Source organism: Pelobates fuscus, chromosome 3, assembly GCF_036172605.1.
Source record: "Pelobates fuscus isolate aPelFus1 chromosome 3, aPelFus1.pri, whole genome shotgun sequence".
Classification (NCBI taxonomy): Eukaryota; Metazoa; Chordata; class Amphibia; order Anura; family Pelobatidae; genus Pelobates; species Pelobates fuscus.
Genome location: NC_086319.1, coordinates 322,227,829 through 322,372,007, shown reverse-complemented (window position 1 = coordinate 322,372,007; position 144,179 = coordinate 322,227,829). Strand labels below are relative to the sequence as shown.

The window sequence follows — 144,179 nt, the reverse complement described above, 5'->3', positions numbered from 1 at the left end:
TGAGGCTATTATGCAATAAAAATTAGGGTAGATTTGTAGGGATAATTCAGAAAGAAATCTGCATTATCTTAATTGCAACATATGGGGCAGATTTTGGCATACTGATTGAAAATGAAATGTACACGTTATATGTCATTGGAACAAGACTAGATGGGCCAAACAGTTCTTATCTGCTGTAACATTCTTTCTATATGACTATTATTAAAAAATAAAAAAAGCTTCACAAATTCATGAATTATACTTCTGCTATATCCAGCTAACCAATGAGCTAGGCCCTGCAACGCAGACCCCTTGGTAAGTTATCAAACTGTGACTGTTGACATGCGGGATGCCAGGGCACCTAGGGGTATAACCTAGTTTCATGTGATACTCTGTTTTCTTTTAAAGGGACACTATAGTCACCAGAACTACTACAGCTTATTGTTTTTGTTCTGGTGAGTTTAATCAGTCCCTTAGGCTTTTTGCAGTAAACACGGTCTTCTCAGAGAAAATGCAGTGTTTACATCACAGCCTAGGGACACCTCCACTGGCCACTCCAGAGATGGCTGCTAGAGGTGCTTCCTGGGGCGGGGCAGTGCTGCACAGTGTGCAACACTGTCATTCAGTGTCTCCATCCACTGAATGGAGACTCGGAACGTTCCTCATAGAGATGCATTGATTCAATTAATCTCTTTGAGGACATGTGGATTGTCCAGGGATATGTTTGGCTTGTGCTGGCTCTGCCTCTTTAACAAGCTCAGCCAATACAATAATTTCCTATGTAAAGCATTGTGATTGGCTGAGAGAATAATTTATGATGATGTCAGCCAAGTAGGCAGATAAGGGGCAGAGCCAGCAGCAGCAGACTGGAATAAAAGTAAGATTTTACTATATTTAAGGGGTTAAGGGGGGGCAGGAGGGCTAGATGGTGGTTTTAACAATATAGGGTCAGGAATACGTGTTTGTGTTTCTGACCCTATAGTGTTTCTTTAATGTAGTTGTTCTGATGAGTATAGTCAGTCCCTGCAGGCTTTTTGTTGTAAACACTGTATTTTCAGATGAAATTACGTTGTTCAAAATAGATCGTACAGTATTACACATAAAGAGCTCTTGATATAATTTCCCTATTACAGGTCTGTAATTGGAGGACAGTAATTTGTTTTCCTTTTGAAAAACAGCCACCCCTTCAGCATTAGCAAAAGACTGGAAATTAATTCCAATATGCTTTAGTAATGAGATATAGCAAAGAAGCACATCATATTATAAAAAAAATATTAAGATATTTGTTCAGATTATTGCAAACAAAAATTACATTTTTTTAAAGCGCTAATAATTTGAAGAATAGATTCTACGAGTGCTCTCCTAGAAAAGAAAAGAAACAGGACGAGTTTAACATTTCAAATCTAACATTTGAGAAACCATTTGGGGTCTTTAAATGTCGACAGTACTTCACGTGTAGAAAAATACAGAGTTTGAAAGTTTTAGGACTAAAGACAAATGTCATATTAAACATTTTATCAGCTGTAAGAGTAAAAAAAAGTAATTTATTTACTACAATGTGGGTGTGGGATACATTACGTATGTAGGACTGCTAGAACTGTACATGAAAAGTTAACAGAACATTACTACGGGATTAGAAAAAGCATAAAACATAGTGTCCCCAGACATTGTCAAAACTGTACGGATTTCAATTTTAATAACTTTTTATATAGGTATAGACATGGTGGGGCCACATTGGAGGGAAGTGGATATTGCTTGAGCTCTTACTAAAAAAAGAAAAAATGTCCTTTTAAATTAAAATCATTGGTATTAATGGTTTAAACAATGAACTGAATATTTTTGCTTTTATGAAGCAACACGTATTGCTTTTTTCTCCTTAGATACAAGAATTTGTTTTCCGATATTGTATATATGAATCCCCTTATATTTGTATAAATGCATTTCTTTCTATTTATATTAATGTATTTACTTACCGTATATACTCGAGTTTAAGCCGAGTTTTTCAGCACATTTTTTGTGCTGAAAAACCCCAACTCGGCTTATACTCGAGTCAATAGTCTGTATTATGGCAATTTGCATTGCCATAATACAGACTGGGGCTGTGGGGGCTGCAGAGAGCGTTACTTACCTCTCCTGCAGCTCCTGTCAGCTCCCTCCTCCTCCGCGCCGTCCGTTCAGCACCTCGGTCAGCTCCCAGTGTAAGTCTCGCGAGAGCGGCACTTACAGTGGGAGCTGACAGAAGAGCTGACCGGACGGCGCGGAGGAGAGAGCTGACAGGAGCTGCAGGAGAGGTAAGTTACGCTCTCTGCAGCCCCCCTCTCCCCCCACTGAACTACCAATGACACTGGACCACCAGGGAGTAAGAGCCCCCCTCCCTGGCCAGCTAGAAAGCAGGGAGGGGGGACGAAAAAATAAATGAAATAATAATAATTAAATAAAAAATAAGAAGAATAAATAATAATGAAAAAAAAATATTAAAATAATAATAATAAATAAAATAATAAAATTGCCCACCCCCCACCACTGCAACACACACACACACACTGCACCCATACACATACACATACACACACACTGCACTCATACATACACGCACTGCATTCATACATACACACACACTGCACTCATACATACACGCACTGCATTCATACATACACACACTGCATTCATCCACACACACACACTGCACTCCATTCATTATATACACACTGCACTCATATACACACTCACTGTAAATAAATATTCAGTTAATATAATTTTTTTAGGATCTAATTTTATTTAGAAATGTACCAGTAGCTGCTGCATTTCCCACCCTAGTCTTATACTCGAGTCAATAAGTTTTCCCAGTTTTTTGGGGTAAAATTAGGGGCCTCGGCTTATATTCGGGTCGGCTTATACTCGATTATATACGGTATATTGTATGAATCGATTTTTCCACTTTTCTTTATATTGTATAGTGAATAAAAAAAAATATTTATGTTTTAATTTTTTATTCTTATGTAATGTATTACAATTTTTGCAAGCAATATATAGTTTATATTTAAGTTTAGAAAACATGAATTTCCTCATTCTTAAAATGGTATAGTTACATTTGTATATATTTGGTACTTAAAGGGACACTCCAGACCCCTAAATCACATTAGCTGACCGAAAAGAGTGTGTCCTTTTTTATTTCATTTTTCAAAAAGAACAGATTTCAATAGAAATTTACACTTTTATAAATTAAGCTGGTTACACCCCCCTGGCTTTCAAGAGGACAACCGGTCCTGTTACTTCCTGATTTCATTAGTTCAGTGGAGCTAAACTCATGAGGCAACAATTACACAGAGCAAAAGACTTCAAAACTTGCAAAGACTTCTCATTGAGCTGCATTGGGCACTCTGTGATTGGACAGCCACATAAAGTCTGGGCGGAGTAAGAAGGGTAGAGTTTGCAAAGGCAGCAGACAAGAGATCTTCAGATTCTGCAAGCTGTTTTTAGATTTACATACTTTAATGTAAGTAGATTTCATTCGGGGTATATCCGCTAAATGGTGATTTTATTTATTTTGTATTTGGGCAATGGAGTGTCCCTTAAATTCTGTGAACACCACAGTTCTCAGATATACAATTTCCTACATGGTTATAATAAAACAAATCTATAAGATTTGTATTACTGGTTTATTTATATCTATATAATTTAAAAATATATATATATATATATATATATATATTTATTGATGTGTATTGTAATAATTTTAAATATTGTATATTTATAAAAGTATTCAGTTCCCTTTTCATAGAAATGTGTCCACACAGGATTGGACAACCGAGAAACAGGGATAGGGGAATCCAGGAAGGGTTAATTCCATCTCTAAAATAGTCGTTAGTTTTACATTTCTGAGTGGTGCTATTGGTTTATAGTGCATTTCCACAAGACCTTCTTCTGCTTAGACTTGTTTTCACCTCAACCCAGCACCAAACCAGGAGGGGATGTGGGTAGATTCTGACAAGTTCTCTGCCATTAAGTTGGAATTGATATGGGTTAACGAGGAACAACTTTTCCGTTACTTTTACAGGTTTATTCATCCATATTTCATGAATTTGGAAGGTTTATCACAGAGGAGGAACACCACAAATTCTGTGTGTGTATATATACGGTATATATATTTTAAGAATGGTCATATGAACTACAAGGTACAATCACCCCATTTGAATTGTACTTGCACTTTTGTGTGATAACACTGATTATATATTTGCACAGAAATATTGGATATGCGCCAGAGACACATTTTTTCTTTGATATTTGGCACTTTGAATTGAAGTAGGCAATTGGGTCTTCTAGACAGCACTTTATACACATTTACACATTACCAAGATTTTTATTTTTTAACACCTTAAAACCATGCTGGCTTTTACCAGTGATGATATTTAAACTAGACCCTTAGATATTATTCCAAAGGAGCTTTTTATTTTTTTATTTAGTACAATTCTTTATTTTTGCAGTGCATAGGGAACATAAAGTCGTTCATCGGTATAGGTAAAACAAACAAGTATAAAAATATATGTTAGTCATAGCAGGAGGTATGCACCATGTTTTCATTAACCCCTTAAGGACCGGACTTTTTTTGCGATGTTGTACATTTGCGACCAGGCATCTTTTTGACACTTTTGTGGTGTTTGTGTTTACCTGTAATTTTCCGCTCTCTCATTTACTGTTCCCATACAAATTATATATTGTTTTTTTCAGGACAAAAGGGGCTTTCTTTACATACCATTATTTATATAATCTCATGTAATTTAATTTTAAAAAAATGAAAAAATATGATGAAAAATTGAAAAAAATACACGTTTTTTGAATTTTATGTGAAAAATCTTTTACTCATCTACAAAAGCGAATGAAAAAAACTGCTAAATAGATTCAAAATGTTGTCCTGAGTTCAAAAATACCCAGTGTTTACATGCTTTTTGCTATTTTTTTGCATGTTATAGGGCTATAAGTACAAGTAAGATATTGCGGTTTCAAAACATACATTTTTAAAATGTATCAATAGTGACATTGTAACACTATTATCTGTCATAAATTGCTAAATAACACCCCACATGTACATCTTTTTTTAAAAGTAGACAACCCAGGGTATTCAATATGGGGTATGTCCAGACTTTTTTAGTAGCCACTTAGTCGCAAACACTGGCCAAAGTTAGCGTTCATATTTGTTTGTGTGTGAAAAAAGTAAAAAACTAAATTGAACGCTAATTTTGGCCAGTGTTTGTGACTAAGTGGTTACTAAAAAAGACTGGACATACCCCATTTGCAATACCTTGGGTTGTCTTCTTTTGCAAATGGTATGCCATCATGGGGGTAATTCTCATTCCTGGGCTACCATACGCTCTCAAAGGCAACGTAACCAACCTGGCCATTTTCAATGTAAAAATATTTGACCCATATATTTCACTTTCAAAAACGCTATAAAACCTGTACACGGGGGGTCCTGTTCTACTCAGGAGACTTTGCTGAACACAAATATTAGTGTTTCAAAACTGGAAAATGTATCACAACAATTATATCATCAGTAAAAGTGCTGTTTGTGTGTGAAAAATGCAAAAAAAGTCACGTTCACTGACAATATCATCGCTGTGATATGTTTTACTGTTTTGAATCACTAATATTTGTGTTCAGCGAAGTCTCCCGAGTAAAACAGTACCCCCCCATGTACAGGTTTTAGGGTGTCGTAGAACGTTACAGGGTAAAATACAGTGATAGCAAATTAAATTCTCTGGACTTTCGGCCTGGGTTGGCAGGCAGGTCCCTTAAATTGCAATCAATAAAATAACTTAATTATGTAAAAATATTACATAAATACGCATGTAGAATTTAAATATATATGCATATTTATATATTTGAAGTCTACGTGTATATTTATATAATTATTTATGTAATTTTGTATATGGACATATGAATAGTTTGCATTCTTTTTATTTATTTATATATACATAGATATATATACAATTTAATTCTAAGTGTATTTTGATATAAATATATATATTAATATCAAAATACAGTTAGAATAAAATTTCGTATAGATATAATTTTTTTAATTTTTATTATTTTTATTTTTTTTTATTTAATTTAAATTATTTATTATTCATATTTTATAATAATATATATATATACAATATATATAGTTATTATATATATATTATATATATATATACACGTGTGTAAATTAATTATAAGTGTATTTTTATATTAATATATGTACATATTAATATAAAAATACACTTAGCATGACATTATATATATGATATATAGACATATATTATATAGGTATAATATATGTCTATATATCATATATATACACATATATAATAATATTTTTTTTTAATTAACTTTCACTTTAAATTTTTTTTATGATTTTACAGCAGCAGGGAGACTGCCTGTCAGCACAGACAGTCCCCCTGCAGGCAGAGACTAGGACACCTATTGTGACCATGTGGTCGCCCTGTTGGGCGATCACATGGTCACAGGGGTCCTAAACCGCCATGGGGAGACTGTCTGGGCTGCAGGCAGTCTCCCCACACCGGGAGCACCGCCGATCACCGCCGGGGGAACGACGGCGATCGGGTAAGTACATTGGACGGTTAGGACGGTTCAGGACCGTCACCGGTCGGCAACGCAAAAATGCCGATGACGGTCCTGAACCGTCCTCCGTCCTTAAGGGGTTAAACACAATTATTGTAAACCAAAGATATCAGCTTGTTATGAAGTCGTTAGGGAGTTTAAATGGGTGGAACACATAGGGATGATCCCCTGTTGAGGGAAGGTATATGGCGCCCGGGAATAATCCCCAAATTGTACTTAAGTAAGCGAAATGCTTAACAGCGTTTATATGAATGTAGGGACATGCTATGTCAAGTTAAATACCTAGGGTGCTCTGTGCGTGCAAGCAAGCTGGGTGGTTCGTCTACAGGGCCATTGCAGAGTATTTGTGTGCAAGAAGTTCACCACCAAGTTATAGTGAGAAGGAGAGCATGCATCCAAAATAGCTTTTGATATAATTTATCCACTACAGAACTCAAGCCAACAGTCTGTAATCTGAGGACAGTGTTTTTGTACCTTTTGAAAAACACCCACTACATTAGGTCTATGTCAAGTGTCCTTGATACTGACTTTACATTAAAACAATTACTGTAAGAATAAGCAAATAAAAAAAATGAATCATACAAAATTCAATTAAACATGGGTTATAAAGGGTATGATTTATAAACTAATTAATACAGCCCTAGTCACACCTCCCTACATGTAACCTGCACAGCTTCCTAAACACTTCCTGTAAAATGAAATCTAATGTTTATATTTCATTATTGTACAGTCTGTTTAATTTAGAATGTCTTATCTCCTGCTCTGTTTGGTGACTATATTGTCACTTTAATATGTGTGCTATAATGCTTATAGAAAAAGAACATATCTGTCAGTTGAAAGTTCTTCTAAAATTATGAAAGCAAACATAACAATCCTCTAACTTACAGATTTTAAAACATTAAATTATACAGAAGCATTGATCCAGTAGTGATCCAAGAGGGGGAGTAAAAAGAAGAGGGGGAGTAAGAAGAAGAGGGGGAGTAAGAAGAAGAGGGGGAGTAAGAAGAAGGGGGGAGTAACAAGGAGGGGGGTAGTAACAAGGAGGGGGGTAGTAACAAGGAGGGGGGTAGTAACAAGGAGGGGGGTAGTAACAAGGAGGGGGGTAGTAACAAGGAGGGGGGTAGTAACAAGGAGGGGGGTAGTAACAAGGAGGGGGTAGTAACAAGGAGGGGGGTAGTAACAAGGAGGGGGGTAGTAACAAGGAGGGGGGGGTGTATCAAGGAGGGGGGGTGTATCAAGGAGGGGGGGTGTATCAAGGAGGGGGGGAGTAACAAGGAGGGGGGGAGTAACAAGGAGGGGGGGAGTAACAAGGAGGGGGGAGTAACAAGAAGGGGGGAGTAACAAGAAGGGGAGGGGGAGTAAGAAGAAGAGGGGAGGGGGAGTAAGAATAAAACATGGAGGGGGGAGTAAGAAGAAAACTGGGAGGGAGGAGTAAGAAGAAAACTGGGAGGGAGGAGTAAGAAGAAGATGGGAAGTAAGAAGAAGAGGGGAGAGGGGAGTAAGAAAAACACAGGGGGGGTGAGGAGAAAGGGAGATGAGGAGAACACGGGGAGGGGGTAGGTGAGGAAGACACAGGGAGGGGGTAGGTGAGGAAGACACAGGGAGGGGGTAGGTGAGGAAGACACAGGGAGGGGGTAGGTGAGGAAGACACAGGGAGGGGGTAGGTGAGGAAGACACAGGGAGGGGGTAGGTGAGGAAGACACAGGGAGGGGGTAGGTGAGGAAGACACAGGGAGGGGGTAGGTGAGAAGAACACAGGGAGGGGGTAGGTGAGAAGAACACAGGGAGGGGGTAGGTGAGAAGAACACAGGGAGGGGGTAGGTGAGAAGAACACAGGGAGGGGGTAGGTGAGAAGAACACAGGGAGGGGGTAGGTGAGAAGAACACAGGGAGGGGGTAGGTGAGAAGAACACAGGGAGGGGGAGGTGAGAAGAACACAGGGAGGGGGAGGTGAGAAGAACACAGAGAGGGGGAGGTGAGAAGAACACAGGGAGGGGGAGGTGAGCAGAACACAGGGAGGGGGGAGGTGAGCAGAACACAGGGAGGGGGGAGGTGAGCAGAACACAGGGAGGGGGAGGTGAGCAGAACACAGGGAGGGGGAGGTGAGCAGAACACAGGGAGGGGGGAGGTGAGAAGAACACAGGGAGGGGGGAGGTGAGAAGAACATAGGGAGGGGGGAGGTGAGAAGAACACGGGAGGGGGGAGGTGAGAAGAACACAGGGAGGGGGAGGTGAGAAGAACACAGGGAGAGGGAGTAAGAAGAACACGGGGGGGATGAGAAGAACACAGGGAAGGTGAGAAGAACACGGGGAGGGTGGGGAGTGAGAAGAACACGGGGAGGGTGCGGGGGTTAGAAGAACACAGAGAGGGAGGTGGGTGTGAGAAGAGACCGCTAGGGGAGGGTGGGGGGAGAGGAGAGACCACTAAGGGGCATGGGAGAGCACGAAGGGACAGAAGGGAGAGTTCTATAGGACAGGGAGCAGGACAGGGAGCTCTTTCACACTACGCGCACACACACACACACAATGCATCCCTATACATACACAGAAACACACAATGCATCCCTACACACACAGAAACACAACATGCTTCCCTTACACACAGAGAAACACACAATGCAACCCTTACACACAAAGACAATGCATCTTTTGCACACATACACAGAAACACACAATCCATCCCTTTCACACACATGCAAACACACACTGCTTCTCTTACATACACACAGAAACACAGTGCATTTCTTACACACACTCAATGCACACACTTACAGAAACACACCTTGCATCCCTTACACACAACCAGAAACACACAATACATCCCTTATACACAAACACACACTGCTTCTACTACACACAAACACACTGCATCACCTACACAAACTGGTATCCCTATACACTACATTCCATAAGCACACACATTAGATTCTCTACAATAACACATAACACATCCCCTACACACTCCACTCCGTGTGAGCGAATTCATGGGTGGAACATATAGGTGGACTTATAGGTGGGCCTTATGGGCATACTCACCGTCAAGCCATGGGGCCCAGACCTTGATCTGTATAAGGGGTCCCAAAAAAATGGAGCGGCTTCCCGTTCTCCCAGAACATTGAATTTTGGGTACCACAGTTACAAACAGCCTCTAGAGATTCTGTTCTACACCAGACCAGTGGAGCCAAACTGCAGCCAGAGCCCATCACCATCCTCATCTGGTTGTAAGTAGGCAAACTAGTATATTATTAGTGACACTAATCTCTAATTTACCTCACATTAAAGGGTCACTATCATCCCCAGAACCACTGCAGCTTAATGTAAACACACACTGTGTGCAGCACTGGCGTTAGTTCATATGGCAGATCATATGGGTGGGGAATAGTGATGTCACATGTAGGGGGGCTGTGGGGGGGGCGGCAAATTTTTATTTTGCCTAGGGCGGCAAAAATCCTTGCACCGGCCCTGGCTAAAACACTGTTTAAACATTGCTATAAATTGGCATGATAATGCAGAAGTATGAACTTACTCTTTGTCAGATCAACTCTGACTGGAAGGGTCACGGGTGCCCAACATGGCAAAGTAAATGTCAATCCATTAGTAAACTTTTTCACAGCTTACCAGCGGATGGAGTCTGGTGACTTCCGGCACCCCAGTGCTCTGTAGTGGTTACTGTTCCTAGAGAGCCCCATTAAAATAAATTACTTTTACAATGGCTCTGTGAGACAGTGTAAAAATAGGAAAAAACTTCATTAATATTTTCCACCATGAAGATAACTTTGCTTTGGAGGTGAAGTGTCAAAGATAGTCATGTCAATACCAATACTCATGTCAAAGATCCATGTGATGGTGTAGATGATAAAAAAAAAAAAATGTCGTTAAAAGATAGTCGTCAGGGGGGCGGAGCCTGACAGCCCAGCCGAGCTGTCGCAGCACAGAAGAGCTCCGGACAAAATAGCACAATTTAAGCCTTAAACACCTCCACACACGACAAATTACCTGCCTTTAAACCCTAGAACTAGGGGTCTGCAACGGGAGGAAGGCCAAATCGAAGTATCGACCCAACTGGGCGACCACAGCCGATGGATGGACCTGAGGTCTACACGAGGCCTACCTGGGAGGCGTGGGGGAGACGGCCGATCCCTCAGCCGCCCGAGACCCACTACACTGAAGGTCTCCAGGAGCCATCCTCTCCCTCCCCCCCCCTCCGGTGAGGGATATCCCGGCAATTAAAGCCTGCAGCCCAGCATGGAGGCACCAACCTCAAATGACCAACACACCGACATACACCATAGCGGATGCCACGTGGGCCTCAGCGCCAGAGCCAGATCTGCCCCCACTATCGGTGCGGCTGGACCGCATACTCACCGACTTCTGGGCCAAGATCTCCAACCGTGGGAACACCTTGAATGAAAACCCAGGGACAACAATTAAACAGACACCCAAGCTAAAGCCTGCAGCACAGATGAACGCCCCAAGAGTGCCACAGAGAGCAGGGAAGAGCCGACCAAAGCCCATTGACCAATGACCGCGGGTGAGCCGTCTGAACCTCCGACCAGCGGTGAGCCGCCGAAAGCCCCCACAGGGACTCACCCCAGGTTTGCCCCATCAGCGCCCTGCACTCCACCGGCTACGGGCAGGGAGACCCCGGGCCCCACGGCAAGACCCGACCCGGAGCAGCCCCCTTACAAAAGCCCAAAAGCAAACCTACCAACACACAAGCACTGCAAGGTACTCTCGGCGCTCACCCTGCCAAAGCAGCCGTTGGCCACCCCCTACTAGCCTAACCAGAATACCTGCCTGCTTCCTCCACACTCCGACCCGCCAGGGTCCATTATGGCCAGAAGACATAACGCTGCATACAGATGTCACCACGGCCCCCTCAGCAGGAATTGGATGAGCAGACGTGGTCAATGACTGACTCTCCTCTGCAACCACGGACTCTATCACCACATTATCAGACTGCTACCACAGGGGAGGGCAAGAGGTTTTTACTGTATTATTTAGCTTCAGTTTTGTTTTATCATATTGAACACCCATGTCTTTAACACCAGGGTAAAAAGCTAACCACTCATTTTTGACACACAAATCCCACGCTTGTATCTGCCTTAAATCATAACACTAGACAGCTCCATGGAATGCTATGACAGAGCACATGTAGCAGGCAAGGTGCCTACGTGGCCAACAGCACTTGCATTCGTGCAGCCAGCAAGCTACACCACACACAGCCCAGCAAAGCATACTTACATAGTCTCACGACTCACACATGTCTCTACGTGAATGCTGTTGTCTCTTATTTCTTTGATTAATAATAGTATATTACCATCAGTTTGAATCCGCAATGTACCGCCAAGCTTACTAGTATAGACCCACTGACGTATACTTAACCTTCGCTTATGTTATACCGTTATGATGTTAAACCACCTATTACTTAAAATGTGCAAGTTGTTCTCATGCCATATTCCTGTTATACGATGTTTCTAAAAAAGTGCTTGAGAATGCTGTTGTGGCAATTCGAGCACCGCTGTACCTACATGCACAACAAAAATAAAGAATTAAAAAAAAAAAAGAGATAGTCGTCAGTGTACTATAATAGATCACAATGTAACCCATTTAGAAGTGTATGATTATTGTAAACCAAATACAGCAAAAAAATGTATTTCTGCCACACAAACTATCATGAGAGGATGTCCCAGAAAAATAAATCAAGTCTAATATTTTAAAGAAAAGATATGCTTATTTAAAGGGACATGAATTGGAGGTGCTGAACGCTCCCCATAGAAATGCATTGATTCAATGTATCAATATGAGGAGATGTTGATTGGTGCAGCTCAGTGTTTTGCTGCACATGCGCAATAGCCTCCCAATACTTTACTAAGGAAAAGCTTTGGATTGGCTAAGAGCATCAAAATTTATTATCTCAGCCATGGGGCAGCTGCAGTAAGACTAGCGCGGCATAAGAAAAAAGGTAAGTAAATTTGTATTTTTACAAAAGGGAGTACAAGTGGGGCACTTCCAAAACGTAGTGTTCAGTATGAAGAATGGTGAAATAGGTGTTTCCCCCACACCTTAATAAAATACCAAACAGAGCAACATAACAGCTACAACAAAGTGTAAACAATCACACCAAGTAGAGGTGAAGACATTGATAAAAAGACTTTTAAAGTCGAAACGCTTCTGTTTCTGCCCCTTCTTATTTATATTATATCTTATATTTTTTAATCATTTGTTTTTATTTACCTTTGAATAAATTCCTTTTATACTTCATCCTCTGCTGCATTTTCATCTGCTGTTCCGTGGATCCTCTATATACCAGTGGCCTATGGAGATTCGATTGTAGCCCGGAAAGGCACCTTTGGGCTTAATATACAGAGCCTGGCATGGCTCTGTAATTTGTGAGTTGTTCTGTTAATTCCTTTTTAATCTCTTTATATAAACAGTACACACTATGTTTTATATTACTATCTTGCAGATATTGTGAAGATTTCCTCACCATTTATGTACATAAGTATATTTATATTGTACAATTGTATTCAGTCTGAAAGATTCACCTCTACTTGGTGTGATTGTTTACACTTTGTTGTAGGTGTTGTGTTGCTCTGTTTTGTATTTTTACGGCACAGGCAGGTGGCCTAAACAGTCACACTAGCACCACAGTGTCAGGAATACATGTTTTTATTTCTGACACTATAGTGTTCCTTTAACCACAGTATTTCACTTCAAGTGCAATGGAAGCATGTAAGCGGCTCAAGCGGATCTGCCAAGTTATATGATGAGAAGTCTGATGTTAACTTGTGTCACATGATCAAATCATGTGACAAGTTTGCTGATATAGGTTTACAGAGCAGCTCCACTCATTGCATATGAGTGAAACTGCTTATGGATGATAAACTACTGCTGGACAACAGTTCGTGGGATAAAATCAAACCCCATAGACTAGGATGATGGGCTCTTTGATAAGCTTCTTCTAGTGAGGGAGGGGTTTTCCTGTGCAAGTATCAGTAGAAGTAGAACCATATTGGTCTGTTTTAAGTGTCATTACCATCTTAGAGAGTGTATCATGACTTGACAAACAGCAGTATCTACCATTACAAGATAGACAATGATGCTAGACTAAGCCAAGTCAAAGCTTCACTGTGTGTTATCATACCACTGTTTACCTTACATACATGTATAATATGCTCATGTAACTGCAGGTCTGTTTATGCAATATGTGTTAATGCTTATTCATGTGCAACTACAATTTTTGGGTTCAGTGTCGCCATCCTGACTTTGTCCCCAACAAGCATAGCACAAACACATCATGAGATAACTTGTGCTTTGCTCAGGTCATTAGGACCCTGCAGAGAGCACTGACACAGTGCTGTCTGCATGGTCTGCCCTTTGTGATCTGGCCTACTTGATTGCCAGGCAGTCTGACGTGTCAATTCTATGGTGGCCTGGTACATCTGCTATTTCATTTTTAACATTGTACCGTTTTATTTATAGCTCTTATTGTGCTTAACTGGTCAATCCCAGCCCCTGGGTCTTGGGCCCTTCACCCACGAGACAGCGGAGTCACCCATAGCAACTAGTATACACCCCCCACGAGCCCACTAGATCAGCTTGGAGCTGGATGACTCCAGTGACCTTCATCAGTAACCTGGCTAGATAGGACCAATATCCAACAAACCCTTCTGCAACACCCATTTATTGGCCCCACACAAAGATTGTATCAGATGCTTATCAAACAATTTCATAACCATTCCGGGCCCCATGCTACCACACACACCTATAATCCTTATTTTCCCACGGGTACTTACCATCCAATTCCTTGCAAAGTAGGAGGCCGACATGGGGCACGTCCTGTATGAGGAACAATGGTCAATGATCTACCAACTAATACATAAAGCCTCAGTCAGCTCCTCCATACAGGAAACCAACTACAAATTGTTAACCCACTGGTATTACACTACTTCTTCATAGATTTAATCTCGAGATCTCAGACACATGTTGGATTTGCAGGAGGGAAGTATGCACCGCCATAGTTCGCTATTGGCAATAAATTCACTCCACAATGAAGCAAATTGTGGGAGAGGCGGTACCACTGCAACCGGTGGAGATGCTACTTCACCGCACAACAATGCCAATTTCCTAATACAAGCAATGCCTCACTAGGGACCTACTCAATGCGGCTAAATGGATGCCTGAGCAGCTTCTTTACAGAACCAAAAAATTCAATACGATATGTCTCCCCTTGATTGACAATATCTCAAAGCTGGAATTCCTGACCAGATTGCCTAGCGCTGGATAATATCTTACTCTCTTCCTACTCCATCCTTTCTCCCCCATCTCCCCCTTCTCTTTTCTTTTTTTTTAACATTTCTTCCTTTGCCCTTCTCCCTGTCCTCTTTAATCACATAACCTTATTCTGCCACCCACATCCCCATTCGCCCAACTCCCCTTAGCTTCCAAGACGATTAGCTTCCTACACTTGGGACATATTCACACCAGCAAGCACAATCATAAAAAAAGCTATAATTTACCACTGTTCGTGTTTTAATTTAGGATATATATGCCCTATCTAGTATAGCCTATATTGGCCAAACTATCGCATCTAAGAGTCTTGTGTCCTCTACAAAATTGCTGATGCTATATCCCCCGTCTTACTTTATGTCATGTTCTAAATACAAATTCTTAAAATAAAGATTGTCAAAAAAATTTACATAAATCGAATAACCTGTCCATGTCAAACTGAATTTCCATGCTCTCATTTTGGGGTATTTTAGTAGACAACTAAAACAAATCATCAACATTTTTTAATTTATTTTTTTTGCAAACGTCGACAAATATTGAAACTCTACAGTCATTTATAGATTTGATAAGTAATTTCTACTAAAGTTAGCATATATTTCTATTTTATCATATACATGTAAAAAACAAGAATGGTATTTTAGCAAGCACAGCAGTACAGTTTTCAAAATAATAACAGATTGATTTTCTGTGACTATGCTTCATTTGGGGGCATTTACGCAACAAGCCCATTCAAATTAGACACGACTACAAAGTGATTAAGGCAGCAGTGTCGGTAAAAGACTCTCCTCTTCCTGTCAATCTATCCTTATTTCTACATCCCTCTCTCTGTATCACCTTACAGACCACTCGTGCCACCTTGGGAACCCTATAGCACCCTGTAAGGCAACCTGAGCTCCTGCAGATGGTGGTTGTTACATAAACATTCCGCAAAAAGAACTCTAGGATAAGAACTGCCTTACAGGAGGGAGATTAAAATAATTATTTGAGATGGACTAGTGGCTTAGTCAAACTAATTATTAGACAATTAGGCCAAATGACTTGGTATCCTACATATAAATCAAGTTTTCCAATGCAGGTTTACAAAATAAACACAACCACTCCCATAATCCTGGCTTTGCCAAACACAATAAAATATAAAACAGTGTAATAATGTTCCTTCTTAAAGTTTATAGCCAGGTGAATACTAATGCCATTTCACTCAGGTAATAATAATGTTATACAAGAAAAAAATAAACAACACAGCACTTCCTCTTCCATGTTCATTATATTAAAATGTAAAAATCCCTTTGGTTTAAAATTGCAGAGAGATTCAGGCAGGTCCTGTGTGCTGCCATTGGTATTATTATAATTATCATTAAATAATCTGTGACACTATGCCTGTAACACAGTAATTTCCATTGACTGCTACAGGGGGTGTGAGATTAATCTCAGTAATTGAGACTATAGACTGACAATCAGTATCCAGAAGCCAGCTGGGCTCTCTGCCAGGGGTAATCAGTGCTGGCTAACGTTACGGACATTGTATGGGCAGTATTAGTGGTGTTATTATTATTATTATTTATACCGGCCATTTCCTTCCATCACTGACCTGCCTCCTCCGCTGCGAACAGCCTACCTTGATTACAGCCAGAGACCTGGGGGAGGGCAACCAATAGGAAACAGCCCCTTACCTGAACGGACCAATGGGAAGCGAGAGGGAGCAGGACACGGAATACAGCATGTTCGGTTGAGCTGTACATTTTTTTTTTTTTTTTTTTTTTTTAAAGGGGGCTGGGAAGCTGCCGTGCGTGTCAACAGCGACCTGTAGCTGGGAATGGAGTACGCATGCGCAGAGCCTTCCTAAGTCAATTAGTCATAAATAAAAAAAAATATGCTTTATAAGAGATTTTGTGACAATAACTGTTTGGCTGCTGAAGGGGTGGTGCATATTATATGTTTATCAGTGTTTACTTTATTTTATTATTATTATTTTTTTATTATGTTCTAATTGATAATAAGTGTAGTTTTATTAGCAGATACAGGCAGGGTGTTACAGTAGTTGTAGGGAATTACACATTTAAGAATATAATAGGTGAGCTAGATCATTTTTAAAATTTGGATAAATTCTGAAATTCGCTTTGAATGCCCGACAATTCAATCTATAGCGCAAAAACATGTGAGATTTCACTAACCAGCAAATTATAGAAAACTTTAAACTAAACTGTACAATTTAGACTGAGATAGAGATAGGCAAGCTGAGTGGCAGATTTTTTTTTATTTTTTATTTATTTTTTTCCAAATCAGCAATGTTTAAATTACGCAATTTTGTTTTCCAGTAATGCAATATAATATACACCGTGCAACTGGTCAGAGGGAAAAGAAATGCCCTAAAAATAATATCAATAAAAGTAAATTATAATTTATAAAATAAAATAAACATTTAAATATACTTTCAATGCATGTGTCATTGACCTAGCAGCCGAAGCATGCATTTGCAATAAATTGTGCAAAAACGCCATCATAAAATAACATGAATGCTAAAGGTTTCGAAAAATATTTTAAACATTTACTCCATTTTAAAAGAACTTTACCTATGTTTTCTTACTCAGCACAGGGTGACACTTTCTGTGCAGTAAATAATGAGAAAACTAGTTTGTGAAAATAATCACCAAAATTGATGCTTGCTGCAGTAAATGCTAAATAACATAAACTTTACTAATTTAAAGGGGGGATACAAAGCAACATAGCCTCTTGGTGCCATGCCTTGGTTTAATATTCAACTGTCTATGAATGTTTTCAGATAACTTAGGTCCGTTAGGATCCAGGAAGTACCTCCAGTTGCTGTCTGGGAGGCAGCCACTGGAGCCATAATTAGCGCTGCAATGTAAACATTGCAGTTTCTCAGGATCTTCAATGGTTAGCATTGCAGCACTAAGTGCAATACGGAGACTGCACCCAGACCAATTAAATGAGCTGCAGTGCTCTGGGTGCCTATAGTGTCCCTTTAAATAAATCCCTTAAATATTAATATGACAACCAAAGAAAGGTCTGAGTGCCTATTGTGTCCCTTAAGCACAAAAACCAATACAGCTTAAAGTACATAACCGCAGCACTATGTATCTAATATTTATATGTAGGTTATATAGAGGACCATGGTGCTTCTTGTGTAGACCTCTACTCTGATATCCAGAGAATTGGGCCCCGGTGGTAGGGAGGGATCGTGATGCAATCACGTCACTAGCTCTGCCTGGAAATGGGGCATGTCTGTCCAAGCTAATAACAGGTCAGCCTGTCGTGAATGACCGCCAGATTGCATGTCAATCAGGCCAGCCCACTGAGAGCATATCTGCTGGGAGCACTGTTTCAGTCCTCATTGCAGGATCCTAGTGCCCTAATCACAGCGCGAGCACATCTGCGGCAATGTAGTTAGAATCAGTTCAGTTCAGAAAGGAAGCAGGATCACTCCAGTTAATGGCAGGTAAGCCCGTGTGAGTGCATGCGTGAGAGTACAGCAATGAGGTCTATGGGGGATCCCGCATAACCATGGCATCCTCTATAGACACAGACAATTCCCTGCAGCCGTCACTGGTGACAGCAGTTGCGAATGACTCTTGGACTCCACCTCGGGTCTAAGAAAGTCAAAGAGTCTCTGTATATCTCTTGACTGAGCACAGTCAAATTAGTATTTTATAAAGATGTGACAGTGTCACTTTAACTTCTAAATGGCAGAGAATTTAGCTGTGAGACTTCAGGGGCATGATATTCACCCAAACAGCTTCATTAAGCTAAAGATGTTTTGGTGCATATAGTGTCCCTTTAACTTGGGAATTTAAATCTGGGAATTTATAAAGTTTTATGGACTTAGCCAAAGATGAAACTCCACATGTAGAAATAAAATAATACTATATAGTGTAACATCCTTTATTCATACCATTAAAATCACATGTAAGTGTGCTTACATAAAAGTTGGTGGGACCAGAATCGTTTTAAACCCACAAGTTAGCATTCAGTATTCACAAATATTCTTTGCGTCCCCAGTCAACAAATCTCTGCCGCTCATTGGTTACTTCCAGGTTTCGATCCTCCGTATCGTTGTGATGATGTCACGGGAGTCAGAATAGCTGATGCGTTTCGTCCAGCCAATCAGTTTTTCTCAGAGCACTAAAATGAATTTTTTGTGCATATTGGTGGTGATTTCACAGTATTAATAACCACCTACTTTGTGATGTGATTGTGTAAACTTTTTAGTTTGCTATTTTGTGCAAATTGTTGGCGTGCAAAAGGTGTGCTCTTGTTCTTACATTGTTAGAATTAATATTTGATTATTTATTGTTACATTGTGCAGAATTTAATGGATAATTATAGGTGGGGTTTCTTATTAAACAGTTATTCCAAGCATCATAACCCCTACAGTCAATGGTTTGACTTTTACCTGGGTTCAATTTTGTACCAAGTGGCAGTGAATGGTGGCTGGATGACCTCCAATGCCAATACTACTGTTTATTCCTTGGCTGAACTCATCATGTGCGCACTCTGAGCCAATGAATGAGTAGTTGTGCCTAAAATATGCTCAGAATTAAAGCATTACTCCGACCCATTTTTTCCACCTTTTAGGTGTAATATGTTCTTTTGGGCATTAAGAATTACCAATTCCCTCCTCTGTTTGCAGAATAACTTGCAAAAAAAAATCAAGCGTCGATTGAAGGTCCTGGAGCTGACCTCCATGCCAACATCTGATGTCACATGGCCCTCGTGCGGTCCAATCACAGGCTTCTCTATGTGATTGGACCATTTATCTAGCTCAGAGCGCATGTGCACAATCTGAGAGGGGAGGCAGAAGGGGAGAGGGGTAATTTATTAAAAGTTAAAAAAAAAAGCAATACATGTAGTGGATGGAGGCAGGAGGGAGTGCCCACAGGGATGAAGGGGAAAACTATATTTAACATGCAGGCGCTTTGCCTGTAAGTGGTAAAATTCTCATGTCTTGCTAGCATGCTGTGCGTGCAGATGACAGACGCGAAATATGCACAGAATTGACATTAGGCAGTCAGGAACAGAGTTATGGGCTGCCTAATTTACGTATGCCGAGGGGTGCAACAAGCCTCCAGCACACAATTAATAATAACTCAGTATGTACAGTCTTTCAAGCTGAAACACTACACATACTGACTCCTTTCACCATGACTACTTTAAATCACTGAAGTTGTCATGGTGGTTGGAGTAGCAAGTAACAAGTCTCTAATTTTGGCTGGCTAATGAAAGCTGCTTGAGGTGGAGTTAGGCTTCTGGTACCTAGCAGCAATATGTCAGTATAAGCAGTGTTTCAAACACAACGAAATACAACCCACAGACAACTTTTAGTTAGGTATGAGGCTGTGCAAAAACCCAGGAAGTGTAGGTTCCTCTTTAATGTTATTTTAAGATTCTACGATGGGCCCAGGTTGAAGAATAAAGTGAGAGACAAAATGTACAGGCGTTTTACCTCCATTTGCCATAATGCACATTTTCATCATTGTAACTACATGAGATGTCTTGATTTACCATATAATGTATTTCACATGTATAATAATTATTACTTTATTGAGCTGTTTCTTCTGTACGATCTCTTTACAGTACAATTTACAGCTAGATTTGACACATTGCCAGCAAGCTGGTAAACAAATGTAGCATATTACATTGACTAAAAGCTGGGAGAAAAACCTATATTTCAATAGGTTTTTCTCCTAATCAATACATTTACTACCAAGATATAATTGTATGCTAAATCTAATGTGCATAAATTGTTTGGGGCATGACAGGTCCCCTGAAATATAAGTGAAAAACAATATGGAGCAGAATGAGGTGTAAAATGCCAGATGTGTACAGTAGATGGCAGTAGTGTGTCTTTGGTGATATCAACAGAGTGTTTCCTTAAAAGGACATTCAATGTCAGCTCATTGTGTTTGCAAATGGATAAAGTGTTTAAACCTCCATGTTTTGTCTAATTTTTCCTGTATTAAAAAATATATCTGAAACAGCTTATAAAGGACAAACCATCACGTTGTCAATGCTTCAATCTTGATGATGGTAGGCTTGGCCTGAGCTATGCATAGCCATTGCTACATCAGCCCACGCAAATTAGCTGAGGAAACCCGCTTAGTCAAGACCACAATATGAGGGGCTTACTTTCCTTGGTAATAAGAGAAAACTAATATTCTTTTGAAACTAATAGGATTTATCTCACATATTATTCAATTTGCATTATGTTGCCTGCAAGAAGAATTATTGGCTACAAAGAATGTGTGGGAGCTGTATTTTAAAGCTATGATCACTGTGCACTTCTATTCTGAATTAAATTATACACTCATTAACTATGTCAAACATGCACATAACGTATAATGTATAGGGTGGAGGATTTAACTTCCACATAATATGACAGGGCTGCACTCAGGATACAAGCACACAAAGTACTTCACACGACTAACTTTATTACGTGTAGCAGGGGAAAGCTCCAGATTATAGACTTCTAAAAAGATCTTTCATGGTACACTCACTGCAACCACATATTAGTGGGTTGCCAGATTCCACTTACCCTATACTAATGGGGGGAAATTGGTTGAATGAGTTTTTCGACCAACTTGATTTCAACGTTCAAAATATTTTACAGCAAAGACATAGATAACACTGGCTACTTATATCAATTTGAATGTCTTTGACGATTTTTTCTTAACAGACTCCAAGGAGTATATATCCCCATCAGAGAGACAGTATCCATTAAATGCCTGGCACCATCCACAAAGAGTGACATTACGGTCCTCTATAAATTCTTAAAATCTTTCTTACCTATAGAACGGTCTGCATTTGGAGACAATTGGAGGCCTAATGCAACCCGCCTGGGCCCAAAAGCTCTCTCATGGCTATTCCCATCCTCCTAAGTGCCAGTTTCAAAATGCTTGCAGCTATAGGTTACAGACCACAACTGAACTCCAGTTGGAGTAGACCCCAAATCCATGCTTTCCTACAGTAGCAGACTGCTGGGAGCCTTCTTCACCAGACTGATGCCCATCAATGGTTCCTGATTACACCTAAAGGGAATGCAGGGCGGTTTCTGATCTTGTGGATGCTCCATGAGCATGTTATAAATTAGCTGTACAACAAAAATAAAAAACAATTTATGCATTGCTGTCATGCTTCTGAGCAAGTTAGACAGGAGATGTACGCCAGGGTTTACTTCAGGTAGTTTATTTGTTTATGTAGGCATGGTTCAGACAAAAGGAAACAATATAAATAAGATAAACAGAGAAAAAAAATAAAAAGGGGGGGGGGGAACAGAATTACAGATGGGCAAGTAGAAAGTGAAATAAGAGGTTTAGGCAATATGCCCCAAAACAGCAATACAGACTATAGTAAAACTAGTACAAACTAAACAGGAATATAAAAAGGTATAAATTATAACAGGTTGAAACAAAGTAATGGAGGTGATCAGCCTCTTTGGATTATAAACAGAACTGTATCTGCAGGGTGTTTGTGGATACAAATAATAATGTCCATAATATCCAGGCAGGTTGGGAGGAAAAACAATATGAAACCAAAGTCCAGTTTAGAAATAAAGAAGGGTAGAATCGGATGAATCAAGATGGTTGCAGGTAAGTAAGGGTGGAACAGGTTGTCAGGATTCAGTTGATTTTGGAAGAGGTCTTAATCAGGTTATAACAAATCTCAGTAACAGACAGGAGCAGAGCACAACTTCTCTCTCTCAATGTAAAGGCCCTGTTGTGAGCCGGGTGTAGTCTTTTGAAGCCTCTTCATTAGTCCAGGCAGGTGAGGATGATTAGATGACTGAGGCGACTAGTGGCTAGGGAGGCCACTAGAGGCGAGAAACAAGTATTGCATTAAATAATAACAGAATAATAGCTTGGTTGTCAGGATAGGATCATGACAATTGCACTCTTAAGTGGCCATTACCTTTGAAGGCCAGATCCTGATAGTGACTTTTAAACACTGATAGTACAAGATACGTATCTTCCTCAGAATCATCCAATGACTTTTTTCAATCTCTTTGACTGCAAACACATGGTGACATCCTTCAACTGTTCCACCTATTGATTAATGCACACTACTACTGCATTATAAAGCAGTATTTATTGCCTCGTCTGCCATCTTTTACCACCTCACCATGTGGTGTATTATGGAATGACAGAATACATTACAGTAGGATATGGCATATGAAATAGAACATGGCAACAGTGGCATAGGGATTATAGCTTGAAGTTGGGAGAAAACAAAGAAAAGTGTTATTGGTAATGCGGAAATGCAAACACAACATTATCAATGCAGCTGAGGAGTGGTTTATGGGTGCAGGGGAGGGCCAATTTATTTAATTCCTAAACAATTTGACAAAGAAATATAGTCTGGCACCCAGATACATCTCAGTCAATGTGAGTACATCTTTTTTTAGGAAATCCTAGTCCCTTATTTCCTACTTCATACAGCAAATATTAGGCGTGGAGTTTGACCTTTGCTGTCCAGTAGGGGCTTGGGGCTCTTTGTGAGGCTGCTTGTGCACAGATATCTGACATTACTGTCTTGTTGTCATGCATGCTTTTAATGATACAGTATGCCAACAGTATAACACAGAATGCACAGCTGTGCCCACTGCCCAGATCCATAATGCTTTAGACCAGGGGTATCAGATCCCTATATATATATATATATATATATATATATATATATATATATATATATATATAAACAAGGTCAGGAGGGCTGCACTCACCTAAACATGCATTTATTCATGGATTTATTACAGGGTGCTACTGGGACCAAAATACAAAATACACAAACCAGTGCACTCGCTTATTAACTAAACAGTGATTTCAAATCCTACATAGTACTATTTAAAAACACCTCACCTAGGTAACAAATAATGGGGGTTTGGTTACATTATATGATCATACATTGCATAAGCCTGCCAACTGCATCAAAGTACCCCATTCTTGGCAGGTCCTACTCTAGCAGCCTAATGCTTGCTCTTAATATATATACACACAAACCTGCAGCAGCAACCCTACAATGAGCTGCATTTTATGACTGAATTCCGACTGCCATGAGAATTCTTATATTTACTAAAGCCAGTTATAGTCAGAATTCGGTTGGCCAAGTGAATCTGCAGCAGTTGCTCAGATGCATTCAGTGATAAAAATCATTGCTTTCACAAGAAGATTCACAAAGCAGCACTAATGGATGGAGTGATCTGTAAACCTTAATTATTTATTTTAAAGTCCACCAACTCACCTCGAGTGGGGGTATGGGGAAGGACTATGCTATGCCCCCTCCTCTCTATTCAGCAGGGATGGGGGTCTTTCTACAAAATGGTCAGCATGTTTAGCAGATATGCCCTCACCTGCTGCATGGTGGAGTTATAGGGAGGTTCTTCTTATAGTAATTTTGTTTTTAACTTTTTTAATGTGGTGGTTGGCTAGCAAAAGCTAGCCACCTGCCACATCATTAACCTGCAAAGGGTTATTTAACTATTTGCTCACTGACAGCATTAGCAGAAAGTTCAGATTTGTTAAAATTCAGTACCAGGTTTGTGTGATAATGTGTGTATGTGTGTGAATGTCTGTATCTATGTGTGTCTGCATGTGTGTCGTTATGTTTTTCTTTGTCTGTATCTGTTTGTATGTATGGGTATCTGTATGTCTGTATGTGTTTTGTGTTCGCATGTGTGTCAGTGTGTGCCCCTATGTATCTGTATGTGTGTCACAGTTTATATCTGTATGCGTGTCATTCTGTGTATCTGAATGTTTGTCATTAAGTGTGTCTATGTATCTGCATTTGTGTCTCTATGTGTCCGTGTATCCGCATGTATGTCTGTGTGTTCTGTATATCTGTATGTGTATCTGTTTGTCTGCATATGTGTCTGTATGTGTATCTGTGTCTGCATGTATATCTGTATGTGTATCCAGGGCCGGATTAACATAGGGGCTGATGGAGCTGCAGCTCCAGGCCCAGGCCCATGGAATAGGCCCATTGATTGAAAAAAAAAAAAAAACTTTTTTTTTTTTACATTTTTTTTTTCACACACTACTCTTAGGGATTCCACCTGGCTTTTATTTTATTGGCACAGCCAGTATTTGAGGCTGCCTGGCTGGTGCTAATATTGCAGTGATATTAGCAATACAAATGCTGGTATTTTTCTCAGAATAAAAGAGATTAGTATGCAATACCAGCACTGTAGGGGTCGCTGTGTGTGGAGAGAGGCAGGGATAGGAAGTTCCAGCATATCCCTCCCTGCCTATCTATACTCACTGATCTGCAGGGGTGCTGCTACAGAGAGTCCAGACAGCAGCTTCCACCCTGCAGAGACAGCCTACACCTCAGGGAAGTAAGGGATGGGGGAAAGGCTGCAAGGAGGCATACACTGAGACACTAAGGGACATTGGGAGACATTATGACACAGACACATGGGGACACAGTGTCCCTATGTCTCCCAACCAGTGTCCCTGGTGTCTCAGTGCCCCCTAGTCTACCAGTGCCCCCAGTCTGCCAGTGTCTCAATGTCCCCATGTCTCCCAGTGCCTCAAGTGTCTCAATGTCCCCATGTCTCCCAGTGCCTCAAGTGTCTCAATGTCCCCATGTCTCCCAGTGCCTCAATGTCCCCATGTCTCCAAGCTAGTGTCCCTAGTGTATGTGGTCCTGGTGTCTCAGTGTCCCCATGTCTTCCAGTGCACCCATGTCTCAATGTCCCCATGTCCCCCAGCCACTGTCTCTAGTGTCTGTGTCCCGGGTGTCTGTGTCCCCATGTCTTCAAGTGTCCCCTATTTTCCCAGTGTCCTCATGTGTCCTAGCCAGAGTCCCTAGTCTCCTAGTGTCACTGGTGTCTTCGTGTCCCTAGGTCTCCCCGTCTTCCTAGTGACATGGGGACCCTGGGATACATGGGGACACAGGGAGACATGGGGCATTGAGACACTGATACATAGGAACACTGAGGCCTGGAGTAATCGACACATGGGGGCACTGAGATACATGGGGGCACTGAGAGGAATCCATCTATACAGCAGAATCAAACTAAGTAGTTTTTTTGGTGATTTTGGTTTTATTTTCTCTTATGTCACTCCTTGTGATTTACATCATGTGATGTCAACCATACATATTTACTTATGCAAATTAGCAAGGCCGGTATGTTTTTCCAAGAAAGGTGGCAACCCTAACTACTTTTCACATACTCTTACTTAAGTATGGAAACTTAAGAGGGATGTATGGGAACAAAACTTGTGTGGACTGGCTGACAATGAATATAGTCAAAGGGACACTATAGTCACCAGAACAACTACAGCTTATTGAATTTGTTCTGGTGAGTAAAATCATTATCGTCAGGCTTTTTGCTGTAAACACTGTCTTTTCAGAGAAAATGCAGTCTTTACATTACAGCCTAGTGATAACTTCATGGCTGTTAGAGATCCTTCCTGGGTCATGGCTGCCTAAAATGCATCCAAACATTCAGTGTCTCCTCCCTCTGCATGCAGACACTGAACTTTCCTCATAGAGATTCATTGATCCAATTCACCTCTATGAGGAGATGCTGATTGGCCAGGGCTGTGTTTGAATCATGCTGGCTCTGCCCCTGATCTGCCTCTTTGACAGTCTCAGCCAATCCTATGGGGAAGCACTGTGATTGGATCAGGCCACCACTTCTAATGAGGTCAGCAGACGGCTTGTTTTTCTGAGTCTAACAGCATGCAGAGTTACAGCTTCAGGCTTAAATACAGTACGATTTTGCTATATTTATGGAGGCATGAGGGGCCCAGGGGGGCTAGATGGTGGTGTTAACACTATAGGGTCATGAATTCATGTTTGTGTTCCTGACCCTATAGTGATCCTTTAAGGTAATGCTGACTTTGTTCTCTCTAACACTGTGGCATGTCCCCTTTCTTCTACACTCACTACATACAGCTTTTCTCTGTCCCAGACTATATACCAGGAGCTTCTGCCTGCTAGTTAGAAGGTAAGGAGACAAGTGGACCAGCGAGTGCTAGGGGACAGTCCTTAGAAAGCGCTGAGCGAGCGCATCATTAGATGCATTTATGCCAAGCTCAAGGTGCTGCCTGCATAGTATGCCCGTAGTTGACAAGCTTGCATGATTGGCAGGCAGCCTGACATGCATTCATGCCAGGCTGGCCTTCCAATTCTTTGGGCAGACATGTCCTCTTTTGGGGCATGTTCTCCCCTTTTGGCAGGTTACGTGATTTGTGTCAGTAGCACACCCTTTTACCGTGCCCATTGACTTCCTGCTTGACTGGACACTGCTGTTAGGGGTTATGGATTAGCATAGGGTATGTGTTTTTTCTTATAGCTGCTGTTTTCTTTCTCTCCAGCACCATCTCCATCAGATACATGACGCTTGGGAGTGTTTTACTGTTTTTGGTCGATATGATTCTGTAATTAGGCCCGTCATAATTGTCAGCACCAGGCCCACTGGGCTCTTAATCTGGCCCTGTGTGTATCTGTTTGTCTGTATGTGTATCTTTTTTTCTGCACATGTGTCTGTATGTGTATCTGTTTGTCTGCATGTGTGTCACTGTGTGCCCCTATGTATCTGTATGTGTGTCACTGTTTGTATCTGTATGCATGTCATTCTGTGTATGTTTATCTGCATGTGTCTGTATGTGTATCTGTGTATCAGCATGTTTGTCAGTGTGTGTCTGTATATGTGTGTCAGTGTTTTGTATCTGTAGAAGTTTCATTCTGTGTATCTGAATGTGTGTCCTTCTGTGTGGCTGTGTATGAACATGTGTGTCCGTGTATGTATCTGTATGTGTTATATTATACAAATGGAAGGGTTGGAGGGCCCAGGGCAATTTTTGCACCGGGGCCCTGTAGTTTCGAGTTGCGCCTCTGGTTATTGTGTTAAGAGTATTCCTTACATTTTATTAAAACCTTTACTCTATGCTATAACACTAAAGTATAGAGCGCTGCTTAAAAGACAGACAGGATTATTCACTAAGTAAAGAGAATTCAAAGTAAATTTAATAATTCAGTCCCAGATATCCGAATTGGAAAAAGGTGTGAGTGGCTACTTTGTCCTAAAATGTGAAATTTACTTTGTATTCACTTAGAATTTTCACTTTAGGGAATAACCCTAAAGTTAACAAATGGCTTAACTTTTTAAAGACCAGGGATTATGTACTTCTATTTATGTCATACCATGTGTAGTATGCCATTAGTCCTTAAGTGGTTAAAGAAACACAGTATGATGTCATCAGAATATGATTCCATGGCTAATTCCATTACATTGCAAAAAATGGTTTATGAACATTGAAAGGGTTAAATGTTTGTAATCCCAACCTTATATAAATAATGTGAATTAGTCTGAAACTGTAACTCCGCCTATCGCCTTAGCAACAATCGTTCCTGTTGATTAAGTGCCTTAGTAAGTAGCAAAGGTCAGCCATGTTTGATTAGTGCTACGTGAGACACTGCACCTACTGCAGTCTTGGCACAGCTACTCCCCTGGAAATCAGGCTCATGCCAGAAAAAGTAATAGGTGTATGCAGTCACACAAGCACAAGGCATATAGTGATCACTGGAAATGGATTTCCAGAGAGTCAAATGATCTAGGGAAGGGTTAGGCAGCCTACAAGCTTCAAGCAATCAATGGACTGCACCTCTGATTTGCAGACAAACAGGATTATTCACTAAACTGTGAAACGTAGCAAATTGTAGCAAGTGTGGCAAAAGTCAGACAAAAATGGCCCAGGTGACCCCAAGAAGCTAAAGATTTGCCCTAGAATTGATTTCCAAACAGATGGAATAGTTAAATCAGTTAAATAGACATTCCACTGCAAAAAGAAATAACTATTTAGTAGAGATAACCCGAATTAAAACATGCATGCAGTTAATTATGCATTTTTTTTTATTGGGGTATATCTAAAAACATCTAAAAAAAAAAAAAAAAGATATTTTGACTGTAGTCTTTGTAAACCCTCCCCTTCTAACCCTGCCCAGACTTTCTGTGTCTGTCCAATCACTGACTTCCTAATGCAGCTCAAGGAGACATCTTTGCAAGGCAGACGCTCTGAGCAATTGCATAACTATTGAGTTTAGCTTCAGATTGACAGGTAGGAGGGTGGAATAAGGCTCATTTCTATTGAAATCTGCACTTTTATAAAAATGAAAAGAAAAAAGACACTTCATTGATGATGTTTTTTTCTCTAGAGACAGTTTTTTTCTTTCAGAGGATGCTGGACACATTAACCATAACCATAAACATTTAATTGGCCTGTAGTGATTATGATTCTGGAGTCTGCTACATAGTTATTCAGTCCCAGACATGGTTATTCAGTAAACTGTGAAATGTTGACAATTGAAACTTTAGTATCAAAATAACTGAACTAAAAGTATTTACTAAAGAAAAATAGCCTAAATATGGAGAAACCAAGGTGAGGAGAATATTCAGCTGACACAGCATCGTACAAAGCACCAGTGGACTCTGCCACGGGTTTGGCTGGTGATTTGGGTGAAGTTAGACCTAAATTCAGATCAGTGAATGCAATATGGGAAAATAGGGTCTGCACTACACAGCGTGTCCTATAACCTTCGTAATAGATATTTATTGATTGTATTTACTTATTCTTGTCTAAATAGCATTTTATTCCATCCTTTGATTAGTATCTAGGTCCAATGGTCGTTTAACCTTTTTCAGGGTAATAATTACTGGGTTCATTTACTATTTACTTCCCATCAGAGCAAGCAGACTTATTGCACATAATCCTTAAGTAAATCTGAGTGACTGGAAGATAAGAAACCAGTTCTTTCATGTTTAGTGTGAGTCTATAGATGAACAGAACCATAAAATCCTGAGAAAGTGATAATTTGAAAAGTAGATTTCAAAGTCTAAGAGCTACTCTGTGGAATAGCTACATGTATGTATCAGACAGTCAGCCGTTTTAAAACACTGTCTCTTGCAAAGTCTTTACATTAATAGCCCACTGTAAGGTAATATGCCTGTATCAGTGGTGGGGAGCAGGGCGAGGGAAGGGAAGGTATGCTTATTGGAATCTCCCCAGTGCACTATGTTCCTTTTCAGATCCATATTTAGAAGCTGATTGGCTAATTTAGCAGTAGCCAATATCAGTGTCATCCTCTCACACATGCGCGAAAGTACAAACAGGGATTCCTGAAAGATGATGGGATCTACTGTGGATGACATCACACATGTGCAATGAGATGCCAGGGGCACCTGGCAAGCACCATTGCCACAATTTCCCAAAATTAGGTTTGTACATGACACAAAGTCATCCATTATTTTGTCTTCTGTACACATTCTGATTGCATTGGAATTTCATTAATAAGATCATTCACATTCACAAACACTGCTCACAAATACAATCCTGCAAGAAAAGGCAAACGGTAGATCCCCAGCTGGTATGACATTGTGGATATTGCACAAAAGTTGAGGATCTACCTTTTGGCCACTCTTGCGCTAGAGTGGTGCCCAAAAACAATTTCTTGCAGCAGGGCCCTCTCTACATTAGTTCCACCACTGGCTGGAGGGACAGGAGGATATTTTACATCCAGCCGCTTCTCAAAGCTGCTATAAAAGGAAAGATCAGTAGTATCGAGCTCCATTAGAATACTTGAGGCTCGGGGTGTTGCTCCCTACTTGAATTGTGGGAGAAGGTGCTGAGAAAGAGAAGTTTGCTGCATAGCCCTCTATTAGTTGGGTAGTACAGTGGGATCTCGTTGAAAAACTGACTGTGCAGCATGTGCTTGGTTGCGGCTGTGCTTTTATCGAGGTCCCAGAGAGCATCAGCAGCACACTGTTCATGGCTAGAGAGTACAAAAGATAACACAGACAGGCAGGGATACATCATGACACATCCACAGCTCTCTGTTGATGTAGGGGTGATCAAGTCTTCTTTTGGGCTCAAGCCCCACGTGTTTTTGGGAAACTTTCATGCATGCATTAAGGGGCTATAAGCCCAATGCAAAGCCAATGATCACCATCAACTCCAATCATCAATAAAGATGGAGGAGTAAACTGCAGAATTAATCATGACAGACTCCACATGTTGTTGTTTATCTGTTTTGTTTTTTGGGTTTGTTTTTTTTACCATACACTTATCATAAGGTCTTGTCGTGTAAATAGACTGATTTCATTTTTGATATTGCAACAAAAATGTGGTTGGTGCTGCCTTACTTGCCCCTATGGACCACTCCACTAATACACAGGATATTTAGCTTTTTCAGATTTACCTCTTGTAACGGATCGCCTGGCACCCCGATTTGGTACCTCCGTTAATGGATGCTCCTAGTGCTTCCTGAGGACTCCAAGCACTCTGGCAGACACCATAATCACCGAATACGAGAAACCTTTAAATTCTCCCAAGCGTATGAATGCTGTAGACCATTGAATAGGAACCATACGAATAGGCTTGTACTCCTAGCAGTCAACTGGAACAGCATACAATAAATCCTTCCCCCAATAATGAGACGACACATCACTTTGAGGGTAAAACAGGAACTCTGGACTGGCTCATCCAGCCTGGCTTTTATTACACTAATCCACATACAGGCCACACCCAGGGGGAGGCATAAAATAACCAATCACATACATGGTTCAGCCCACACATTCCCTCCCCTCAGATAAACAGTTAAACCAATTATTACATACAATAAAGATACAGTTTTTACACACACACTGTAACTTTAAAACCATACATCCAATTTCAATAAATAGTTGCATATTCAGACTCAGCATACATCAAACATAAACCCTTCCAAAAATCAGCCAAATCCCTCCAGTGGATCAAAAGTTAGCTGGAAGTCCTTTATGACCGACCGCAAGCACAATTTCCTGCCCAAAACAGTTCCATAGATTTGGGCTGTGCGGTCGGTCAATTTCATGCGAAAAAACGACTAAGTCCCATTTCGAACGGGACTTCGTCTCTGGAGCTGCAAGTTCCGTATGGAAGAAGGTAAGGGTCAGCGGTGTTCGGCAGAATGTGTAGCCTATTTTAGTTCCACAGAATCTTTAGCATACACCGCTGACCGCATTCGAATGACCAAAATGGCCGCCGCCACGTGTTCGGCTGCCGAATGGCGGCCACCCAGCGCTCGGCAATTAACCTGCAGTAACCTCACAGCCTGGGAGGTAAATTGCCTGCACACTTTAGCTTCTGGGTGGTCCGCCTGTGTGGTACTTGGTTCAGTAAGCCCTATTTACTGAACCAAGAAGGGGAGAGCCAGGAACAAGTCATTTTAAAGGTATGGGGACATAGTCTTAAAGGGGCATTGTTCACCAAAGTTACAAGATGTCCCCAGACGGTTCTTAAAGGGCCATACACACCAATAAAAGTTAATACATTTTCAGGGGCCATAGTCTTAAAGGGTATTGTTACCCAAAGTCTCAATATGTCCCCAGACAGTTCTTAAAGGGCCAGCAGCAGTACAATAAAATACCATTCCCTGTGCTTAAAGGGCCAGCAGTCGCACAATTAAATACAATATGCCCCAAATAACCCAGGGGCCATAGTCAGCAGGTAGGAGGCTAGCAAACAGGCTTCTCCAGGGCCCAGTGGCGAGGTTGGTTTCGCCACACCTCTCAGTAAGTACTGGATCTTCCTATGATTTTACAAGACGTGCTCTTAGTATCTCACTAACCTCAGCTGAACAGAACGATCACACAATATACGATACGATAGATTAGCTAAAATTAGTAGCAGCACATCAACTAGAGCTTGGAACTGCTGACTGCTACTTAGTCATTAAAAAATATGAATGAGAAATATGTTCATGAGTGAATGGAAGATGATAGGAGATTCCATTCACATAAGTGAATAGTTTTCATTCATTCTGTTTTAATGAGTGAGAGACATATTGTCATAGGTGTGTGTATATCCAGTCAGTTACAGAGTGTGCAGCCGATACACAGAAAAACTAAAGCGTAAGATTTGTATAATTCCAAAACTTTATTTACAGAACATAAAACTAATAAAAAAGCAAGAACCTTTCATTCACATAGGTAGTCAAGTTTTATGTCTTTTTTTATCTTTAGTTAGACAATGATCTGGCCCAAACTGACACAAAACGTGCTTTTTGGACCTTCTATCGCTGTGTACATGCATGACAGAAGGGTCACTGCGCAGTGGTTTCAGCTTATACGATTTCCAATATGTTTCTCTTCTGAAACTGAAAGGGTTGCAACAATCTAAAGCGGTTTTACAGTGCCTGCAAAAAAATATTTTTATGGCATTAAGTAAGAAAGCCACAATGATTTTTAGTTTAAAACTATATAGTTATGGTAGGGTGTGGAACTGCACTCTATCCCTTTAAGCAGTATGTAGCTGGGTGCAACTCAGACAGTCTCAGTACCAGAGACCAAAATGCTGAATAACAAAATAGAAGGAAAGTCGAGGGACTCCAAGGTACAAATCAGGCAATTTTATTGAACGCACTCCATCGCAACGTTTCGACCTACACGGTCTTTGTTTAAAACTATATAGTGACATTTCTCTTCTATTAGTTAAATTGTAGTATAAAAAAAGTAGAATTGCTAAACAAACAGAGAAACATGCAAATCAAGTGTTTGTGTATCTATATATATATAAATACTTGATTTACATGTTTCTCTATTGTTCTAATACGGTGAAGCAGCACACAGACTTTAGCTTGGAACTGCTGACTGCCATTTAGTCATGACAAAATATGAAAGAGAAATATGTTCATGAGTGAATGGAAGATGATAGGAGATTCAGCAGTACTTTAATCATATATGCATGTTCAGGTGAGTGCTTGTATGTAAATATATTTGGGAGTCCATGACAATTCCTATGGTTTTGCACCCCTTCCTGTCAAAGTGCGTTTTCAGGGCCATTTTTAAAGGGAAACTATAGTCACAGAAACACTACATCTTAATGTAATCGCTACGGAATCTGTTGGCGCTATATAAATGGTAATAATAATAATAATAATAATAATAATAATTTAGTGGTTGAGGTGTCTATAGTCTGTCCCTGCAGTCTTTGCTGGCTAGTTACACCTCTAGTGGCAGTCATTCAGACGGCCACTAGAGATACTTCCTGTGTCAGTGCTTCACACTGTACAGCACTGGGGTTCAGTGTCTCCATGCTCTGCGTGGAGGCACCGAACGTTCCCCATCAAGATGCATTAATTTAATGCATCTCTATGAGGCAATGCTGATTGGCACAGTGTGGCTTTTTGCTGCACATGTTGAAATTTAATTATGTCAAGCATGGAGGCGGGACCAGCCACTGTGCAGCGTTAGAGTAAAGGTGAGTGAAATCATCTTTAAGGGGCGGGGCCTGAGCAGCATGGCGACTGGTAGCACTTTCAAGTAGCTCCAGCTACTAATCTTACTGTGGGCGCCCTACACGAGTCCCAGATAGCCCTGTGGCCCTTAATGCTTGACTTGCCTGCGTCTGCGACCAACCGAAGCAAGCTGTAACGCCTCTGGAATTAGCTCCCTCTGCAAAAGCTGGAGAGGCGAGTGAGGCCTGGTGAGCCCGTCGGACAGGCGAGACGGCCACTTGCCTGTACTGTGCGGCATTGGGCTTCCGCGGGACAAGCCACTGCTCTGTTTCCCCCCCCCCTTTGGACCGGGGGGGATATCCCGGTCCACACTGGCTGGCCAGCTACACCAATGAGCCGAGGAGACTCAGACCCTGAGACAGCATACACCACAACTTACTCCACCAAGATGGCGACGGCCTCGGGAGTCGGAGAAGCGCTGTCCATGGGAGGCAGCAACAAGATCCCAATAACAGGTCCCTGCAGCACCTAGACAAATTATGCCAGTGATTCAGGGCTAACCTAGAGGCAAGACAGGGGCATGATACACCCTTTCACCCTGCACAAGAGCCCAGGAGCGGAGGGAGTGATGGAGGTGGCGGGAAACCTCTGGGCGATCGAAAGGCACACAAGCGAAGGCACCCAAACTCTGGCCCACCCAGGTCGCGGGCTACATCGGGCAAGACCCAGGTGCATTGCCCACATGGGCAGGGGACCACCCGCACCCAGCGGAGACACAACAACAGGTTCGCCGGTCTCCCCAACGCGGGGGAAGACTTGGACTCTTTGAGGCCCCAAGACCGTGGAGCAAAGATGCCGGCCCGCGGGAAGGCCTGGGGTGGGAGGCAAACCCCCCACAACGCTTCACCAGCAGATACCTAGAACTCCCCTAGGACCAACACCCCGAGCAATCTGCCATCCAGAAAAGGCTGAACACACGATCTGTGACTGTAATGTACTCTAGCATTGACATTAATATTGCTTATATGATACACAATTATACATTAATATGCAGCCTTATCCCCTCTTGACCCACCTGCCCTAGACAATGCCCTTAACATTAGGTGCATGGTGGGCAACAATCCCCAACCCCACAAGATATACTTAAGCGAACAACCGCTTCCCATAGCCCAAGCCAGTGGTAAGCAATTACCTGTATAAAGCGACTCATCCCACAGTTCACTCATCTACCTAGCATATATATATAGCACATATAAACCGTGCTCCAGCCTGACAACCATCACATATATAGGTTTACTATCCTGCACACAGGTTAGAAAAGAACCGTATTATATGCCTGTTTATATCTTGAAATGCTTAGCCTTTTAACCTGTGACATCTTCGTTATAAAACATAAAATTGTGCATGTACTATCAGATAAAGCTTGTAAAGCTTGACATTACACATGAGGAATGCCGTTGGGGTACCTCATGCTTGCCTGTTATACTCTTCTGCAATGAAAAAAAAAATAATCATCTTTAATCTCTGGAGAGAGGGGTGCCAGGGACTTAAGGGTGTCTTCCAGCACTATAGTATTAGTAGTACATGTTTGTGTCCTTTAACATTGTACGGCAGATAGTCCCAGGAGGAAGCCTTTCCCTACTCGGTGGTTTAATATCATAAAAGAAGCCATTAGGTTGCCGGGATAGGACATGCCAATAATGGGGTACATTGGCATTGTGGCAGGTTTATGCAATGGATGATCATATATTGTAACCAAATTCCTTAATTCCGTAAAAAAATTTTTTTACAAAACTATTACAGTCTGTGAGCCTTGAAGCTGGTGTTTAGTGAGTGTGCTGGCTCTTGCTACCTATATAATACACATTCATGCATAGATTTTTTCCAGAGCACATGGTTCAAAAGTCAAAGGGTAGCATTGTTAGTGAAGTGGTGAGATAAGAGCAGGCAATATGTACAGTGGGAGGGATCACACGTTAGATTACCGCAGAGAACTTTCTACATCTGCTTTAAAAGAGACTTCCTAGTTCCAGGTATTTCACTGCACCAGTCAGCACTGCAGCAGGACAAGTCACCTGTGACCAGGTATGAGAACGCTCTCACACGTACACCCCTCATACACTCATGTTTTCATTCTGCGCCAGCCAACATGTCCCAGATCTGTAAATTACATGTTTAGTACATGACCAGACTGCAGCAACAGTATTGGTTTAAACTGAAATTAATCGTTTTAGGGTTTCACAGAATCTAGCATTTGGCAAGTTTATGTGACGTGTGTGTGTGCGTGTTATTGCATGTTTGGATGGGTCTGCACACATACATGTGTATGCATGTATACTTTTAGCTATACAGTGTTTTAAACATGTTGTCAACGAGGACGAGTTTATAACCATTGTTTTAATTCATAACCTCTTACTAAGAGGATCTTACGTTTTATGGTTTTTTTTTATCTTGACTGACATGCATGTGTAGGCTGATTCTAGCCATTGTATAGTGTAAACATGCTGTTAATTTTTGATGTTAATTATAGAATATCCTTTTAAATGACTCATATGGTTAGAGGAAAAAAACACGCTTCGATTTTACAGCAATATGTTCCTCAATTAATAATCAAGGTTTCTTTTCAAATAGTTTTTACTGTATTATTTTGGGGGAACTAATCCAAATTTATATCTGCAATAATAATTCCAGCTTTGACATTACTTCTGCAAGTGATGATCATTGCGTTTATCTGATAATCTAGTGTACAGAGAAGGATTAAGATCCCACAAGGCCTTAGGTCATGCAAATTCATGGTTCTAGGGTCCCTGTCTAACACCTGGGCCTTAAAAGACTGCTTGTACTCACCTTAGGGTTATTCCTGCTCTGCATTTATATGTTGAGTATACGTGATAATTCTTGCATACATTTGGTGTACATGAGAATCTTTGCACACACTTGGCATTAGTGATTTACCTTGCATACATTTGGCACAGATGATGAATCTTGTATCCTTCCCTTCTTCTGGTGTAAATTATGATCCTTGCTTCTAGGATATGTGGTGAACCTTGCATACATTTGGCAGAGATGATGATCTGACATTTCTATTTATTGAACACCCATACAGTGACTGCAGAATACATGGCATTTTGAGCCATATTTAACCCATAAATGTAAGAATCCAGCACTGTGCATAGTGGGTTTTATTCTTTAAATCCTAATTATTTTTTTTCTTGCAATGCATGCTTATATTTTACCTTCCTTTTTACTATAATTGTGTAAGACTAGTTTTTTTTTTTATATATCATTTTACTTGGCGTTGACTAGTTTGATAGGATAGTCTTTAACATAAAGCAGAAAGTTTGTATATGGTTAAAAACAACAACTGTCTGCTTAGTAAGCCAAGGGTGTGCCAACCAAGTTAACTATTAACATATTTATATCAGACTACACACCTTTCTTAATAAAATAAATAAATAAATAAAATAGAATGGAGAGTACAAGCGCTTATTTGTGTAGGATAAGATCTAGGTTATACCAAATAAATATGCGTGAGCTGCTGTATCACCGTGCTTATCTTTATATCAGAAATAATGGAAAAGAAAGAAATATCCGGTGTAGCGCTCTAATGGCAGTGGATATATTGGGGTAGTGAAGGAAAAACCTTGCTATACCTTAATGGGTCATATATTTATGAGTAGTCCCAATGTTTTCAGGTTTACCTTAAATAAAAAACACAAATGTACAAAACATAGTGTAACCTGTATACAAAGAATGAATAGAAATAAAGTGCATAAGTAACTAACTCACACTTTACTGAGCTAAACACTAGCTCAGGTATATGCGCCTTAGGGTCCGTAGAGGCGACCCTCACCCTCCTTTTGGTCCAAATTTTCTCCAGGTGCAGTATCCTAGATGATAGGTACAGGAGGGAACATATAGCGTAGTACAGTCTGTGTATATAGGATGTATATTATGGAATAATACCAATATACTCACAAACCCAGAGCCAGTATCTCGGCTCGCTTCATAGGACGTATGTGGTTAAGGACCACATTCCTTCTTTATAATAGCAGGTAAGAATAAAAGCCGTAAGTGTAAAAAAAAGTATATATGTAATTTATTGTATGTAAAAAGTATAATATAACATAAATATAAAAATAGTATATAAATAAAATAACACTTGTGGCTATAGTCCAAAAGACAATTCTGTCTGCTCACTGTTTATCCAGTCCAAAAGACAATTCTGTCTGCTCACTGTTCATCTATTATAAAGAAGGAATGTGGTCCTTAACCACATACGTCCTATGAAGCGAGCCGAGATACTGGCTCTGGGTTTGTGAGTATATTGGTATTATTCCATAATATACATCCTATATACACAGACTGTACTACGCTATATGTTCCCTCCTGTACCTATCATCTAGGATACTGCACCTGGAGAAAATTTGGACCAAAAGGAGGGTGAGGGTCGCCTCTACGCACCCTAAGGCGCATATACCTGAGCTAGTGTTTAGCTCAGTAAAGTGTGAGTTAGTTACTTATGCACTTTATTTCTATTTATTCTTTGTATACAGGTTACACTATGTTTTGTACATTTGTGTTTTTTATTTAAGGTAAACCTGAAAACATTGGGACTACTCATAAATAAATAAAATAGTTTAAACATTAAAAAAAACAAACAAAAAAACAAACAAACAGGCAAATAACTTGAATGACATTATTTCCATTTCTTAGATTACCAATATTGTCCCTTTACCCCAGACTGTCCATTCTCCATCTGCCACAAAGGGCCTTTCTCTAGAGCAGGAAGAACAATTATAAAAATGCTAATTCACTGCCATTTTAATTTGGAACCTTGGCGTTCCTTAATCTCACTCTGATTTTCTCATTTACAATGAATTCGAAACTCCCAGCAAGCTGGGCCATCTTTACGGTGCTTTTTCCTCAGCTTAACAAATTGTTTTCAATAGGTTATATGTAGAACAGGAGCAGTTAGACGCTCTTGTCCTTATCATTGCATGTTTTATCTGAACCTGGATATACCTAACGCTGGTGTAGCTGTCATCCTAATGATATCATTAGGGGAGACTTTACCCCTCACTTAATGAGAGCCAAGCAGCAAATGAAAGATCCGCCATTGGCTTTTATGACCCTGATAACACATCTCATAAAACTGTTTGTCCTACAACCTAACTTCTATTTCAATAAGAGCCATAATACCACAGTAATTACCAATGTAAATTAATTTTAAAAAAATTACATTTATTATAGCTCCTGTCTATACATTTGTGTAAGGACGTATAAGGAAACAATTTGTAGTGCATATCCTGACTTACCATTGTGCACTGCAGACAGTCCACTTTGGTTATTTTCATTAACCTCTTCAGGATGCGAGGTTAGGCTAATACAATAATGTCCTTACAGTTTTAGGCGTATACAGCTGAACTGGAAAATGTCTACTACTCAGTTATTATTGCAGATTGGACCTTTTATCTAAAATATGCAAAAATAAAATTTTAGTGAATAAACACCAGATTTCAAGTTTCCCTGTTTAGCATTACATTCATTTAAAGGACGATCCAAACAGATAAAGCACTTTACCTCGAAGAGTGTGTCTTTTGTTTTTCTTCTTAATTTTTCCCATTTTATTAAAAGTATGATTTACTTCCTGGTTTGGTTAGCTCAGGGTAGCTAAACTCAAGAGGCAGTTATTGCCCAGAGCACCTGCCTTGCAAAGACTTCTCATAGAGCTGCATTGAAAAGTCTGTGATTGGACATGTTTTCATGTGGGTGGGCAATAGAGTCTGGAATGGGTAGATGTTTGCTGCTGGTACTTTGACCCATTCCTACTTGCAGACTTGCAAGTCACTAATATTACAAGATTCCTTTGCATAAAATGCTAGCTTCTGGCTATGACACAATATTTGAGTTGGATTAGGATGAGGGCTTTGACTCAGCCAATCCAAAGCAAGAAACATATTCTTCAGCCAATCGGTTGTAGATTTTCTTTTTCTTTTTCATTCCACTTATAGTGAGCTATTGGGCACTACTTAGTTTTTCCACACCCTTTTTTCTTCAAAGTCGCATCATTCCTTCCCTCTCTCTCCATAATCCAATCAAATACTTTTCATAAAAAAGTATTTAATTGGACTGTTTTCACTGGCTCAGAGTGCATACTACTCGTACTCTGAACCAGGGAGGAGAGAGAGTGGAGGAAGACTAGGGGAATACAAAAAATAGAGCAATATCGATAAACGTAAAGAGGCAGGCATTACAGCGAGGGCTTGGGAGGCTCAAATGAGGAAGGGGACTTTAAACCTTCCCCTTGCAGGTGGTCTCATTACATCTTTTTTCAGCATGCGCTGATGACAGACGTAAGTTTTGCACAGATTTAAAATTACGCAGCCCCAAATACATTTCCCAACTGTCTGAGTCACTTGTGCTGGGAGTGCAACTAGCTCCCTGAACAAACAGTGCAATATCCCTGTATGTGCCGTGTTTCAAACTGAAAAGCTACTCTTACAGATTCCTCCCTCCATGAACACTTGTAAAGGCAGAAGTGGTGAAGGACGCTGGGTTAATCCTTTTACTTTTATTGTTGTGCTCCATAGCCCACATACTTTAGGTCAACCACTTATTCACAATTCCTGTGGATACCAGGCTCACTTCACATAGGTATAGATATAATCTCTACGTTGTGCTAGAGAAATCACCAGCAAGCGTACACATTAAAATATATACTTTCCTTGCAGACAGCTAGCAACCCCAACATGTTCTCCTGAATGGGACACGTGCAGCCATGCCACCCCAAATAACACAATCAACATCCCACTAATTTTGCCATGAGATTAGTAGTAGGGATTCATTTTTTTTTTAAATTCTTTATTTTATTTGTGCATGAAGTAACATAAAGCGTGCAGAGCCACGACAGCAGCTCCCAGCAGTTTCATAGCATTTCACAGTGTGGCAGGTTAAACAGCACATTTTTTTTTGTAATATCATGTGAGTAACAGGCTGTGAGATATCTACCGCTTGCATTAACCATGCTAGGCTAACTATATATACAACAAAATACAACAAAATCATTCCTGCTTAATGATCTGGTTAAGTATGTATGTAGCCCTGCATTTTACAGAAGTGAAGACGTTTATACCCAAGTCATCAGTGCGGCAGTTCAGATTCTCGCTTTGTTAGTAATATTAAGTGTAGTAAGTCATGTTGCAATGTGGTTGCGTTGGGCTAGTTTTTTTGCGTTGCTTGTGATGTAGTAACACCTGTGCGAGTGCATGCTTGTGTGTACCATGTAAATTATGTGTACATACGGTTACTATATAATACAAAATACGTAATAACATGCAAGTGAGATCTAGGTAAGTCGCTGTGGTAATTCTGTCACCCTGGTATATCGGGGGATACCCGAGCTTCCTCCATGAGAAAGGTCCGGCATCTTGGTTGCACAGATAGAAGGAATCTCACGATTAGCGGATACCTGCTCTGCTAGTTCTGTTTAGCAGGGTGCGCGTGTCCGTCGGAGCAGTTATCCTGGCAAAGTCCATCCATGCGTTTTTTTGGGGGTCCTCTCCGAGTTCCCTTGAGTAGCAGCCATGTGTTGCTGAGCTTGCCGTTTTTGGTCATATGGAGGTTGCTGTCATGTATGGCTGGGAGCTTGGTGTCGTTAGGCTGCGTTTTCCGCTGTCTGGGTCGTGGTGATACAGGCTGGGTGGGAGGTAAGTGTGCGGTTGATCCTCTTGCAGGGGTAACTCGTTTGGCGGCTGGCTCTGCTATTCCGGGTGGGAATGGTCGTGGCCTGGTATTCCCTCTCCCCGGTGCGGTCGCTGTTGTCCGCTTGTTTGGGTCGCTTGTGCCGCTCGACTCTGCCATAAGTGGCTGCGGGGGTAGGTGAGGGTTTTTCCGCCCCTTCGTGTTGCAGGGTCGGAGTGTAGGAGCCTTTTTGTCAGCTGTGAGCTTGGGGAGGTAGCAGGTCTTCCTCCTGCTTCTCGCGCACATGGCGCCCGCCATCTTGGGAGCCTCGCCAGGAACTCCCGGTTCAGTTTGCGATGACCTGTGCAGGGCCACAGGGTGAAGACCGGGATCACCCCCACCGGTCCATAGGGGGGGAACGTGTCCTGAGCCACCTGGGTATGTGCCTCAGGCTGGGTTCTGTGGTGCAGGATAGTGGGGCAGCGGCCGTCCGCCCCACTCACCGCCGGAGAAGGCCTCCCTTGGGGTGACGAGAATATTTCCTCCCGGGGACTGAAGCTCGGTGAGCCAGCCTCTCCCTGGATCCAGCAGTCCCTGTGCTCTGGGTATAGTTGCTGTCGGTCGGTTTTAAGGTGGTAAAACATGTTTTTTTAGTATAGTCGTTGATGTTTTGCAGGAGCAGCTCTTGTTTGCGACCGTCCAGCTTGGCGGTCCGGCCCTGCCCCCAGTAGGGATTCATTTTAAAGTGACTAAACTCATTTTAGGCATGCGAGTTGACGGACACCCTGTCCTTTACCTGTACAGTTTGCCAGCAAATTCCAGAGTTTTTCATTCTCTCAATGCGTTTAATCTGTCTGGATCCTGATATTGCAATAAAATTACTATAATTCAGCTACCATGTAATCAGCTGAAAGACGTTCTCTTGGAACACAGTGTCCTGTTTTCACCAAACAAACCCTTTTCAGTATGTCTGTATAATCCAGGTGCTTTTGATAACTTGAGAAGAATGGTATTATTATTTATAGGAGATCTATGACGTTGTTCATAGTATTCTTCTTATACAGTCTTTGTCTTTGGGGCTTTGCCTAAAAGGACACTACAGTCCCCTAAAGAGGCTTCAGTGTATGTTCTCCCAATTTCCACATATCAATGTGGATCAATTGGGGCTATTTACTAAAGTGAGAATTCAAAGTTATTTTTTTAAGTTTTAGGACCAAGTAGCCAATTTTTATTTCAGCTATTTTGGCCTTAAATATTAAATTCACCTTGAATTCTCACTTTAATATATAACTCTGCTAGTGTTCATTCAAAGACGCGAAAAAGTAAACATGTAGGGGCGGGGCCTGACCGCCATGCCGAGAGGTCGCACACACAGCGAGCTCCTGCAGGAAAACGTCCAAGAAGCCCGAAAAAAGAATAAAACTACTCATCTGCAGTCTGGTGGAAGCGGTCCTGCGGGCAAGGAGTCGCTGGTGCTGAGGCCCATCTGACCACAAGCGATCGGACCTCGGAAAGGGCAAATCGGCACGGCAACTGAGGCCTAACCGGGCGGTGAGTGAGGTGGATGGCCGCCGCCTCGCTATCCTGCCCAGCGGTACTCACTCGGAACTCTGCAGCCACGCGGTAGGGGCACCGTTCCCCCCCCCCTCCTTTGGACTGGCGGGGGTCATCCCGGTCCCGGGAGACTGTTCCCGCGGCCTGGGGAACCCAAAGCGGGAGACCCTCTGCAGCCAAAATGGCGATCATGGCAGGTGAAACTGTTTGGGCAGCAAAGCCTGGAACCAACAGGGCACAGCAGACCAGCACCCTGGGGGATGCAGGGAAGGCGGAGTGGCAGAGAGGTTCCCCAACACTGCTACACACCCGCAGTGCAAAACAGGCGGAACCAGCATTGACACACAGCAAGTACCTGCTTCACGATCCCCCACCACGCACCGCCACCCGCCCTGCCGCCATGTCAGACATCCCCGCACCCCAGCTACTCCCAGGGGCCAAACAGGTGGCGGTAAGAGGCTATACTAAGAGAGCATACTCACCCCTCTTACCACGCAACAAGCCGCATATTCGACTGGACTCACTGCCACCACACCAAAAGCTTAGCGGGTCCGCGATCGGCTGAACCCGCACATCCTGGGGAGGACCCCGGGGAACTGGGCCGCAGACGGCGGGGATGGCTCCTGTCCCATTCCTACAAGCGAAGAAGTCCTCTTTACATATTAAGCAGGCATCACTACTGGCATCAAACATGCTCCTACCTGCTCCTTCCTGCGTTACCTCCCATTGATGTTGCCTTGCATTCAGTCTTCTCAGCCCCCTATCGCATCACCTAGACAGCACCTCACAAACGCAAACCCAGCAAAAAGACTATCCATGCGCATTACAAGCCTCACTGCAACTACTACTACTCTAAGCCGTGCAATAATAGGAACGTACCAGACAAGAATAAAGAAGATGAAGTAAGATCTTTCATGAAAAAACCTGCATGCTACTGAGCTCTAAAAGTCACTTTCACCAGTCTGAAACAAGCGTCGGACCGTTCCACTCATAAAGGGACTGTGAACAGTACAGTGACTGCCGAGCTTCCCGCACCAACAGTCATGCTGCACAAAGGCTGGTCTCCTGACAGGCAAACACCGATACTCACCTGGCTGATATGGGACTCACTTGGTGGGGATACTCCACAGGCTAACCATAAATGCTAGGGCTGTTCATTAGAGCTGCACATGTTTCTCGCCTGAATGACACAGGGCTCACATGGGGTGGTAATCTTAGCATTGAAGCACAATCTCCTTAGTTTGACGCTGCTTTTATGTTTTATGTTTCTCTTTTTAACATGCGTTAAAAGCTTGGTTACCTTAGGATTTTCAATATGCAACTCACATATTATGCTATGAACACACGAGTACTTAAATATGCCGCACGAATGCCCAACTTTACACGCTCATTACACACTACTGTTGTCGCATAGCCTGTGATTTTCATGACATATATAGAGATCATATAAATATTATAAAAATGTGCCTGTATAACAATTGCCATAACATGTAATACCTATGTTCAACTAATCGACCTGATGTCGCTGTTGTGGCACATGCCGGCTGTTTGTTCAATCCGTGCACAACCAAAATAAAGAATTATAAAAAAAAAAAAGTAAACATGTATGTCCAAATATATATAAAAAAGAGATTTTGTAGAGTATTTCCAGTATAAATGTAACAGTAGCAAGCCTGGCTCTCATTTTTATTCTTACATTGGGAAGGAGAGAGGAGATGGTGCTGGTTTATTAATTTGATTATTACATAATTACATCACTGATGGATTTTATAATTAAAAGAAGCAAGGGGGGGCAGGGCCTGCCCGCCATGCTGACCGGTCATATGGGGGAAAGGCTCCTGCCTTCGACTGATAATCAATGCTTACAGCCTTAATCTGAGCCAGAGGGAAACAGCACTGTGCTGGAGCTGAAGTTGGCACAACAGCAGGCTCTGAGATCAGGAGCCTTGGGGCCCCACGGGCCATACAGGGCTTTGGAACTTGCGGCCCTCTTGTAAAAGAGACGGAATGGCCAGCCGCCACCCCACTTACCTGGTTGCCCTGCGACGGCTCTGTGACACAATCCACAGGCCCCTTCACCTCCCCTTTTATCCCGGTCCCCACTGGAGGGAACTGAGGCGATCGCCACCGAAGCCTTTAGGGCGCACTTCAATGCTCCGAATCTAAAATGGCCGCCACACTGCCTCGCCACCACGCAGCCACCTGAAAAACCCCTCACCACCGTACAGGGACTAAGTAAACCCCCGGCCCCAGCAACACGAGAAACCAACTCCGGGTTCCACCTGCCCAAGCTTCAAGCCAAGCGACATGGCACCCCACATGTCCATCGGACCTAGGCCGCTACCGATCACATACCAGGCACAACCTTAAACAGCTGCTAGTCTACTGGGGTAAGAACTGACGAGATACACGTCCAGCACCCGGCCCCCGGCCGACCACCCACACCATTACATCCAAGCTCAATACGGGGAGAGGAAAATGATTCGGCCACACATTAAACGGGACGAGATAGCACAACAACAGCATGGGGCATGGATGAACTGCTCGCTGGCACACTAACCTGCCGAGTCACTCAACAACCTACTCTACCCTGCACCTTAAGCCCAGCAGACATACTCTCTACCCAGGTCGGAGGTGGGGAAGCCACAGGCCCGGGAGATTAAGCAAGCCTGACAGCTTACTACTTCCAGCAGCCCAACGGAGCAGGAACCGGGGAACGGAGTGACACGCTTCGAAGAACCCAGTAGAGATTATCAGCGTGCTTTTTCAGCTAACGTGCTTCCTTTGCGATGTAACTGCTCTAAGATTTATTCCTTGGACACTCACAGCCCAGATATGTACCATATATAAAATAAGCAATTGCTCATGCTCATAACTACCCTGCACAGTACTGATCTGGCTAAAATCTTTAGTTTAGTATATAATTACTGTCCATTACCTGTTTAAGCCTGATGCTAGCCAGTTACATGTTACAATAACCCGGTCATACACCTGAGTAGCTCGCGTGAAATGCAGACCAGCCAGCATTAGTGTTATTTCTCGCAATTCGTTACCTTATAAAAAATGTACAAACTTATATCTTGCTATGCCTTAATACAATGCCGTTTATTGTTATATCAAGTGTACATGCTGTTGGGGCATGGCACACGCATCTGTAACTGCTTTCTCCTTCTGCACTCAAAAATAAAGAATTAAAAAAAAAAGTGGTACAAGAATTGACACAATAAAATGCATCTCTTTTGGTGCACAATTGATTGGCTAAAACACTCTGGTCATGTGGTAGACCAATGTTTGTTTTTGGTTGTTTCTTTTTGTTTATTCTCCCCATCCCATAAATCTTCCTTTTTTTCTATAGATGCATAATTATTCTCACCTGTACATGTTCTAGTCATTGAGCAGAGTTTGAATTTTAGCTGGAGTTTGATTGGCTCCCATGACATATTGCATTTGCATGTCTGCCACTCCAATAATTACATGCTCTCTTATAAATGTGGGGGTTTAAATTAGCAGCAAAAAGGTAGAAGAGGTAAGTCTCATATTTGAACTGCTCTCGTTCTGCCATACACAATGCTTAGATTAAGGCAGTACTGTAAGGCTTTATGTTTTATTATACAAGCTCTAAGATCAAAGTAATATTGCAAATCCAACAGAACAATACGGTTAAACCGGTCTTCTGTACCTGCCCTTGGGAAAAAAATAATCAAATCTTTATTGATATAATGATTAACCAGTGCTGTCTGGTATTATCTGACTAGTATTTAGTCTGCATATCCTTGGGAGAGCTGAATGGTTTCTTAAAGCGAGACATACAAGAAAGTTAGGGGTATATGATATATTGACACTTTATATATATATATATATATATATATATATATATATATATATATGCGCTACGGAATCTGTTGGCGCTATATAAATGGCAATAATAATAATATATTGTGCTAATAATGTAAAATTGTAAATCGCTTGATACGGTTTATATACTACTGCAACGCTTATTATTACAAGCAAAACAAAATCTCCAATCCTGCCTACATCACATCCAGACAGTACTTCAAGGTAAATTAAAGAGAACCCATTTTGCAGATCACTCTCAGTAAGATATACTGCGTGTAACCCTGGTCAAACCCCACCCCAGTAACCTTTGACAGGTAGTAAGCAATGTTCTGAGTTTCTGTACATCTGTAACAGTGCTTTCTGGGTTTAGTTATGGCTCTTTGAGAATAACTAGTAACTCCATGTATTACATGTCATGCTCCAACAATGGGGGCTATGTATAAAAGTGGTCTGTTATTAAAAGTGGTGCAGAGGTGTAAAAAGGGAGGAGTAAGCAATGGAATGGGCCTGTTGGTTTCCCACAGTGATTGCCCCACATTTAGTACCTTAGACCACTTTTCAGAACACAACACTTCGACATAGCCCTCAATTTATAAAATTGCCCGATACCTATGCTCCGTGATAACCAGTGAATAACTGTGGCTGCAGGCAGAAGGGTTTAAAGGCTAAACTACACATTCTTTGTATTACATAACTGAGGCCAAAATAGCTAAGCTATTTACTATAGCAGGAGATTTTTCCTTCTCTGCTACTTTAGCCTAAACTTTGTCATTTGGATTTCAATTTGATACAATTTGGAGTTTAGTAAATAAGCCCCATTGCCTTCAATATTGGATTGGAGCATGGAATCCCCTTCATGACCACTTTACACGATTTCCGCATGGTTTGAATGATTGTTCAGTGACACATTTTTGCCTGTGGCACTTTTTTTGGTCCCTGCCCAGAACAGAAACCTTAGCTCATTGTCATACAGGTACCATACATTCAGCATCACTGATACTGAGAACTTGTCCATCATCTACCAATTAGAATGTTCTCGTATATTCCAACTTGTCGTTCCCTTGCAAATGATCTGTTGGTCACAGTTTGGTGAATGACACTGAAAGATTTGTTGATGAATTGTAACTTTGCTAAGATCATCTACAGCCAGTTTTATCTACTACAATGTCATCATCTTTCTCATCACATTTGGCAGTTACTGCATATTAATGATTGCATTTTTACTGATGGAAATACTAGATATGTCATATACTTGGTAAGTAAACTGATACATTGTTAGTGTAATATGATTTATTTATTTTTATTATTTTTTTTTAGTCCTCAATCCTGACCACAAAGAGTTACACAATTTCTCTGTAGGCGTCTGAAAAGATTTATTGCCTGCCAAATCGTTTTATTTTGGAGTGTGACTCATCCTACGTGACCTTGATCAAGCTTTACCTGTTCCTTCTATGAATTGATCATTGTTGGTAATCCAGTTTTTTGGCTCCATATTGGAAAAATCCGTGTTTAGTAAATATACTTCCAGTGAATACATGCATGAGGTTTTTTTCTATGTATGTATTCATTGGGGATATAGCTTAAACAAGCTTGCAAAGGCTGCAGATCTTATGAACTTCCTAGTTAATTTTATAAAAGTGCTGATTTAACATACAAATCAGCACTTTTATAAACTGGGTTTAAAGTATGATACTCCACACCCATGAAGCACTTCAGCAAGCTGAAGTGCTTTTGGAGTGTAGAGTTGTCATTTAATTAAACTTGAAAATGTAAAACATTGTACATATAAAGGAATAGGGATGTAAAATTGGCTGCTTATTGCAGTGATTTCTTAAAACTTCTCCAGCCAGCCCACCAGTCTTGAATTGATTAAAGGAGCACTCTAAACACCATAATCAGGGCCGGTGCAAGGATTTTGCCGCGTCCTCCATATTGTGACATCACAATGTCCTACACATATCATTCACCCATGTCATAACATAACATATGCCCCCATCCCTGAGTGCCGGGCTCTACAGCAGTCTGACCGACTGGCCAGTATTAAGGCTCTTTGCTGGGTCTGCATGGGCAACTTATTTAGAAGCCCTAATGCTAATGTGCGAGTGGAGGAGGAGTCCGACCCATGCTGAGGGACATTAGTGCTGGAATCAGGTAAGTGAAAAGTTGTTTGTTTTTTTGTTATTAAATCCTTCCCATTGCGAACGAGAGTGGGGGCGTTGGTTCATATAGTGTTGGGGGAATACAGCTTTGTATAATCATTTAAGTAATTAAGTGGTACAAGAAATGAACATATAACTGACAATATAAAAAGGGGGGAAAAAGTTAAATGTATCTAAAATGTATATGGCAATACATTTTTGAATTTGCTGTGATGTTTATTTCCTAAATCTCATAGTACTGTTTCTAGTAGTAGTTGTTTTTATTTTGTTTGTTTTTTGTTTTTTTTTGGGGGGGGGGGGGTTAAGGGTGTGTCGGGGGGTTATGTGTATACCAAGTAAATAAATTGTTTTAAAAACAGCCTGAAGAGCCTCGCCAAATATCTCAATATATAATATAAAATTGCTAATTGTGTAAATATTACCGGTATGTATGTTTTCTACAGAATAAAAATGGTGCTTGAGAATACAATAAAAGAATGCTTTTTGGCGGGGGAGGGGGGAGGAAGAAAGTTGAGGAAAGGGAACAAAAATAATAAATGAAAAGGACAATCAGAAATATTTCATTCCAGAAAACCAGTATAATACTATCCGTGTGTGTGTGTGTGTGTGTATATATATATATATATATATCTATACATACACAAAATCAGTATTGAACACTGTGACACAAGTTAGTTGTATTGTCCAATTGAAAATGATATTTCATCTAAATAAACATAAATGTATCACGGAATGGACATCTGCTTATAGTAAAGTTCACCAAAGTAGTAGCATGTATTCTAAACCTCATTACTATAACATAACTATCTTTACTATTCAGGGAAATTAAAGCATTCTGGTTCTAATAAGAATGAGACATGGTTACACAGTAGTCTAGGTTGAAGTCCATCAAGCTCAACCTTGATCATTGAATTGTTTCTAAGCTTTTTAATACCATCATCAATTTTTACATTTCATTTTTTCCTTTTTCCTCAGGGAGTTGACACAAACATTAAATGCCTACTGCATATCTGTAAACAGCCTGCTTGCTTTGCCTGTCTGCCTTCTTTCCTTTGTGTTTATTCAGCTAGTTGTCTCTCTCAAGTGTCTCATGGAACAGTCTCTGTAAATCCGCATTATCCACTGATTTACCAATAATAAAAGGAAGAGACTTTTTCCAATTTCGTTATTTTGGCTTAAAATTGGCTAATCCACGGCCAGGTTCCATTTTATTAACGGTTTATTGACTAACCCCTCTTTCTACATGCCCAGGACTGCCATCAGTAATCTTGATGGCCAGAACTAATTCAAAATATTGAGCCATCGCTACTAGTCTTTCTGCCTTTTTATCACCCATTACCTCTAACCAGACCCTGTCTGCCCTAATTTCCCTTTATTTCACTGCCACAATGCTCTCTATGGCCCCACTTCCCAGCCCCCAACAGCTTCTCATTCAAAGACACTGTGGAAAGAATTCTCACGTCCTTAAAGCTGTGATTTTTATATTTATTTATTTTTTTATTTTTTATTAGGCCCCTGAAGTCCTTCATCCTGTTAAATTAAATGAAGTGTTGCCTGAATTGAATAGGCGTTGTGAGAATTCCCTTCAGTCCATGCACCAATTAATGAAATGGGAGCATGGACCATGGCATTGATGTGTTCCATCAGGATTATTGATTGAAATTTCAGGCCATAGTAAATGAACCAGAAGCATTCTCCAAGTTGCATTTTTATTTGGCGTATTTTGGCCTCATATTGAATTAAAGGAACACTACAGTCACCTAAATTACTTTAGCTAAATAAAGCTTTTTTGTGTATAGATCATTACCCTGCAATTTCACTGCTCAATTCACTGTCATTTAGGAGTTAAATCACTTTGTTTCTGTTTATGCAGCCCTAGCCACACCTCCCCTGGCTATGATTGACAGAGCTTGCATGAAAAAATAAACTGGTTTCACTTTCAAACAGATGTAATTTACCTTAAATAATTGTATCTCAATCTCAATCTCTAAATTGAACTTTAATCACATACAGGAGGCTCTTGCAGGGTCTAGCAAGCTATTAATATAGCGGGGGATAAGAAAATCTTAATTAAACAGAACTTGCAATAAAGAAAGTCTTAATAGGGCTCTCTTTACAGGAAGTGTTTATGGAAGGCTGTGCAAGTCACATGCAGGGAGGTGTGCCTAGGGTTCATAAACAAAGGGATTTAACTCACAAATGGCAGAGGATTGAGCAGTGAGGCTGCAGGGGCATGTTCTATACACCAAAACTGCTTCATTAAGCTAAAGTTGTTCAGGTGACTATAGTGTCCCTTTAACTTGTTACAGTGATTAGAATACTTTTAAGCTGTGTGTCTTGAAATTCTAAAAAGACAGTGTATCACAGCTGAATAAAATAAACTTGTCAAAATGCAACTTTACTGATTTAGATTAATTATTCTACTGCATAAAAAGGATTACATTTCTATCCACCTTCGTTATGCTGGTCGTTTAGTTTAAGGAATTGTGTACCATGTTAAGTTTTCCATTTTTATTAAAGTTGAACTTAAAATCTATTCTGTTTTGTTGATGTAATCAGATACAGATAGTTTTATTACATGCCCACAAAGTCTATTTTCCTCTTATTGTGTGTGTGTTTTTTTTGTTTTGTTTGTTTTTTAAGCTTAGAATATTAACAGCCGTGGTAACTAATGGATAGATCCCCCAGAAGAAGTATAGTTGGTGCTTTGTTACTATAAAGATTGGCTGAGCATCACAAGAATTGTAGTTTCACAAATCCTGGGACCTATATTTGGGCACTCCTGGTTTACAGGATTAGGTAAATCACTTGTTATTGTAAAATACCCACCATATCCTTGGTCCTGGATGGATTATACATCATACATTATTGTTGAGGATAAACTGTCAATAGGTCCACCATCACCCTTCCCCTGCTTCCCCACCCCCTAAAAAAGAAAAGATTTGCATTGTTATTCACTAAAGCGAGAATATAAGGGTTCAAAATCCTTGCCTGGAAATTATAGATCTTTGAGCTTAACTTCAGTGGCTGGTAAAATATTTGAAAGGTTATTAAGGGATAATATTCAAGAATTCCTTGAGAAGAACATGGTTATCAGCACGGTTTTATAAAGCACAGGTCATGTCAAACTAACTTTATTGCGTTCTACGAAGAAGTAAGTAGAAGTATAGATCAGGGTGTTGCAGTGGATGTGATGTATTTGGATTTTGCCAAGCCATTTGATACAGTTACAAACAATAGATTAGTGTTCAAACTCAAAGAAATCGGCCTAGATGAAAATTCTTGTTCTTGGGTAGAACATTGGCTTAAAAACAGAGTACAAAGAGTTGTCGTGAATGGTAAATTTTCAAGCTGGACAGAGGTGGCAAGTGGTGTCCCTCAGGGGTCTATTCTGGGACCCCTTCTATTTAACATGTTTATAAATGATCTTGAAGACAGCATTGAAAGTCATGTTTCAGTGTTTGCAGATGACACAAAACTTTGTAAAATAATACAATGTGAGCAAGATATTACTTTGCTGCTGAGGGATTTAGATAGACTGGAGGACTGGGCACTCAAATGGCAGATGAAATTTAATGTTGAAAAATGCAAAGTTATGCACTTCGGCATAAAGAATACACAAGCAACGTATACCCTTAATGGAAGCGAATTAGGGATAACAACACACGAAAAGGACTTGGGAATTGTTATAGACAACAAACTATGCAACAATGTGCAATGTCAATCAGCAGTGGCCAAGGCCAGTAAGGTATTGACATGCATGAAAAGGGGCTTTCATTCTCGGGACGAGAATATGATTTTCCTCTTTATAAATCACTGGTAAGACCACATATTGAATATGCTGTGCAATTTTGGGCACCTGTTCTAAAGAAGGATATTATGGCACTAGAAAAAGTGCAGAGGCGGGCTACAAAATTAATAAAAGGAATGGAACATATCAGCTATGAAGAAAGGTTAACAAATGTAAACGTCGCCTGAGAGGGGATATGATAACATTATACAAATATATACGGGCCCAATACAAACCATTGTGTGGAAATCTATTCACAAATCGGACTTTACATAGGACACGAGGCCATGCGTTTAGACTGGAAGAAAGAAGATTTCGTCTAAGGCAAAGGAAAGGTTTTTTTACTGTAAGAACAATCAGGATGTGGAATTCTCTGCCTGCATAGGTGGTTTTATCAGAGTCCATACAGATGTTCAAACAGCTACTAGATGCATACTTGCAAAAACAGAATATTCAAGGATATAATCTTTCAATGTAGGGTAATAACTGCTTGATCCAAGGATAAATCTGACTGCCATTCTGGGGTCAAGAAGGATTTTTTTTCCTAGCTTGTTGCAAAATTGTGCTTCAAACTGGGGTTTTTTGCCTTCTTTTGGATCAACAGCAAAAAAACAAATGTGAGGAAGGCTGAACTTGATGGACGCAAGTCTCTTTTCAGCTATGTAACTATGTAACTATGTAATTGTCAAAGGGCATTTTAAACTTAAGGCCCTAATAGCTGAACTGAAAAAAATAATTCTGTCACCTATGCTTCCAATTCCGCTACTTTGGCCTCAAATGGTTTCTCCAAACACCACGACCACTTCTGCTTTTAGAAGTTGTCATGGTGGTAGTGTGTGTATGTGCATAATTTCTGCCTGAAATGCTGCACATTCAGAGTAATCTGCACTTTTTATGCTGGGGGTTAGTTAGGTGTGCATAACATGTCTGTCGTTAGCGCACACTGGTGACGTATTCAGCTTGGGAGAAGCAATTATCTCCCCTCCCTCTTTCAATTAAGCCCTTTCCCACTCCCAGGGGGCTATAGAATAATGCACAGTAGCGCATTATATAAGCAAAAAATAAATTGTTAAAAAAAATTCCCAACAATTCTTATTTGTGAGAAATGTCAGCGTAAGAGTTGCTACACAAACATTATTTCCATTTCTAGCCTTCTGATAAAGTAACATATTAGTTAGTTTGATATTTGTTTCAATTCTATTTTTGGCAAAGGACACATCCCAAAGAATGAGAAATGTTTTATATGCTGGCTGTATCCTCTGCCATTTACAGGAAACAGTTGCATTTAAATAAAACAATTTGCTTTCAATTATCTGTGACAATGCAGTTATCCCAGACTGATGGGGAACAAATATTGCCGTACTCTGCTCTATACTCTACTGTTTCCATAATTATAGCACAGGAATGGAATCAAAATTCTATTTATTATAATGTTGCTAAATGTGTTTATTTCATTTAAATAAATATATAATATATATATATATGAAAGGACTTCCAGAGATACTGGGCTTATGATTTTTTTTTTTTTTTTTTTATAATAAATATATATATATATGTATATGTGTGTGTGTATGTATGTATGTATGTATATGTGTATTTTATTTTTTATTAATACCTGTCTCTCCCAGTAATTCCTGCAGTTTATTATGAGTGTTAATGTATGAAATGTTAGGGGAGCCCCTGCTTGTCCTGTGACCTGCCAGATGGCTGTCTCAAGGATCAGGTCACAGTGTGGGCTGTTCAGATTGTCCTAGTGCAGGTCTCCTCTCATTGCATCTTGCAGTAATCTCGCCTGTTCTCTCCTTTCCATTCACATCACGTACTCTCCCCACAGCCAGCTCTCTCCTCTCATACAGCCTCGTCCTACACTCTCTCACTCCCTTGCCCTTCTCGCTGTCTCCACAGACCCCTTGGATCTCTCTGTCCCACCACTCTCCCGCAATGGCCAGCACCTTCACTCGTGTCCTGACAGCCAGGAAATCTGCCGGACTCCTGGCTATGGTGGGAGCTGGATCTGTGGCTGCTGGCTACCTAATGACCAGAGACACCATCAGTGCCGACACAGACAAAAGGAGAAGACTCTACCCACCCAGGTAACCAGCACCTACTGACTGTAACACTGATACATTCCATGGGGCAACATTCCTTAACCCTCCGAGTGCCATGACTAGTTAGAACAATCACTTCTCTGTTTAAAATCCAGTTACATTTTTTTTTGTGATTTTTATATTCAGGAATATTTCGAATTTATTTTTGTGCAAAGGAAACAAAAGATGTGATAATATAAAGTACACACAGGCTCAGCAAGATGCAATCAGTAATGTCATGCTATAGGGAGAAGGTTAGTGTTTAGTGAGTACCCTCTGGCAAGCATAGATTAGATAATACATTGTCCAGGGTTTGTATTAGGGCTGGCAATTATACAGCTATTGGTTAATATTATATCATGGATTATCTTTCCTCAGTGCCTTTACCCTTCACCCAAATGCATTTGTATTGCTCTGCATTTTAAACCTGTACAAATGCATTTTCAGCCTTGTGCAATGTGTGAGCTGAAAACACAGATAATGCTGATTATGATAAAAAATGCTACAGAAAGAAACCTGATTACAAGCTAATTGCACTGTTAATACTGTGTAATATTGAACTTCCCATTGCATACCTCCAAACAGAACCTAATTTACTGAGTGACTAGTAGTAGCTTTAGGCTGAGTGATTATGTGTTTAGTTCATTACCAATGACACCCAGGAGCTGATTTTCTGTAAATAGGCTTTTCTGGTTTATCTATCTACATGGTCTGGTTTGACTCCTCACTATGTCCTTATAATGTCTTCTTAGATACCTCATTATTTCAATATTATAATTTTATATTATTTTAAAGAGTTCCTCTGCAGGAAAGGGGTTAAATCTCTTGAATTCAAACCCCCCTCCCCATGATGGCATGAATCCCTCCATACAAGCCAAATGTTTGTCAGTGTCCTCTATGTATGCAGAAGTAAGATCTCTGCATTGAGATGGGAGATGCAGGAAGTCTTAGATTGCTATGGGGAGCTGTCCAGCACATCAGCCTGCAATGTTATTACTTCTAGACCAGGTCATCCTGGTGCCTTGTTAATGCAGTCTAGTATCTAGAAGACTATTAACACTTTGAGGTAATGCTAAATCCTGATTGCCATGGAGACGGTTTGTGTGTATATTCTAATGCAGTGCGGAGTAATCAAATTTATAAAATGAATAGGTGACCAGTTCACATTGGTTCTATGCATTTCATTGGAAGTTTTTGTAAAAAAAAAATCACTATATTTAGGGGCTTCTTAGATTGTCTAAGTAAGCTCTACAGAGATTTGCTTTTGTATTGCCTCTCCCTATGTTGTGAACTTCCCTTACCATAATGCTCAGCAAGCCTTTAAGAGAGGCTGCACTTTATTGTATACTTGTATTGATTGTTGCCGCCATCTTGTTTACTGGTTCTATTGAGCAATGGAGAAGACGATAGAAAGACTGCCATGTTCTGGATGCCTCTTCAGTACTGTGACATTTTTTTAACTGATTTTGAATCAGATTGAGCCAGGCACTAACTCCAAAAGGCAGGCAATGCATCTTGGGAGTTGTGGTTCTGGGGATCTACTTCCTGGCCACCCCAGCATTAAATTATATAAATACATGAGAGAAGCTTAGTGGAAGACTTATCTAAAATTACCTGAAAGCACTCAACCACTATTGGTGTGCATAATAAGTTTCCCATTGCAGGAAAACACCAGATGGGTGTAGGGTGCTTGGTCTACTAGCCTTAGGTCATTAGCATGCTTGTTTTAGGAAATCCCCTGGTGTTTTTTTTTTTTTTTTTCTTACACCATTTCTGACCTTATGATGAACAAACCTTTAAATTACAAAGACTAAGAAGCACACATATTAGATGCTGTACATGATATATAGCACCATCTAAGTTAGCCTTAAAAAAAAAATAATTTAAAAAATGTTTAGCATCTTTCGACAGGCTTTAAATCATATTTTAGTCATATACATTAAAAATAGGATTATAAAACCAGATACGTAGTACAATTAATCCTGCATTCTGAACAAAACGGAGTGTCTTGCCTAAAACACAGCAGGGTTGAAGCAGTTAATCTTGAAAATGCCCATCCTCCCTAATTGCCCGTCCTCCCTAATTGCTGCAGTTTTCTCTGATCCTCCCTGCTTCCTAGCTATATGCCTGTAGGTATTTTTACAGGATCAGTATTTAGCACTTATTGAATAGTGACAATAAATATCAGTTTTTATTTATCTGTCTGATATGGGCAGTGCAGCATTGCAGTCTAGGTTAACTAAAAACCACACTTCACTTGGGGATATTGGATTCCACAAACCATTAGGTCACAACATTCAGCATAAACTGTTGGCCTATGATCCTGCGATTTAAAAATGAGCGCAATAAAGTCATTTTACAGTTATTGTGTGCAGGCCCAAAATAGTATAATCTTCCTATACAGAATACGGCATCTAGTTAATCACATTCTATCTCCTAACTTCTGCACACATCGTAAATATATTATAAGAATGAAAAAATATACAGTCCAGTCAGGGAAGAGAAGCCTAGTGCATGCTGGGAAATAGAATGTTCTAGCCAGTCACCATAAATTGTGTTAATGTTTTATTTGAGATTTTTTAAGCAATGCTGTGCAGGGTAAAATAATTACAGTGTTGTATGTATGAGGTGAAAGGGTCCATTTTAAAAGAAGGGAATGACTTGTCAACTGATACAAAACATATGGGATATCTAAGGATTAGTTCAGTTGACAACCAACTAGAACAATGTAGGCCTCTATATTTGAATTGGAAAAATCTAGTAAATAGACTATTTTTATTTATATCCGTGAACTACAGAACCCCTCACACACATACTGCACCCCTAAACACATTAAATTCCAGACAAACAATAGATTCCTACCCCACTCTGGATATCTACAGATATACACACACTAAATATCTATATACACTCTGAATCCTCTATACACGCACACGCACACTCACTAGATCTCCTATAGACACTCCTGAGTCCTTCAAACACACACTAGATCCCCTACACACAGACGCTGCACCACCTACACACACACTACATTTCTGACATACACACTCTGGATCCCCTATGCACACACTAGATTCCATGTAAGCAAACACATAGCGTCTCCATAAATGGGATACAGTGAGTATCCCAATTATGGAAACCCCTGAGACAAGTTTCAAGCAAACAATGCAAGCATGTTATTAAATTTGTTGCACTGTGCAGAACAAATACAGGGCCTTTTTCGCATGCCCTGGAAGAGCATTGAACCAACATGCTCACTTTGAGATTGGGCGTGCTTGTCATTGGGGATGACAAAACACACCCTATCTGGCCCCGCCCCCTTTTCAGTGGGCCGCTGTGAACAAAAAATGCCCGGGTTGAATTTTTTTCCCAGTCCGGCCCTGTCCGTGATTACCAACTAGTTTTCTGGGGCATTAATATATTAGGCCTTAAGTCTGCGCAAAGTGTACCACAAACACATTACCTTTTGCTCAGTAACAGACTGAATGTTTCAGTATTTGTTTTGTTTTATTTATAAGTATCTGCGTTTATTATTGGGATTGCAATATGGCAAACAATTTGCTCTAACTAGTTAATATAGCTAAAAATATGCATACCTCTCAGGAAAGGCTGCAACAAAGTTTTATGTTTTATAAACTGCTGATGATGATGGTTAGGAAAATCTGTATCTCGCTGAAATGTGCTGTGGTTCAGAAAATAGTAAATAACTATTGTTGCAGAAATGTATTACCCATTTATGTCATACAAACCATATGGAAGTCCCAGAGTGATGTCGAGGGATACCGTAATATTTTATCATCTCTTTAGGCTTTAATAGCGTAATAGTAAGCCGTGTGGGTCAGTGTTAACATTTTGTCAATGGGTGTTTTGTAAGCAGAAATATGGGAACAGAAAGGACAATGAGTAATTAGTGTCTGCAGGTCCAGATTGCCAACGCTGTAAAAGAGGTCACGGTTGGGACATCAGCAGTTAATCAGATGATTAGGACTAGATTCTAGCAATCTAACATAAGCTACTTAAACGGAAGCTAACGAAATATTTCCTTAGCCTTCTTTATAATGGCCATAATAATCTTTCCTTCAGTGTGAGTTTTTAACGGACCAGACCATCCCCCACCAGACCACCATGTAATGTATTAGCAAAGAATGACTAGACTGTTGTGGCTTTTCACAATAAGTGTGCTGACAATTCACTAAAGTCCCATAGTGCTAATTTCACACAAAACAATACTGCACAGTTAGCATTTGGTAGACTGGGAGGGACTCAAGTGAACAACAATTCACACAAGAAAAATAAAAACCTCTTTATTGTTGATTGAAGAATGATAACACAGTAACCAGTATGAGCAAACATGTAACACAATACATTATGACATGTGCTGATAAGAACATATAATGGTGAGGGGACCATTAATTCTCTCCTAGCTCTTGTCAATGAGGTATGGCTGACACTCCCTTGTGCTTTTAAAGAAGGAACCAATAACATTGACATATTAGAATTATCCATCTAGATCTCCTCTGCTTGAGAGGTACAGTAAGCGTAAAGAATTACAGCCTCCCGTAGGCTTTTTTTCAGTGGGGTATGGGTGTACAGTGTAGAAAAACAACTCCCATTGAGGATTTAGGACTTAAAAATATCTTATTTTATTAAAAATGAACCTCTGGGCACCTGGCACCAGCTTGCCATTAAAGAATGGTTTAACACCAAAGTGTTGGACCTAGTGCGGTTAGCTCTGCCCCTCTCCTTCTGCCTTTTTAGAGGCTTGAAAAAGGCTGCAGCTTATTGGCTTAGAAAAGGGATGCAGCTTATTGGCTGAGAGCACCAGCTGATGCTCTAAGTCAGTCATTTTTCTAGAGCCATTTTGTGAATGCGGAGTTACTGGTTGGCTTAGATTGTCAGCTGTTGGTCTCAGCCAATAAGCTGCATCCCTGTCTGAGGCTTCCTAATTCAATCCTCTGACAAAGGCAGAAGGAGAGGGGCAGAGCTCACCAGAGCTGGATTAAACACCTTTGGGTTAATCCACTCCTTACTGGTTTAAACTCTAATGGTAAGCCAACGCCAAGGTCCTGTGTAAAAACAACTATTGCACTATACACATGTTTTGTGTTTAAGAAAAGGCATGCATTTTGGACATGCTCCCATCCCCCAAGATAGATGACTACTTATATAGAGAAACTCCAATGTGGCAATCATGAAACTTAATCCCTTTGCACCATGAAATCAGAAGTAATAAAAGCTCGCCATGTCCAGGAGGTATAGATTTAAAAAAAACTTTCAGAATACACAAAATACAATTTAACAAGATAAAAAAAGGATTAACCGAAAATTAGGAAGAAACAAAAAAAATCATTTCCTGCAGGAATACATAAATAATAAGCCTTAAATAAAATAAAAAAAAACTTGCAGAATTACCAAAAAACAAAACAAACCAGCATGAGGTCACACTTTTACATTAGCCTTTAGGGTTAATGAGACACTTTGGATATGCAAATAAATAAATAAATTGTAACACTTGTCAAGCTCAATTGCTTTCCTTATGGGCTAGAGAAATTGGTGTGAGTGGCAGCCCCCTTTAATTTCCAACACTAAATTACTCACAAGTTGTTGGATAATATCATAAGGTTGCGAGTGTACCGTTTGGGTCAAAGCTAGCCTTATTAATTTTATTTATTCCACAGTGCATGACAGGTGTGAGAATTTACTTTTTTGTATTTTTTATTTTTAAATTCTTATTTTGTCCTGTTGCTAAAAGTGCCACAGTTGAGTGGAGTCTAAAAACTCTCTTATCTGAAGTCAAATGCTTTTGGTGGGAAAGGTGGGTGTTTGGCCTTTGGACCACCACCAATTTATGAAGAATTTCAAGTATTTCCCTTCTTCAAAAATTGGACTGTTTTGTGGCTGAGCTTGAGCAGTGTCGGGTGGCACCAACAGAGCCTCAAAACTTCTGGCCATGTCAAACTCTTAAGTCCACACTTGGCTGTCAAAAGTTGCTCCTACCCTAGAGATTGGCATGAACTTGAACAGTTAAAGTCACCCTTTTCAAGCTTCAATAGAAACAAATTAGACCTGGAGACTTGGCCCAATGTGGCGAACAATCTTGATGTGCCAAGATCTCTTATCAGGTTAAGGATGTCGGGACTTCAGGAAGTTAATCTTAATAATTAATTAGCTGTAAATTGAGAACCATGACATGCAGCTTTCCTGTACAATTTGTGTCCCAGGTTTCTAAGCACTGCCTCCATGTTTTCATTTTTATTATATACAGAAAGCTCAGTTACATGTATATTATTTCTATTTTAGTGAGATGCTCTATAGTTCATCATTACATGTCTATTGCAGGTTTACACATGGAAAAATGGATAATAAAATGCATCTGGTCTATGAAACGTCTAAAAATTTAATTTTGCAAAATACTTGGGAAAATTAAGTCTGTGCTTTCCTGTAGGCTATATTATCACTTTGTCTTACAACAAGGGAAACTATAATGCATGTCACATGAGACATGACATACGCCTTGTATATAGCTTAATGTTCTTACTTGACAAGTCTAAGGTGCAATCTTTTATCTTCTTCTTTTTGCCATTTTATATCTGCTGTTCTATTTCTAGATCAACACATTCTAGTCACAGGCTTGCTGAAGGACGTCAAAGTAGCTGTTTAATCTGTTTTTAGCAGTAAAGAGTAAACACTTTGCAGCTCAATTGTTACAGATTTTATTGGGATATGCATATATAAAATCAAACCTGTCAGCTGAGGGAAAAATGCGTGCTAACGGATCAAAGCTTAGCATTAGCACATTTGCATTTCACTGGCTGTGAAACTCATTATTCTAAGATGCAAATCTAAAGGCAGGATGAGCATGGCATCATGGAAAATTTGCACAATACCTGAAGCTCCCCATTGTGTATAAGTGTCATTGCACACTTGGTCAAACCCCCTCATATCTCCTGCATACTAAACCTTTTATAGTAGGAGTTATAAAAACTTAAAACCTAGTAAAAGTGCAGCCAGTCAGGAGGACTTCAGTTACAACAAATTGAAAAAAGAAAACGATCAGTAGGGCAAATAAAACAACTGTTACAAATCTAGACATGAACATGGGTATATTGGTCTACTCCCAGAGTAATAAATAGTTTGTGTTTTAGAAATTTAATTTACATGAGCACACACTCTTTAATCGGCATGTCAACAGACCTTTGCAAAAAAAATAAAAAGAATTAATAATTAGATTTTACTTTGATCTGAATAAAAGTTGATACATATGTACATCACCTGAATAGATGAGTCTAAAGCTTAATTTAACACCCTGCAGCGCACTTGCTTATAAGCAGACATTTATAGAGGTGGCCATCTTGAAATGTCTTCAATTTGCAAATTGTTTTGAGTTTCTTTTAAAAACATAATGTCAGTGACAATCTGTAATTTGCTGGGTATCTTTCATCATTCTGTAGAAATGAGGACGTACATTGAACTCTGATGGTGTGTGCTCAATATATCCCAAGAAAGGCAGAATTGGATAAAAATCCTCCTTGCATTCTAAAATTAGAATTTTTATAATACTCAATGTCTGATGACCGTGTCACATTAAACGTTTTAATTGTAGAGCAATTTATTTTATAAATGTCTTGTCCCTGGTCATACGTTCTGCAAACATGGGTCCTCTTTGCCTTATCAGACATTCACATGTAATGTAAGACTTTTATATTTTTATGTAATTAAATACTTTTTATATTTGTAGACATGGGTTATAGAGGTTTGTATGCATTGTGTAATTGTTTAATGTGGTAAATACATTAATATCCATTTTTTGTTGTATTTTCTATCAGTGCAGAGTACCCTGACCTTCGGAAACACAACAACTGCATGGCCAGCCATCTCACTCCTGCGATCTATGCCAAACTTTGTGACAAGACCACCCCAACAGGATTTACCATTGATGAGTGCATCCAGACTGGAGTAGACAATCCAGGCCATCCATTTATCAAAACCGTAGGCATGGTAGCAGGAGATGAGGAATGCTATGAGGTAGGAAACAAATCCTGAGAATTTTATGGAAAATGCACATATCTGCTCAATCTCAGGTAGTTGGATAAAAATAACTGCAGTTTTCAAGTATTGCATTTGTTGAAATTAATAATCTGTATAGAGTTATCTTAAGTATTGTTGAATAGTTGAGACAATTCACTTGAGAAACATAGGCTAGGATGACTTGGATATAGAATTTGGTTGCAATGTCAACACCACTACATGTGAGTAAGCCATTGAAACTGACATCCATAAAATGACCACAATTTCAACCTAACACTGGCTGCAATGCCCACTGTATCTCTTCCGTAAATCTGTGAGCGTCTGTCACTCATACAGCTCTTAGTGGCTTTGGATAAGATGTGAAGGCACAATTCTTTTTGCGAACAGGCATGCAAAATGCCCTGCTATCAGCCATTTAATTGACATTATTGAAACATCTGGCGTTCTAATCGTTAAGGATGGCTTTATAACTGATACAATAGGCCATTATCCTTGTCAGGGCCGGATCTGCTGGGTTGGAAATAAGGAAGGATTAATCCATAATGTATTCAACCATTCATACTCAAACCCCAATACTAGTGTTTAATAATTTTATCCAGAAAATTGCATATAGATTTGTTATGTAACCACATCATGTATTGGGAATGTATATGCATTCATGTATTTTTCGTTTCAATTTAATTTGTACATACTTATTGGTATAATTCAGATATTAAAGTATACTTGTAGGAGCTGAACAAAACACAACAATTGACAGAAAAGGCCTGTATTGGGATGAAATGTTTTCAAAAGGAATAGAAACCAGTTCTTTTTGTGTAAAAAAAAATAAAAAAAAAAATATTTTTTTCTTTTTTGTTTTTTTTTAAAGAAAATGTCTTGTTTGTATAAACATAACATTGTATGTAATTTTTTTTGTGTGTGTTTTTTGTTTTTACTATAATGCCAAACTTAATTGAGAACACAATTCACAGGTTTGGGGTTTGTTAATCTGGGAGTTGTAAACATCAGGTCAATATATGGAAGCTGGAAAACGTCAGCAACAAAGTTTTATTTTCATTCAAGCTCAGGCGTTCTTGGCAATTAGCATAAATGTGCATTTCCCTATCAATTTTCCTAATTCTGAGGCAACTTAATAAAACCCTCAATATTCATAATAAGACAATGCAGTGTGTTTGTATTTTGTATTGTTATTTATTTAATGATGGGTTTTCTAGCTCACAGGGCACAACAACCTAAACATGGGTTATGTCAAGTATCATAACGGCTGTTTAAAACATATATTTTACAGTATTGCTACATTTACTTTAAACATTGTGATATTCTTCGACTTACTCCCTCTGCCATTTTTTTTACTGATCATGTTTAATTTCCTTGAGTTGGGAAATAATGTTTGAAAGCATGGAATATTTATGGTGCCAGAGGGAAATCAATTTATTGATCTCTGTAGTGATCAATTGACTTTAGTCTGCCTGCATATGCATAAACTAAACCTGCTGGGGTATACACTTACCGATTTATCATGCTGACTTTTTTGCATTTTTTATTCTACCAGACATGTTTAAATTGATCAGTACCAGGTAGTCTCTACTAGTTCAAAACAAGGATAAGATATGAAAATATCTATTGGGAGACATGTTACACATAAAACCACTGCACCATTAAATATTTACACCCCCAATGGGAAACCTATTGTTTATTTCTAATAGTTTCATCCAGAGTTTCTTAAACCTTGGGCCAGGACCCAAAATCGGGTACCAATGCAATCTCAGTGGGTTGCCAATGGTTGTAACAGACTATTCTCTTAATCTGATATAAGCACTCACAATTCTAGCTTTTTTTTTTAATTCTTTATTTTTGTTGTGCATATATTATATATCACAGGCTGGTAAGAGGTGCCCCAAAAGCAGTCCTCCAACTTTTCCCACGCTCAACATGCGGGGCACAAGATGAACAGGCACATTTTATAATAACAACAAGTAGAAAGGTTGCAGGCTAGGGATACTGTGAAATAACAGATGCATATTATGAACATTCAATCAAACTGCGTGTAGTGTATGGTTAGTGGCCATTTGGCCGCAAGCAGTTACCGCCATATTTTCTAATATTCTCGAACTTATTTTTTTTTTTTTCACTATCTTGGTTTTTATTGATATTTTCAAATATAGCAAATCAAAAAAGGGGGGTACAGAAAGGAAGATGGGGTGGGGGTACAGACAATGGTAGAGCTCAATAAGTTTCTTGATGACGCAGATCAAGTATTCAATTAGTCAGATACAACAATACAAAGGATGTACACTCTGGATTAAAGGAAAATATACATTGCAACGGAGAACCAAGGCACGGTACACTGGGGTCGGGTGACACTGTTGTATGTGGATTAAGTCAACATGCGTCAGCACATCCCTCCCAAAAACTTTTTAAAACTTTTTAATGGATTGTGTTGGGGAGCCAACTCCTTATCTGGTTCCGGGGGCACCACCAGTGCCGTCATGTAGCTCATTGGCATGGTTATTGGTGTTGTCGTCGGCCATGGGTCATATTAGTGCCCTCTAATGTACCTTGGGACCCAGTGGACTCAGTTTTTGTCAGCTGTCGATGTGTGCTACTAGTTTAGGAGGGCGCTGAGAGCGTGGGGGTGGGATGCGTATGGGAGAGCAATTGCTCCCTGTCAGGTCGACCAGTATAGAGTTCGGAGTAGCTATAAATTGTCGTTGTTGTCAAGGGATTTGGGTTAACAACCATGTAGGTTTTTGATCTTAACCCATCTCTGCCAGCGTGTAGTGTGTGTGTGTTCCTCACTCCTAAGGCGGCTTGCCATTTGTTCGAATCTGCTCGTTGTGTCGAGCTGTGTGAGAACCTCTGCTATGTTTGGGCTTTGTGTTTGTTTCCACCTGTGTGCTACTGCTATTTTCGCTGCCAGAAGGCAGTGGGTGAGTACGTGTATTTCGTCCTCCTTGAGAGGGTATGGGAAAATGTGTAGCAGATAGCATTCCGGAGTTTTTGGTACCATGATTTTTAATTCCTTCATGAGAAATAGCTCCAACGTGTCCCAGAATTGAATTATGTGTGGGCAGGTCCAGAACATATGGAGTAACGTGCCTGCGCTGCCAAGGCATCTCCAGCAAGTGGTGGTGGTGCCTGTGTATATATGCGCTAGGCGAGAGGGCACCAGGTACCATCTCATAAGTATTTTGCAAAACGCCTCTCTATGGGCTAAGCTGTGTGTGGTTTTTTTTACTGTTCGTAATGCCTGTCGCCAACTGGAATTATCTATACGTGTATTTAGGTCTTTTTCCCATGAGCTCATGTATGAGGGGGTTTCTCTATCTACTGAGTTCATAAGGGAGGTGTAGCAGAAAGATAGTGCTTTAGTGCCTTTTAGTTTTCCTTGGCATTTTAGGATGAATTGTGGCGTGGGTGATTTCCTGCCCAAATGTAGTTTGCGGTCATGTAGGATATTTTTGATGCGGAGGTATGTGAATAATTCCCTAGTGGGGAGCGTGAGGGTTTGTTGTAAGGTTGGGAAAGGTATGACCCCTCTATCATCGAGTAGAGTGCTTATACGGCAAGCGCCGTGCTGTATCCACACGTCGAGGCATAAGTCTGGTGTGTGAAGTTTTAATATCCGTAGAGGTGCAGCATACATGAGGTCCTTGCCGACACCCAATTTGAGTATCGCCTGGCTCCATATATGAAGCATTAGTGTCGTTGGAGGTAATGTGTTGGTGCCCTTTACTGGCCGGTCTGAGCATGCCCATAGGGCATCCTCCACTGTACCTTGCGGCATGCAGGCATTTTCCAATGCCAGCCATATGGGAGGGTTTTTACATTCCATGACTGTCAGTCCCTGCGCTATGAGTGAAGCTTTATAGTATAATTGAATGTTGGGCACACTGAGGCCTCCTTCCGAGAAGGGTCTCCAGGTCAATTTTTGCGAGACTCGGGGGGGTTTCCTCTTCCAGATGTGTGCGTTTATAGTTGATTGGAATCTTTTTAGTATAGTGGTTGGGATTGGATGTGCGGCATAATCATCATTTTAACTGTGTTTATGCGGCCCAACCAGGATGTTCCCTTTTCGTCCCAACTTTTGAGCTGAAGATCTAGTTTGTGTAAGAGTGGTATGTGGTTAGCCTTAGTAATTAATGTAGGTGAGGTAGGTAGCTGGATGCCTAGGTATGAAATTGATGTTTTACGCCAATCAAATGGGTATGCGGATTTGAGGTGTTGCAGGATGTGGTGGGGCAGGCGGATCGCTAGGGCTTGTGACTTTTTTGCATTGTTTTTATAGTATGAAACCTTGCCATATCTGGTTAGCGTTGCCATTAGGTGGGGCAGGGATTGGGAAGGGTCAGTTATGAATAGCAGAACGTCGTCCGCTAATAGGGCGATTTTCATGGTTCCTATCGGGGTGTGGAGTCCTTTGATCGCGTCTAGGGATTTGATATGTTCGATAAGCGGTTCAAGGCAGAGGATGAAAATCAACGGGGAGAGGGGACAGCCTTGTCTCGTGCCATTCGATATGGAGAATGGCCTGGATAGAAATCCGGTGTTGTACACTTTAGCTGAAATTGAGAGGGAAATTCCATTTTGGACATGACTGCGGACATGTACTCCCAATTTAAGCGATCAAACGCCTTCTCAGAGTCGAGCGCGAGCATTATGCCCTGTTGTTGGGTGTTTTGGGCCCATTGAATTGGGTTTAAAAAATGGCGCGTGTTATCACCTGGTTGCCTAGCCGGGACAAATCCTGCTTGTTCCGAGGATACCAGATCCAACAGCATTGGTTTGATGCGTGTGGCTAGTAGCTTTGCGTAAAGTTTGGTGTCAGCGTTAAGTAACGATATTGGTCTCAAGTTGGCGCATTCTGTGGGGGTTTTCCCAGGTTTAGGCAGTGTTATGACATGGGCTAGTAGCATCTCTGCCGGAATGTGCCCTGAGTCTTTGATATAATTGAATAGCTTGGTTAGGTGTGGTGTGAGTTGCGTGGCAAACGCCATATAGAAGGCCGTCCGGGCCTGGTGCTTTACGTTTGGGAAGCGAGTTAACAGTCTTGTGAACTTCTTCCTCTGTGAATGGAGCTACAAGGGAAAGTTTTTGCATGTCTGATAGGTGGGGAAGGTCTACATCACTTAGAAAATCAAGAATTTCGCCATTAGAGGGTTGGTGGGTGTCCTTAGCACGATGTAGGTTATAGAGTGAATCGTAGTACGAGGCTAATTCCTCTACTATGTCCTGGGGGTTGTATAGCTTCTCATTGGTGGCTGAGGTCATGTACGGTAATTTGGATTGCAGGCAGTGTGATTTCAGGCGGCGTGCCAACGCTTTGCCTGTCTTATTGCCTTGCATGTAATGAGATAAGTTAAGTTTGCGCATGTGTTGTTCCATCGTGTGCAGGGACATTGCATGTAGTTCCGAGTTTATTTTGTTAGCTAATTTGGTTAATTTTTTTGAAGGGTTGCGTTTATTTTTGGCCTCTATTTGTGTGAGTTCCTCTAGTAGGCGCTCTTTTTCCTGATTGCCTTTCTTTTTGCGGGTCGCACCAGCTTGTATGAGGAGGCCTCTAATGACCGCTTTGAGGGTCAGCTATTGTGTAGGTATGGTCGTCTCATCATTAGCATGGTCCTCATAAAATAGAGAATCGCGTTTGATAGTTTGGTTGTCAGTGTGCTATCGTTTAGGAGGGAGTCGTTTAACCTCCACGTGCTTCTACCTCTCACAGAGTATAAGGTTTTGAACGTGGTGATGACCGGGGCATGGTCTGACCATGTCCTAGGACCAATCTCTACTCCCGCTACGTTTTGAAGTGTCAATGTATCGACCAAACACATATCTATGCGGGAGTACGTGCGGTGTACGGGTGAGAAGTAGGTGTAGTCCCTCCCGCTGGGGTAGGAGTTGCGCCATGTATCATATAGATTGTGTGTATGGAGGAGTGTGGAGAGTTTACGGCTCAAGGACGTGGCTTGGTGTAAGGGTTGCTTTCCCTGGGCCCTCTGGATGTCCAGACTAGGTCTAACGAGCAATTGAAATCCCCACAGATGATGGTGTGGCCTTGCCTAAGGGTTGCTACTTTGCTGAGTGCAGTTTGTAAAAAGGGGGTTTGGGCTTCATTGGGGGCATACAGAGAGGCTACCGTGATCATGATGCCCTTCAGTGTGCCCACTAGGACCAGTAGCCTGCCTAATTTATCCTGGTATATCCCTGTCTGTTGGAAGACCCAGTCTTGATGGAATAGGACAGAGACTCCCTTGGATTTGTGAGGCGAGAGAGCGTGAAAGGCTTGTGGGTAGCAGGTCGGTTTGAAGGTTGGGGTGTTGCGGGTGCATAGATGGGTTTCCTGTAGGCAGACAATTGCTGCCTTAGAATTGTGTATCTCCCTCATGGCTGAGTGACGTTTGAACGGGCTATTCAGGCCGTTGACGTTCATGGAAAGACATTTAAAGTGGTGTGTCATTTTACCGGCCATGGGAGGTTATTGGATCGGTGATGTAACCCTAGGTCTGGGGCTGCAATGTGATGGTGCCTTTGTTTGTGCTGATAAGAGATGGGACCTGCGTGAGGTCTGCTCGACTCGCCTACCAGGGGTCTAGTTAATAGTGAGCTACCTGGACTGTAAGACAGGTAAAAACTTGTGAGAATTGAGGGGGAGAAAGGGGGGAAAAAAAAAACATAAACATGAACAGAAGTAATACAAATAATGTATGTACATAACTCTCTCCATTGAGAGTGAACCTGTGGATGGGCCTGGGGACATTTTCGCGTGTCACCAGCGGTCATCCTATTGGGGGAACGTGTGGAGCAAGGTCCCTCCAGAGCCTGAGCAGATTTAATCAGTATCGTGTCAGCACAAATATGCGTATTGGTGTGACAGTAGGGCAATATTACAATTAGATTTCCATTTCTTACAGTTTTACAGTTTTACGGCACCAGCCCCGCGGGTGGGGTTTTTATTGCCAGTCTCCCCGTGGCCGGGGGGAGGCGTGGGAGATATTGCTGTCTCTTGTGGGTTTTTTTTTTTTTTACATAGTTAAGTGCTCAACTGGCCCAAGTCTAGTCATTTCCTTAAGTGGGGTTTTCTTGGGCTGCCTGAGGCTACTGAGAGTGGTGTATGTAAACCTCGGGTCATGGGTTGTCGGGATCACCCTACTTCTCGCCTAGTGATGTTAAACAGGCATGTTATAGTAGGGGCCGGGGAATCCAGTGGCGGCACTATATAATACTGTCGTGGCAGCATCAGGTAAACCCCGTCCGCCCACTCCACCCCCATCCCGTGCCCTCGAGCCTCCCCCGGAGCCCCAAGGGGGGCACGGGGCTCAGTGTAGTCACCGCCGCACCAGCCCACAGGCGGCCGCGGGGCCAGGATGAACTGTCCCCGCGGTCGCGGCGGGCAGGCGGAAAGCGAGCAGCCAGGCGCCCAGTCATTAAGTTCCGCCAACATGGCGTGCACAATACCCTATTAAGATGTAAACGGCCTGGGAACACGGCTATTACATTATATGGAACAATAATCACTGTATAGATACTAATACCAGTCCTGAAGTCTGCCATTCGCCATTAAGTGAGAAAAAAAAAGTAAAAAGGAAAGTCAGTTTCACAACGAAAGCGTTAAACTTCTCCCTTGATGTGTGCTGCTGGAAAGCTGGTGCCTCATGTCGGATTAGCGCTGGGGTTGTCCCACCATTCTCCATTCTGTCCGGAATCGTTTTGAGGAGGTTTCTGGGTGTGTTGCTGAATTCTGGGGGTCCCAGAGGCCCCATTCCTTCAGGGTAGTAAGACCTCGTTCAGGATCATCCACTATGTGTAGCTTGCCACTTCGCCATATCAGGAGCTTTGTTGAGAAGCCCCATTTATAGACTACCTTGTGGTTCCTCAGCGTTTTGGTGATCGTGGAGAATTCTCTTTGCCGGGCCATAGTTAAGGCCGACAGGTCAGCAAATAGTTGTACGCCTTCATACAGAGTGGGTAGGTTGTTTGTTGCTCTTGCTGCTCGGAGGAGTGCATCCTTAGATTTGTAGTGATGGAATCGAGCGATAACATCGCGCGGGGTGTCTTGAGTGAAGCGCGGTGGTCGTGGTAGGCGGTGTATTCTGTCCAGCTCCCATGCTGTGCTGTTGATGGCCGGCGCCATGATTGCGCACATGATGGTGACATACTCGGAGAGCTTTTCTGGCGGGACGGATTCTGCTATCCCCCGGAATCTCACGTTATTTCTTCGTGATCTGTCTTCCATGTCCGCCACCTTCTGCCACAGCTTCGCATTATCGGCTTCCAGCGCTTGAAGTTTGTCTGCTGCTGCGTTGTGAGCTGAACACAGCTCCTCTGTCTTTTGTTCCAGATGGTCGGTGCGGTCTCCTAGCTCCGCAATTTCCTGATGTACACCGGAGATAATGGTGGTAAAGTCTTCCCTTATTGTGGACCTCAGGTCTTGGAGCATTGTTTTTATATATAGTTTAGTGACTTGCCCCTCTAGCTCAGGGTTTGAGGTCTGATCAGCTTCAGTCGAGTGTTCTGAGGCCTGGGCGGAGGCCTCCGACCCAGCGCCATCTTGAGTTAGTTTGTGCCTGTCCTTTTTTGTTTGCCGGGACGGGTCCGTGAGTTTTGTTTGCTTCGAGGGTGACATCCTATAGCAGGTATGTTTTCCTTCACTTGCCCTCCGGTAAGTAGCGTTTTTTGCGCTGTTATTATAGCTTGTCGGCTCGGTGTGGAGAGGAACTCTTACTCTTGGGGCTCTGAAAGTGCCGTTCTCCAGGGTGCTCAGCCTTCCTGACAGGCCTTGGATGTCTGTTCGCAGACTGGCCACATCAGAGTGGATGTTAGCCTGCAGGTCTGCCAAAAGTTTCTTCAGCACTTCTGCTGTGACAGGAATAGTATCGGAGCTGAAATGTTTCGGCTTATGCGCCCGCCCGGCTGGCATGGTGTACATTTCTTCCTCCTGTGAGGATTCTTCTGATAGCTCTGAGTAGGCCTCTGGGTAGTCGGCCATCTTGGGCCCAGCAGCTCCCTGAGTTTTCCTCAGCAGCTCCCCGATGTCCAGGCTTTGCCGTTGCCCGTCCGGTTTTTGTTTTTTGGTCTTTCGACCCATATTGTGTTCCCCTGCTCGGTGGATGTTTGCAGTGGGTTTTGCTGGGTTTTTTTGCCCCAAACCAGCGTTTTTTAGCGTTGGTTTGCAGGAGCTCTGAGGCCATGCAACCGCTCAGCTCCGTGGTTCTTTGCTTCTCACAATTCTAGCTTTTTGACTATTAGAAAGTGAGATAATTAAATTGTTTGCAGAACCTACTTTACAAATCTATTCATTTTTGTACAACTGAAAAAATGGGTCACTGGACACATTTTACAAGTGAAGAATGGTCCTCCAAATAAATTCCATGAAAGTAATTAGGGTAAAGTGGTTTAATGAAATTAAAATCTATTATCACGAAGGCTATTATCTCTGAATGAAGGGAATTTTCTCTGCTAAGTGAACATCATGTGTGCTAAAACGATGCTATAGAATGATGTTCATTCATTTAATGATGGCTGGTACCATGTTAAAAATATAGCTGGAAGATAACCCTTTCATTCTATACGTCTGTGTAAATCTTAAGTAAATGTAATATTTAAACAATATTTGATGTAATATCATACACTATTTAAAATGAACAAAATACATATTGGAGGGGGCATTTATCCTATTGTTTATCTGGGATTAAAACTGGTGTAACGAATCTGTGAAATCATTATAATAAGAGGTAATATTTTGCTTTCAATTTGAGACCAGTTTAGGTTTAATTTCTTAAATGTAAACAAGAGCCAACACTGGAAATGTATGATTTGCATTCTTATAAACAAAGTAACGGGTTTACTTACTGAATAGCAGTCCATCTATTGAAATCTATGGGGAAATTGCTATTCAGTAATCAGAGTAAGCTCTTACTCTACAAATCTAGCTATATACATGGAATATGGTTCTTCGTTATTACTATGACGCCATTTAAAGTTAGAAGAATCAGAAAGAAGACCTTATTTTAGGCTGGTCTATTTGTTGCCAAAACAGAGCAAGTAATTCCCAAACTTTCTTAATTTTGCAATATATAGCTAAGAATAAATAAAGACTTTTTCCAATTTGCCTGCCAAAGAACTAAACTATTTTGATTGATTGTTCTCTGTTTTAGGTATTTGGAGATCTTTTTGATCCAGTTATAAAGGAGAGGCACAATGGCTACGATCCAAGGGCCATGAAACACCCAACTGACTTGGATGCTAGTAAGGTATAATATAAACGGCTATTCCAGCAAATTACAATGCACCCAGGCATTTTAAGTTCAAATCGTTTGCATAAAATTCCATACTTCGTTTTGTATGTATACTTTGTATATTTTTGTTTTGTAATAAAGAGTGATCCCCTACAATTGAATATATTTAAAGATTACCATCTTATTGGTTTCCTTACGCTGTTTTTGTTTGTTTTTATAGATAGAGAGGTATATATATACACTATTACTACTTTTATGGATTTTGTATCATTATGAGAACTGTATGTCTATGCTTAATCCTAATTCTCTCAAATAGAAATGTTTGAAACCATACAAGTAAAGGCTTTAATTTTGTCATAAATGCGTCTCCAAGTTTAGTAAATGTTAAACCATAATATGATTTTGTTTTAATTTTTCCTTTTTAAGATCAAAGCAGGTAACTTTGATGAGCGCTATGTGCTGTCCTCTCGTGTTCGGACTGGAAGAAGCATTCGCGGATTGAGCCTCCCCCCAGCTTGCACCCGAGCAGAGAGAAGAGAAGTTGAAAAGGTGGCGGCGGAAGCCTTAAATGGACTCAAAGGAGACCTAACTGGGCAGTATTACAGATTGAGCGACATGACTGATAAACAACAGCAGCAGTTGATTGATGTAAGCAACAAGCTCTATAGACATGTTGTGCATGTCACCCTTCGTATCTTTCGTCAACCCTATCTATTCATGACAAAAACCAACATGTCGGCTGATAGACTAAACTGGGAATTGCCATGAGAATTTCACAATATACCCTTAAATAAATACCCCCCCCGAGTTCTGCTGTTCTAACCCAATAATTGTAACATCCTTGTTAATGCCCGATAGTTCAGGGTTTATTGAATACTCGCATCTGTTGATCTATACGTAAAGTCATCCATTGAAGGGTTATTTTTATGGTATATTTAGCTTTGTAAATATGCTTTTGTTCATTCTTTTATGAGTTTGTTTTTTTTTGTTTTTATTTTTTCAATCAAGGAAAATGGAAACATTGTTTAAAAAAAAAATTAAGCCTCAGTATGCATTTGCATCTTTAAACCTGATTTTCTGGTTTGAGTTGTATGCAGTTGTGAATTTATATACAGTTTTTTATTTGTTTTATTTTAAGATTTTGCATGCAGTCTTGTTTAAACCCTGCTTAGACTGGCCTTTGGGTTTATTAAATACGATTACATTGCTGCCAACAGTCGTTGTTTTGGCAGGACAGGCCCAAAATTGAACTCCTTTTCATGTTTGTTCTCTGATGTTTAGCTTCTTGGTGTCTCTGTAACATGCCTCCCAACTAGCCTGATTTTGGCTGGACAGTCACGTTTTTTGGGTAACCTCCTAAATTTGATCCTTGGTGTCCCACTTTTAGGGACAACAGGGAACTGTCCCAAAGTGTAACCTCAGCGCATCATCAACTTAGCTTGCACTGGGTCCCTGCAGAGAGCACCAAACAGTACTCTCTGCATGGTTTGTCCTCAGTGTGCTGGCCTGTGGATTTGGCAGACAACCTGGCATGCATTCATGGCAGTAATTTGGGTGGATGTGCCCCCTTTCTGCGTGGGTCAGCCCATTTTGGATCCTTTACCACCCTTCCACAACTTCTCTGCATGCCAATGTTTGGGTGCAGGGGTTATGCAGTGCAAATTCATTATCAAACACTGTTGGATTGTGCAAAGTGCAGTGAGAGCATTCTGTCAACCCAGCACTTCATTAACAAGTGGGTATGGCCAGAGTGGCTGCCCATCAGTCTGGGGTACATGCACGCCAGGCTAACACATTTTAATATTTGCTTGGGACTGTGTCTTTCTGATAGCTTTCACCTATATTTGCATGATCAACACACCCCTATTATCTCACAATGTTTTAATGCCATTTAATAATCTGACAATTGCAAAGTTTAGGCCCATGTAAGGAAAGCAGAAAAAAATCCAAGTTCAGTTGTTTTTGCTTAAAAGGTTGCAATTTCCTGGTTGAGCAAATAAACCTGCTTCTATTTTATTCCAGAGAGGTTGTATAGAAGATATATAATTATTGTACCCCAGTAATCGATGAGCTCTATTACACAGTGATATAGACATCTAAACCTAAATCCATGACCCATAGTCTTTATATTTTTCTTAAAGGATCACTTTCTCTTTGACAAACCTGTGTCTCCACTGCTGACTGCTTCAGGAATGGCTCGAGACTGGCCTGATGCCCGTGGAATATGGTAAGCGATTTTTAAGAAATGTACTGAAAAAAGCATACATTTTAAAGTTTGTTGTTGTTATTATTTAGATAGCGCCATCAAATTCCGCAGCTGTAACGGATCACCTGGCACCCCGACTTGGTACCTCCGTTAAAGGATGCTCCTAGCGTTTCCTGAGGACTCCAAGCACTCTGGCAAACACCACAATCACCGAATCTGCGAAGCATATGAATGCTCTCAAGCCTCTGAATGCTGTATACAGCTGAATAGGAAAAACCATGCGAATAGGCTTACACTCCTAGCAGTCAACTGGAACAGCATGCAATAAATCCTTCCCCCAATAATGAGACGACACTTCACTTTGAGGGTAAAAACAGGAACTCTGGACTGTCTCATCCAGCCTGGCTTTTATTACAATAATACACATACAGGCCACACCCAGGGGGAGGCATAAAATAACCAATCACATACATGGTTCAGCCCACACATCCCCTCCCCTCAGATAACATTAAACCCAATTATCCGGTACACTTTTCCAGCCAAGTTCTGGATGTACCCCAAAAACAGGGGGTACACCTTTAATTTAAAGCCCTTATTCAGGGGGACAACATATTCAAAATTCAAGTCATTCGGATGAACGGTTCGTGAGATATGGGGTTCCAAAGATTTGACCGACCGCATGGGTAAAGTATCCGAAAACAGTTCCATGCATTTTGGCCCTGCGGTCGGTCACAAACAAGGGAATGAAAACAGGCGAATTGCCTGTGTTATAGAGCCTGGAGAGGGTTTGAATGAATTCCCTTGTTTGTGGGGTTCTTTCTACCGAACGGCGGGTCATTCGGTAGTTACTATACGAATTTCTGGAAGTATGGAGGTCTCAGCGGTGTTTGCCTAGTCAAGTGTCCGATTTTAGTTCCAGACACTCGACGGCAAAACACCGCTGTTCGGTAGTTTAAGATGGCCGCCGCCACGTGTTTGTTTCCCGAATGGCGGCCACCCAGAGGACAAAGAATACATTACACTGATTGCCAATTACCCGTTTGCAACATTGTTGCAAACTGTAATTGGAGGCACACTTATTCCTGGGTGGTCTGGTTGTTCGGTAGTTTCACTCAATATAATGAATGGAGTGATTCTACCGAACAATCAGATGAATGCTGCAGACATATCCCAGGTTAAACTTAACACACAAATACACATATAATATTACAGGCAGTACACTAGAATATGTAGCGCAGTCTTAAAGGGACAGTAGTCCCAAAAGTCCCAATATGTCCATAGATGCTGTTAAAAGGCCAGTAGCAGCAATATACAGTACAATATGCCCCAAATAACCCAGGGGCCATAGTCAGTAGGTAGGAGGCTAGCAAACAGGCTTCTCCAGGGCCCAGTGGCGAGGTTGGTTTCGCCACAGCAGCGCTTTACAGTGGGTGGACGAGCAGACATGTAGTTGTAACCAGACAAGTTGGACACACAGGAACAGAGGGGTTGAGGGCCCTGCTCAATGAGCTTACATGCAAGAGGGAGAGGGGTAAAATGACACAAAAATGTAACTATTGTATTAGACTAGTGACAGTTGCATTAGAGGAATCAGTCGGGAGCTATTAAATTACATGTAGTGTCCCCCTTTAACTTGAATACAGAATTATGCGCTATTTAAGAGAAAAAGTCACATTTCAGAGTTTGCAGGTGTATGATAATCTCTATGTAATTTATAAAATGGTTAGATCGTTCTATAAAAATCAAACCATATAGCACATTTCTTTAAAATAAATAGTAGACAAGTCAAAACAAAGAAATTATGTGTAACATTGTACCATAATCAAATTAAACTCAAAGATGGGAGATGGGAAGCTACTCTGGATTTTGACTCTGCATACTTGGTGCCTTGTACTCAACCCCTGATCATTTGGGACATTGTGTCCTGTTCAACAGCATAAGCCTATAGATGCATGTATTTGGGAAATAAACAGCCAGCTTGAAGAAGTCTGACTTCATCCCTTGATGATGTTACTCAATACCAGCCCTAGAAGACAGGACAATGTGTTGGAATATCATTTAAGCAATACAGGATCTGGTGGACCAATGCAAAGCCAATGAGTGATGTCAGAAATCTTGCTAAAGAAGACTAAGCATGTCTGATCACCGTATACCCAGAATATTTTCATTTTTTTTTTTTAACGTGCCTCACATTTTGACATGATTATTTGCTCAGCATTTTTGTGCAAAACTAATCTCCTCGCCAACCCCTGTGGGACAGCCCCCACTGAGGGAAACATGTGAAATGAGACAAAAGGAATCCCAAATAAGTGCTTCATCTATATGAACAACTACAAAGTTATAGTTCACATAACATGCATAAGAGAAACCAAACACCTTAAAGGACCACTATAGTGCCAGGAAAACATACTCGTTTTCCTGGCACTATAGTGCCCTGAGGGTGCCCCCACCCTCCGGGTCCCCCTCCCGCCTGGCTCTGGGGAGAGGAAAGGGGTTAAAACTTACCTTTCTCCAGCACCGGGCGGGGAGCTCTCCTCCTCTGATCTTTCTCCTCTCCTCCCATTCGGCTGAATGCGCACGCGCGGCAAGAGCTGCGCGCGCATTCAGTCGGTCTCATAGGACAGCATTATCAATGCCTTCCTATGGACGCTTGCATGTTCTCACTGTGATTTTCACAGTGAGAATCACGCAAGCGCCTCTAGCGGCTGTCAGTGAGACAGCCACTAGAGGATTTGAGGGCTGGATTAACCCATTTATAAACATAGCAGTTTCTCTGAAACTGCTATGTTTATAAAAAAAAAAAATGGGTTAACCCTAGCTGGACCTGGCATCCAGACCACTTCATTAAGCTAAAGTGGTCTGGGTGCCTAGAGTGGTCCTTTAAGCAAAATAAGTGCAAAGCTAGAAGATTTACATAGTGAACTCATGTGTTGCAGAATAGAACATTCTAAATTAAAATAATTTTGTACTAAGGTGCTTAAAGGTGGTTTTGACATCTCTTGAAATCTATCTTTGAATGTTAGCACTTGGCACAGATGGATTCCAAAGGATTCTTGGTTCGGTATTGCACACACAACTTACCTGCATGTAACTACTGCTACCTGAACTTGAACCCCAAGGTGCTATGCAAGAGGTCACGTAAACTTGCTATTAATTTGGAATATTAATGGAGGTGGGACTGCATCACTGTGGGAAATGGATGAGGGCATTGCAAGGAGGATATCAACTGTTTTGGGGTGGGGGCAAGAATACTAGAGAAATATGAGTTGAATGATCAAAACAAAACCGACTCCACAGCAGTGTTAATGGTTACTTGATATAAAATAAGCAAATGCAAATTTGCATAATAAAATAGCTCTGCCATGTTCTAGGCACAACAATGAGAAAACCTTCCTTATCTGGATCAATGAGGAGGATCACACAAGAATCATCTCCATGGAAAAAGGAGGCAACATGAAGAGAGTGTTTGAGCGATTCTGTCGTGGCCTGAAAGAGGTATTTAAATACTGTAACAATAATTGAAATGTGAACTATCTAGATCATTGATCTTTGTAGAAATAACAGCGAGCAATATAGACCATTTATACAAATATACAGCAAAATAAGTCACATATTGTCATTTGAAAAAAAAAAGTGGCTATAATCTTGTAATTGACCATGACTTCGATAGGCGGTAACTGAACAATAAAGTGTCTTTTAGTAGGAATATTTATTTCCCACTCATTTAGTTCAGCACCTACGACCGTTTACTGCTCTTATTGAAACTCTTGTGTTTAGCACTCTTTCCACCATTATACCATATACTGGATGTGTATAGCCAGGGTGGCAGACTATATTTTGTTTTCAACATGCTTTACTCTGCTTTTGTTACAAAAATAACCGTAATATCTCATATGAAACAAATAAAGAATGGAGGGTTTTAGACTGGACCGTGATGAATAATATAATATGCAGAAGCAGTAATTATAACCTTCGTAGTCTGGAAAGACAAAAAACATGGATGAGGTTTGTATTGGATTGGCCCAAAAATGGTCCAGCAGGAAAGGACCACAAATAACTTGCAACTGAGAGCATCTAATAGAGATGTGAGCAAAGATTTTGACAGAGGAGTACTGGTAGACCAAGAATTATTCATTTACGAAGTCACCTGGCATCTGTCAGATATTTATTCTTCTCAAGTGACAGGATTGCTGCTGATGTGCTAAAGTATTAAGACAGACTTGTTATTATATACATAACTATGAAAATAGTGAAATTATATACATCACTATGAAAATTATTTCAAAAATAAATTTAAAATGGAATCTGCTTCTTGTAGGTTGAAAGATTAATCCAGGAGAAAGGCTGGGAGTTTATGTGGAATGAGCGGCTGGGATATATCCTTACTTGTCCATCTAACCTTGGCACTGGTCTAAGAGCTGGAGTTCACATTAAACTACCTCTGTTAAGCAAGGTATGTACCACAGTATTGTCTTTAGCAAACCATTAGTCTTATTTTCACTAATAAGCACAGAAAACTGGAATAAAGAAAAACGTTGAATTACCAAGAGGCATGAGTATGCCATAGCATACTGGGATTCAGAAGGTTTTTTTTAACATATGTGCCAATGCCATTTTCAGACCAGATAGGAAGTTCTGCAAGATTAAAAATCTAATCTAAACATTTTCTATCTGCATTGTTTATCAAAGTGTATAGTTCTAATCTGTCTATTAAATGAGACTCTTTGCTTTATGTAAATATATCAGTTGACGTATTAATGACTGTCTATTTGTCTAGTCAAATCATACCCTGGATGATTTACTAGATAGCCTAAATAGCTATGCAGCTGAATTCACTTGAACTCAGAAGTCTGTTTAAAGACCCATTATTTTCACTATCACACCTCTCCAGTTGGCTTCTGGGTGCAGGAGAGCTCAGACAGAAGAGGCCTTTTCCTAGTGTAGGAAGCACCATGCTAAGGCCATAACAGGCCTTATAAGCCTATAAAGTATAGCTGCAAGCAACAATTCATAAAAATACATATTTTTTTTTAAGTCTGTAAAAGCTTTGCCATTTAGTGAATAACAAATGACGAACGCTCGGAACAGACTCGATCAGGCTGAATAAAGCTATCCCAGAGTCCAGCAAGCTGCATACACTGGGCAGGGAGTAGGGAGGTGCTTTTATCTGGCAGCCTAGGTGCTACCATAGGCATGCACCTGCCTAATCATAAATCCAGCCCTGGCTGCAACGCCAAAACAAAGCCCATTGGGCGCTAGTGAATCAGACTGATAATGTGTATATTGTCACTCACTGTTTGGATCCCTCATCAAATCCTTTTTTAGAACAGGAGCAGCCCCGACAACAACGGGGCCGACTGAGAGACAGGGATCGGTGGGCATACAAGAACCAGAGCCGTGCTCCAAGGCAATAGCTTCTAACAAAATAATAAATCTATCTGATTTTCAATTATCAAATCATCACATTACCTTGCTTAACAAGGGTTTATCGTTTGTACCAACTCCCACCTGCAATAAATTTAATTGGTCTAAGGACCTCAATCTTTTTGGCCGGAAGCTCAACATATTGCATGCTAAAAAAGATCAATTAATGGCGAATGAAATGGGCCTTTCTGTACAGGATTATGAGCTATCAAAAACTCTTGATAGTCTCCTGGTTAAAAACGATCTCTCCAGACCCCTCACCGATCTCAAACCACTGAGTTACTTTACCCTGAATTTTGTAGACACACCCCATGTTGACCTCTTTGTCCAAATCTCATTAAATGAACTAGAGACTACAGTGAATCAAGGCCCTGTTACAAGTAATTTAAGCTTTATGGAACGCAAAGCCTTAAAAGATTTACAACAACAGACAGAGGTAATCATAAAACCGGCTGACAAAAGGGGTGCAACATAGTCCTCATGAATCGGTCTGAGTACGTCGCTATGTGTATGTCACATCTTGACGACTCTACATATTATATAACTCTCCCTTTGGATCCAACTAAGAATTTTATAGGTGAGCTGGACATACTTCTTAATGATGCCTTAACCAAACCGGTCATCAATCTAGATGAATTCCGCTTTTTATTACCACATAAAAATCCCACTATTGCTACATTCTACTGTCTGCCAAAGAAACACAAGGGCACTCGACCTCCCCCTGGCAGACCCATTGTATCAGGGAACAACTGTCTTACAGAATCCCTAAGTAAGTTTATTGAAAAAATCCTTCACCCTATGGTGGTGACTTTGCCATCTTATTCACAGGACACAAAATCAACCCTTTTGACATTACAGGATATGGCAGTCCCCCCCTATACCCAGCTGGTGAGCTTGGATGTGGTGGCACTATATACTAACATTCCTCACAAAATGGGCTTAAGAGCATGTAGGTTTTTCTTAGACAACACCGCTTACAACGATCTTCAGAAAAACTTCATCCTAGCCATTCTTGAGTTTATTTTAACACACAATTATTTTGTTTTCAATGACCGATACTACTTACAGGTCTCCGGCACTGCCATGGGAACGGCCTGTGCACCCACCTACGCTAATTTGTTTCTGGGGTGGTGGGAGCAGCATGTAGTCATGACATCTCAATTCAGCTACTTTCATGAGTACATTCTGAGCTGGCATAGATATATTGATGACGTGCTGCTCCTGTGGACTGGATCCATCCCCATGTTTGAGGATTTTGTGAAATCCCTCAATGACAATGACATCAACCTAAAATTGACGTATGTCATTGACAAACATGAATTAGTCTTTATAGACCTTAAGATCCTGTTACAACAGGATGGAACTATTCAAACAGAACTGTTCAGGAAGGCTACCTCCACGAACAGTCTGTTATACTGGGACAGTCACCACCCCCACAAACTAAAAGCCTCCATTCCCTATAGCTAGTACCTGCGGGCAAGGCGTAATTGCTCGATAGATCAGACCTTTTATAATGAATGTAAAATATTAAGATCTCGTTTTAACGAAATGGGGTATCCCAACCGGGTTTTGAAGAGTGCCTTTCATCGGGTGTGTGACATTGACAGAAACTCTAGTCTCCATTTTACTAAACCAAAATTGGAACAAAAGGCCCCCTGTTGTATCGCTACGTTTGATCAGGGTTGGGGACCTATGTCTAAAATTCTGAAAAGAAATTGGCCAATACTTTCACACAATCCTGCACTTCTCAAAGTATTACCATAACACCCACCTTTAACATCACGTAGACCCAGTAATCTACAAGATCAACTTGTTCAGAGTCATTTAGCATCTCCTTTACCTGCTACGAACTGGTTAACAAACACCAAGGGCACTTACAAATGCGGGCACTGTAAGGCCTGTCAATATATCTTGCCCTCCAAATCAACCACATCCACACAAACTCACATCACTATAGATACGAACGCTTTGGTGAACTGCAGTACCACACGAATAATCTATCTAATTACATGCAGCTGCGGAATCCGATATATTGGAAAAACCTTTCAACAGTTTAGACCCAGAATTTTGCAACACGTAACTTCTATCAACAATACAGTCACACCTACCCCGGTGGCAAGACATATCCTACATTTCCATGATGGCAAACCTGACAACCTAAGATTCCAGGCCATTGAAAAATTACTTCCCAACCCAAGAAAGGGTGACTTTAACAAGATTCTGCTACGTAAAGAATCTCAATGGATTTTTTTCATTCAAGACCCTGGCCCCCCTCGGTCTGAATGAAGAATTCAATTATACACCATTTATACACTAATACATTGTTACCATTGGACTAACTTCCTTATCAATTTATGATTTATCCCAAAAATACTGGCCATCACCTTTGGTTTTTCAAAAGTATAATCTTCTTCTTTAGGTTGACATTTCACCACACTCACAAAAAAAAGCTTTTCTGTTATTAAGTAAAATCATTCAGACTGCAATACTTTATTATGATATTGAAAATAAATCTCACTATCATATACTTTTTTCATACGGTTTTGCCGTTTATAACTCTCCGGACAGCATACTATCATGTGTCATATAACTCATACTGCAACTTTAATCCTTAAACTGCGATCGAGCATATACTGTGTCTCCCATGCCACGTTAAGTAATCGTACCAGTATCCACTGAAAACTTCAACTGAATTATCAACATTGATATACTTTTAGTGGCATTGACTTGGGTCAATATAAACATACATTCATTTCAATGCTAATGATTTATACTCTATTACAGACATAATTATTTTTTTGACACTTGTTCAACAAAATTTGATTTAATACTAGGTCCCTGTCTGCAATAAAACTATCACTTGATATTTTGAGTGAATCAGGCAATTAGACACCGATCCCCTTCGGCATCTTATGTATTCGACTTCAATTTAGGAGGTTCGGGAAGATAGACTTTTTGAGCAATTCCGGCTACCGTACGCTTGCACCTCCCCCTGTTCCCAAACATGACCAATGACGTTCAGGAGCGGGCTTTTTAAACCCTTTCAAACTGGGGAGTCAGCTCCCCCTGATGAGCCTCTAACCCAGGCGAAACGCGCATGGGGATTGACACTTACCCGCATAGGCGTGCGCACGGGGTGTGCCGGGTGTGCCTGGGCACACCCTAATCCCCGCGGCACGCACTATGGTTTGAGTCCTGCAGGAACAGCGTTCCTGCACTTCTTTTGAGCAGGAACGCTGTTCCTGCAGGCACTCAGCGCCCCCAAATGTCCCCCTTACTCCCCCCGTGTTCCCCCTGTCATGTGGGGGGCAAGAGGTGATGGATCCTCCCCCCCTCTCCATATCACGCGCGGCGAGGGAGCTGTGTGCTCTCTGCTTCCTCTCGCCGCGCGCCGTTTGCTGATGCCGGGGGCCGGAATATGACGTCATATTCCGTCTCCCAGCTACAGCAGACAGCCCGCGCGGGAGGAAGCAGACAGCACACAGCTCCCTCTCCGCGGCTGAGATGGAGACAGGTGCCCGCCCCAATGAACCCCAGGGACAAGTCCACGCCAGCACTCCAGGTAGGGAGGCTGGGTGGAGATTTTTTTATTATAAAAATAATAATTTGTGAGTGTGTGTGTCTGTGAATGTGCGTGTCTGTGAATGTATGAGTGTGTGTCTGTGAGTGTGTGTGTATACAACACAAGAGTGTATATTATTTTTTTGGCGGGGTGGGAATCTTGGGAGAGTTGCCACACATTATTCCACAGGACTCATGCAGAGCCGGCGCTATCTGAGTGCCGGCTCTGCTCTAAGCCTCCATGGGCTGGCGGAGAGATCAAAGATCTACCTCACCGGTCAACAGCAGCATGGAGGGAGGCAGGAGAGGACCCAGGGAGCTCTAGAGTTGCCGCAGTAACACTCAGATCTCGTGAGAGTTAACTCTAGCCCCGCAGGCTAGAGTTCACTCTCCACTGGACCAACAGGGATGGCACATGGCAGCAAGGATCCCCCCTCCCTACATAAGGTCAGAAGGGGGGGGGGATATTTACTTATCTGCCCCCACCTCCACAGTCCCTCCAAACATACAGCACACACACATACAGCACCCACAGCACCTACACACATACAGCACACACACAGCACCCTCACACACAGCACACATACAGCACCCTCACACATACAGTACACATACAGCACTCTCCAAACATACAGCACGCTCACACACAACACTCTCAAACACAGTACACTAACAGCACCCTCACAAACACACACACACAAACAGCACCCTCACAAATACACGACACTCACACAAACAGCACCCTCACAAACACAGCACCCTCACAGGACAAACACAAACACCCTCACCCACACATCACACTAACAGCACACACACACAGCACCCTCACACAGCACACACACACACACACACACACACACACACACAGCAGTGTATGTATGTGTGTGTGTGTGTGTGTGTATACACACACACACACACATATATACATATATATATATATACACACACATATACATGCGGCGTGTGTTTGTGCTTTAGGGTGCACACCCTAATGCAATAGGCTGCGCACGCCTATGCTTACCCGGTATTCGGGATTGACACTTACCCGATATTTATGATTATTCCTGTTTCCTTGGTGTCTTTTCCTCTCTGTGATTATATTTACCGCCGGCTATATCATACAGCCGTATGGGACTCCCATAATCTTGACGGTTGACCGCCGTCCTAGTGAAACAGGGTAATCTAATACCGACCAGGGTTTCCTCTTCACGACTAATTTAAATCTGCAGTACTCTGACAGTACAAACTGTTTCAATCTATATACAGTGATTAGACTCAAATCTTTATTCTATACTACTTTGCTATACAAGGTGCCCACAAAGGCACTATTCTTACTACTTTATTCTTTACCATTTACTTTTAATAGCCCTACGGTTATATATTATATACATGTGGGTCACTGTTTTTGCGTAACTTCAGTTCCCACCATCAATGTATATAAGTAGCAAGCTTGTATGTTTTAGGATTTGATATCTGCCAGTACACAACGATCAGGCAGCTGAGTATTTTCAGGCAGCCAAGTCAGCCCATGTCTCCAGCTTTTATGCGGATATTAGCATTAGTGAGACATGTATGGCTTGCTGGTAATTAGTCTGTGTTTTTTAGAAATCTATTTTTTTGGCTGAATTGCCCTTTAGCAACCTGTTGAGCACATTACTTAACTATATTGCTACATGTGTTCCATGCACTCTTGATACATCGGTGCACACTGTTATTGATAGTTGCGTGGAACATATTAAGAGCTACAACATTCAGTATCAGACACATGTCTGATACACTGTTGCACTGACATTTATTGTTGCCCAGACAGTTACTGTCTCATAGGGCTCTTTTGATCCGTTTTGTCAATGTATCTTTTCTTATATATGCGATAATTCTACACTGAGCTCTGGATGATTGTATGATTAAAGGACCACTATAGTGCCAGGAAAACATACTCGTTTTCCTGGCACTATAGTGCCCTGAGGGTGCCCCCACCCTCCGGGACCCCCTCCCGCCGGGCTGGATGGAGAGTAAAGGGTTAAAACTTACCTTTATTCCAGCGCCGGGCGGGGAGCTCTCCTCCTGCTCTCCGCCTCCGTTCCTCCCTTTCGGCTGAATGCGCATGCGCGGCAAGAGCTGCGCGCGCATTCAGCCGGGTCGCATAGGAAAGCATTATCAATGTTTTCCTATGGACGCTTGCGTGCTCTCACTGTGATTTTCAATGAGACAGCCACTAGAGGATTTGGAGGCTGGATTAACCCTATGATAAACATAGCAGTTTCTCTGAAACTGCTATGTTTATAAAAAAAAAAGGGTTAATCCTAGCTGGACCAGGCACCCAGACCACTTCATTAAGCTGAAGAGGTCTGGGTGCCTAGAGTGGTCATTTAATGATACTAGTTTTCCACATGGTTAGGATATTTTCCAGTGGACTAGATATCTTTTTATCTAATACCAGATATTGATATATATATTTTTATGCCAGCTCAGTTTGCTCTTTTCATTATTTACACTTTTATGTGTTATTTCTCACTCCCTTTTCCTTTTATCTATGTTCCTTATGTAGACTGCCGTTATTGACTCGTATTTTTGAGTCAGGTAGCTACAGTTAGGGTTTGTTTTGTTTACTGTATGTGAGTCTTTTCGGTTTAATAAAGTATTTTCGAGATTTTAAAGCAATTATCTTTATTCATATTATTTTTAGGGACAGATCTTCTCCTTTTCTTTTTTGTTACAATCCCATTAGGGTTACCCCCTGTTCTGTCCCCTTGGACTTTTGGCCAACCATTCTTTACCTAATCAAAGTATGCTTTGTCACGTTCCTTTAATCAGGATGCACGTTTCTCTAAAATTCTGGAAAACCTCCGTCTGCAGAAGAGAGGAACAGGAGGAGTAGACACTGCAGCTGTTGGCAGTACGTTCGACATTTCAAACTTGGACCGTTTGGGAAAATCTGAGGTACTATTAACTAAACTTGCGAACTATTCATTGGGATATGTGAATCTCTATGGGGATTTCTTATTTTTCCTTTTGATAATCTTTACATCTGATTAAAAAAATAAAAAATAATGCTTATTCCTTTAACTAACCAGATGGAAACAGGCCAAATTTACCAAGACCAATACGTGTCAACGTGTCAGGAGAATCAAGGCAGATATTTACTCTTTTTTTTTTTTTTTACTCTTGTAAATGAAACTAGTTAAACCACCTGCTGTCAATTAAACAGTCAGGAAAGGTTCCTTTTATTCCACTTTATAGTCTGGCACGCTAGAGCTTTAGGGCTGGGCTTTTCCAAGTGATGCCATTGCAGTAATCGTGGATATATTTGGCTGTGTCACCTTCAGATCCCAATAAGCTTTGTGCAGAAGCTGATTTGTGAGCCAAAAGTATCTCCCCAGGCCTATTAAAGTGTGTGGACCTCTTCTAATCTCCCTCTAATCTCCACAGGTGGAGCTTGTGCAGCTGGTCATCGATGGAGTGAACTACCTTGTTGACTGCGAGAAAAGACTGGAGAAAGGACAAGATATCCGCATTCCTTCACCAGTGGCTCAGTTCAAGCACTAACTTAAAGCCATATACCTCACACATGGAGCATCCAGGACCCCTATTCACTATGATGATAATGGATTTAATAATATTATTCTTTCAGTATTGGGTTACTTATTATCCTAGTGAATAAGGGGGGAAACATTGCAATAGAAGATTAAACATATCTAATTGTGAGCATTGATAAATATCATCAAAATATTGCCACCGGTTCAATAAATGTCACTGCTGTCCTACACTCTGGTTCTTCTTCTGTTTTCTTCTGTTCTTCTTAAAAAAGCCATTCGACTCATGTCGTTTTTGTTTTCATTATGTATTATTTCAGTGGGAGCCTACACAAAGCTTTAGAAATAACCAAATAAATCATAAATAAAGCGACTGAAAGTGCTAGACACACCTGGGTGCCAAATGGATATATGACCACGGACGGCCCAATTAAAAAAATATCCCTACAGTAAGAATAAATGGGGCCCAAACCAGTAATCTGTCTCGGGCCCTAGGGGATCTCAATACTTTACTGGCTTGATATATCATGGTTTTCACCGTGTTTGTCTATGTGATGATGGATCTGTATGAGCTCACATTGCTCAGCACGTAGATTTAACCAAAATCTTTGTTTGAGGCCAATTATCGCATATCTAGAAGATTGATGATGCATATTACGGTGCTATTTTTTTTTTTTTTTAGCATAAAAGACTGCTGCTAAGGTGCACATTGCCTTTGCTCTCTCTTGAGGAGGATTGACCTTCAAGTACATTACTGGATGTCACTTCTTACTTAAATAAAACCTTTGTCTACTTGTCTCCCTAAAACAGCCTTGATTTTGAGTTTCCTCTTTCACCATTCAATTATTAGGAACGTATGTGCTTTTTCCTTGTCAGGTCATTTGGTGAGGGTATCTTGTGTCTGACCAGACTGACTTCAATTGATACTGTAACAGCAATGGAATTTATTATAAATTCACAAAGGACTCTTAACAATTGTTTTACAAAAACATTTCTAAAAATGCCACCTGTTGGTAGGCCTGAAAATGGAGTTTAAATCAGGAACAATAGTGCTGCCAAGAGGTGGAAAGCGGGATTGGAAGGTACTATTGATCCCACGCTGTTTTCACCTGCAAGTAGAAGGAACATATCTGCATTTAAAAAAACAAAAAACTCCTTCAGTTATTATGACAACGCTTTGACAAATATATACACATAGTTAAACACCATACATACGCAGACACAAAGCTATATTTGCTGATTTAATCCTAAAAATGTAATTAATGGTCAACTGATAATTGGTTTGGGCTATAGAGGTACCATAAGTACATGGTCAAAGAGTGTCTGTTTTAACTGATCTCATGCACATGGGCATTATATATTCAAACATAGTATAAGCAAAGTAGTTAGTGTGTGTGAATTTAAAGGAACACTGCGTAAAGGTTGCTTTTTATTTTATTTTTAGTATTTTACTTTTTGAAATTTTTTTTTTTCTTCAACCAAAGTCATTTCAAGGTTCCAGGAAAAACCTGGGGCTTTGGCAGAAAATAAAACGTTATAAACCCTACACTGACAGATAAGTGGGGGTATGTTATGTAATCGGTGGGACCTCTTTCTCTCTACACATGGATCTCCAGGATCTCAGTGTAAGAAAAGCCAGAAACAAGCACATGTTGCACAGCCAGGTATTCAGTGTGATCCCTCCACAATATATATCGAGTAGAGGGCTGTGAAGCAAAGTTCTGTTCCCCATCATCAAGTTACCTGGGGGGGGGGGGGCACCATCCCCTGCACTTCAGTAGCCTTGCTAAGCACACTATAATAGTGATCTTCCCTTTTATATGCAGCAGCTTATTTGTGTAAAATTAAACATAAAAATGTTTATGCTACCTCCCCTATCTGTAGAGATCCAGGGCAGAAGAATCCCACATATGGGGCTACAGCCCCAAAGCACCTGCCTAACAACCCCTATGCTTTCAAACATTTTATAGATCTAACCCACCAAAAATATGTATTCCTTCTTTTGTCAAGCAGACTTTACTGTGTGTTTAGGTATAGATGCAAGTGTGTGTTTATGTAATGTAGCACTTTTGTATATGTATATACACTGTTATATGTGTTTTGTATGTATTTGATATATTAGTATCAGTATACACGTATGTGTGTGATTTTGTGTGCTTTATTATGTTATATTTGTATACAGGTATGTCAAAATATGCAAGTACTATCAAACGTACAAATACTCTAATACATCATCAATAAATACTTATTCGATAGTATATCTCAGTATACAGACACCTGCCTCATTCATGACAGCAGTGTCACAGTGTGACATAATGCACCTTCCTGACAATAAGAGCATTAGGTGTGCTTACAGCGTGTCAGGTGGAATTTAATTCTACTGCTTACAATTGGCACACATGGCAGCTACATGCCATCTCTGTTGGCACATTGGTATGTGTCTGTATTTGTAATGTGAGCTGTTTACCCCTGGGATCCTGATGAATTTCTCCCTCATACTGTGCACTAGAGATGGCCTGTCTTTGCTGGTAGCTGAGATGATGATATTGTTCCAGTGTCACCGCTGTGGCCTGGTCACTGGTGAAGAAGGAAAGCTGAGCCGGACTGAAGACCACCTGAGAAGCACAAAAAAAAAAATATCCTGTCATTGACAGTCCTATTATGAACTGAATATTACTGATCGTTTTTATCCTACTTATCAAACACATGATTCCATCTGTCTGTTTGATTTTCCAGAGAATATAAATAGAACTGTTCACACACAATCAATTATCTTCAAGGGATCTGTGGATTTTTCAAAATCATTTCTAAATGTATTCGTATAACATTTTGTACAACTTTTATACAAGCGGGAAATAACTATATATAAATATAGTGCATTCAAAATAATACAAAAAACCCCCCCAAAACAACAAATATTACTGCTGTGGTGTGTAGGTTCTATAAGGTAACTGCAGCTTCAGATAGATCCTTCCATCATGGTAGGTGCACCATAAATCAAAAGCCTCTCTCATTCCTGTCGAGCAGAGGTTTACGGTACATTGCTCAAAAGCAGTTTCACTTATCATATGGGATGAGTGGAATTGCTCAGTAAACTGATAGCAGAAGTATCATGGCTTTTTATCAGTTTGACATGGCTGTTGAACTTCAAGGATATAACCTGTAATCATAAATGTAGATGGCATTACCAGAGTCTACATCTTAAAGGACCACTGTAGGCACCCAGACTACATGCATGCGCATTTAGCCGAGGAGGAGGAGAGAAGCCGGAGAGCTCCCCGCCCGGCACTGGAGGAAGAGGTAAGTTTAACCCCTTTCTCTCCATCCAGCCGGGCAGGAGGGAGACCCTGAGGGTGGGGGCACCCTCAGGGCACTATAGTGCCAGGAAAACAAGTATGTTTTCCTGGCACTATAGGGGTCCTTTAATTACCACCTCAATCTCACAGTTGCAAAAAAAGTGTGTGATCCCATTTGGAATTACCAGAATTTCTTCACTAATTAAAAATAAATCAGTGGTCTGATCTTTGTCTAAGTCCCAATGATAGACATGCACAGTGTGACTAAACTAATAACAGAGAAACGATTGTACTTCTCAAATGTTTATTGAAGACATTGAGTAATCATTCACAGTCCAGGCCGGAAAAAAAGATGAACCCTGGGATTAAGTAAGTCGCAGACATTCTTTAAAATTTGAAATGTACATCTCTTTGTGTGTTATTAGTTTAGTCATATTTTGTCTATAATACATTTTTCTTTCAACTTTACCTATCCAACCCCATCTCATAAGTTCATGCCCGTTCTCACAATCTCACTCCATTTCATATCTCAGCCAATTTATTATTTCACTGGATTGATTACTTCTTAAAATGATTCCTTTCCAAGTGTGTTACCACAAATTAAAATGTGATTTACATTAAATGCAGTTACCATAAAAATATTTAATTCACCAACTGTTAGCTGAGTTCTGGAAGGGAATATGCACTCTGATCAAAAACCATATGCACATCACCTTGTGTCTTAAGTCAGAAATGTATCTGCTCAGTATGTTTCCCCTTTAAAATATCCAAGTTACAATTAAACCTCATTCTCCCTATCTCACTAGTGGTAAGGCTCGGTATAGCACAGAAATGGAGGTTGTCGTCCCCTCCAAACATACAACAAGTGAAGGCAAAATTGACCTAATCATGTAAGTATGAAGAAATGTCATACAGATTAATTGTGAAAGCGCTTATACACCAAGAGGTGTGGGGGGAGTGATTGTCAAACAGAGATTAAATGTGCAAGGGAGTTTTGGAGGAGGACTGCAGGGAGCCTGGGGGTCGGTTTTGCAGGGCTCACCAGAGTTGAGGAAGACCAAATTATGGGTCTGGGAGGATCAGCACACCAATACATGTTTCTGAGATAATTTTAGGTCAACCCGTTGACGTTTATTTCTTTCCATTGTTTTCTTTTCATCTATTTATTCCCTTGTTTCTTTTCCTAATTTTTCTTTTTCAACAAAAAGTGGGAGAATCAGATGGTAGGTAGGTCTGCACAAAGATCTAGAAATGCTGTGCATCAATATCTTGCCAGTTTATAAATTCCCGGCAGGTGAAGCGCAGTCAATTCTAGATTTTACTTGGGAAGTCTCCCGTATAAAGTGGTTGTGGATAATGGTAATCTTCAAAAAGGTACTCGAATGTATCAAACCATAGTTGTCTATGTTACAACTCTATAGAACTTCCGATAAAGATTAAACATGAAAAAAGGTTTAATTCATACCAGTCATCTATCACCCAATACATTCTTTAATAAATGGTTTCAGAAATGCACACTTACAGAAAACTTTGGTGCTGGAATAAGGGTGATGGCATCGGGAGTCAATCCTTGAATCTGGTCTCTTATCAGGGAAGACAGGACAATGTCTGGAAGGCCAGCTAATTAGTTACAGGAATAAATAGTCAAAAGGCAAATTAGCTCAGAGTATAGTTAATTGTCTCTCTTTATGACATGCTTTGCTTCATTACACTTCTTTGTTATAGCAAATTAACCATATTAGAATTTGGTCATTAATATCAATTTGGCAGTCATTACACATAGGTTACAATGCAAAATAAGCAATTTATAGGAATATTCTGAGAGTAAAAATAAATATATTTATTTGTAACCTTCATGTGTTCCTTTCTTTTTTTAGGTTTAGGCCTCCCACAAAAATAATAATAATTATTATTATTATTTGGGAGCTATTAACAGTTTAATTGATATGCTTTTGTTAAGAAGTAAGTTTTCAATGATTTTTTGAATGAGTGGAGACTGGGTAAAAGTCTAACAGAGAAGGGAAGGGAGTTCCACAGAAAAGGTGCTGCCCTGGAGAAGTCTTAAATACGAGCATCAGAGGTGGGAGAACAGACAGAGGGTAGATGTAGTTCTTCGGTAGAGTGTAGGGGCCTCGACAGGACATACTTGTGTATTAGGGAGGATAGATAGGTGGGACCAGCATTATGTAGATTTTAAAGAATGAACCAGAATTTTAAATTGAGAGCCCTACATCTTATGGGAAGCAAATGCAGGGACTGACAGAGGGGGGCACCTGGGGAGGCGTAGGAGGTGCGGACGGGCAGACAGGAAGATAAGCCTTGCCACGGAACAAAAAACAACCCACAATTTAATTTAGCTGTAGCCCAGCATAGAGGCAGCTGCTGAGTAAAGTCCTATATAACATACCTGATACCCTCAGTACAATCCAATGCTTCTCAAAGAGAATCATTGGGAACCTATGACACATTTGTGACAATAGCATGTTTTAGTGGCTATGGATCTAGGGGTGCCATGGAACCCCCTTGTAAGAAGTCAAACTGACTAGAGCATTGACTGAAAACATTTGCTTCCAGGTCTCACTGAGGAATAGTTGAGGTGTGGAGCGGGGCTCAGTGGACCCCATGTAAGAAGTCAAACCCTGCAGGCACCACATAAAAAGTCAAATTGATGTCGGTTGGAGATTTTGGAGGAGGAAAGCGTTTGCAAGGTTTATTACCATGCTACATCTCTATAATATGTATTATAAAGCAAAGAGGTGTTATACTGTGTCTTTAGGTTGTGTATCCATTTGTTATTGAAGACCATGCATAGATATAATCACTCAAGGTACATGAGGTTAAAGCTGTCCCTGTTTCTAAAAGATATGTCCTAGACTCATAGGGTGAGAAGAAAAACTCACAGGCACTCCAAATTCAAGCCGCAGGCAGTTTTATTGTAGCAGAATGTAACGCAACGTTTCGACCGTAAAGGTCTTTTTCAAGCTTGCGGGTCCTGCTCTGGAGCACCCTTGGCCGTTAGGAATGAGTGCGGTTCTCACCATTTACTCTGCTTACTAGACTCATAGGGTAACATTTAGTGATGTTGTTAGTAACACAATGTTGGTACATGTAGAGTACTAGAAATACAATTAGTGTAAATATGAATATTATTACCTGACAGTGTTCCAACCTCCATAAAGATCTCAGGGGCCCATCTACTAACTGTTCCAAACCCCATATGGGATGTTAAGAGTTCAGCCAGCGTTTCCATCTGAGCCTCAGAACATTTCAGTTTCAGAGTACCCACGAACACGGCTGCCTGGCTGTAAGAGTAGAGATCAGAGTATTGCCTTTATTGAACACATGGACGGAGGTTCATTAGATAACAATCTATTTTATTTTTTTGTGATTTGTTTATTTGGCCTGAATAATGCAAACACAAAGTTGAAACAAGACATATCATATTTAAAGCAAAGCTACAATGTGTTTTGGAAACCAATATTGCTAAATCAAGATTTTTTTTTATATAATTCTTTATTTTTGTTGTGCATTATGGGTTACAAGCAATCCTGTTATGCCACGACAGCAGTCACAGGTGTATCAACGTTAACATCGTCATGACAGGTTTAATCTGCACATTTTTTGTGAGTAGGTATGCGTACTAGTACGTGCAATCAACGTTAACAACAAGCGAATTATTAAAAGTTTTGCTTATTAAAACGTACATATCATGGAAAAGTTGGTAGAGAAGAGACAAAGGAGAAGAGAAGAACAAGGTTTGAGCATACAATCTACGTTCAAGGTTATACTAGGTAGTTCACATCATTCGCGTTAATATTGTTATCACTCGCCTTGATACCGTCATCTCTCGCTTTAGTGTGTGTGTGACAGGTTATCTCTCGCTTTAGTGTGTGTGTGACAGGTTATCTGTCGCTTTAGTGTGTGTGTGACAGGTTATCTCTCGCTTTAGTGTGTGTGTGACAGGTTCTCTCGCTTTAGTGTGTGTGTGACAGGTTATCTCTCGCTTTAGTGTGTGTGTGACAGGTTATCTCTCGCTTTAGTGTATGTGTGACAGGTTATCTCTCGCTTTAGTGTGTGTGTGACAGGTTATCTCTCGCTTTAGTGTGTGTGTGACAGGTTATCTCTCGCTTTAGTGTGTGTGTGACAGGTTATCTCTCGCTTTAGTGTGTGTGTGACACATATTTTAGTTTTAAATCAAGCTTAAACATTTGGCTTTAAACACAGATTGGAATTATAAGTATGTTAGAACGGTGTTATAATCACGCTATAAACAATTCAAGTAACGTAAATGCATATCATTTAGCTATATCTGCATAGGTGCAGAGTGGCAGTGCGTGGAGTCGTTTAGCTAGTCAGAATTTTTATACCGGCTATCCTAGCTGTCCTTATCATGAGTGACTAAACATAAAACATAATGCATGAAACTTTGCTTTGCCATTAATCCGCTGGGTGAGAAAAAATAAATAAAGAAAAGATAAAAAATAAATAAAAGATTAATAAACCATCAAGAGCATTGTGCAGTGAGTCCTGCGTTATCAAAGGGGTATTGCCCACTTGTGGCCTGCTTTACATTTCTGCGTCTGGGTACTTCGATGGTATGAGAGTTCAAAGCAGTTCAGACTATGGTTACCCCTGTGGGGCAGTGTTATAGGCCTTTCAGCCTATACCCATTGATGGTAAGTCCTGTGCTCTGTGTCCGCTGGGCTCATCTTTGCTTCCACAGGGCCTGATGTCTCCGCTTCGGGGTTCTGTTTCGGCGGTGTCCCCCATGTGGTGCAGTCGTGCGTACGCTTGCGGTGTTGTCTGGTATAGGGAGATGCTTGTCGTGTTACGCTTGTCGCCGGCGTTTCGGTCAGGTTGGGCATGTGTGGGCGTCGTTTGGTTCGGTGCCCCCTTGTGCCTTGTGTGCTGTTGGGTTCGTGCGCACGGAGGGTTTGGTGCCACTTCCCTCCTCAAGGCCCGGCGGAGTCTGTGGTGCCGGACGGCCATCTTGGAGGCACGGGGTATCTGCACATAGTGGCTGCGCCTCGCTGCAGGACGTATCCATGAGGCCACTATGTATGTAGCTTGGTGGTGAGTCACTCCCCGGTTGTATAAAGCCTCCCTGAGGCCTGTGCAGAGCCAATCAAAGATTTCCAAGGAGGACCTGTGTGTCCTGAGGCTGGTGCCCTGCATTTCAGGCTTAGGCTGTGTGGCCCTTGTTGACAGGGTATGTGAATTTGCTGCCCCGCTTTGTTTCACCTTCATCTTGTTTGCGTTAGAGGTGGGAATGGGTTTTGCAGGCTGCTGCTGATTACCTCGAGTTCGACTGTCGCTAGTGTCCGCCATTTTGGAGGCCCTCACCCCCGGCCTGCTGGTTTCAGCTGTCGGCTCCGACTGCAGGCGTGCAGCAGGGCCAGCTCCATGTGGCGGGGACCGGGATGTGGTCCGAAGTTGGGAGCTGGGAGCGGCCGCCTCCCCAGCCCGCCTAATCTCGTAGGCCCCAGGTCGCCATCTCGGTTCTCCGGCATTGTGAGAGGCATATCGGGTATCTGCAGGTACGTGCTGGTTTCCCCAGGTTGCAGAGATGCAGTGTGCGGGTCCTGTTGCGTATCACCCTCAGATTTTGGGCCGTGAGTGTACCGATCGGCGGGAGCTCCAACAGAGCACGTCTTGCTCGCTTGCCTGTCAGGCTCCGCCCCCCCTAAATCAAGATTTTGATCAAATTGTCCACAAACAATTTATCCAAAACATCTTTATTTTTATTTATTTTTTGTTTCGTTTATCACCACCTTTAATGCAGTGGATATGTTCAATGCCTCTGTTTAAATGTAATTTTTTATTGTGCAGTTCATACAAACTCGAATACAATACAATTATAAGTTCATACTAAAGTTTAAAATAATAAAAGAGTGAACAGAGATGAGAACCATTTTAGTTTTCTAACTAACCTGTTAAGTCAGAAATGTAAAAAATAATTGTATGTAAAAAGAGAGCAATTACATTTAATTACATTAAAGAAAAATCTTCTCAACTAAATATCAAGTCAGCTGGGAAAAAAATTGTCAGAAAAAATAGTTAGTTCTCTGAAACTGCTATGTTTATAGAAGAAAGGGTTAATCCTAGCTGGACCTGGCACCCAGACCACTTCACTAAGCTGAAGTGGTCTGGGTGCCTATAGTGGTCCTTTAAGCACAACAAAGAAACAGCTATGGTAGAGTATATTTAAACATCAGCACAAAACATTTCTGTTTAACATTCATCCTAAGTAGGAGGCATCTAAAGATATATCAAAGAATCTTTCCAGAGCTAGATTTGAGTTTGAAATACTTAATGAAAGTGCATCTGTTGTTATTAGTTAAACCTTCTGCTGTCACTCTTGTGGTGTTCCAAAATATAATAGACACTCCATGTTTTGTTGATTTGGCATCTGTAGAGTTTTGTAATGCTTTCTTCATATGCCCCAGCTGTTGACCAGTGAGAATTATGAAAGGGACACTACCCAATACAAATAGTAAGTAATGAATAAGTTAATATTATATATATGTATGTAGGTCATTTTAGGAAACATAACCCAATCCACACTTCATATTAAATGCGGGTACACACACAGAACAATCAGCTGTACTGCAATTACCATTATTGTATACCACATCATTTTCATACTCTTCATTTATATATCCATCAACCAATCACAAATAACCTGAATTCCTGTTTGTTTATTCTCTTGAGTTCCTCCACGCCCAAACCACAGAGAAGGTGTCCAAGAGCTGAAATCTCCATCAGATCCAGATCAGAAGTGCCCTTTCTGTTCTGCCTGAGAATGTTTGTCACTAATGCCTTCATCTGCAGATAGAAGTTGGACAGTAAAGTCAGGAGCTAATCTACACTTTAGAAGAACCCTAAGCAAAAGATGTTCTTATGCATACATCTCTCATCGTGCTCACATATCTTCATATCAGTCCAAGTGAATATACAAATTGTGGAATTATATATTTTATCCAAACATATGTGCAAACTTTCACAGTAATACCATCTCATATCAAAATCTTTAATAAGACAAACCTGTTTTACGGTCCAACTCTCCATCCTGCCCAGGAAAGATACAACTCCCCAATCTGGAATCTGAATCTCATGGAGGTCCTTCTCACTCATGTAGCTAGTTAGATAGCCCATCTGCAGGATTTGTACCGGACTTATTGTTTTAATTGGGCCAAAGAGCTGTGTAAAACATAAAATCACAATATGTGGAACATCTATATTTATATATATGTATGTATATATATATATGCAATAGCTACATGTCTATTATGAAAAAATGTTTTTAGCTGTGTTGGAATTTAATTGAAATTGTAAAGCAATCAAAAGATCAGATAAAAATGTCGAGAGTAAGTTCTTAAGTTGGCAAAAGGCGAGAGTGGTCTATGGAAGATCAACTGGTCTTGCAGGATCTTCCATAGACCTCTGTGTTGTACTCTTGTGCATGTGCCTGAAGTTCCAGGAGCTGAAGATGGACATCAATTGAGGGAAAGCTTCAGAAAAATATATCTACCTTCAACTTCTCCCCACAGGACTTGCAATACAGACATTTGAACCTCAGGATCTTTGCAAAATGCTTGCAGTTTAGGGATCAAGATCCATGAACTTGTGGCCATAATGGCAACTGATAATGTAGATTCAGTTGCTGTAACTGAGACATGGTATAATGAGAAAAATGGCTGGGATATAGCAATAGCAGGGTACTCTTTATACAGAAAAGACAGGGAAGGCAAGAAAGGGGGAGGGGTGGCCCTGTATGTGAAGGTGTCACGTATTCACCCGCTTATAGAAATGTGGTTAATGACATTTACTGTCCACACAGGAAAAGTTGTGCCGAGCAGCAACCTAATCCACAGAAGGGTTAATGCTGAGCAGCAATTATGCAAATGAAACCTGGTAACTGACTTTGGGGTCAAAGGCTGGTTACAGCCTATCAGAACTAAAGGAGGGGTATTTAGGCCCAGTTCTCATCCTGCTCAGTGCCCTGTCGTGGTTTCCCTTGTGGTTGTCCGAGAGCGCGTTCCTGTTATTAGTTTTCTACCTGGTTTTTGACTTTGGCTTTGTTTATTGACTTCTCTATATTCTGGTATCCTGACTCCTGGCTTTCCTCATCGCTGCGTCCCTTTCTGTGTTCCCTGACCTCGGCTAGTATTTTGACTATTCTATGTATGTTAAATCCGGCCATTCTAAGGACCAGTAATACGTTACTTATTGTCATCCGTGCTATACAGTTCTACGTGCTGGATCAAACAGTAATCCTGACAGAAGGATAGCATAAAATCTAGCCTAATAAAAGTTAGTGAGGTGAACATAGAGTCCGTTTGGGTTATGTTAGAATTTGGTAATCACATACTAACTCGTGTAGGTGTGATTTATAGGCCCTCAGGACAAATAGAAGAGTTAGATAATCTACTAGTTGAGGAAATAGCTAAAATGACTATGAAGGGGGAAGTTATCATCACGGATGACCTTAATCTTCCTGATTTAAACTGGAAAACCAAAATAGCTGCTTGTGCCAGGAGCACATATATTCTAAACTCCCAACAGGGATTGACTCTAAAACAAGTTGTTGAGGAGCCAAATCGTAAAGAGGCCATACTAGATTTAGTGTTAACAGATGGAGATTTGGTATCAGATATTACTGTAGGTGAAAGTTTAGGATCCAGTGATCATCAGTCAGTGTGGTTTAATGTAAGAAGATATAAGAGTCACACCACACAAAAACAACAGTTTTAGACTTTACAAAAAGAGACTTTTCTAAAATTAGAATATGTCAAAGGATTCATTTTTAGACTGGAGCAATTTAAATGGAGTTCAAGAGAAATGTGATTATTTAAAAGTTGCACTGCTGAAGGCAACAGAAAATTGCGTTAGGCTTGTCTGTAAAAGCAAAAAAATTAAGAAACCACAGCGGTACGCCACAGATGTGGCCAATAGTTAAAAAATAAAAGCTAGGATTTTGTAATTATGAAAAAAACCAGAGTGAGGAAGATAGACATATCTATAAGATTAGGCAGAAAGAGGCTAAACAAGTTATAAGTAGAGATGTCGCGAACATAAAATTTTCCGTTCGCAAACGGCGAACGCGAACTTCCGCAAATGTTCGCGAACGGACGAACCGGGCGAACTGCCATAGACTTCAATGGGCAGGCAAATTTTAAAACCCACAGGGACTCTTTCTGGCCACAATAGTGATGGAAAAGTTGTTTCAAGGGGACTAACACCTGGACTGTGGCATGCCAGAGGGGGATCCATGTCAAAACTCCCATGGAAAATTACATAGTTGATGCAGAGTCTGGTTTTAATCCATAAAGGGCATAAATCACCTAACATTCCTAAATTGTTTGGAATAACGTGCTTTAAAACATCAGGTATGATGTTGTATCGATCAGGTAGTGTAAGGGTTACGCCCGCTTCACAGTGACAGACCAAACTCCCCGTTTAACGCACCGCAAACAACCGCAAACAGTCCATTGGCACAACCGCAAACTCCCCATTTGCACAAGGTTGGATACCAAGCTAGCCTTGTCCTCACTGATGTCATTGAAGGTCTCTTCCTCCACCCAGCCACGTACAACACCAAGGGTCCCCCAAAGGTGACAACTAGCCCCCTGTATTTTTTTTTTTAAATGTACACTACTGTTACACCAGATATGAGTTGCACTGGTGTGACACTGTGCCCTGGCAGGCCCTGAAACGCACACGTGTGAAGGAAACTGACTTCTATTATTTCACAGTCAAATTTCTAGTTTTTTTTTTTAATGTACACTACTGTTACACCAGATATGAGTGGTGGCACCGGGCAAGTTGGCACATTATACGCAGTGAGCCTGACACACACGCTGGCAGGCAGGCAGGCAACTGCAATTAGATTACAAAAAAAAAAGCAGACTGATGTTTTTTTGGGGTGCTGTCCTTACAGCAGAGATCAGATGAGTCCTTCAGGACTGTAGTGGACACTGAATACACTAGCCTAGCTATCGATTTCCCTATTAAATCAGCAGCAGCTACACTGTCTCTCCTCTCACTAAGAATGCAGCTTCCGGGGGACGGGGCGTAGCTGTCATGGAGGAAAGACGCACTTCGTGTGAGCTCCCTCAATATCTCACTTTAAGCAGCTATCAACAAGCGAATTTCACCCCAGAAGGGGATGACCCAGCAATGTTGCTCCTACCTGACCGACCCGACATGCTTAATAGCGGTCAGCAACTCGACAGAGTCTTACTTAGCTCCGCGTGGCAAGTGTGGCCTGGTGCTCACCGGGCGGGAGAGGCGGCCGATCTCCCGATCCTGGGATGCCCAGGAGCAGCTACTTCCCATCAGGAGCTCCGTTACCCCCCCCCCCTCAGACCGCTGGGGGTTATCCCGGTCCATCCCTGAGAGGCTGTCTGGAGCTAATGGACGCACAGAGCACAGCCGCCCAGGCTGACATACTCATCTGCGACTCTCCCAATATGGCGGCAGCCGCGTGTCCTCCTGGTACCAGCAAAGCATGGCAGGATATTGAGTCTAAGCTGGACAGACTCTTTAATCAATTTTGGAAGCAAATAACAAGCAGGAAGCCCCAACAAGCTCCACCACAGCTAAGCGAAGCAGTCCCCATTAAAATCCACCAACACAAAAGGCGTCGAAGACGGGACCGGAGGCACAAACAGAAATGCAGAGCCTGCCCCATGTCAAGCACTCGCCTCCACCTTAAGGCACCACAATCCCGCACCGGACGCGAAGCACCACCGGGACAGATCCGACCACCCGACAAAACAGGCTTCCACCACCTCAAGCCGCGAACCTGTCACTCAGCCAGAGACTTGCCTTTGTTGTTCCAGGTATCAGGGACTCCCAGGGTCTGCACTTGGCGCCCAGAAGGGATCGGATGAGCACAAGCAGTAAACAGCAGCCTGCCAAGCATGTCCCACTATAGCCGATCCTCCACACCATGCCTTTGATCACATGAACTGCTCTCTGCACATTAACTAATCGTAAAGTAGCGTTTAAACATGTCATTATTTCACCTCCTAAAGAGTTTATTGTCGTAGTTCCTTACATGCCTTTACCTTAACCGTTCATGTATTATGTTATTCACTAGTCTCATCTCATGGGGCGACTCACACTTGATTTATAACTAGTGGTGGAGCTGCTGATATAAATACACAGTTGATAACGTGCAAGCTACACCCTAAACATGACAGCCATCTTTCACAACAATGTACTGCTATATACTCATACCCTCAGTGCCACTAGCCATGATATACGCATGCTCAGCCTAGCATGCTCAAATATAACACACTTCTGTCTAAAAAATAAAAAATAAAAAAAATACAAAAAAAAATAATACAAAAAAAAAAAAATACAGCTTCCGAAAGAATCTAAAATGGATGCTGTCCAGGAGGTGGCAGGGTCTGGGAGGGAGGGTCTGCTGCTGATTGGCTGGGATGTGTCTGCTGACTGTGAGGTACAGGGTCAAAGTTTACTCAATGATGACGAATAGGGGGCGGACCAAACATCGCATATGTTCGCCATCCGTGGCGAACGTGAACAAGCTATGTTTGCTGGGAACTATTCGCCAGCGAACATCTCTAGTTATAAGAGCTTCCAAATCACACAGAGAAGCAGAGAAGAAAATAGCACAGTAAGTAAAAAAAAATGGGGCAAAACATTTTTTGATACATAAATAAGAAAAGAAAAGTGAAACAAGGATTAGTTAGATTAAAAACAAAAGAAGGAAGGTATGTAGAAGAGGATAAAGGTGTAGCTGATTGCCTCAATTAATATTTTTGTGCAGTATTTACAGATGAAAATGAAGGAAAGGGGCCTCAGTTAGGAAAAAGGACAAATGAGTAATTTGTTACATGTGAGTTTACAGAGGAAGAGTTTCTATTTCAACTGTAAAAAGTAAAGACAAATAAGTCAATGGGACCTGATGGAATACACCCAAAGTTGCTTAGTGGTGTACTAGCAAAACCATCAACAGATTTATTTAACCAATCATTGTTCAAAGGAGTAGTCCCAGAAGATTGGAAGTTAGCAAATTTTGTGCCCATTCACAAGAAAGGTAGTTGGGAGTCGGGCAACTATAGGCCAGTAAGCCTTACTTCAGTAGTGGGGAAAGTAATGGAAACCTTGTTAAAGGATAGGATTGTTGAACATCTAAAATCACATGGATTTCAAGATCAGAGACAACATGGGTTTACTTTAGGGAGATCATGCCAAACTAATCTTTTTGATTTTTGGATGGGGTAACAATATTGTTGAATGGGTAAGGCAGTGGCTGAGTGACAGGCAACAGAGGATTGTAGTCAATGGAGTATATTCGTAGCATGGTCTTGTCACCAGTGGGGTACCTCAGGGATCTGTACTTGAACCCATTCTCTTTAATATTTGTATTAGTGATATTGCAGAAGGTCTTGATGGTAAGGTATGTCTTTTTGCTGATGATACTAAGATACGTAACAGGGGGGGATAAGCCAAATGACAAATGATTTAGGTAAACTTATCCCCAGGAGGGATAAGCCAAATGACAAATGATTTAGGTAAACTAGAAAAATGGTCAGAGTTGTGGCAACTGACATTTAATGTGGATAAGTGCAAGATAATAGATTTTGGACGTAAAGAGTACAGAATATTTGAGGAAAGGGATTTAGGGGTAATTATTTCAGATGACTTAAAGGCAGGCAGACAATGTAATAGAGCAGTTGTACAGAACACTAGTGAGACCTCACTTGGAGTATTGTACGCAGTACTGGAGACCGTATCTCCAGAAGGATATTGATCCTTTAGAGAGTGTTCAGGGAAGGGCTACTAAACTGGTTCATGGATTGCAGGATAAAACTTACAAGGAAAGGTTAACTTAACATGTATAGCTTGGAGGAAAGACGAAACAGGGGGGATATGATAGAAACATTTAAATACATAAAGGGAATCAACACAGTAAAGTAGGAGACTATATTTAAAAGAAGAAAAACTACCACAACAAGAGGACATAGTCTTAAATTAGAGGGACAAAGGTTTAAAAATAATATCAGGAAGTATTACTTTACTGAGAGGGTAGTGGATGCATGGGATAGCCTTCCAGCTGAAGTGGTAGAGGTTAACACAGTAAAGGAGTTTAAGCATGCGTGGGATAGGCATAAGGCTCTACTAACTATAAGATAAGAACAGGGACTAATGAAAGTATTTAGAAAATTGGGCAGACTAGATGAGCTGAATGGTTCTTATCTGCCGTCACATTCTATGTTTCTAAGGTGACAGAGCCACTTTTGTGTTATTTTGCAGTGGACTTTGCTCAGCTAGTGGATTTTGTTCCTTTGTCAAAGAGCTGCAGCCCTTCGACATTGGTTTGTTTCCAAGTAATGTACAAGTTCTAAATGCAATAAATATAAAAACAGGCAATTATTTAACTTTTGCATTAATATATATTTAAGTGTACATATTGCAAAATATTTTAAATAACCCAATAACTAAGTGATTCTTCTATATACAATACGAACTAAATGGTTACATTCCTAACAAAGGAACAATATATCATTTAGTTCTTAATCTTTTCAGGCTTCTTTTAGTCGCTTTATTAGATTGCAACCTCTTCACGCCCCCTATGAAGGTGACTAGAACATGATAATACTACATGTGGTTATGGTACCTATAAAGCCACTTTTTTGGAATAGGTCTAGACACCATGGGATCTAGGTAATTCTCTTCTGCATTTTTCATATGCCTCAGACTTGGACCATATTTATTATATTAAAGTCCAGAGTCCGAGTTTAGTATATGCATTGAAGAGTACATAAGACCGGAGGTAGCCATTAGGCTTGATTAGTCTTGTATCTATTCATGACCATTACCTTTTTTTGATACTTACCTTTATCATTTCATTGTATTTGCTTTTCTACTATTTAAATACTTTTCCAGTTGATACTCGTGGCTCTGGGTTTTTATCCAGTGACCAGAGGATCTATTTGTAAATAACCCAATATACCTGCTTTATTTTTGCCAGCACAGCTTTTGCCTGATGAGGCGTGAGATCCATATCTTCACTTATTAAGCTCAGGCAGTCTTCGAAGTCAGGCAGCGTCATCCCACTAATCTGAGAAGGGCTCCACGCAGAGGGTAACGTTACTCTCATGTCTGCACAGCTTGGGACAGGTTCTGTGGAAACAACTACCATACTCACTATTGCAGAGGCCACAAAAACATAAATGACCAGTTCACAGTGGGCATGGGGGCTACTGTTTTCCCATTGGTGGATTTTTATATCTTTACTGAGTATGTTTGCACTTTTATAGAAAATTCCATACAAAGATTTAGTGAGTCAAGTCATATCTATGTGACTGTCTTTTAAGGGAAATAATTTTTAATTTGTGGACATGCTCATTCATGGTGAGCACTACATTAATGTGAACTAATTTGACTGCAGTATGGACTCAAATGTGGTGCTTCACAAATTCACAAGCTAGAGTGGAGATCAAATTATGTACCCTGATTGAGGAGCACCTCTTATTGATTCACTGTCTAGTGACGTGGCCCTTTCCAAGGAACCGGAACTGGGTGTTAGGTGATTTGCACATTGCTCTGATTCATGTTAGTGCCTAGTTCTGTAGGTAGCACTGACAATAAACATGCGGAACTGTAGATGCAGAGCACATGATGTACCACCCACTGGATACCTTGTAGAGGAAGAAACAAGAGAGGCACAAGAGGTGGGGAAAATAGACCAAAGGAAGATGTGGGCATAATAGAGCAATAAACTCAGGTTTAATTGCATAAGGTAAAGAACTAGTTACAAAAAAATAGAAAAAAAGAAAAAAGAAAGTAAGAAACAAAAACAAAACACAAGGAGTTAATATAGTAAGCAAACAGTAACATCAATCAACACAGAAGTGAAGGTTTTATTATACACAAAGTATATGGGCATCTCTCACCTCGAGTACCTCTATAGATGCTCTTTGTTATGGCTGAGGTCAGTATCAGTCTGTTTCTCCTCATCCTGTCCATAAGGCTTGTGTTTTCCTTCATGCAGATACGTCCAATTTCATCTTCCTCCCACACCCTCTGGCTCTCCAGAAGCCATTCAAGAGTATCTTGACCCAACACATTCTAGTAATAGGACAACAGATTAGAAATATATATGATAGTTAAAACTAACAATGTGATTGGCTGGCAATGATGACAATGTGAGCATTCTTAATTCTTTATCTTCCCTACCATGTTCTTTATCATTTTATTAAAACTGAGAATAATTAGTTTCAAAATGTCCAACAGGAAAAAGTCAACCATGCTTTCAGTGTGGCTACTATGACCGTGACATTTAAATTAAAGTTTAACCCCTTAAGGACCAAACTTCTGGAATAAAATGGAATCATGACATGTCACACATGTCATGTGTCCTTAAGGGGTTAAATTCACTTTCAAATCTCACTTTGGCAAATAGCCCTGATTGAGAGAAAGAAAGGGGTCCTGGCAGAGAAATGTATTTCCATAATTTATATTGAACTGAAACCAGAAACGGCATAATTTATACTAAAATAGATTAAAGGGACAATTATATCGACTCAGCTATTCAGGCCTAACTTTTGCAAATCAAATGTTTGATTTGCAACAATCAAATGTTTGGTGAATAAGTCTCTTACCTTGGGGAGTGAATGAATATATTGTGTTGGTAAGAAGAATAACAACCTTCCCATATGCACTATATCCTTCTTAGTCCAGTACAGTGGATTCCTGTAGGATGTAAAATACAGCATGTATATGTCTGTTTAATTAGTCAGATTATAATTAGGTCAGTGTAATTTAAAAAAAAAAAAAGCAGTACAGATACAGACTGTTGCTGATTTTGTAATAGATATTATACTAAGGTAGCCCTAAGCACGTGTGTGGTCTTCCTACATTCTGACCTAGATCATAATATTTCTTTAACAATCTCAGCCCATTTACAATCACACCATTCTGACATTTTTTAACAACACTTTCCATCCAAAGTGGGACACATGAGACTACATGAGGGCCAGAGTAGACAGCAAAAGAGGTAAAGGATGTCAAAAGAGAAACAGAGAGGTACATTTAAATATTTAGATGGATTCTCTCCACTGCAACCTCCTCGCCCCCCAAATAAAATAAATAAAAAATATATATATATATTACTGTTTAGTTGATATACCCCAATAGAAGCATGCATGCATTTAACTATATATTAGGTATATCTAAAAACAGCTTGGAAGAGCTGTAGATCTCTTCTCGGTAGCCTTTGCAAACCCTCCCCTTCTAAACCCACTTTCTGCATCTGTTCAATCACAGACTTCCCAATTCAGCTCAATGAAAATTCTTTGCAATTGCTGCCTCTTGAGCTTAGTTCCACTTAGCTAAACTACCAGGAAGTAACAGGGCCGGTTGTCTGTAGCCATCAGTGTGTAGCAAGCTAAATACACAAAAGTCCTAATTTCTATTGAAAATCTGCATTTTTTGAAAGAGGAGAAAAAAAGGACACTCTTCAATAAAGTGATTTTTTTTTTTAAATTTAGGCCAAAACAGATGAATTAGAAAAATACTGTTTTCAGTTTAGCTATTCTGGCCTTAAAGTTGAAATTGATTTTAAATTCCCAGCAATTCTCACTTTAGTGAATATCTAACCCTGAAAAGTGAGAACTGTCTGGAATTCAAACTGAATTTCAAATCTAAATTTAAAATAGCCAAACTGGAAAAATGTTGCACAGAATTATTTTTATTATGGTATATTATATAGACTGAGCATATGCAAATTTACCATCAGTAGACTGTAGGCTCGTTTGAGCAGGGTCTTCATTTACCTTTTGTTTCTGTATCATTTTGTAATTATCTCACTTATTGTTAAATCTCCCCCTGTCATAGAATTGTAAAGCGCTGCGGAATTAATTGTCACTATATAAATATCAATAATAATAATAATAATAATAATAAGTATATAGTTAGACAGCCTCATACATAGCTTACATTTCTAGAATTAAAAAAAATAGTTTTACTGTTATTATTAGGCATTTTATTTTTCTCTGCAACAAATAAAATGGGTAATAATAGACTCTCATTAACACTCAGAAAGATTGAAACACAAAGAAATATCAGAATGCATGAATATTTGGTTACAATACCCCAACATATCTTCTTCTGTTAAGATCTTCCCAAGTTTCCCTATAAATTCCTCGGAAAAGCAGTATGTTTTTAATTCATCCAAGTGTAACAATAGATGCCTCCTATTAATTTGTGAGATGTGCTCTTCTCCAATATAGCCAACCAAAGGTCCCAGGAGCTCTAAGTCTTCCACCAATATCTCTCCATGTTCGGGAATTTGCTGGAAATAGAATAATGGTTATTCTACATGGAAATTCAGAGACATTAGGGTTTATTCACAAAACAGGACGCTGTGGAGAAATGTCAGTGGAGGTCCAAAGCCCACTTCCTTCCCAGAAATGCTAGTCCAGCAGGAACATTATATACAGCCCTTTGGCAATAGAATGAGGGGCAATTCTGGAGGATAGGCAAGATAGGTGGAGTTTGTTGTAATGGAAATAAAACAAAATCAACAACGTGTATAAATATTGTTGGTAGTGGAAACATTAAGCAGTAACCTTGTCACATCCTTTTATTCAATGATTAAATGTTTGTATCATCATTTTTATAATTTTAGGTTTTGTTTAGTTATGAAGAATACACTGGCATTTTACAAGCAATATTATAAGAACTATACATTTAGTACCTCTCCCACTTCAAATTTGGGCTATATTATATTATACATGGGTCAAAGTTCAGAGTAGGGTTTGAGGAGTCAATATTTTTTTTTAGTAATTAACTAATTTCAATGATACTGCATACAACGAATGTTTAACTTATAGAGAATTGTTTGACTAGGTGCGGAAGAAGACATCTTCTAAATGAGCTCCATTTGATGATTCACAGAGTTGGGCTCTTTCGATTGCATTGTTCATAACATTAGTTAATGTTTGAGGCTTTAGTGCTTCAATTTCTGCACAGCTATTCTCCTTGAGCTGCTCAAGTGTATGCAGTTTGTTGAAATACACCCGCTCCTTCCAATATCCCTACATGAAGTTATCGGGAGCTAAAAGATCGGGTGAACGTGGTAGCATACATTGAAGTGGCACCGGTTAACTCTTTGCATCACACATCCCTGGTGTAGTCTCCATCTAACATGGCTGAAACCCAAACATGAACTGGGGAGAGAGAGGAAATGTGGAGCTGTGTCCACCCCTAGCCTAAAGGTCACTGCCAACATCCACCACAGACTCTACTACTGACAATTTTCAAATCATATATTGCACGGTGTGTGATGTCACACTGCGCAATAGAAGCCATATTGCATGGTATGACTGACACGGTGCAATGCAGGGCCCCGAATATTAGTGCTTAAGATTAGTTCTGTTTATCTTCCTTTTTATCTGCCACAGTTCCTTAGTAACCAATCTTACCAAGACACGGAGCGCTTTTTCCACCAAAGCAGCCTTCTTGTGAGGAAGAAGCTCCAGGAAGACCTTGGGATATTTATGGGCATGTTCCAAGAACAGCTTCACCGAGTCATTGGAAAGTCTGTCAATTAATTTCACACTAAGAAAACAAGACACAAAACAGCTTAGAGACGTTTACTGTCATCCAGCAGAGGTGTAACAAAATAACCAAATCAGGCTATCGTTATTAAATATATTATATATAACCTCCCCTCTGCAGACAAGAACAGGGCTAAACAATATTAAGCAATAAGTCCAATATTGATGTAAGCCAGCTACAATTGCTCTTTAGCTGTAGTTAAAATACAAAGTCAATGATAATTTGCTAAGTTGGAAGCCTTGATCTGATCCTCGACAGACATCGCGTGTCTGTGTCAAACATCGCGCTGGAACATAACCCCTGCTACCATAATCCCTGCTACCACAATCTATGACCTATATGCTCCACAGAACAAATGAAAAAATACATAAAGGTGCTAGCAAGAGAATAGTATATTGGTAGATAAACAATCAATATACTATTCTCTTCAATGAAAAAGGTTAATTACTATTCTGCTAATAGCAATACATACAGATACACATACAAACAAGCAGCCTTTAATGAAATCTATAGATACAGGCTATAGTTACTGGGTAGTACATACGGCAAGTCAGTAACAAATTCAGGTCCCATCCACGCTGTGTCTTCCCATGACAGCCCAGGCCGCCTCTGAATTTCCTCCAAAATGCACTTCCTCTATGTAGAAAATATTATATTAAACATGAGCAAAGTGTGGGTTATACAATTAGAAGCCATAGAGCCTACAAGGACATTTGGCATTTAGACAGCCCTTTATGAAGGTAGGGAGAATGGCAGGAATGATTAATTAATAGATTAATATGAGACAAACTGAAGCTCCTTCAAAGAGAGGCACATGTGGTTAAAATAGGCTCAGAGTATAGGAAAAGAGGTAGACATGTGGTCAGTCATGACTAACGTGGGACAGAGAGCACAGGTAAACAAAGTCACAGCCCCTGGCCAAGCAGTCAGCCACGGTTAGGGTCATAGAGGAACCTCATCTCACGAATAAGTGTCAGATCTGGACTGGTTCTCTATAACAAATGTAAGTTAATAAATCTGCCACATGGGTGGGAGAATAATAGTGATCACAATGCTTCTAATAACAGACTGAAACAAAAGGACAAATGTATCTGTAACCTGTTACGTAAGCAGCATGACATATCTATATGGAAAGAAAGACATTTGCAATATTGATAAGTAAGATATAAATGCCCATAACATAAGATCAAATTACATATGGCCATAATTCCACTTGGTTACTTTGTTAATGAAAAGACATTTATTACCAGGCTTTTACGCAGACCGCAGGGTATTCCATGCAGGTATTTCACAACATCTCTGATTTCGGACAGAGTGTTTAGTTGCTGTAGGGTATCACACTGGATCCCATTTGCAAGACTGCCAAGGGTGCTGCAATTAAAGGAAAATAATGGTGATGGAGAGACACGCTAGACACATGCAAATGAGCGGCAGCAGCATGTTGGCAGAAATTGCTTTATTCACTCTGCCGTCTGCCTCTTAAAATAACTCAGCCATAAATCTTCATATAACCGTTGGCACGCCAGCTGTTGACACCTACAGTACCCATGATGTTCAGACAGACACTATCTTTACTGTTATTTCACACATAAATTCCCCTTTGTCTCTACCATTTATGCCTCAAGGCTGTACCATTTATCCACCACTTCAAAGGGGCACCTAGGTATGATGCCATGCTGATAACTAATAAGTGTACACAGAGATAATTTATCCTTGGTGCAGAAATCAAGCAATCCCCACAAGATCTTCGAGATACCAGTAACAAAGCAGATGGTCACCGTTTAACGTAAACAAAATAACCAGCTCTGGCAACAGACCGTGCCAATTAATAACTCATTTTCAGTTATATTTTATAATTAGTCTTATGCAAAACATTCTAACATCTTGAACTTTTTGATATCCGTGTATAATTTTACAGACTTTTTGATTTAATATAATCCTAGGGCTTGTATGCAACTCAGGAGTCAGCTCATCACAATTTACTATTTGATGACATATTCCTTGTTGATGTTTACACACACAGCATCTCTAGAGAATATCTAGTTTGCATGGCTGTCCATGGAGTAGGTGTGCAATGAAACCATAATCTGTCTGTACACCGTTTCAATAAGAAGAAGGGCAATTTTGGTGGAGTTTTGCCCCTTTTTCCCTATGCAGCAGATGTCTATGAGCACAGCTTACATGGCATCAAAAAGTGACTTACAGAATAGTGTTCTTGGTTAGATTAGCTCCAGCTTGAATCTTCCGCCATAGGAACTGGGTCTGGTAAAAGAGATCATAATCAGATGGGCAACGTTAGCTTGTGATGACGTCTGCGGTGACAGCAAACACATCATCCAGAAACCAATAAAATCAGACTTGTTAATAAAGGAGGAGGGGAATTTGAAGACAATTCTTGGCGTGTATTGTAAGTTGCCTAACTTCTCTAGAAAAACTGGAGGTTATGTTTAAAGAGTAATTCTTGGGAAACCTTGTGACCAATGGAATGTTCCTGATGTCTAATCCACTCCTGGGACCTTACACCAGAGTTACTACTTTATACATGACCCTCTTTAAATTCTATAGTTTTACATATCAGGACATAATAACAATCGTCTGTTCCTTAGCAGGTCTTAAACGTAGGTAAATACAACCTCAGATTAACAGCAACATCACAAGCCCACCAGCAAATCTACAACAAAATGGCTGCTAAAGAAAGAAAATCAAAGTGTTGCAATGGCCCAGTCAAAGTCCAGACTTCAACTCTATTGAAATGCTGTGTCGGGACCTTAAAAGAGGTGTACATAAACAAACATCCTGATATGTAAAGCCATAGAATTCAAAGATGGTGTACTTTCCCATGATTGTATATAGCCCTGTATTCAAAATCCACTATACAACATGTATTGTTTAAGTTTAATAATTGTATTCACGGTCATTCTAGACTATTCACCGTATCAACAGCAAGGCTCCCTTCTTTTCTACATTTAAATTAACAATTGAGCAGCACTTTGAGACATAAGCTTCAATCTTATAAATGAGCTGTGCAAACAGAAAATGTGATGGCATCTAGTGTAACTCTCAACCCACTAATTGGCTTATCCATCATCTCGCTCTTCCCACTCCAATCCATAATAAATGTGGCTGCCATCATTTACCTCGCTGATTGCTTATCTCACTTTAAATGCTCCTCCACTCTGTCAGCTCTTCATTGGTTTTCTATAGCGTTCTTTATTCTCCCGAGCACAATACTGGCTTTAACATACAAAGCCATTATAAATACTAATGTTACAAATTGTAAAAAAAAAAAAAAGAAAAGTGTATACGCTTAATATTTGTTTCTGCTAAGAAAGTCAGAGCACCAGTCAAAACACTTGTTAGCTTTCTACAGATATCCGGCAAATAGGTGAGTCGCTAACTTATACGTTGTTAACAATTCAAAGTGAAATTAAAATTGCAGGACAAAACATTTTCCAGTTAATCTTCTTTAGTATAACATTTGAAAATAATTTTAAATTCACTTTTAATTAACATAAAATCACACTTTAGTTAGTAGGCCTAAAAAAACACAAAACAAAATAAAGAATAAAATGGATTCCTCTTATATGACAGTGAATAATCACATTAACAAGGTATTTTGTTGTTACAGGTTATGCTAACCCGGATCAAGTGGTATAAAAAAAACAAAAAAAAAAAAAAACCATACGTAATATGTATTGTACAGTTAATAGCTAAATGTAGTCTAAAAAGCTACACTCAAACTATACAGAGCCCTATAACCTGTCTCAGGTAGATTTGGTGCCATTTTGTGTAGTAACCTTCTTTGCACTATATTCTTATAGAACTGTTACCCTTGCAGGAACAAGTAATTAAAAGCAAGTAGCAAAATTGCATGTATTTGTTTTTTACAATAACAAGAAATAAAGAATTAACACTATTATGTCTCAGAACCTTCATCCTCGCTCTGATTTTAATTTGAGTTCGTCTAGTTTATACTGTTCTACTAATTTATTTTTTTACTATGGATTTAATATGTCTGGTTTTATATATGAATTCAAAATCCAGCTGTAGACAGAGGTCAGGCTGATCTCCTAAGCACAAAATGCCAGAATCGCAAATTCAAATTTCCTAATTAGGCCCGTGGTAATTTCCAGCAGGCCCATAAAGCCCTAATCCAGAACTGACTGTATCACAGATGCATACGTTATAAAGAGTTTGTTCTCTTTGCAAATTGTCTGCCGCAGTCTATGTTTGGGGTGTTTCCTGCGTCAGTGTCTGAATATGTTTTACTGCCTCTGGTAACAGTGTATATTGTGAGTGTTCCACATATATTATGTAATTACAGTTCTTATTTTATTTTATCCAAGATATTTGAAACTCCGTAAGAACACCAGATAGTTCTGACTTGAAACCAAACAAATAAAACTTTAAAATAACAACACTGAATGAAAATAAAAAGCATAAGATAAGCTCTAGACAGTTTCAATCTTTAAAACCAAATTATGGTTTAGTAAATACCCCTCTTGGTTGAATTTTCTTCACACTTGCATAGCACAGCATAACTGGTGATAGCCCGTTTTACCTGTTGTGGCATCCATTCCAGTTCTCCGTATAGACTAATGTTCTTCAGCAGTGTCTGCGTATCAAGGTGCAAAAGTTTTAGAGGGGCAAATGGAAGCAGGCAAGCCAACTGCACAGACCAGCGTTCTTGTTCATAGGAATATTGCTGCATTAGTACAAAGAACAGAGAATATACAGTGTTAGTGCCAATTTACCATGGCAAGTCCCCAGCAGGGTCCTGATACTACACTGATACTTAGCTTTCATTCAGTATCCCAGCAAAGAGCTAAACCTAACAAATCTAAAACTACCTGCTACTCTTAGTGTATGTAAAGGAGTCAGAATATTTAAACATTATGTAGTGTTATCAAAAAGCAGAACAGTAATGGATGTTGGTTAAAAATAGGATATGGCCTCTGGGTGCAAGACCCATACATAGGAGATAATAACTCTCTTGTTCCTATAACATTTAGCAATTTTATAATTTACTGTTAAATTCCTCACTTTATAATATTATAAAGCGTGGGATTTGTTGGCACTATATACATGCCAATAATAAACATAATGTGTGATTATGCGTGTGTGTATTTAAAAGATCAATGAGATCTTCTCCCAGCCATGACATGGATGATATAAATTCACTGTAAATATTCACTCAGTGTACCCGGAGGTTCTGCATTATGGCTGCCTTCTGTGCGGCTGACAGCAGAGGAAGGGAAGGTCCCAGACATTGGCAGGCTCTTGTAAGAACAGAAGCAGAGAGAGAACGAAGGATTTCTGGACTCAGAACTGGAATCAGTGAATGGAAACTGCAAATCACAAGTTCTGCAACCTGCATACAAAACACAGGAATCTTTTACAGGATAAATAAAAAGTCCCTGGAGATAAAACAAAACTATAGGAGATGGGAGGGAGGAACAACTCAGTTTAGCACGCTCTAAATACATCAACAAATAGGCTACTGTATGAATTTGGATTGTTGAAGATTCCTGTATGAATTTGGATTATTGGAGATTCCTTTAAACTTTAAGCAGAGATCATGATGCAATCTCTATAAAATATTGTTAACAATAATGACACATTTTCAATTAGCAGTTTTAATTTTACTTTAATTTGCCAGTCACCACCTGGTCTGACTCTGTACTATAAGAGCTGACTGATCTTATTATTGAACCCATGATGAAGATGACTTTAGTTAATTACCCTTTCTACCACCTCAATGTCTTCTGTTGGCGTAAGTGCATTATTATTAATAAAGGTCATTTTACATTGATAAAGGGTATTATACCCAAAACATATGCAACTCTTGATGTCTTTAATTAAAACTGAGTAGTACTTTGTTGCACCAGCATTCTTGTTGGACTTGTTTACCTGTCAATTAATTTGTCAGTAGTAACACATCATTACAGAAACATGACTAGCAATCTATGAATGGAGCAAGTAGACAGCACTACCGACGGGCTGAGCAGGGTCAAAAATATCATAGAATGACCACAGAAGCAATAAGATGGTTACATGATGCTCTTATGCTTCAGGTTATGGGACCTATTATTTTTTTCCCAAGAGCAGAGCAGCAGACAAACAAAAACAAAACAAAACAGGATGGTGGATCTTTTTTTTAAAAGCAGAACTGTCTAGTCAGATTCAGAATAGTAGAGAGTTGTGCAGTTTTTTTTTGTCTCCCTTCACCCCCCTCCCACCCCCACCCTCCCCCAACCCCCTAAGAAAACTGAAAAGAAAAAAAAAACTGCCACTCATGACATGTAATATTAAGAAATACTTACATTGTTTTTTGGGGTGATGTATTTCATCACTGCCAAAGCCTAAAAAATATATTAAAAAAAATATGAAAAATTTTGTTTTTATAGTAAAAGGAAAACCATAACAGCAGCATTAGTCTGATTTAAAAAGGAGGGTGCACATATCACAGACTGTTACTGCAGCTGTGCTCCATGAAGCCAACAATAACTAAACAATATGATACACATACCTGGGCAGGAGATATTTCTGCAGCTTCTACTTTTTGGAGAAGACCAGACAACTGGGAACCTTCAAGCTTTTGGAAGAAATCCACTCCCATTTCAGAAAGTAGACGTTTCCAGCTCATTATTTCGGTCAGACCAAGTCCGTGTAGATTGACCTTCTTTAGTACATCCACTAAGGAGTAGGCCAGCTACAAATGAATAAGAGGGCATTTGCATTATTGACATGGGACTTAATTTGATCATCTGTTTGCTGGGACAAAAAAAAGGAAAAATGTGGCTAAACCAATCAAGTAAAGCAGTTTTCTCCCTTTTTTAATAGGCATATCCAAAACCCCCCTCTTGTCTGCCCCCTTTTTATAAAAAAAAAATGTAGTAAAAAGTAGTAGGGACTATTTTCATTATGTATAACCTGCAGGTACTCATAAGCTGACAAAGGGTCGAATGGCCTTTTGAAAGTTCAATGGCGTTTTTTAAGTTTTGTCATTGGCTGGCTGTGTGTATATTCACTTCCCTCCAGTGACAGGTCACTTCCAGAAGCTGCATGTTGCAGATCCTCTTTGTTGACTCTCATATGATCTTGAGAGTCAACTGAGGTCTGCATAAAGCCATCGGTTGACTAATCATGCATGTAATTTAACTCACACACCCAGGAAAGGGCAGGAAATACAATTTGCAGGCACCATCTTCTTAAAAAAATGTAATATGGCGCACAGTGAAAGAATACCCGACTGGACAGGAACAACAATAAAAATCGTAAGTTTAAACAGTCCCAGGGCCCAAAAAAATTTTGGGAGAGGGTGCCGGGGGGACAGAGTAAGGGATCTCGAGGGAACAAAAAAGTGACAGAACATTTTTTTTTATTTCATATGCAAAATGTTAGTTTTAAAAATCAGTGCACTGTTGCCTACGCAGAGGCATAGTATGTCAAACAAAGGTAAGGCTTATTACATATTTCACATCAATTGACAGAACATTTTTAACCTTTAATTTTGGCATAAAACTTGTCAGAGAAGTTTATACAAAAAAAATGTAAACAAATTTAAAACTACAAGAAATCATTATATAAAAATATATTTCAATGCAGTATGCACAGCTATACAGTGGGACCTCGGTTTACAAACTCCTCGGTTAACATAATTTTCGGTTTACAAAAGAAAATCCATTGAAAATAATGCCTCGGTTTACATTTTTTTTTTGCAATACAAAGCAAGTTTCCCCAGGATGCATTGCACCTGGGAGAAACATATCACCGCCCCCTGCATGCTAGAGCCTGTGGGTAGCACGAGGCGTCGAGTGTGGAGGTGTTGGAGCGGCTTTTGCATCGAGCTTTGGAGCCATTCTGGAAATTGTTTGCAGTTGTTTTGGGACTTTTGGTGCATTTCTCAAGCGGTGAGCTTCGTCGTTTGCGCGCCTTTTATTGTGTGTTCTGCATTGTGGGTTGGTTTCCATGCCAGCTCATTTTGACTTTTTTCTGACCTCCAGAACGGATTAATTGGTTTTCAATGCATTCCTATGGGAAACCGCGTTTTGGTTTACACATTTTTCACAATAAGAAACGTCCCGGAGAATGCATTAAATTCGTAAACCAAGGTCCCACTGTATCTTGTAGTCAGAGAAATTGAACAAAATCTCCTAACACCAAAGTAAAACAGAATTAAATGTTTTAAGGTAATGTCTGGAAACCTCCTCACTCTCCACTGAATTGAATATACGAAGAAAACCTGCCTCAAACAAACAAAAATGCCTAAGGGTTCCATGCTGAATTAACCGTTGTTGATGCCTAAAGCCTACTCTCCACATATTAGTAGGATAGATATCAGGTTGCTACAGATGATTGTCCCCTAGTCCATCTAGAGAATTTAGAAAGAGTTTGCTTTTCTGTCACCTGGTTCTTTACCAATCACTGAGCTAGGCCCGACATCAGGGGGTGGCTGTACTGGAGGCCCAGACCTTGAGCTGTGCAAGGGGCCCTAAAAGTTCTGATGGCAGCCCTGCAGAGTGAGGGCACCCAATACACGTTTCTCTCAATTGTGAGCTGTGTCAGAGGTGCTTGTTGGGTTATTTGAACACTACACTTCCACTCTACAACAACAGTATTTTTGTAAAATTTAAAGTTTATGGTTTGATACGCAGGAGATTGAATAAAAACACAACAGCCATATTTTTTCTAATTATTATAAGCACAGATGCATTGACCCTCACATAAAAATCACTTACCCGTCCACGGGGGGATAAAGTCCTGTTTGAAATGCACTCAAGCAGATTTTTCTCCAGGCTTCCAAGTGGGTATTGAAGTTGGAGATAACTGTGAAGATCCTCATATGTCAAGTAACAGATGAGGCTACCAAGCCTACAATGGAAGCCATATAGGTTATAGAGTCAGGAATGTGAGCAAATAGACTGATAGAACCATTGTATCTGTCCTGCATGGGATATTAGATCATATTCTCCCTGTGTACTAACATCTGTAGCCTTCTCATTTCTGCTTCCTCAGCTCTTTCCCTTCAGTGCATTCCAAGTAAGCACTTGTGCCATATACCAGTGGTCCACAACCCAGTCCTAATGGACCACCAACAGTCCAGGATTTATGTATTTTTTTCACTTTTCTATTCAAATGGAGATACTGACAAAAACTGGACTGTTGGTGGTCCATGAGGACTGTGTTGGGAACCACTGCCCTATAGTGATCATATGGTAGATGTTTGGATGCTGCTCTGTGACTCAGTTCCGTAGGTTTAATGGAAATACAAATGGGATACTTGTGGCTGTAACAGTAACTATAAAAAATTCTTACCTACCATTGCTTTGATGCCATGGGTTTATTGTTTACAATAGAAATTATACCATAATCACATTGCATGTTAAGTCTTTAACAGCTTTTGAGGGTTTCTTTTCATCACAAAGACTAAGCTGGAGAGGGACATTTGATTATTTAATGCAGTAGAAAGGAATCAGGTGTTGCATGAGGTCTCCGAGTCCGAGCTCATAGGTGTGACTAGTGGATCAGAGGTCTTGGTTAGACTCCCGGATAATGCAAAATTAGCCCTAGCAGTTTATGAGTGTATTCTCGTTGTTTTTTTATTTTATTTTAAATAATCCTATAGACTGTGAAAGATGGCATGAAGGCTGTATACCTCTGAATCTGTTCCGTTGTTTCGTCTCTGTCTCTGTTCATAAGACTTTGTGCCACATAGCGGCCATGAACCATATCAAGCTTTACGTCTTTCCAGCCATCTGCCAGCAATTTAATCTGATAGACACAAAACAAATGATTAGCATCGCTGTCACTACCTCAATCACATCCCTTTTATCTAGCACTTTGTACTTGTTCACTTTTCAAAGCCGGCGATCCTATTTATAATTTATCACACAATAGAGCTTCCTGTTCTGATTTTTATATAACAGAGGCAGCCAATCTCATTCAACTGATAGCAGCAAGAATAACATTTAAAGCAGTGGAATTATCAACTTAGTGCCAGGGTAGACAGCCTCGGTCATTCTAGCTATTGTCTACGACTGATCTCATGTACCTCAGCCAGAAGAAGTTATTATCTATAAAAAGCCTAAGCTTTCTTTTTGGATTTGATAAAATGATGTATCACGTGCCATTCTTCCATTTAAACATTTTAGGATAGGCTTTGTATGTACAAAATTTCCAAAAAATAATAGAAGCACTGAAGCAGAGCATTAAGAGGGCCAATATAGTTTGTATGTATTCTACCTGCATACTTTGCTTCCACAAATGCTAACTGATGATGAGGAAAATAAAAGAGAAATAATAACCTGCTCAGGTGTTAACTTTACAAAGTGACAGATGGGCAGATACGGGAGTATAGGCTGGATAGATCTCAGAAAGTATGGAGGCCATAAAGGAATATCACCAAACAGGTCAACCTGCAGGAGTCTTCTTGCAAAGGCCCGTTTCTGTGTGATCTTCATATCCGGGCTGTGGATCCTGATTGCATCTAATCTGGAACAAATTATCATCTATCAGCATGAACACCGCATATAATATGCTCAAATCAAGAGAACACAGTAATATATATTTATAAGGCAAAAATACTATTATCAATCTGGTGAGCTAAATTATTACTGTAGCGGGGAAATTGCACCCCCACTGTGACACCCTGGCACCCCGGCACCCCATGATTATGAGGTATAACAGTCCCCATTTTGCATCATAAATCTCTTTAGCCAACGCTTCTACCCAATGCCCCTTTTTCTAGGAGCTCCATATTGTTGTTGTGTTTGGGTGGACAACAGAGCTCACAGCAGTAATATTCACAGTAATTGTACTTTAAACTACAATAAACGTGTTTAGATATCAGTCTGTGTAAAAAAACAAAAAATTTTCTAATTACATTATAGTTGCATAAATTGTAAATATTAAGTCATCTACAATTTCTCAGAACAGCCTCACCCCTGGTAACACTCCCCACTAACACCCCTAAAATGAAAGTGTCCCTCTTTGCCCATTTAAAATGTTTAGCAATTTCTCTCCTGCATTGCGTACATCCTTCAAGCAGGAAAGCAAATAGATTTAAAGCCACAGCAAAAAAGAAAATTAAAATATCAAATGTCTAGACATAAACATAAACAACATTTGAAGAAATTCCAAGTTCTAACAGAAAATTGTAACTCCACTACAGTTTCCGTCAAAGAAAGCCTGTAATTTTCAAAGTATTATTTTACATTTGCTTCTATGTTTTACTCATAGTATTGTGTTGACAGTTATATTGCTTGAATCAAGTACTTTAGTTTTCCATTTTGTCTCCCCTCCAAGTCATAGCTTTCATCATACTGTTTTCATCAAACAATAGGTGTCTCTAATGACACTAATTGGCTTATAGCGATGAGATTTCTTTAGTCTACAGGACTCTAGACGTCTGAAAATAGCCGGTATATGGAAGTGAATCAACCGCATCATGTAACAAAATTATTCTGATCCTGTGCGCGCATCCACCATATTATTATAGGATTAATCTGTAATGAACATAAACTTGTTTATAACACAGCAAGACCTTAATGTGACCTTTACTGTAATACTGTTGTGTAAAAAAAAACATAAAGTCAGTAAATGACTTGCTATGCTGGTAATTATATATCTGGATAGTAATAAGCAGTCAGTATGCACCGTGGTTAGGGCATTTCAAGATAGACAGTTTATAGTACAAGCTGGGTCTGGGACTGATACACTTACACACTCTGATTGGCCAGCAGGGACAGAGGGAAGCTGATGATGTCAGAGACGGACATAAATGGAATAAACTGGGATAAGTCTACAAATATCTGGGGGGTCAGTCGAGGGAATTTCTGGATCATCATGGAGGTGAGGGTCTCCAAACCTTTCTCATCGGGTAGAGAGACCTGAAAAGACGAAAAAAGCTGTTTATATCGTTGTTATTTGAATTTATTTATAATGTGTTACTAAATTGTATTAAAATTTATATTTTAAATAATGGTTTTAGCACAACTTAGTTTGACAGTCATGAACATGGAAAGGAATTTTCAATGGAATAGACAAATTTAGTCCAAACTAAACCAACCTGGAAAATAGGCTGAATATAGGTTTGTGGAATGTTGGGGTAAGTTGTAGCTTTGTAGATTAGAACCAGGAAACTAACGACTGAAGGGTGTGGAAAGTCAGAAGAAGGGCAATACATTATTGTTACCCATCACATTTAATAAATACACTGGTATGCCTACAGAAATACATAACTCCTGCCAGCCGGGAAGAAGTAAGTTTAAAACACAAACGGATGGTAAATTTGATAGCAAGGCTATCTCTATTATATAATAATATAGTTCTCTGCCCAAAAAGTCCTCTAGTTCGCCTTCAGAAATACATTATATGTAGTATGTTCCATAGAAGACTTAAGGAAGATTTAAAGACTTGGGCACGGTGTGACAGTTTTGGTTTGGCTGAATCATTTATCCACAAATTTTAGTTTTGTTCTTGATGTATGACGCTGGTTCATGGGATGATTTGGTTCAGCAAAATTTCGTCCACATGCAAATATTTAGGGTAACATTTGGATAAGTCAATAAGGGCTTGAAAATGAGCCAGTACACTGATAGGTACATTTTTGGGTTCGTTTTTTGGCTTACAGATCGAGTGAGAAAAAGTAACCAACACAGGGAAAATGTATTCAATATATATTATTTTTTTTTATTTTTTTTTTTTACTGCGCCTCTTTTCCCCCTCTATTGGTCACTTCTCAATTGATCTGTGATCAACACAATACTTACTCAAATGAAGTATGTTTAGCCATTACGCTAGACATTTGCTTAGTCACAAATACGTTTGTACGGTGTTTTGGAGATATGGCATTCGACCAAACAGCAGATATATGACATTCGGCCAAAATTCAGATGAATCACAATTTGCCTGAATCCAAGTGCACAAGTCTAGAGATTTATCAAAGTTTCATATTCTGAAAAGTGATGCAAAATTTAAAAGGGGAGTGTTCACCAAATAATTGTGCCTGGTAATTCTCTTGGTTGTCATAGTAATTGCCACACTTTCAGCACTTTGTACCACCCGTGTCACTTTGATAAACCCCTCTCAGATATAGTACTAGCAACACACAGCATTAAATCATGTAATTAAAGATTTGAAACAGAATTTTCTCCAAAACCTCAATTAAAGATTTCTATTTACTTCCATCATGCCATTTGTTGAATGTTCTTACTTGAATTCGAGGCCAAGATCGGTGCATCAAGGAAAGGAATCGTTCCACTGCCTCATTCTCGGCTGACATTAGAACCTTCTGGAACCCTCCTCGAGGCATCTGTAGATATTCCTGTCAGGAAAACAGAAATATCAATGAAACAGCTCATGCAAAAATTCTATAAATATACCCAATTTATTATCCACAGTTTGTTTTGTAGAGTAACAATGCATACTATATTAGTATTCTTATTTTTTTTTTAATTATTATTACTATTACTTAATAAAGTTAGTGCATTTTAATAGGGTGGGAAAATTAGATATAATACTGATCAGATACCCCCAAACCACTTATTCCCTGTTATCGAGAGGTGGAAAACAAATCATATATCTGCAATTTGACATGGCATTACAGACGAGATTTGATAAGTTGCCAGCATTAGGTGAAATGCTAATGTATGCTTAGACCAGTTATATAACTATTATAATTAGTACTAGATAGTCATTAAAGTAAATATGTTAGCTGCATATATTTTACTAAACCGCATAGAATTTTTGACAATGGTGCATTTGATTTTCAGCTTAAAATATTTTATATTGATTGGAATTAAAATGGCTTATGAATAATGATCAAATTATCACCACATAATATTTATTACAATATAATAAATCAATTATATTCTACAAGAAAATGTCACAAATCCTGTAGCTATGTATGAAATGCTACAGACTATATAACACTGTTTATACATCAATACAATAAACCTAACGCTGCTTCAAGTTCCTGAACTAATTAAAATAATTACCTCTCATATTTCTGCAAACTATAATAGTTAGCTAAAAGTTAGCTGTTACCAATGCATTTGTTTCTAAAGAATTGCTCTGGTTCATATGATTCCTGGCTGTAACCAGAGAACATAGGTATTCTGTGATGATGGCAGAACTACCAGGGTCGCAGTGGTCGCTATTGAGACTAGGCCCTGGGGGGATAGCACAGCTAAGCGGACAAGGGCACATGTATGAGTTTGGGGATGGATGCGTGTGATTGGTTGTGTATGAATGTGTGGGTGGGATTATGTGGTATGTGAGTTTGGTATGGGTGGTCTTACGCTATTGCCACTTGGGATTCGGGCCAGCAAACAGCTTCCCTCCCACCTGCCCCATTGTTATATTTAGTCGCAGCTAGCCAGGGGTATGTCCTTGCCAATTAACTTTGAGGCGGTTATGTCAATATGTGGAATATGGTGGTCAAGTTTCAGGTATCAACCTATCCCTGCTCTAAAGGGTTAACCCACCGAGCAAGGAAACGATCAGCTGGTGGTAAGCATTGGGATGAAGAAGGAATTTATGCCAGAGGGGGGAGGTGAGAAAAAGTGGTACATAGGCTCATGGTCAGTATATTGGCAAGGATGATTGGGTTATACTTTATGACACTATGTGTTAATTTATTTGTTAAAGGGAAACTCCAGTGCCAGGAAAACGATCCGTTTTCCTGGCACTGGAGGGTCCCTCTCCCTCCCACCCCCCAATCCCCAGTTGCTGAAGGGGTGAAAACCTCTTCAGTGACTTACCAGAGGCAGCGACAGGTCCCACGTCGCTGCTTCCTCCTCCCCCGCCGCTCCTCCTTCTGCTTACGTCGGCCGGTGGGCGAGACTGATCTCGCCCGCCGGCCGAGGAGACCTAATGCGCATGCGCGGCAATGCCGCGCATGCGCATTAGCGCACCCCATAGGAAAGCATTGAAAATGAATTTCAATGCTTCCCTATGGGGAATAGAGCGACGCTGGAGGTCCTCACACAGCGTGAGGACGTCCAGCGACGCTCTAGCACAGAAAACCTGTGCTATAGAGCAGGAAGTTCCCTCTAGTGGCTGTCTAATAGACAGCCACAAGGGGAGGACTTAACCCTGCAAGGTAATTATTGCAGTTTAAAAAAAACTGCAATAATTACACTTGCAGGGTTAAGGGTAGTGGGAGTTGGCACCCAGACCACTCCAATGAGCAGAAGTGGTCTGGGTGCCTGGAGTGTCCCTTTAAGTTATGGTTATTTAGGTTTGACGTTTGGTTTATATCAAGTAAAGATAAAGATTACAAATAATTTATGGATGTGTTATACAGTATTTATCATATGTTATAATAAATGTTGTGGCCTGTTTTATCCATACTACGTTGTTTGTCATTATTTGGGAGATAAGTGGGATAGTTCTCTGTTATTATGCTGCATCACGATTCCCCACTATGTACATACATGTCCCTTAGAGTTACCGTATATACTCGAGTATAAGCCGAGTTTTTCAGCACATTTTTTGTGCTGAAAAACCGGAACTCGGCTTATACTCGAGTCAATAGTCTGTATTATGGCAATTTGCATTGCCATAATACAGACTGGGGGGAGAGGGGGCTGTCAGAGCTGTAACTTACCTTTCCTGCAGCTCCTGTCAGCTTCCTCCTCCTCCGCGCCGTCCGTTCAGCACCTCGGTCAGCTCCCAGTGTAAATCTCGCGAGACACTTACAGTGTGAGCTGACAGAGGGAGCTGCACAGACGGCGCGGAGGAGGAGAGAGCTGACAGGAGCTGCAGGAAAGGTAAGTTACAGCTCTGACAGCCCCCTCTCCCCCCACTGAACTGCCAATGCCACTAGACCACCAGGGAAGGAGCCCCCCTCCCTGGCCAGCTAGCAAGCAGGGAGGGGGGACGAAAATAAGAATACAGATATTAATAATAATAATAAAAATTTAATAAAAGTATTAATAATAATAATAATGAAAACATATTAAAAAATAATAAAAAAATAATAATTAAAAAAAAATAATATAACAAAAAAAACAATTAGTATTAAAATAATAAAAATAATAAAAATGCCCACCCCCACCAAGGCTCTGCATCACACACTCAAACACTGCATTCATACACACTGCACTAATACACACACACCCATACTGCATTCATACACACACACTGCATTCATACACACACTGCATCACACACACACACTGCACTCACACACTGCATTCATACACACACACTGCACTCATATACACACACAGCATTCATACACACTGCACTCATATATATACACACTGCATTCATACACACACACTGCATTCATACACACACACTGCATTCATACACACACACTGCATTCATACACACTGCATTCATACACACTGCATTCATACACACACACACTGCATTCATACACACACTGCAAATAAATATTCAATTAATATAATTTTTTTAGGATCTAATTTTATTTAGAGATTTACCAGTAGTTGCTGCATTTCCCACCCTAGTCTTATACTCGAGTCAATAAGTTTTCCCAGTTTTTTGGGGTAAAATTAGGGGCCTCGGCTTATATTCGGGTCGGCTTATACTCGAGTATATACGGTAAGTAAGTGTGTTTTTTTTATACTTGCCTTCATTGTACACATCACCTCTGTTAATGATTTAATAGTTTTTACTTGGGTGCATAAAATGAAATCCATTAAAATATCTCCTCTTTATGATCAGCAAGTATCACACTTATGAATATAATCTATTAAGGCCAAAAATATACTCGCATGAGACTTCTAAAGTATGCCAGCGCACCCTCCTATCACATGTGCTGAGTGAGTTGGTGGTCTGGGTAACAGAATGTCAGGATCAGGCAGGCTAACATGAAAGTCTTCAACTGCTCTATTCTCCTGTAATGAGGTGTATAGTATCAATAAATTATTTCAATATAGTTCACAGTACCTGCAGAAGAATCTCAAAAGATGAGGCATTTTCTTCGTTCTGCATAAGTTCCCACAGCACAGGCTAAGGGCATAAATAGAATCATTAATACAGTGGGGTGAAATCATCTAAAGAGTTTACTTGCAAAACAATGAGCTGAGAACACAATTTAAATCAGAATGTTCAATCTAGCCAAATTAAAGATTAATTTGGTTCAACTCATTGTTTAGTAAATAAGCCCCAAAATAAAAACTAATGTCAAGTTCCAAGTTCAATTTTGGATCGTATCATTAAAACAGGTGTTTTTACAGACACACTTTCTACATTAGAATTATGATGAAGTAAATGAATTTCATATGACAATATGGTCATGATTTACATAACAAAAGTTTGCAAACAACAGTCATTTTCTCTGACAAATTTGTTTTTGGTTTTTAAACTAATATATTCAGATTTAAATGCCAATAGCATGTACGTAGATATATGATGCAAATAATGTACACAAACAATGATGCAACAATTGCAGTATGGTTCCAGTAAAGGCAGGGGCCCTGATTTAGGTGTGCAATCTGAGCTTCCTCTCATGTGCTTACCCACTCCTTTACAATACCTTCTTATGAGGTGTAAAATATGGCCGCACCTTTGCAATGCTATGTATCTGAAAAGATCTCTTACCATCTATGTGTGTAGTTGATGCTCTTGAAAATCATTAAAATATGTACATAAAAAAAATACAGGGACTGCCCACTCATGTCATTACCCCTCATTTCTTTATGTTGAGAGGTATGCTGATGCCTGGAGGGTATCACCACTGACACAAATTGCATCACTGGCTACACCAATGATGGCGTCAACGCACGTCAGGCTGATAGACAACGCACGTCAGGCTGATAGACAGCCTCCAGGCCAGACCTACACATGAGACCATGGCTGAAGCACTCTCTGCATTGTCTAAGGGCCTGCCACACAGTGTGAGTGTGTCTAATGGTGTACTTGCACTCACACCAGTTTGATATGCCGCTTTATGCCCACCCCCATCATTTTTTTGAGTGAGTCTGTCATGACACAGGTCGCATCCCTGGCCAATCCTCTTTGGGCCTGTCCCAACTTCATACCTTCCTACGTTGTAATGTATGCACAATGTAGGGTTCAGCATAGCGTCTGATTACTTACACTGAAGCAGCTCAGGAGATCTTCCTTGTCAGAGGCGTCATTGTTTTGTTCCAGGTACCACTCCACAGTCTGAAGGATACTGAGTGTAGAATTCATCTTGAAAGAAGCCCAAAGAGAGCCATTATCCAGTAAGCTAGAAAGGAGGATGGCCTCTCCCAGTCTATCCCTTGTTTCCTTACCTATCTGATCCAGGTCAGAAAGGGTGAACAGAAAATCCAGAATCTTCAGAAGATATTGTAGGTTTTGAGCCCAACCAGTGGACTCACTGTCACATTGGGAGAGCTGAGAGACTAGTCCTATGGTGTAGGAGACAGGACTTCTGCAGAGCTGGGACACATCAAAATTTGAGGAAAGAGGAAGCATATCTACTATTTTCTGAAGAAAGCACTTTCCCTCTTCTGGAGTAATTGTCCAATATTCTGTGCAGTATTTCGCAACCCAGGAATGAATGGGTCTTAAAGTGCTATATAATGCACTATCTCTGCATACAATATCTCCAAATTCCTGGATATTTATCCCTCTGCACTCTTCCATCATGGTAGCATTTCTAAACATGCTTTCATCCCATTTCCTGTAATTGCAGGATGAATTGAGCATGTTTATTTTTGATGTTTGGCGATGGCAAAGTTTAGACACCCAAGCCCTACTAGCTTCTGACATGCCTGACAAGGTTTCATTGCTGCATAGGGTATCCATCCAAATTGTCTTATTTTCCAACAGGCAAGTTTTCAAACCTTTTGGATTCATAGATAGTCCTTGCCACATATCAGAACACTTTCTAAGGTTCCTTAATGCTCTGACAATGTCAGAACTATTATAGGCACTGTGGCAGAGCTCACTAATCAAAGGTGGGTTCTCAGTCAGTTTGGAAAATGATGAGTTCTTGCATATAGTGATATTGAACTCTGCTGGGAAATATTCTCTGCAAACCCACACCCAAAATGAGTCTTCTTCCATCGACGACAAATACCAAGCGGCATCTGAACATGCTGTCTTTAGATCATAGGTGGACTCAAGGGAATAGCCAGTGTCATTGTAAACATTGCAATAGAGAAAGACTGTAAAGTTGGAAACACCTGGCAGTCCCGGGATGGTATCATTGCAGACGGCTTCCAGAACTTCTGAATATGGTGGTATTTCCTCCACAAAATCAGCTTCCGATCTTTTTGTGATATTATGAGTTTTTCTTTCATTTTGCCCAGTAACTTTACTACATGCCAGGATTGGTGGGGCAGATGGGAATGTTGTGGAAGTAAAACCAAAAGACTGGATATTCCAGGTCAAGTTATGCTTTATACCCCTATATATTAAAAAAAAAGATAAATATATTTTGTAGTAGTATGTAAATACAACTTTTACAGACATTTAAAATTATATGCAGCTATAAAGGTTTGTGGGAATAATGCTTTAGACTGGATAATAACACTAGACTAGCAGGGGCACACCGAGAGCCTTATGTTTGGTCAGTGTCCCATGATGTCATGCTATGTTGAGACCATTTGACTACACTTTTCATAAAAAAAAACAAAGTGGTGTATATTTATATTGTGGAAAGGGGGACTAAGAAAGTGAGACTTGTTGAATATTTTATTGTCAACTGTAAAGGTCCTATCTGCATTGAACACGAAAGTCCTAAAATACTGCAGAAATTCACGCAGATATGAGTTCAGCTAAAACAGCTAGATGGTAGAATAATCTTGTTTTTTTTGTAACTTACCACAAGATCAGTTGCTGCAAGTTACCTGAAAAAATGCAAATAAATTATTAGAAAGGTAGAAAATATCCACTAACAAATATGATATTTAGCTTTTAATGACATTCAGTTGGGTTCTATTGTATATTTTACAACTAGAAAATAATTTAATACAAACACATTGAAGAATTTCTGGTGTACAAAAATAGAGAACTCACACAAGTCACACACTACTCGATAGTCCTCAATTGACCTACCTATAGAACACTTTCCATTCTGGTCAGAGTGGGGAGTACCAATGATTGAAGACACCCTATTCATCAAAGTGCCAGTCATGCGTGAGACTTTCCTACTTAACGTGTCATAAACAGATCGCTCCATTCGTTTCATTAGGTTTTGACGTAAATCTTCTAGCACTTCCCAAACAACTTCCTCTGATCCAGAATCTTTCATTCCTTTTTCTCTTTCCTTGGAACGATAGAAAATCTCAAGGACATTTTGCATTTCAGCCTGATTCAAACCAGAGTTGAGTTTGCTGTTGTTTCCAGTTTTGTCTTTGAAAACTCCAGAGGGAATGCTAAATGGTCTGTATTTCCCATGAGCTGCAACAGAGCTTCCTGACTGGAAGCTGACTAATGGGCGCCAGTTAGAGATTTCAAAGGGAAACATAAGTTTATTAAGTTGGTCTGGGCCAAAGGCACAGTTATTGTGACCCATGAGAGAGCATAAGACTCCTTGAAGTGTTGTACTGGTCTGGGTCAAGGTTCCACTGATCAAAGCTTGGAATAAGGTATCCATGAGCCTACTAAGTATTTCCCAGTTCTGTCCTAAAAGGCGTAGAGCAGTATGGCTGCTGCTAAGTGCTCTTATAATAGTCTGCATGAAGGTTAGAAGAGCAGCCCAGTTTTGACTTCCTCTCAGAGACACAAAGAAGTCCTGCATGTTGAGAAGAGGAAGAGTTGGCGTCTTGACTGCAGGAACCTTTAAGAACTGGTGGACAAGATTTTCCCAGGTTTCAACATCCTCTTCTTGAGAATCTTGACTCTGCAGATACATTGATATATTGTATAAAAATGCAGACAAGCGATTCTGTTTCACCCTGTTTTTCTGAACACTGTTAAAAGACGGAAACCTTTCTTGTGAATTCCATAAGGACTCTAAATTGGCCATCCACCTATCAAGAGTAGTTTGCACATCATCATGGGCCTTCCGAACAGTCATAAAATTAGAGACTTCGGACAAAGGATACCCAAGTTTTGATTTCCATACTGAAAGAATGTTTTCAAACTTTGAGTGTTTTCTTTGTTGGTTGTAGCCTGTATGGGAAGATATATAATAACACATTTATTATATTTACAACAAAGTTTGATACAATAGATAAATAATGAAGTTTTTGTTTTAATATGTGGCTAGCAGGTCCATTAACAAAGTTGGTTGTGAGTACTAGCAGCTAAGATTAGATTAAGAAAACATAAGAAACCCACTTAAATAAATCACAGTATTTCAAGTATGTCCTGGTATATTACATTTCTTATTATCCAACTCTTTGTGCCCACTTTATTGAGGTCATAAATATGAAACGTTGTGTTGATTATCAGCAAGAGAATCTGTCATTTTGAGAGTTTTGAGATGACCCTGCAAGCAATGGAACTTTGGTGTTTTCACAGGTATAAAACAGATGGTAGCTTAACCAACTGAGACATCTCTCTATAAAATACAAACATATTAAAGTTATTTTTACATGTGTCAGCCCAGTGCCATAACCTGTTAAGTTATTCCCTGTAACTGGACTTCATTCCTTGAACTTTGCTGCAAATATATTTGATTCAAAAGATTAACTCATCAGTATATTTTGGTAAATCTAGCTTGCTGAGTTAACATTCAGGCGATATGTAACCTCAGGACTCTGAGTCGTTTATCGGTAGCTGAATTTGAGTTCCCTCTGTATGAATATAGGTCCTTTTATTACAAATACGTTTTTTTTGTTATATTTTCTACGTTAAATATATTATTTGGAAATTATATTTAAATATATTACATCTATAATACAGTTTATATAATAATTCCACAATAACAAAATAAACATGTAGATAACTTACAAAAAACACAAAACAAAAATTAGGCTTCATATATTACAGATAATCTATACTTTCTCTGTTTAAGTCATGCTCCTTAGTTCAGATTAATTTTAATCAACATTGTTTAACATGAATCTCTACCTCTGTTTGGAAAAGGCATCAGCAGCAATATTATCCCCAGACAAAACAGCATTTGCATAGCCATGTCCTGAGTGATGATACAGGACAAGATATATGCCCAGAGGAAACTGAGTCCAGTAGAAAAGTCTCATGTGACGTGGAACTTCATATCTCGTAGCAAGTGTGGCCCAAAGCAAGAAGCGACTCTTGTTCACTGTAAGCAATGCATTCTGGAAACAGGATCTGAAACATAGGGTAATTGGTCTGTCACCTGAGCATTAAACCTCCTGCTGCTGCTGTGCTGTCTCTGGAGTTACAACCATTGCTTACACTCTGTCATCATGTTGCACTTTCCATTGGCCATTGAAAGGGACATCAACTTATAAAACCAGGAGGGGCATTGAAGGTCCCATTGTTCACATATTGAGCAAGGGAATAGCTTGACTATTGCAGGAGTATGCAATCTTCACCACTCCAGATGTTGTTGACTACATCTCCCATAATGCTTGTACAGCTATAATGTTGGCAAAGCATCAGGGGAGATGTAGTCCACAACATCTGGAGTGTTGAAGGTTGCCTACCCCTGTGTCTATTGCAATTATTGTTTGCTGTTGCGTGTTAAGTGTTTAATTAGTTTCAGGTATATTCTTGCAAGAAGGACATTTTAAATCACATGTACATTGGATTGCTGATCATCCAACAACCTATGTTTTGAACACCTTCTTTGTCCACCGGTAAGTGGTCCAACTGTCAATAATGCATAATTTGCCAACTAGATGGAAAATCAAACCTTTACAGTCAGCTGCCAGGTTCATTGTCAGCAACTCGTCTAACATTAATGTCAGTTAATCAGTGATCTACTGTAACGGGACGTGTGATCATTGACTTGGTATAGGATTAAACTGTAATCTGTTTACAATACTGTTCTATCAAATAAAAATTATATTTTATTAAAGACACGGAGGCTCCTATTATGCATATCTCTTTCTTTATTTCCTCAGCAGCAAAGATAGAGGAATATAAATATTATCAAAAAATGAAAGAAAAAACTGTACAGGCATAACAGGTAGCCAATCACATAACAGAGGAAGTAGCTATATAAGTCCTGTGTCTCCCACAATCCCCCTCTTTCTTTGCTGCTTCCTCAGACAGCTAAGTATTTTACTTGAGCTCTCCTACTCATTGCATTTTTGTTTACTTGTGCTTCATGTTTTGATTATGCTTTGTTTCATTATTGTCGTTTTTATTCATTGTTGATTACTATCTGGTACCTACATCGTTGGTGTATTTGGGGGTTCCCCTGGGGGCTTTGCCCGCCACCGCGGGCTGTTTTTCCCCTCCTACCGTCCCTGTTGCCGCTTCTCGGCGCTATCTCAGCCGCGTGGCCCTTCTCTGTGACCGCGGCTGAGTGTGCTCGTTTTTTCCACTCTCGCGGGCTGCCCACGCGGGTAGGTGCACGCGCCCCTTCCCCCGCCTGGAGCCGGTCCACGGGCACACCCTGACACGTGCGGCGGCCATTTTGGGCGGTCATTCGTATCACCCTGTTCTGCCGTGCGGTCGGTCCCTTTGCTCCGGGTCCCCTTGCTACACCAACGATCAGGTTTAGCCTTTTTTCTGTTCTGCTGGGTTAATTAACCCATTTCTAGTATTTTCGTTTTGCTTCTATTGTGCCTCATTATGCAGGATAGCAAGGATGGGCCTACTGACCCCTCTGGGGATTTCCCAATAGATAATCCTGAGGGCGCTGTGGCCTCTCAGGAACTCCAGGCCTTATTAGAAGCTACTATGGCTTCCTCCCTTCAAAAGGCTATTGCCTCCGCTATGGGGACTGTCTCATCCTCTTTTGCCCAGTCACTTCAGTCTGTGCTTTTGCCTTCTATGGCTGCCCCTAACCCCCTGGGTGTGGGGTCCCCTTCCCCTGCCCAAACTGTGCCGGGTGCCCGTAAGGCGAAGGCAAAGTCTAGACATATCGGATCCCACTCCTCGATGCAGGCTTTGCCTGCCATGATTGACACGCCTCTGGCGGTCGCAGATAGCGCGCATCCCACGCGCACAAGAGCCCCTGGCCGGGCTAAAAAGGCTAGATTGTGGAAACGGGCTAGAGCCCTGGATGATGGGTCGGATACCGACCGGAGTGTGGACAATGATTCCGATGTTATGGAATATGACTCCTATGGGGAGGACGAGTCAGGCGAGGATCAACCCCTTACGGGTGTAACCCCTTCTGGGTCCTCTGCCGTTCCCCGTGGAAAAGTGCCAGACCCCGCTGGGGATAATGATAAAGGGCTTTTAGACCCACAGGGTAACCCCCTGTTTGACCCGGACGACCTGCGTCACCCGCGGTCTGCTGAATGGGTCCCTCCGGACCATATCGCCCAGTATGTGGCTAAGAGAATTCGCACGCCTCTGTCCAAGGAAGGCCGCAATAAATTGCGTGCCGAATGCCCACGGCCTTCCCTCCCTGGCGCTGCCTGTAAGACCCCAGACGTTGACCCTCAAATTGCCCAATTTCTAAATAAGTCTGGGTGGAAGCATAAAAAGGGTCTGGATCACTCCCTAAAAGGGTGCCAGGATAAAATTCTGGATACGCTGGGCCCCCTGTCTAAGCTGTACGAGCTCCTTGAGGCCGCTCGTAATGGAGGCCACGTTCTGGATATGGACGTGGCCATCGGGTGGGTCCAGCGAGTTATATGCCTTGTGGGGAATGCCAACACAGCTATGTCCTCCGAGAGACGCAAGGCTATTCTTTTGAAAATAGACCCTAAGTTGGCTGCTATGACCGTAGCTGAGCCTGACTCAGCCGATGAGGGGATGTTGTTCGGCACATCCTTTGTGAAGGACATGGGGTCCTATGTCAAAACTTTTACGGCTATCGACAAGGCGCAGGCGAATATGAAGCGCGTCTTCGCGCCCAAGGTTTTCGGTGGGGCCGGGCGTAGCAGGAACCGTCCACCCGGCCGTGGTTTCCGAGGCTCATTCCGTGCCAACAGAGGTTCCTTTTTCCCCTCTCGAGGGTTCCAGGACCCGAAAACGCCTCCTTTCTTCCCGGCTAGAGGGAGATCGTGGGGCTCTAGATACCCCCGTGGTGGGTCTTCGGGCAGACGCCCTTATGGTGAGTACCCCTTCTTCCCTTCTCGATCAGGTTCGGGTGGCGGGGAGGCTAGCCTTATTCTACCCAAGGTGGGCAGTTATAACCTCAGATGCTTGGGTTCTGCAATGCGTAAAGGGTTACCAACTAGATTTTGTCTCCCTGCCTGTTCAAACGTATACCCCCAGGGAATTGTCCCTCCCACGGGAGCAGGACGCGATGATCTCCGCGGAAGTCGCGGAGATGTTCTCGAAGGGCGCCATCGAGGAATTGCCGTTCGCCACTCCAGGCTTTACGAGCAATCTCTTCCTTGTACCCAAGAAAGGGGGCGGTGTCCGCCCAGTGATAAACCTTCGCCCTCTCAACGCCTTCCTACGCTACCAGCATTTCCAGATGGAAGGCATTCATTGTCTCAGAGACCTTCTGAGACAGTCGGATTGGATGGCCAAATTGGACCTGAAGGATGCGTACTTCACGGTTCCAATAGCGAGGGAGTCCAGGGACTTCTTGCACTTTCCCCCATTCAACATGATCGCTCGTACGATCTCGAAGCTGGTTCGTCACGACTGTTGTCTGGCTCTGGTCACCCCTCTGTGGAGATCCCGTCCGTGGTTCCCTCGTTTGATGGAGTTGTCCATAGACTTCCCTCGTCTGTTGCCGAACTTTCAGAACCTCCTTCTGGATCCGGATGGGAACTCGCACGAATTGGTGCTCCAGCACCAGTTGCCCCTAGTAGCATGGTTCCTTTCAGGGGATGCTGGCTTGTCCCTGACGTTCCGCAGTCAACTCTCTTGCTCCTCGATAACGCCTGGGCTCCGGGCACGCGATCAGCTTACCGAGCTGCATGGAAGTCTTGGTCTGATTGGTGCGTGGAACGGGCAGTGGATCCCATATCTGCCCCTCTCCATTTGATCCTGGGGTTTCTCACAGCCCTGTTCGACTCAGGCAAGGCGTACAGGACTATCAAAGTTTTTCGATCGGCCATATCGGCCGGTCATGGTGGTTTGGAAGGTTTACCCGTCGGCAAACATCCTTTTGTATGCCGTCTTCTCAAGGGTATTCGCTTCGTCCGTCCGCCTAGGTCGCGGTTTTCGACATTTTGGGACGTCAACATTATGTTGCGGTTCCTGTCGGAATGGTACCCTAACCAGGACTTGACTCTTAAGCAACTATCCTCCAAGATGGTTATGCTGTTTTGCCTGGTCTCTTGTAAGAGAGTCTCCGATGTTAGGGCTCTTGATTGGGGTGCCTTTGTGTTTACGCCGGATGGCGTTACTTTCACCATATCTAGGAGGACTAAGTCGGCGTCCAAATCCTTCGTATATCCTAGATTCCCGTTATGTCCGGCACTCTGTCCGGTGGATTGTTTGAAGGCCTATCTAGAGGCTACACGTACGTTGCGCTCATCTGAACGCCATCCCCTATTCATTTCGTTTAAGGCTCCTCATCGCCCAGTATCGACTCCGACGCTGGCGCGTTGGATTCGTTGGCTTTTATCCCTAGCGGGTATAGACACGTCTGTCTTTACGCCTCATTCTGTACGGGGTGCTATGGCTTCGAAGGCATCCACAGTTGGTTGCCGCCTGGAGGACATCATGCGCGCAGCGGACTGGTCCCGAGAGTCGACCTTCAGAGACTTCTATTTCAGACCAATTGAACACGTCGCATCTCAAGTGATAGCACAGCTTTGAACTTGCATAATAGGAGCCTCCGTGTCTTTAATAAAATTCCCAGATTTTACTAGTAACATGACGTAAAGTCATGATTTTATTAAAGACACGGAGGCGAGTATTATTCCCTCCCACCCTCCCGGTGTGGATTTGGGATTAGAGATGCTTCGATGCTATACAAGTATGTTGTCAATTAGGTCTGTATTGAGTTCATGTTTTGTATCGTGTAGTTTTTATCATGCTTAGATGATTTGACAGTTTTATATTGATTTCTAATCTTATATATTTTCTATTTCAGAATCCTGTTTCATGTAGATCCCTCACGTTTATGTTTGGTAAGTCTACAGTTTTGAGTTTGGAAATTACCATATTTTTCTATCTTTTTTAGCTTGAAGTTATCGTTTTGTTTCCCGTTTCCTGTTTGGATCAAGTGGGACATCGTTTATCTTACCTGGTCTTCGGTTTCGCAAGAAAGAGGGGGATTGTGGGAGACACAGGACTTATATAGCTACTTCCTCTGTTATGTGATTGGCTACCTGTTATGCCTGTACAGTTTTTTCTTTCATTTTTTGATAATATTTATATTCCTCTATCTTTGCTGCTGAGGAAATAAAGAAAGAGATATGCATAATACTCGCCTCCGTGTCTTTAATAAAATCATGACTTTACGTCATGTTACTAGTAAAATCTGGGAATTTTTGATGCTCCTACATTTTTCATGTAACACCTCCGAGAAGTTAATTGAGATATAGATTATTCAGGTCTAAATCCTTAAGGATAACCTGTATTGGAATCTTATGAACCAGACACATAGCTAAGAAAAGGTTCCATCATCAGTTACATTGGGGACATACAAAATGCCCTACAGTCCTAGTGCTATGCTGCCAAAGATTAGTACTGCCAGTGTAGTGGAATGACCTGAGCTCTGTTATGGCAACTTCTGCTCTTTTGCACATTACTAAGTTACCACATTTGGACTGCTGAGCACAACTAACTATTTTGCTTTCTGTTCTGTGTATGTGGACTGGCGAATACTCTAGCCATTGCTGCTGCCCAGGAGTAGTGGGAGTTTGAGCGTAGGGTATCATTTTCTATGTTTGTATTTGCTTTTGTATTACACAGCCTTGTTACAGTGCTGCCTCCCACCTTATGTTTACCCTGTTACGGGTTAATAAGTGTGTAGGGGTTCATAAAAATACCCTCTTTGTCTCATAAGAGATAATTTTACCTTTTTAGCTAAAAGCAAAAAGGCAAATTGTTAGTGTAGGACTCACCTTGGAGGTTTTGCCTTGACGTGACAGAAGAGCTTACACTTCAATGGCCATTAGAGTGATACTGAAAAACCTCCGGCTATTTAAATGTGCATAGGGATTTGGGATAGAGCGCAGGTATCTTATTTTTGTTTCTGTTCTATTTGGATTGCTGTGCCCACAGGGTAGGGGCAACAAACCTAGCACCCCAAACTGGCAGATTACCATCACAACAGTCACTAAAATCTAAGCTGCAGAATTTGCCATCAGCAAAATAGTAGGATTTGATAAATTATAAAAGTACAAACAAAACAAAATGCGAATATCTAAAGAAGAATGCTATGCATAATAAGCAGTTTATTATATTGATTGTTACAAACTGTAGATTGTATACCAGAGAATGGGTAGAATACCCAGATAGTGTCAAGCATTGCATTTTGTGCACACAATGAAATTCTACCATCTTTATGTTAAATCATTGCTCAGATAGGCTGTGTTAGTGGAGACAAATGCAATATATTGCTTAATATGTCTTTTTCCAGAGTGTGATGGGTTAAATGTAAGTATTTCTAATATTCACAATAATGTCATATGGAAATTGAGAGTATATCTTTCTGCGGAACTTTTGTCTGTCTGCATTGTAAATTAGAATGCTTAGCTCTCATTTACAAACATATTTACAAAGTTTCTTACCACTGAAAAATTATTCTCCTATATTTTTTGAAAACTATTAGTCAGTCTCCAAAATGTAAGGATAATCTATTTTTGCAAACATATAAAAACATTAATTTCAAGCCAATATTTTCTTTGAAAAGTACGGTACGGTACACAGTAAAAATAAAGCGAATAAATTATATTTTCAACTCACCTGTCACCTTCATACCTTAAACCTGCACCGTCCAAAATCGTCTGTCTACTCAACAAATCGATCTTATATTCCCGGTTTAGCCCTCAGTGTTTTTTGTAATTTTAGCTATCGGGCAAGAAAATGATTTAACATGCTACAAAAACAACCCTATTATCTCTTATCTTTTCATCCACACTCTGCAGGTAAGATAGCAGCGTATGTTGCCAACAGCTGTGACTGATCAAGTTACTAAAATGTACAAGGACACTTGGTCTCCTGAGCAATTCTCAGAGGACAGTCAGATGCATCTACGTTTGAGAGGGAGTAGATTCCACCTGAGACATGAAACTTTATTTAATTGTCAACTAAGAGCTCCATTTATGGCCATATTTAAGACTGGCACATTTGGAACAATTAAGAGCGAAAACAGAGAGAATCGGCAGAAATGTCCCATTGATTTCTTTGCAGATTGCCTAAATATACCACTTTGCTTCAAAATTGCTCAAATTTTGCTCGATAAACGTGACGCAGAAGGAAAAGTTACTATTCTGGAGTGAATCTTGCTTTGCATGCTATGTAAAAAACCTTTAGTTTAAAAAAAAAGATGCAATTGCAATTCTTATTTAGTTCTGACTTTTGGCGGAAGATTTTTCAATTTTGAGGCAAAATGTGAACTGATTAAAGACATTTCATTATTTTTCAAAGTCATTGTTACTTATTATGGAGAATCATATTAACGATAATTAATAATGTCTCATAATGCTAATAGGTTCCAATTTGAAAACAGTTCTTACAGTTTTTTTGAAATATGTCAGATTTCTATTGAAGACACACATTTCCAGTGCCTAATGTCCTCATCTTTGTGGCAAGATATAATGTTTTTTTATTACTCTACTTAAAGGGTCAATCCAAGCACAAATATAACCTCTTGATCATGCTGAAGTGGTTATGGGGAAAAAATATTGTCTTTCTTTTTTAAATGTTTCATTTCATTTTCCCAGGAGTCAAAGAGCAGAAACATACAAAGATCCTCAGTCGATCAGAACACCTGGCTGTCATACCAGCTGGGTGGAAGATGATAAAGCTTAAAAACGTGGCCAGCAGGATAATAGCAAGAAGAAGCACATTGCCATGTTGAAGTATCCGGGAGACTGATTCCATATGTAATTTTAAGAGAGAACCCTCTCCTCATCTGTAGAGAAAATTTCCTTTATTCAAGTTTAACTTCTGCTTTGTTGCCACCACCTCTGCAGCCTGTTAGCTGCAGCACAGGGTAAAGCCAGTGCTTGGCTAAGACTACCCAGGGCCCATGGGCTGTGTTTCTGTACATTAATGTGTGCGTGTGGTGGTTGAGTGTTGTATGTTTGTGGGAGAGAATGAATGTTATGTGAAAGTGTGCATGTAGTGGCTGAGTGTTGTGGGGCTGAGTGCCCTATGTGGGGGTTGGCAGAGTGTGCTGGTTGTATGTGGAGGAGGGGCTAAGTGTGGCTGAGTGTTTTGTGAGTAGTGCCTGTATGTGTGTGAAAGTTTGTCGTTTGAACCCTCTGCATACTGTTTATACTGTTTGGGAGTAGAAATATATTATCCCTGGTGGTCCTGCATAGGTATGTTATGAAACAGTATTCCTGGTTGGCGTTTGAGGAGAAATTTGGTCTGCAGATCACTTTAGGAGCTCCCACACTATTCCTGAGCTCCGTTATTGACTCAGAGCACTAGCTACAGTGATCTAAGTCATTAAATAGTGCCAGAGGACTCTGACGGAGATCTTAAAGTGATCTGCAAATTATAATGATGCAGACCATAACTCAATGATGTAAAGGGGCACAGTCAGGGCTGGAATGGGAATTAGCCCTATAATGCATCTCGATGCTTAGTGTCTAGAACTACAGGTGGATAAAAAGCATTTAAGAAATGCAATATTAGGACTATGAAATAAACTAAAGAACTGTCTTATTTTATGTTGACGTGCAACAGCATACAGTTGATATTTCACCCCATTGCTTTAATGTCTTCAGAAAAGTCTGATAAATGAGACTATATTATGAATGTATATCATATATATCATACTATTTATAAATACTATAAATTGTATATATAATGTACTAAATACTTAGAGCTTGATGACAAACCATAACCAACAAAAAAAAGATTACGTTCTTTGATAAGTGTCAAATGGCAAGAAGTGCGTAAACATGCACACCATGCATATACACACACCCAATCTCACTGACCCAACACCAAAACACACTTTGTATCAATCATCTCCATTAAGCTGTCATTGTTATGGTGAATAATGTGTCCATTAAGGAGTATTATTCACTAAATAGCATAGGTTGGTGAACTGCAATATAATCTGGCCACATGTAGACCAAAGTAGCCAAGATCCGATTATGTCTAAATTGGAGAATGTTTCACTTATTCAGTTATCAGTTATTTTGGCCTTAACTCTGCAACAGAGGCTGTTCATATTAATAATTGATATCAACATAATCTGCACTAGTGCATATGAATGAGATCTGTATATAGAACACTGTATCATTGTTCAGATTGTCCCACGTGTTCTATCTCAAGGTCTTATAATTTTTGCAAGTCTATCTGTAACAATTGATCTGTGTAGAGTGTCTTTTCTCATGTTTTGTAGAAACCGAAGCTGTCTAATAGGCCTTATCTCGAGACCTCAATGCCTCGTGAACCTTTAGCCAACATTCATATTACACACTTGATAGCGACAACCCTGATGAGAAGCTGATGGATTGTTTTGTGTGCTGGATAGGTAATTGGAGTTCTCCCTCTGATAGCATTGAATATTAGCAGACAGATTGGTACAGATAAAATGAGGGAATTGTGTATACTAATTGACTGTCATTTGAGGCTCTTAATTATATTCTGTAATTATATGAAGATGCTGACAATGCTTCAAAGCTTGGGGATCTTTATCTGAAGCAAAAATACTTTGATACATTATGCTGAACAATGGGTACATGCCAAAATATTCCAGGTACAATTGTACATTAGCTGTGTTAATGCCATTTAGAACTCCCATATTTGGCCTCATTTGATTTGTACTGAAAAAGCAAAGCATTATTTTTGGCTGCAAATGGCAACAATAACTCTGACCTGCAATTATGTATTTCCATCAATAAGTACTTTGAATGTGTTATGTACATTTCCCATTTTCAATATTACTTCATATAACCGACTAATACACAATATACTGCCAGAACTTTTCTTGATGTGAGGGGTGTTGCTGGAGGAGGGGGGGGGGCTGACCCCGAGTGGGGCCCTGAAATGCCCTTGGTCTAATTCCAATGTTAGCCAGAATCTAATGTAATAGTGAGAAATAATACCTCCTATTACATACTTAGTGATAATGGCATTTTAATTCACCATATTTAAAGGTATTGCTGGGATTTGGAGATTTTAAAACAATATGGTGAAATGTTTATATAGAAAACTTGGGTTTATTACAACAGCTTTGGAGTTATTTGAGTTGATACATCGAAGATGTGTTTTCACAAATGGGGTTTATAGAAAATGTTAGGGTTTAGGGTTAGACTTCAGACGTGGTATAATGTGGGTTTGAGAAGAACTTCAGTCGATATATGTGGAAGGGCCAATGACATTTACCCTTGGCCTGTAGTCCCTGGGCTTTTTTGGCCAGCTAGCAACTCCTTGCTCAGTGTAGAAGACTCTGCACATCAGACCGGATATGGGCATTATGTTACAAGTGGCTCAACTCGAGGTTTAGTGGACAAGTTCCATTCACTTCACATATACATAAACTTCAAAGACAAAACTGTCCTCTCCTGATCTCTCTCTGCCCATCTTGACTTGTGTCTCTGACTGCCTCTCTGCGATTTACAACTGGATGGCTGCTCACTTCCTTAAACTCAACCTGTCCAAAACAGAACTTCTGGTCTTTCCTCCCTCAAGTGTTACTACTCCTGTGTCTGTCTCCCTCCAAGGCAACGGCGCAACCATCACCTCTACCTCACAGGGCTCGCTGCCTGGGTGTTCTTTTTGACTCCAACCTCTCCTTCACCCCTCATGTCCAATCAATCGCCAAATCCTGTCGCTTCCATCTCAAAAACATAGCGCGCATCCGCCCCTATTTAACCCCAGATGCGGCTAAGGTGCTGGTACATGCTATTGTTCTCTCTTGCCTGGACTACTGCAATACTCTTTTCAGTGGTCTTACATGTTCCCAGATTGCACCGTTGCAATCTATAATGAATGCGGCAGCAAAGTTAATTTTTCCGTCTGCTCGCACCTCCCACGCCTCCCCGCTCTGTCAGTCCCTGCATTGGCTTCCAGTTAGATATAGGGCTCAATTTAAAATTCTGGTGCTTGCTTACAAGTCCCTACATAATGCTGCTCCAACCTACCTATCCTCCCTAATACACAAGTATGTCCTGTCGAGGCCCCTATGCTCTGCCAAAGACCTGCGTATATTCTCTGTCCATACTCCCACCTCTAACGCTCGCCTCCAAGACTTTTCCAGGGCTGCACCTCTTCTTTGGAACTCCCTTCCCTACTCCGTAAGAATATCACCCAGTCTCCACTCATTCAAAAAATCATTGAAAACTCACTTCTTCAAGAAAGTATATCAATAAAACTGTTAGCGGGTTTTTATCCCCCACCCCCATGACTCCTCTCCTGCAAGTGTCAAAAAATTACCTACTAAGCCCTCAGTGAATACTTTTCTAACAACCTACTTTGTACCCCTACTTTTACCCTTTGTGTTACTATACCCCACTCCCTCTAGAATGTAAGCTCATTGAGCAGGGCCCTCCACCCCTCTGTTCCTGTACGTCCAGTTGTCTGGTTACAATTACAAGTCTGTTAGACCACCAATTGTACAGCGCTATGGAATCTGATGGCGCTATATAAATAATACAATAATAATAATAATAATAATAATAAAAGAGATAAAAAAGAAATAAGAAATAAAAAAAGAATAATAATAAAAGAGATTAACCCATCTGCTGCTGGACTTCACTTCCAGCAGTGTCAATGGGAAATCATTAGCTAGCCCAGAACAAGAGTCTGGGTGGCTCATAGTAATTATTAGCACATTTACATGCTGGTGCCAGACAGCCAATGGCAGTTTACAGCCCCTAAATGCTACCCAAGTCCCGTGTTTTCCATGACCCAATGTTAATTTAAAGGGGCAGTGCAAGCACTGTGACCAGTACAACCCGCTGTAGTTATTATATTGCCAGCATGCATCTGGCAGCATCTAACTG

The 144,179-nt window shown here is 40.6% G+C and overlaps 2 protein-coding genes across 3 annotated transcripts; one reads left to right on the top strand and one right to left on the bottom strand.

Moving 5' to 3' along the window:
• Positions 1-36,129: 36,129 nt before the first annotated feature.
• CKMT1A (creatine kinase, mitochondrial 1A) lies at positions 36,130-88,446 on the top strand. 2 transcript variants are annotated; one of them, XM_063448942.1, is made up of 10 exons: positions 36,130-36,204; positions 55,048-55,235; positions 63,056-63,254; positions 73,409-73,504; positions 73,916-74,137; positions 75,631-75,716; positions 79,067-79,190; positions 80,014-80,148; positions 87,495-87,620; positions 88,110-88,446. In XM_063448942.1, exons 2-10 carry the CDS (start codon positions 55,084-55,086, stop codon positions 88,224-88,226), a joined length of 1,257 nt encoding a protein of 418 aa, XP_063305012.1. In that variant the 5' UTR covers positions 36,130-36,204; positions 55,048-55,083; the 3' UTR covers positions 88,227-88,446. The 2 variants fall into 2 exon arrangements, with proteins under 2 accessions (XP_063305012.1, XP_063305011.1); XM_063448941.1 differs by lacking the exon at positions 36,130-36,204 and having other exon boundaries at positions 54,921-55,235.
• Positions 88,447-89,226: 780 nt separating this feature from the next.
• Positions 89,227-138,967, bottom strand: STRC (stereocilin). Its single transcript, XM_063446293.1, has 28 exons — positions 138,955-138,967; positions 130,138-131,196; positions 129,905-129,929; positions 128,188-129,487; positions 127,036-127,098; positions 123,326-123,436; positions 121,834-122,000; positions 120,417-120,603; positions 119,768-119,883; positions 118,851-118,983; positions 116,639-116,821; positions 116,433-116,471; positions 115,313-115,480; positions 114,671-114,814; positions 112,313-112,371; positions 111,357-111,480; positions 110,654-110,745; positions 109,974-110,109; positions 108,642-108,841; positions 107,151-107,241; positions 106,443-106,617; positions 105,500-105,693; positions 98,554-98,709; positions 98,192-98,334; positions 94,663-94,811; positions 93,032-93,129; positions 90,681-90,828; positions 89,227-89,322 (listed from the first exon to the last, which is right to left on the bottom strand). Exons 1-28 carry the CDS (start codon positions 138,965-138,967, stop codon positions 89,246-89,248), a joined length of 5,550 nt encoding a protein of 1,849 aa, XP_063302363.1. The 3' UTR covers positions 89,227-89,245.
• Between the last annotated feature and the right edge of the window lie 5,212 nt (positions 138,968-144,179).

Bases quoted from the DNA above. Each gene is read 5' to 3' on its own strand.
- CKMT1A (XM_063448942.1), top strand. From the start codon at position 55,084: ATGGCCAGCACCTTCACTCGTGTCCTGACAGCCAGGAAATCTGCCGGA. The intron at 74,138-75,630 runs GTAAGCAACAAG...TTTTTCTTAAAG, and splicing joins AACAGCAGCAGTTGATTGAT to GATCACTTTCTCTTTGACAA. The intron at 79,191-80,013 runs GTATTTAAATAC...TGCTTCTTGTAG, and splicing joins TCTGTCGTGGCCTGAAAGAG to GTTGAAAGATTAATCCAGGA.
- STRC (XM_063446293.1), bottom strand. The intron at 114,815-115,312 runs GTACACTGAGTG...GTACTAATGCAG, and splicing joins CCATAATGCAGAACCTCCGG to CAATATTCCTATGAACAAGA. The intron at 108,842-109,973 runs GTAAGATTGGTT...TTCTATTTCCAG, and splicing joins AAAAAGCGCTCCGTGTCTTG to CAAATTCCCGAACATGGAGA.